At 41.7% G+C, this 129,362-nt stretch overlaps 2 protein-coding genes and 1 pseudogene across 2 annotated transcripts; all 3 read right to left on the bottom strand.

Moving 5' to 3' along the window:
* Positions 1 to 1,841: 1,841 nt before the first annotated feature.
* CD302 (CD302 molecule) lies at positions 1,842 to 14,950 on the bottom strand. The gene is made up of 6 exons (XM_072982503.2): positions 14,713 to 14,950; positions 11,849 to 11,959; positions 10,206 to 10,328; positions 8,396 to 8,569; positions 5,682 to 5,708; positions 1,842 to 4,099 (listed from the first exon to the last, which is right to left on the bottom strand). Exons 1-6 carry the CDS (start codon positions 14,801 to 14,803, stop codon positions 3,906 to 3,908), a joined length of 720 nt encoding a protein of 239 aa, XP_072838604.1. The 5' UTR covers positions 14,804 to 14,950; the 3' UTR covers positions 1,842 to 3,905.
* Positions 14,951 to 23,365: 8,415 nt separating this feature from the next.
* On the bottom strand, positions 23,366 to 108,770 carry LY75 (lymphocyte antigen 75). Its single transcript, XM_020798384.3, has 35 exons — positions 108,485 to 108,770; positions 99,648 to 100,019; positions 88,892 to 89,065; positions 87,879 to 88,043; positions 83,096 to 83,206; positions 82,270 to 82,413; positions 80,613 to 80,801; positions 80,081 to 80,238; positions 78,920 to 79,030; positions 78,195 to 78,283; positions 76,769 to 76,938; positions 76,452 to 76,648; positions 75,160 to 75,302; positions 73,958 to 74,039; positions 73,325 to 73,396; positions 71,163 to 71,283; positions 69,448 to 69,483; positions 66,243 to 66,412; positions 58,395 to 58,459; positions 53,858 to 53,934; positions 52,459 to 52,595; positions 51,931 to 52,036; positions 48,401 to 48,561; positions 45,465 to 45,600; positions 43,502 to 43,728; positions 42,142 to 42,310; positions 39,971 to 40,138; positions 37,112 to 37,234; positions 36,065 to 36,259; positions 35,059 to 35,279; positions 34,070 to 34,241; positions 31,720 to 31,884; positions 31,328 to 31,444; positions 29,773 to 29,940; positions 23,366 to 27,304 (listed from the first exon to the last, which is right to left on the bottom strand). Exons 1-35 carry the CDS (start codon positions 108,588 to 108,590, stop codon positions 27,120 to 27,122), a joined length of 5,202 nt encoding a protein of 1,733 aa, XP_020654043.3. The 5' UTR covers positions 108,591 to 108,770; the 3' UTR covers positions 23,366 to 27,119.
* LOC144586165 (U1 spliceosomal RNA) lies at positions 54,554 to 54,708 on the bottom strand (annotated as a pseudogene).
* Positions 108,771 to 129,362: the final 20,592 nt, after the last annotated feature.

Genomic DNA, 129,362 nt, shown 5'->3' with positions numbered 1-129,362 from the left:
CCAAACCTCTTCTCAAGGGAGGGGCAGGCAGCATCAAGCTGTGTCTTCTTACACTTAACCTCTTGCACATCCTCCTCTCCCTCCTTTTTCTCACACAGATCCTTTCTCTCGCCTTTAACTGGCACAGCTGCTAAACTCCCTGTGTCTTCTTACCCTGCACTTCGTTGCACTGCGATACTTTGTTGCAGGAGGCACTCACGCTCCAGCCATAAATCTCTCTTACATAATTATCATAAGGAAATGCACTAGTCTCCAAGCACTACATTGTGAAACTTCAGTGCAAGAAAAGAGGAGAATCTTACCAATAATGCCCAGTATTCAAATCCATGCAGATATTTTCTAGGATATCATCATCCTATTCATTGAAAATCCAGAATTGGTGGCTAATGTGTGTTTCTCTTCAGATACTAGACTGCATCTCCCATCAGGTATAGCTAGTATAGGCAGTGTTGAGGGAAGATGTTTAAGAGTATCAGTTAAGAACCAGAGAGCATATGGAAACAATCGCTCCAAGAAATGGAAATAGTCAGGAAAAAATATAGTCCAGAATACTGCTGAGCACTATTGTAATGCCTATGGGAACATTGCCAGTATATAAACAAAGATTCCTGTTGCAAAGAGATGACTCCCATTGTATAAGGAATAAAAAGTCAAACTTCTCATGGTATGCATGATGCATGAATGGTTTAATATTACAGAATTTAACTTTGCTGTTAAAAACATTTTCTAAGTAATACTTCTTTACAACTAAACTCAAATTGAAATACTAAAACTTGCCTAAACAGATTTAATGGCTTTTTCCTTAGTATTACATTGCTTTCTGTGTGCAGAATTAGTTGAACATTCCAGCTTAGCGAACATGAACTAACATGCTGATGCTGTGATATCCATGCCGAAGCATTCCAGTGACAGCTTATTGACAATGTAATCCTGTTCTGTCCCATGTAAGTGTGCAAAGCATTACAACCAAAAGTTCAACAAATAGTTCAGAGGAATTCTTCATTGCAATTCAGTGTAAACATTTTCAGTGTAAACATTTTCACTTTCCTTACGGAAATATTTTTACTGCACAAGAGTGCAGCAATGATCTTGTGCTGGCAGAACAAATCAAAATTCTATAAAGCAATTCTAGAAATGGAGGCAATCCATGGGGAAAAAAGGTGTAACTTTGAAACTGAACTTTAGATCAGCACCAAATTTGGTGCAGTTGTAGACAGTCTGCTGTTGCAAATTTGGGATTTGGGGAAGCGTGGCAAAGGTTTTTCAGGTTACAAGGATTTTTGTTTTTATTTTAGATCTAAATTATTGAACCATCATTTACACATGATAAAAAAAAACCAGCCATGGCAATTGCTTTGTGTTTGAGCGAAAAATGAACAGAAGAAAAAAGGACCCATTTTCTGGGATTTTCCCTTGCTTGGTGTCACTTCGTGAATGTTAATACGCACAAGAGGGTATCCTGTAGATCATCTTGATTGCTGCTATTGGTGTTGTCAACATTCATTTGCCATGTAAAGGTTGTCATCCTTTTTCCTGCTGGCAATGTGGGTACAATATTGTGCAATAATATTGGACCATTTCCTGGAGTTTTGACTTGTGAAACTGAAGTACAATATTCCACATTCATGAAGCAGGAGTTTTTTTAAAATAATTTTTATTTAACTTGGTCAGCCATTTTAAAAATTCAAATGGCTTTATCTCTTTCAAACACTTTGCTTCAGATTTTATTGCAAACACTGAATTTCTTTATGTGCATAATTCTAGGAAGTCTTCTGCTCTGTAAAACAATGAACTTGCTTTCCTTCTTACCCATCCTCATAATAGCAATGAATAACAATGCGTACACTATCAAGTTTTATTTAGCAGTATCAGAATGTTAAAACACACATAAAAATATAGATTGAAATTGTAATGTAAAATCTGTATGGCATTTCCATATCTATGTTAATATTAAATTCGCTGGCACTCATAGGAACATAGAAACTACCTTATAGTGTCTGAAATCCTGTTGATGGAGCTGCACCACACAATGAAAGTAGTGTCATCAGCTGTGACTGTGCCAATGCCATTTCAGGGCAATTAAAAGATTCCTAGACTCCAAAGCCCATTCTCCCCAATTTCCTGGGGCAGACTTTGAAAAGCACAGACAATTTAAAGCTGGAAAATCGCCACATAGTCCAGCAGTGATTTTCTGATTTTAAATCTTTCCCGTTTCTGTTCTGTGCCTCCCAAAGGCTGCCCCAGGATAAATGAGATTCGTGAAACTGGGGTGTGTGTGTGTCCACAAAGCTCCAAAATAGTCCTGACATGGCTATGGCCAATAATGTCATACTTGTTGCATGGCATAAGGTTGTGAAACAGTGTATTTCAGACAGTGTATAACTGTGGCTTGTTTGAATAGCGACTGCTGTTTAAATTTGGTACAGCAGGATCCCAAATCTGCTGGATCAATATCCACTAATTCACTTATCCAGTCTTAAAAATATTAAAAATATTAAATGAAAATATCTATAAATACAGTGGTGCCCCACTTGACGATAATGCGTTCCAGCAAAATCGCTGTTAAGCGAAATCGTCGTCAAGCAAAAAAAACAAAAAAAAATCCCCACTGAAATGCATTGAAAACCGGTCAATGTGTTCCAATGGGGGAAATACATCCAGCGAAGATTGCCCATAGGGAACTGCCGATCAGTTGTTAAAAACTGCTGTAATGCGAAGCTTCTGTCCGGAAAGCAGCCATTTTGAGAAGGGAGGGAAGCCATTTTGCGGAGGGAAGCCATTTTGCGGAACTGTAAAGCAGCCATTTTGAGAAGGGAGGAAAGCCATTTTGCGGAGCCCGAAAGCAGCCATTTTGAGAAGGGAGGGAAGCCATTTTGAGAAGGGAGAGAAGCCATTTTGTGGAGCTGGAAAAAACAGGCTCCTAATCAACGTAAAGCAGATTTCCCCCATTGGAACCATTGTTTTGCGATTGCAATAGTGACCACAAAAATGTCATCGTCAAGCGATTTTGACGTCATGCGGGGTAAGCGTCTAGCAGGGCACCACTGTATGGGTTTTCAAGATGTAAGTATCAGATTGGCCACTAGAGGGAACTAAAAACTATGTTACATAGGTAAGCCACCACCCTTTCTCCTCGTCTCCTTTCAGCTTGAGGCAGCTTCCCTCCAGAGCAGTGTCAACATCGTAAAAATGAGAGCTAGATTGGCTGGTGAGGCAGGAGGAGGGGTGATGACTTAAGCCAACCTGCGTCCTGGGAGAAGTTTCCAACCTCCTGCCCTTCCTGAAAGCCCCTTAGCACTCAGCACAGGAACACTAGAAGACGTACATCAAAATAAAAATTGCAGGTACAGGGGAGTCCTGGGTCTAACAGACTGTGTTAGCTATAATCTGCACTTTTCACTATCTGTGGAGGGGGGGCTTGGAACCGATCCCCCGCGGATAAGAGGGTCCTACTGCACGGAAGGTCTTAATATAGAAGAGTGTTTGTATGCATACTTCCCCTTCTGCATTAGGGTGACATGTAAACAGTAGACATTATCTACCTGAAATAAGTATCTTGAATTACCATAGTTTCAACTGGAGACACTAAGAAGCGTTAAAATCCTTAATCTTTGCTAGAACACAACATTATTTTCTTATTTGCAGTCAGATTTTAAAGTATTTTTTGTGGAGATCTATTACAATATCAAACATATTGCAAAAATAAAGTATAATTTTTTTAATATATATATATAGAACAGTTGCATAGATAGAACATTACTTCAAATGAGTAAAAGCAAATACATTAACAACTGAAAATGTCAGAGTAACATAGAAATTGTACCCGGACTTCAGTGGTCAGTGTTTTGTTGCTCAGAGGATAAGCTTTTCACCCCTTCTATAATTATGGATGGAATGGATGGAATTTAGGCAATATATTCATTTTCCTCACCTACAAGAACCTCTTCATCACTATAGGAAACTTGAAGGCTGGAACTATGTGCAGTACATCTTGTTCCAGAAGAAACCCTCCTTTGATAAAGGAACCAAAGAAATGCTGCAGACACTGCTACAATGATCGTTGATGTTATGACCAAGGTGGTTGTCCATACTTTCTCATCTGAAACAATTCAGTCATTTCATTCAGTCATGTATTGAAATTATACATACTACTGTTTCAGCAGAGTTCAAAATGTTTGTGAGCTATCTGATTAATTCCACCCCTCTAATATTAGCAGTTACTGGATCATTTCTTTAAAACTAGTATTTTTATAAATGTGAGAAGGAAATTGGTACATACTTTCATAAGTGGTGGGAATGTGAAAAAGTACAAAGATTTTGGAAACTAATCTTTAAAGAATTATGACGTATGTGAAAAAGATATAGAATTTAAGCCTGAGATTGCTTTGTTATCAGTATTTGAGAATGTGGAATATGATGACTAAAGAATTGATTACCAATTTATTAACAGCAGTTAGACTAATAATAACTAAGCAATGGAAATCAAATCTGAATTTCGAATGCACGAATGGTATAATGAAATATGGAATATAGCTATAAATGATAAGCTAACTTGTAATATAAAGGTTAATAAAGGAGAGTTGAAAAAGAATAATTTTTATGATATATGGGGTAGATTTTTGGAATACGTGTTAACAAGAGAAAAGGGGAAAGCTCCAAATCAAGAATCAATGCAGTTCTGGAGAAGAGGACAATAAAAGAAGAAGAAGAATATAGATGGAGGAAGAAGATAATTATTGCAAGAGGTCCCGTCTATGGTGGTGGGGAACACAGTTAATTTGTATTTTGGTTTATGTCTTTTATGTTTACGTTACAGTTAAAATTAAAAAAAAAAACAAAAAAAAAACTAGTATTTTTAATTTAGTCTTTCAATTCTGCATGCTTGCTCCTGGCAGGCTAATGGTTCTTAGTTTTACCCTAACCTTGATCATCTGGGGAGCTGTGAGGGATAGTGGCCAGACTCTTATTTCAGTTTACCCTTGTGTAAGGAAAACTGCAACAGTCTTGGTGGTAAACTGCCATTCATTCATGAGATATTGGTTGTGTTGCTGGGCTTAGATGCAATCACACACTCAGAAATTAAAACACCACATCACTGAGCAGCAATGTGCTGCAAAGACTTTTGGGACTTCCTTTATGCAAGTGTAAATCAGCAGTACGATTTTGGCCATTGAATAATGAAGTTCATGAATGCATACTATATGGTGGCATATATGTCCACACAAAGAAAATCCAATAACTACTCTTGTTGTTTATTCCTCTGTAAACAACTTATCCAACATCATATTAAGGACCTACTTTGCTCACCAAAAGGGCCAACAGTAATGAGAAATGCCAAGTGTGATTCACTATTGCTTTGTACCAGAACAATGGAGTGGATCAAAAAGCAGAGAATTCTTCATACACGTGCAGACCATTAACTATATCCATCTGCTTTCCTAAACTGACAGTGAGGACTTGGATCCATATTTGGTCAGAGTTAAAGACATGCCTCACTCAACTACCGCTAATTTTAGTGGATCTGCTCCAATTGACCAAATCTGGATCCAGCCCGTGGAAAGTATATGTCCTTCAGGTATCTTTTAAAATTTAAATCTAAAGAACAAAAACTCTTAAGAGAAAATACTGTCTTATCAGAGCTTGTGTTCTGCAGACCATGTAGAAAATGAGAAGTTACTCACCCAGTAAATACTCCTTTTCATACAGAACTACAGGCACGCATGTAAAAGAAAAGACAAAAGAGAATATTTAGTTTTAAAAAGCAACGTTTTCAAGCCTGTTAAACTCACAAGAAAGTAAAGAAAGAGGTTCCATGGCTTGAAGAGTTGTACCTCTCAGCCAGCAGCATCAAAGGGAAAACTGAAAGACACTCATCTGTGGGAGTGTCTTCTGCATAGGCATCTCCTGAGAAATGGAAATTACTGTAATTCTGTTAAAGTGTTCAGATATGAACACTGTCCATTCATCCCATACTGTTTCTATGAAGGAACACCTGGATCTAGGTCACACTAGCCCAATTCACCATTAGTCTTGGATGAGCATGCTGAGCAATGGCAACAAATTATATTGGACAAATGGGTTTCCAGTATCAACTTTATAGATAGACATCATATCTGCTTTCACTGTACTGCTCTGTGCCCCCCTCTACTGCACATATATGGTACCTGGTACCCCAGTTTTTCTTTTGCCAGCAAGACAGTAGCACTTCAACCATTCTCCTTTCTTGCTCTTAACTAAGCAGATGTTATGTTTCTCATTCTGTCTTCTTGCACTTGCCTCCTTGGAAATACAGTATGAACTCTCTGTTCTTTAAGGCCTTGATCTAAACCCAGCCACCTTCCTGATTCTTTAACAACACTTAAGGAGCTTGAAGCTTAAGGAACAATGAGTGTGGTTGGGTCATTTGACTTTCAAGAATGTCTTATAAAATTTGGGAGTCTCTTGACCCAGACATAGTTGAGGCAGGATGGTTGTGGCAATGACAGCCTGGTGTTCCGCTCCTGAATCTCTTTTTATTAGAGCTGGGGACAATGGGGGTGGCTTGGACCAGCTCACTGAATTTCTCCCCTCCTCTGAAAATAGGTTCCTGTAGAAATGTTAGAATGTGAGCAGAATAATTTAGTACCCCAAATCCTGTTGCTTAGCATGCTAAATTTCACTAAAATAGGTTGACTGAATGAATGGGGATTTAGTGAGTCAGCTCGTGTAGGTTCCATTGATTCAAATGGAAGTACTTTAATTGAGACTTTGTTTCATATTCAGAGGCAGTCCTGGAAGCAGCAAAATCGGGGAGCTAGACAGGGGACAGACTGTATTTGTCTTCAGTGTGGAAGGGATTGTCACTCTCAAATTGGCTTTCTCAGCCACACTAGACGCTGTTCCAAGACCTCTATTCAGAGCACATTACCATAGTCTCTCAAGACTGAAGGAGGCCTCCAAAGGAGTTTCATATTAGTCACAGTCTGAGCAGGCCTATTTGAATCAATGGAACCTAGAGAGGAGATGACTCACTAAATCCCCATTGATTCAATGGGCCTGCTCTAGTGTGATTTACTACACCAGGCAACAGGATTTTGGCCATTATGTAATAACTATTGGCCTAGTTAAACTTTTAGGGCTCTTAAGAAATGAGACATTATTCTTTGGCTCTCACACATTGGAACTGAAACCAGGGCACTTAAAAAACTCATTGCTATTCTAAAAGTTTTTCATCTACTTTCTACTGTCCTAGAAACATTGCTAGTACTGACATACTGGCTTAAATCCCACAGTAAATCACAACTAGAGTAGGCCCACTGAATCAGTGGAACTTACAGAAGGTCTGACTCACCAAATCTCAACTGATTTGATGGGCCTATTCTAGTTATGACTTACTACTGGATTTCAGCTATTCTGTTTAAGAATATTCATAAGAATACTTCCCCAAATTATCTTCTAATATGCAGGCAATTTTATTGATTACCTAAACATTTTTATTCTGTTGGCAGGAACATCCTCTTCACCAAAACCAAAAACACGTTAAAATGACAGAAAGCAGAAAGGGGAAGTAATGTTTGCTGATTTCCTCTCTCCATGCACCCTCCCCATCTCGTGATGAGCAGATTTTCAGGGGACAAAGAAGACTGAGAGAGGGGTGGCCAAGGAAGACCTCCTCCTCCTCAATCCAGCTAAAAGGAAAAAGAACTACAGCTTCAAAAGCATATTTGTGAAGGAAAGAATGTTTCTATCCATCTGAGATGTTTGCTGGATCCAATCCGTCACATCTTGAGCAGCAGAAACTGCCTGCATGACCTTAAACCTTTCAGCTATCTCTGAAATTTATCCATCCTAGCATCCTATAGAAATAGTTTACAATGTACAGTGGGGTCTTGACTTGAGAACTTAATCCGTATTGGAAGGCGGTTCTCAAGTCAAAAAGTTCTCAGGTCAAATCTGCATTTCCCATAGGAATGCATTGAAAACCATTTGATCCGTATCTGCTCTTTTCTGTCCATAGAAACTAATGGGAAGCTGCTATTCCGCCTTCGACCACTAGAGGGGGGATATTTTGTTTCTTTTTTTCTTAGGTCAAGAAAGGTTCAGGGAAAGCAGGGAAAATACAGTCCAGGCAGTACCAGGCAGTCCGAATCTCCCAATCCACTCTCTAAACGCTGGGAGGAGTGAGGAAGCAGACAGGCACCCTTTCACTGGCCAACAGTTAACTGAAAGTTCACATTTTGCACTTCCCCTGCCTCCCACGTGGTTTTTTTTCAGTTCTTAACTCAAATCTAAGTACTTAAGTCAAGTCAATATTTTCCTATGAGAGCGGTTCTTAAGTCAAAATGTTCTTAACTCAAGCCGTTCTTAAGTCAAGACCCCACTGTATTAAGAAAGTCTTAACGTGAAGATTACATACTGGCAGTTTCACACAGGATCTCATTCAGGGGGAGATGCTCACAGCTTGTTTTCTTCCATCCACCTGAGATAGTGTGCATAGTGGCACAGGTGTTCAGGGGTTCCTCATTGCTATCCTCCTTCTCCCAGTTTGTAAAATTCACTTCAGATTCATCGTACCATTTGAAAACATCATCTGCAATAGAGCAACATTGAAGAGCTATGGTTTCAAGATGTACAAGGCAAAACCAGTTGCAGTTGTAGAAGGGGCAGCTGTGTTAGTCTGTGCAAGCATTACAGATGAAAACAAAATAAAAGTAAAAAAAGATAAAAACATGGTGGCACCTTAAAGCTTTCATGGACCGGTCCACATAAGAGATCTTATGTCTGATGGAGTGGACTTGTCCATGAAAGCTCACATTAAAAAATATATAAAAGTCAGTTTTCAAGGTGCCACCACATTTTTTACCCTTTTATTTTTTTCACCTGTAAGACAAAATCTTACTATGTTCTTACTATGGATACTAAATTTTAGGAAGCCAAGACAAAGCTAGAAAGAATCCTGTGCCACTTTAATGAGAAACAGTTCATTTCTAAACACACATACATGGTAACAGAAACAGCTATGCTAAGGTATATATGGATGCTAGAGACGCATTGAAAAAGACTGAATAGCAGTTAAGGTTCCTAAGTTATTACCATAAATACTGACTGTGCTGTATTGGGTAAAGCGACAGACTGGGACTCAGGAGGCCTGGGTTCAAATCCCCACTCAGCCATGGAAACTCACTGCAAGTGTAGAACTGGCAAAACCTCAAATATCTCACTTACCTTTAAAGCCCTCTTAGGGTTGCCATAAGTTCTGACTTGACGATACGTAACAAGTCATTTCCACATGTGAAATCCTACATTTCCATGTGTGAAATCCTACACTGATTCCCACTGCTTGCCACTTGTGTCCACAATGCTGTTATTGATAATTGTAGCCTGGTAACTGAAATTATTCACAACTTGATAGCTTCTTCCTTTACTAACGAGCCATTGTCACTTTGTCCATTATCTGTATCCTCACCTGATCCTGAGGCCATTTATAAATATGACAGTCATGTAGTTCCACTCTTATGTCTGAGGAAGAGGACTTGATTCATGAAACCTCACATTAAAATACAGCAATTAGTCTTTAAGGTACCACAACGTTTCTCTCTCTCTCTCTTTTGCCTGATATTACTTGGTAACAAACCTGACTGAATTAAGTTGATGCCTAAATGAGCATACTTGGATGTACACTATGCTGCAGATTTTAAGGGACTGGAAACTGCTTCATCAACTGCCTTATTATCCTTCAAGGAATAACAATCCTGGATGATGTTTTATTACAGTGACTTGCATCTTGGCCAATTTTTCACAAGTGGCCCTGTGGTCCAACAAAGGAGGGGCCTCGCCCTCCACTACGTGGTAAGTTGTGTCCTCCTACTTGGGCCAGGATAAGAAACACAGATTCTTCGCCACAATAGACTGTCAAACCATTTTACTTCTGGGCACAATCAGCACAAGGCTGTACTTCGTCCCTTGAATTTACTTGGTGCTCTGCATGTAAGGTTGTGAAGATTTTGTAGGCTTAGCACTTCCCAAAGGTTATTCTCTGTAGCTCCACCCAGTTCAGCTTTTCAGCCCACAAAAAGGGCTGACTTCTGCTTGTTGCTACATAAGTTTAAAATAGATAAAAGGGAAGAATCTTTCTGTGAAAAATTTGAAGAGTCGCTGAAGGTAAGCACCCAACAAAATAATAGTACAAAGGCAGACCAGCCTCCGACAGGTTTACAGTCACTTACCATCTGTGTCAAAAAACATGCCCAATGATATATATTCAGGACCACGCCAATGGTTATAGAAAATCTTTTGGATAAAGTCATTCTCCTCTCTGTTATTTATGCTAATAATATCAGCTCCAGAAGCTGCAGTTGGAGAGGGGGAAGAAAAAACAAAGTAGAAGTCAAACCCCAATACCTTGACAACCTTAGGTTAAGAAAGACCAAATGCAAACAGAATTCATCATATGCCCTTTGCTTCCTATGTTCAAATCTGCCACATCAAATTTTGTTTCTGCAGATCTATTGTTTGCACAGTTCAATCCTACACGCTTCAGTAAAAATTGTACAATAATGACTATAACAGACGACGGAAGACACTAATCTTTTACACCTAATCTTTAACTAATTTTCTTGGAAATATATCACATAGGGATAAGAAAATATCTGTAGAGATGTTGAAAGCTGAGCAAATGAAATGGATTTAGAAATGTTCTGAAGAATAATAAAGGGTCACAGAACATTTGGAGAACAGAACTAGGCTAGGTCAGGGGTTTTCAATCTATGGATATTTTGCGGAAGCCTTAGAAGGTTCTTAGGGGGTGCCTGATAAAAGAAAAAAAAAATTAACAACAAAGGGTAAGTCCATCAAAATCGTATTTCTCTGCTTACTACCATCTTCCTCTGCAATCTGCACTGCCAGAGGCATGACGGGGAGCCACACTGCCTCAAGAAGTTGGCAAAGCAGAAAGTGTTGGCCCAGCATCCTAGACTAATCTCCCTAGTTCAGGAAGTGCTCCCAAAAACATGCCACCATCTTCTGCAACGTGTGGTGGTGGTGGGCGTCCTGTGGCAGACAATTCCTTGTGGAAAGGATTCCTGAAACTAAAGCCTTCAAAAAATGATGGGTTAACAATGAAATATGAACTTGCCTTAATTTTAGGACTGTGGGAAGCCCTTCCTTCTGTCCCACCACTCTCACAGGTACATCTGGTGAGGATATGAGAGAGAGGGCCTGTAGTGGCTGTTCCCAAGCCAAGGGACTGGCTTGTAAAGGAGGCTAGGTTGGTCTCCTCCCTGTGGTCCATTTGCACACAGGCAAATACTTCTTTGTTTAAACGGGGCTTTACGTACTGATTAAAAGGGCCTTTTAATAGTGGGTGAATGTTGTGTTTTAAAAGGGTTATTATACTGCATTGCTTCTGTGCTGTTTTAAGTCATTTATTTTGTCATTTACTGTGTTTTAAAATTGTATCTTTAAAAAAATGTTGAGAAAACCTGAGGTTCTGCAGAGGAAAAATGTGGGCAATAAATTTAAATAAATAAACAATTGCACAGGACAACACATGGACTTCCTATTGCTGCTGGACAGCAGTGTCCTTCATCAATTACCATTGTCTGTGGTGACAATGTAAAATCCGTTGCTTTAAAAACAACAGCAACAAAGGTACATAGAATTGGCCAAATAGAACGCATCCTCTATTGAAGCCTCTGACAGAGGCTTAATCATATGCTTTATGCTACATAATTACCCTTATTAGAAATGCAAACAAGATGTTAAACTCTCTGTCCACTTCATACATGACATCATAGCTTACGGCATAAATGAGCGCATGAGGGAACTGAACAGGGGCGGGCTCACGGGGTGGAGAGAGAAACTGGATTACCGTTGCCTTTGCAGTATTCCCTGGCATCATCAATACTTTGGGTCTCCAGCGGTCCCTGAAGTAAAGCGTAGCAACTCGTTCCAAACGAAATCCACACGGAAGATGGGCATACTACACAGAGGAAGAAAACAATCAAGTGCTACTTTGCTACTGATTTCTGTTAACAGTGCTGGTAAATAAGGGCCCACTGCAGCATGTGGCTGTCCCAGGCGCTTGCCCTGGCTTTGGCACCCCTCGCACCCACAGTCTGGTTCCGATATGTGGATGACACCTTTGCAATTTGGAGCCACAGTGAAGAAAAATTGGAAGAATTTCTCAACCATCTCAACAGCATCCACCCAAATATACAATTCACCATGGAAAAAGAAATAGAGGGCTAACTCCTGTTCTTAGATGTCATGGTCCTACGCAAAACTGACCTCCAACTGGGACACGTCTACAGAAAACCCACCCACACAGACTGGTACCTACAAAAAACTCCAACCACCACCCGCAGCAAAAAAGAGGCATAATCAATCGGAACTGTGAAGCTCAGTTTCTCAGCACTGAACTCAACCATCTGAATTGGGCCCTACAGGCAAATGGCTACTCCAAAAATGAAATCACAAGAGCCATCAAACCAAGAAAACAATACCAAATTGAAGAGGAAAAACAGCCACCCACAAATAGAGTATTTCTGCCATACATCAAAGGGGTCACGGACCGCATGGGGAAACTTTTGAAAAAAACACAACCTACAAACAATATTCAAGCCCACCACAAAAATACAACAAATGTTACAGTCACAGCAAAGGACAGAAGGGACCCCCTCACCACTGCAGGAGTATACCGGATACCTTGCAGTTGTGGCCAGGTATATATTGGAACCACAAAATGAAGCATCCACACCTGAATCAAAGAACATGAGAGACACTGCAGACTAAAACAACCAGAAAAATCTGCAGTAGCTGAACATGCCCTAAAACAAATTGGACATGAAATTCTATTTCAAAATACTGAAATACTGGACAACACCAGCAATCATTACGTCAGACTGCACAGGGAAGCCACTGAAATCCACAAGAACCAGCAGAACTTCAACAAAAAAGAGGAAAGTTTGAAACTCAACAAAACTTGGCTCCCAGGTCTCAAAAATGCAGAGTGCAAAAGGTCAACAAACTCTACCCAGCCACAAGGACCGGGGATCACTGCACACAAAAGATCGGCTAATGACATCCATCAGTCACAGTGACAGATAATCTCTCCTCATCACAACAATACACCCACAACAAGATACACTAATCACCCATTTACAGACAAAAGCCCATCTCACAGCCATAAATACTGCACTCCCAAGCCAACTACACCAGAGCACAGAGTGCTGTCCTCTGAAGATGCCGGCCACAGAAACTGGCGAAACGTTAGGAAGAACAACCTTTAGAACACGGCCAAAGAGCCCGAAAAACCCACAACAACCATTTCATTTAATTATCTGCCCCTGATCCTGAAGATAAGCAAATATGTGTACTATAGATGAGCTTAAGTTTTGGACTGAACACATACTTCCCCTGTCCCAAGTTCTACACTGAATTATAGACATGCATGAAATTAATCTGAATAAGTTTCACAAAATAGGTCCCCCAACCCAATCAAAAATTTCTTTTTAGGTTCTGTGTCTGGAGGCTTTGTTTGCTTCGCATTATGTTTCACAATAGCCATAGCCCAGCCAAAGGCACTTCAAACAAAACAACTTCCCAATATAAGGCAACTCTCTCATTTTCTTACAGACAAAACAGGAAATTAATTTGCTGGTCATCTGATTTGAATTGATGCCTGTGATGATGAAGGGTGAAAAATGTGAGGCCATATATTTTAGTAAATATTAACTTGTCCTTTTAAACCTTGTCTTTATTCAGCTCTCTAGACAGATATATCAGATATATTCCCACACCCATTATCCATTTTGCCTATAAACAATATGGATGAGAACTGGTGGGAATCTGACCTGAATAGGTTTTATAAAAAGGTACAGAAAACAAACATTCTAAAATAAATGATACTGCCTCAAAGTACAGGTTTCCCTGTTCATGTTGGGTTACGTTAAGGCTAGTATATAATATAATATAATATAATATAATATAATATAATATAATATAATATAATATAATATAATATAATATAGTGAGCCTTATTCCACAAAGGGAGGAACTCATACATTGGGCAACTGGGACAACTGTTCCAGTTCACCCTAGTAGAGGTCCTATTGCCAAATTTACCCAGGAAGAAACAAATCACAGTGCCCTGCCTTCAGTGGTGTCTCTTCTTGTATAACTTCTTTGCAATACGCTGTACTTTATTGTTTAATTAGTGACGGAGACCAACACAAACCTACGTGGAAGTTATGGTTCTCCATTGGGCAAACCCGCTGCCAGACGGGTAGTTAAGAAAAGAGTGCTCTTGACTTGTGGGGAGGCCTTGTCGAAATCATCCTCGGGACCTGCTTCGCCCGCGGGGGACCTCCTGCCCCTCTCATCTTTGCGGGGAGGTAGACGGAGGGGTTCGCGCTCCCCCCCCCCGACGCCAAGCTCAGCGGGCGAGTCCCACAGGACGGAGAGCAGGCTCGGACTCCCCGCTTTGGCAAGTCTCCCGACCCACTCGCTTCGTGAACCCGTCTCCCTGGGGCGGCATGGCTGGAGGCGGGAATTCGCCTCAGAGGAAGACGGGCTGGTAGACCCGCTTGGCGGCGGGAGTCGTGGGAACGTGCACTTTCCAGGGGTGTTCCGTGCCCCGCCGCCCGAGTCGCCGGCCAGGCCGAAGGCATTCCCCCCCCTCGGGCGCCTCTCGCCCGCTCCGTCGCCCCGCCGGCGGCAGGAGCGACGCCTTACCTTCTTCGCTTCCTCGCGAGGAAGGCAAGAGGGTCCCCAGGAGGAGGCCGCTCCACAGGCAGGAACAGGCGGCGGGCGAGGGGGCGCCCATGCCATGGATGGCCCCAGCGACGGAGCTCGGCCGCGCTCCGGTCGCGCCGCCCAGACGCCACCCACGCCCGGCCAGCGGGGAGGTGGGCGAGGTTGGGCCACTGCCCGGGCGCGGAAGGCGAGAGGAGGAGGAGGAGAAGCCCAGCGGGCCGGGGAAGCGTCTGCGGGGGGGGCGCGGCTTGGGTGCGGGGTAGCGGGACTCCCCTCTTCCTTGGCGGCAAAGGGACGAGGGATATGGGACGAGGGCGCTGGAAATCCGTCCCGCGCAGCCCGCCTTTCTTTAGTAAGCGGATTTTCTTCGGGGCCCTGGGGGGGCGGGGGCGGGCAACTTGTAGCTCTCCAGATGTTCTTGGACTGCAGCTCCCATGAGCCACCATCCTAGGGCTGATGGGAGTTGCGGAACGAACCCCTGGAGGGCCAGAGGGTTCCCTGCTGTGGGATAACATGGGCGTGTTTCTCCTGCAGATTATAGCGGCGCGAAAAGATGGGGAGGAAACAAATGCAACCGGCCAGGAATCCTGCAGGCGAGGGAGCCACACACACTGGCCTGTCGCGCCCTGGTTCGAAGCCACAGGAAGGTTGCCAAACAAACGAACGAACAAAAGTCTTCCACTTCTTTCCACCGCTTAACGTCCACAACTAAGGGCAACGCTTGAGTGCTTTAGAAGGATTACTTTGCCCTGACTCGTTCTTCAGCAGTAGGGTTTTAAAGCTGTTGTTGATATCCTTCTCCTCAGAAACACAAGATCTCTTTTCCTTTAATTATTTTTGGGGAACTACTTGCGGCCAGTCACTCTCGGCTGCATTCTTGCAATCGGCACTAATCCACAAAAAGCAACTTCGGGTTATCCAGGTTAAAGGGTATCAGTAGTAACTGAAACGTGTTGCTGTGCGATAGCAAAATAGCTAATAGAAGCAAGCCTCTGCATCTGCGAAGGAACAAACAAACAAAAAAAGGACAGATCATTCACACTTTTAGTTTTTTTGTTTGTTTGTTTGTTTGTGTGTGTCTCTATGTGAAAGGGAAGAATTAAACCGTCTCCGAATTAGAGATGTCAAGAAGACCTGGTAAACAGTGTTTGAAGTCAATGTATAGCCTTGCTAGGAACTGATTTAGAGCCTCTTTACTGTCTGGATTCGTGGAAGCTGGTTAAAAAGATTACAGTACATATGTTGGCTTTCAACCTATGGGCAGCCACTGCAATATATAGTATATGATTTAGTTTTTAACATGCCTCTTCAAATAATGCTTTTCTGATGATATGCAATATACACCAAATTCCTATACTCCTGAGCAAGGTCCTGGATGCAAATGTACTGTATGTACAAACAAACCAGGATGGTTAGATGGACTGAGTGAACGTGGAGTCAATTTGGATACGTACTCAAAAGCCCATGGGATAACTTTTTTTGTGGGTCCAAGTCCTGATTGTGATAAAATGTTACACCATTAATTTCTTTTATTCTCTGTTTTAAAAACCCAACAAAGTTTAATAATAGTGTTCTGAAGAAACAGGATGTGAATGTTGTCTTATTTATTGGATATAACACCCCCCCATTAGACATTTCGAAGCTAAATGAAATGAAATGAAATCACAAGCATCTTTTATAGTATTGCAAAATCTATTAAGTTGCACACACGTGCTTAAGAATATATGACACCAGAAATTTCCAGGTGCGGCAGTGTTACTCTGTTAGAGGAAAACTAACCAAGTGTCTGGTTATACTCTTGAGACTTAACAAGTTTTCTTTGGCATAAGCTTTCATGAACAGCACCCTCCTTCTTGATTTAAATGTTTGTCTACTGAGGCAGCATTCCAGGGCATCTGAAGAGTGGGCTATGTGAACGCTTACGCCAAATAAAACTTGTTGGTTTTAAATGTGGCACAAAACTCTGTTGTTTTTATGAAAGATGAGAAGCATTTTATTGGATCGGATAAAAGCACTGTTTCAATCCCATCCTTGATGGTTCTCGAGCGATGCACTCCTAGTTCAGTAAAGTCAGCCCACTGAAATAACCGCATAAAAGGTTACAGGGTAAATTTAACACAATATTATGAAATTGGAAGGGTGGGTGATTAAATTTTTGGTAGTGTGTTTTTGAAAGTAGTGCAATATATTGGATAGAGTGCCGGATGAGGATTTGGGAGATTAAAGTTCAAATCCCTGATTGGTCATGGAAACTCCCTGGAGGAGTTGCAGTGGCAAACCACTCCTGGGAACATCTCACATATGTTGAAAACATTATTGTTGTTTTGTGCTGTCAGTAGCAACCCTATACATCTCCAAAATGTCCATTGCTCAACAGCCTTCTCTGCTCTTGTAGGGTCAAACTTGTGGCTTCCTTTAGGGAGTCAATGCATCTTGTATTTCCTTTTTTCCTCCTGCGTTTGACTTTTCCTAGCATTGTTACCTTCTCCAGAGCATCCTACCTTCTCATGATGTGCCCCAAGTAGGATAGCTCCAGCATCAACATTTTTGCTTCCAGAGATAGTTCAGGCTTGATTTGATCTAGGATCCACTTGTTCATCTTTCTGGCAATCCAAGGTATCTGCAAAAAAATTGATTTAAAATGAATCATTTTTTTTCCTGTCAGTGTTCGTCACTGTCATCATAAATCATAAACAATTTGACTATGCATAGCAATATGTTTGTAACTTTGGAGCTAATCTGCTTTCTCTTTACCTCAAAATAAAACAAACACATCTTTCCTTGATTGGCAGAAGCTCCTTGGAATTCAAACAGGTTCTGAGTCTATCTACCAGTCTTTCAACAATTTCCACAAAATGCTGCGGCTTCAGTTAACAGCTCTATGCACGTTGACCAGCAGAGGGTATCCGTGTTGTTTCATTTGTGCACCAGCAACATATGAATGTAATACAGTACAGTACTACTATGTACCTAATTTAGCCAAAGGGAAATCTGTACAATTGGACAGTGCTTTGGGAGAAACATTACTTCATATTAGCCTTGATCCAATTGTAATCAAGTTATGACAACCCCTCCCATCTAACCAGTTTCCCATCTCTTTCCATGTCCCTAATGACTGGGAATACCATAGTACTGTATGAGTGATTTTGGCTCTGGTCAAAGGTGGCACTATTTAGAATATTTTCTACTTCCTTTAGAGCTGCCCTTCTGAGTCTCAGTCTTCTTCTGATCTCTCTTTCAGTGAATTTAAATTAGGCACCACTTTTCTCTGAATATAACGAGTACTTGTAAAGCTGTTAGGACACAACTCCTACCTTGTTGACCAGATGAGGCTTTAAACGTTGCTATCCTGGGCATCCTGGAACAGACTGTTCGCAATGGCAAAAACACGTATTAAACCATTCCTTCCTGCCTGATTCCTATAAGCTTCGTAGCAATGGTTCCCAATGCTGGGTAACCCAGTTCTTCTTGGACTGCAAATTGCAGAAGCCTTTACCTCTAGCTGTGCTGGCCGGGGTTTCTGGGAGTTGCAGTCCAGGAACACTTGGGTTATCCAAGGTTGGAAGCCACTGCTTTATGGTATCACCTCAAGCAACAAGGGAGGAGATGATACCAAGTGAGAAGATGATGGAAAAATGGCTGCTGAACGCTTGCTCTTCTTACTATTTCTCTGCCAACTTATGTCCAAGAAAAAAGCTCAGCTCAGGGGAAAATAACCAAAGAAGAAGCATAAAGAAGCCAAAATGGGGATGTATAATCTCCAGGCTAATAAAGAAGGTACCTCAAAGTGCCAGATGCAGGGGAAGGGTGATCAGGCACTGGGTATCTGGTTGTCCCGTGTGCTCCCAGAGTCATCTGGTGGGGCATAACTGGAAGCTAGACTAGATGGGCCCTTGGCCTGATCCAGCAGGGCTCTTCTTATGTTCTTAAGAGATAGGCAGATGACTGTGTTTAGCATCCTACCTACATACCAGCATGTTGCTTTTGTATCAGAAATTACTACAAACACTCCTAGAGGTTTACAGACATTTGGTGGCAGGTTTTGCCTGAAGATGTGGGTTGAATGATCTGTTCTGGGTTTTGAGTTTATTTATGAGCAAATTTTATTTGACTGTACTGTGCTTGTTTTTTTCTAACTCAACTGATGCTTGCTGTTAATTACACTCAGCACTGTCTCACTGTTTTCAGTGGAACATAGTAAGGATCCATAGGAATAAAACCTGGTATTTAATAAAAGCAACATGACCCTTATTTGTTGTTTGTGAAATTACAATTTGAATATGCAAGCACTATTGAGCTAACAGGAACCATTTGGTTTGTACAGACCTGATCTGAAATAGGGAAGTGGAGAGTACAAAAATTTTCTGATTCTCAGTAGTTTTGCCATGCTGCAGAGCTGTAACTAGGGCAGAGGGAGTGGGGCTTTGATCTGGGCACCAACATTTATACGGTGCAGAAATTTGGGCCCAGGATCCTTAGTGTGGGCCAGTCTGCATTTATAAGCCTTGCATTTCTGCTCTTTTTCAAAGAGCCAGTAGTTGCACTCTATCAATCTGTGTCTCAGCTCCCTCCAAACCCTTTCGCCTTCCACTCCCCACTTCTACCCACCCACTTGCTTGCTCACTCTCTCACTCTGTTTGGTAACCTCACAAGCCCTGTGCTGGCAGAGGGCACCTGGAAGAGGTGGGTGAGCCCTATAGGGGCTGGAGGCAGTGTGTGTGTTGTGTTTTGTGCTGCTTATCCCAGGGGCCAAACTTACTAGTTATGGTCCATGCTGAAGCTCCTCGCTGAAACTTCCCAAGTGCCAGCAATATTTCCCAACTTCCTGTCATTTTTCACCTCTTATTTTGCACACACACAAAACCTGGCAAGTTCTGCACAATTTGGTGCTTTTCTCATGATCAGGCGGGAAAATAGTCATTTTGTGGAGGAATTGTAAACATTTTATGCAGGGTGGTATTTCTTTTGGCAAAAAAAAAAAAAAAAAAAAAAAAGAAACAGCCAATAAATCTTCTGAAATTTTCCATGAGGTTTTCCAGGGTGAATAAAAAACTTGCACAGAGAATTATCACTGCGAGAAGAAGAGAGGGATTTTCCCCTTGTAGCAATATTTATTTGTGCACGTTTTTCATTCTCCTCCGTTAACTAAAGAGAGCAAGAAGCCTTGATAGTCACGTGTTGTATGAACTTTTAAGGTGGTTGATGATGATAGAACAATCTTGATAAAAAGACCTCAAGATCTGCTGAAAGCCACCCTAGATGGAAACCAACCTTTACTGTCCTGAGTTCTATGAGAGAAGAAAGGCTAGATACAAATGTTAAATTTAATGATAATAACAAATGTGTTGATTAAGTGGTTTAAAAACAGGAAGTGTCAATGCCTTAAACTTAGTCTTAGTGTTGGCGAAAATATGCATGATAAACCTCTTGGTTCCTCTTAGCTGATTTCAATCACCATTAGTTGTATTGTAATCAAGAGTGTTGCCTGCGGGGGTAAACTCACTATGTTGCATAAATAGATGCCACTCTTTTTAAATGCCACAAATTACCCATTGCTGCAGCCTACATATGATTACATAGATTTGTATCTCACTATATTTACTTAAGTTGATATACTTCTATTAAATACACACAGTATTACACCCTTAGTTTGGCCAAGGCTGGTCTGCCAAAAGAACAGTCTTCTGTGTGGTTGTGGTTGTATAAACCAGGTTGCCATAGGCAATTAGCTGAGTGATTTTAAATCTGTTTTTTCAATGTTCACTGCATGCCAGATGGATATTTTGAACTGGATCTGAAACATCTTGGTAAGTGGAGAAATACAAAGGTATTATTGATGTCTTCTCTCTATTTGAACAATTCAATCAGTTTTGGCTGTGCATTGCATGATATCCTTTCACCCTTTCAGCTTTGTCATCTGTCTATGTTTTAAGAAGGTAATGGTTTTCCTAATAAATTCTTAATGTGTATTAAGCGGAGAGCCTTTGGTTTTAGACAGAAAAAGCACAAAGCTTTACTCCAGCTGCTAGCACAGAGACATTATGTGTGTGATTGGATTGAAAGTGACAGCTTACATTGTCGGCTTTGGGAAATACAACAAATGATGATAAAAACTGTTCAAAATGAATTAAAATTTAGGAGATTCACTTTCTCATTAACTTCATCTAACAGGGCAGATTATAAATGGGTTAAATCTGTGAAATATACGGATGTTTCTTGATCTGATGGTGGTGTTTTGGATCGTTCAAAGGGAAACTATAGTTCATACTTGTTCTCACCATTCGTCATTATTAATGAGATTTATTTATGTTATTTATTTATTGGAAATATTTTTATACTGCCTTCCTCCTAAAAGAGGTCCCAGGGCAGCTTACATAATATAAAAAAGACACCAATTGAAAGCTAAGAATGGTTAAGAATTAAATAAACATTAAAAATGTTAAGAGAAAACATTACTTAGAACAGGTTTAAAGGCAACAAAAACAATAGTACACCATCCCATTTTAAAACCCCTCTTAGAGAGCCAGTCACTAAACCTGCCTGACGACAAAGGTTGCCAACATTTAAATGATGGGAAATTGCCTATCATGATTTTATGCATGTTTAAGTCCTATTGTATATTCATTTGCTGTTTAGTAAGTGCCTTGAGACTGTACCCTTAGGAAAGCTATGATCTTACACTATACTGTGGGGAAAAGAGACAGTTTCCCCTCTTTCTTAACATTCAAGCCCAAATTTGTTCAAAGAAATTGAATGGCAGGAGATTCAGGACAGGCAAAGGTATTTATCCCACAGCATATACTTACAGTATAGAACTAACTTCCATGGTGGTGGCAACCAATTCAAATGTTTTGAAATTGGATTATTAAAATTATGGATGGCAAGGCTAATAATAACTTCTCAGAGCTTAGCCTTGTTGATACAAAATTGATTAAAATTTTAGTCAGAGGATATCAAACCTAGCTTAGATTAATATTAGTGGAAAAAAATTGTGTTTCGTTTTGTTCAGTGTTACGCTTTAGCTTGAAAGGAAGAAAATGGCATACGTTACTGTGGTTGACACCATTACCATAGCTGAGTTTTGTTTGTTGATCCTTCACACTGGCTTTTTCTGTAGTTTAATTGGCTTCCCCAGTCTTTTTTTCCCCCTTGGACTATGGCCAGAATCTAGTTTAATTTGTAATGTAACATTATCCCATTGTAAAATTGCCAACTGTTCCGCTGCCACCATAAAGACTGCACAAGTTGATTGTGCAATCAGTGGTGTGGTTTCCATTTTTACCAACAGCTGATGGAAGTGCTTCATGGCTAGCCCTTCCACATTGGCATGATTGTAGTTGCAGCAGGCATGATGCCGAGTTGTGTGCGTGTATCTTTTTTAGCCTATAAATCTCACAATTTGTTTGTAGCTGGCAGTGTAGAATTTGTCATCTAGCACAGTGGTCCCCAACCTTGGGCCTCCAGATGTTCTTGAACTCCAGCTCCCAGAAATCCTGGCCAGCAGAGGTAGTGGTGAAGGCTTCCGGGAGTTGTAGTCCAAGAACATCTGGGGGCCCAAGGCTGGGGACCACTGATCTAGCACACCTGTAAAGGGTCAAATGACAGTGAATGGTACAAGAAAATTAAACGGCACAAGGGGATGGAATAGATATTGTGAGATTTCTTCCAGTTTTGTGACTTGCTCTTAATCTCTGCAGGCTCCTTTCCACCCTTCATTACTAGTTAACACTGATAATCTCTAATTTACATAAATCATTTTCATCCTTTATTTATAAAGCATTTCTCAACAAGGTTGTTACTTTGTTGTCAGTCTCAAGCATGTAAATTTATGTCACTTTCCATTTGTGACACTCCTATATCTCCCCAATGCGTCTTCCATCTTTTTGTTTAATTACTACCCGCTGCCCCCCCACCCTAATTCAGGAGGGAATGTTAAGAGAGCAAGTGGCCCCAGGAGCTGTCTACCTGGTACAGCTTTTGGTCTTTTAAGAGAGTTTCATGCTCTCTGCCCTGCTCAGTCTTTTCTTTTCAAGCTCCCTAGAAACAGGGACAAAACATTTCCAGTGTCCCGTTCTACTAGCAAAGAGTCCAAGAGTTAGAAAAATACAATCCAGTCCAGCAAACAAATCCAATGTTGTCTCTAGTCTAGTACAAAGCTGATACATTTCACAGCTACAAGGGCTATGCTGATAGTTGCACTGCTTCTAGATATGAGCTAAGCGGTATGCCTTATTTGATTCTTGTACTTTCAGGGTATATTGGAAGTCTGAATTAGAGCCAGAACTTGGAAAACGTAAAGGCCTTACTGGCTGTAGTTCAAAAAGTTGGCTTTTTGAAGCTTGTGATCCTAACACAGAGCACCATTAGCTCTTGCTGCATCATGGAAGTAAGCAAAGGAGTGTTGACATTTTGATGAGAGGAGCCAATCAATGCTGAATTCAGTCTGGGCACCTTGTCACACCTGACCAGTGAGCAATGATGTCCGGGCACTATGCTGGTGGTCATTTATTAAGCAAAGGATAAGTATCACACTTTCACAGCAGTCACACATTTCTCTGCCTTGTTACTTGAGAAACTGCTTTTATTTATTATCTGCAACCTGCTCACAAAGAACCAATTCACCAGCACAATACCGATTTTGGTTTTACCTTTATTGTAACATTAACATCTTTATGTTTAAATTTTATATTTAAAATTTATATTTAAATACTGAAAAATGGGAAGAAAACTTACAAGGTCAAGAACTATTGCAACTTAATTTTCTCTTTTGCAAGAATGAATATAATTTAACAACCATTGAAGCTTTCTATAAATCTGCTATTTCTAAGACTATGACCACAGGTAGATTTCACTTTGAATTCTGAACAAGACTAGTCAGAGATATTAAGGCATTTGTATTAATTCACATAACATTTCTCAACATGTCTAAGAACAACTGTTCTTGGGGGCAAGGCCCACAAACCCCACACAGTTAAAAATATAACATAAAAATTTTATCTTTCAGAATATTATACAAATAAATGCTTTATAGAAACACTGGCATATTTTTGTATGTATATATCTTGCATATTTGAACAGCCCTGATCATATACTTAAAATAAATTTTCTATTTGTAAATTTACATTAAAAAAACAACAGCCAGAGAGTGCAAACAGTCATAAATTCTGTAATGTTGAATGCACTATTTAGAGAACTGAAAATATGCCAAACCATAGTAATTACTGCATGTACAAAAGGACACAGCATGTGATAAAGCATCACCTCCTTCTGTTTTGGGAACTATGAATGCAGTAGTCTTTGCAATCCAGTCTACACAAGTATATTTAACATGGGGACATGAAAGGGCAGCACTATGGCTACCACTGTCAGGATAGAACCTTTTTCTTAAAAAAACAAACAAACACAAAAACACCAAACTGCAGCCCTTCCCCACACCTTATTCTTCCCAAAACTTCTCTCCAAAAGGGAGCGTGAGTAGATTGGGATGTTGACTTCCTTCTAACCTCCTCTGATCTCCTTCCCTTCTTTTTGGCTAGTACAGTCTGGAAAATTAGCCCCTGGATTCCCAGTGTATGTCTGAATAACCTTTAATATGTGGTAAATAGCCTTCTTTTCTAGTTCTCTGATTAGTATGTTTGAGGACTAAGTGCAGCCCCACCTCTTCTCTCTGTTGCCTACTTGAAGACTGACTTTGTCGCACATGACAACACTAATTGTCTGCCTGACATGCAGGCATGAGGACGTGCGTCAGGGCCTGTGTCAGAAAAACACTTTCATACAATGCATATTTTAAGAAAATGCTGAAGAAACTTCTCTAGCATTACTAATTTTGGACTTGATTAATGGCATATAATTTACCTAAATCATGCATTCAACAAAGGTAAAGTGCATTGCTTTTTCTCTACGTAGATACAGATATGTGCACCACTCTTCTTCAGCAGTCCCACCTGGGCCATTCATACAGGCACTAAATTAAGGGCCTCTCCGTACAATCACTGTTTGCATAACACTCTTTCATCTTCTTTTCCCGTGTTCCTTGGAGTAGCATTTTGTTGCAAGGTCATCACAATTTCCAAATATTGGAAGAGCAATATTTGGCATCTTGAAAACTGACAATGCTTTAATCAGTTATGTGTCCTCACCATTGTGACTCGGCAGTCACAATGGTTAGCACACAACTGTTGCCACTGCTAAGCAGAATGGTATCATACAAGTCTTTGGTGGCATTTTTTTGAACACTGTTCGGGAGACAGGCATTATATCCACTTTCACTGCAAAATTATTCCATTTTGTGAAGCTTCACTTTTTGTTTTTCCCCCCTCCAACTTGCTGACTTGTGTGATCCAGAACACACGCCTATTCAGAGGGTATAAGGAGCTGAACAGTGGCTCCACTCCTCGCAGCAAGATCCTTCCCCCTGACCATATTTGATACGGACAGATTATTGTGCTCTTGTCACTGAAAATATACTTGTGGAGGTGTCGTAAAAATCAAAATATGTTATATTTTAAATGATGCGGAGGAAGACCTCAAAAAGAGAAGATTTATGCCAGTCTAGAAGAGCTCCTGCACATATGGAGAAAGGCCTACTTGTGTTTTTTGTATGTGTGTGTTTGTGTGCTATAGGCATGTATATTATGCATGTTTGTTCCAGAGTTTGGAAAGTAAGGCAGACAGAAATCTGTCTCCAGAAAATTGTGTTGATAAACTGATTAGATTTTTATGCTCTTTTCCCCCCCTGCTGAGGTCACAACTGAATAATTGCATGTTCCTATCTCTAGACAGAGTCGTCAGGGCTGAATCATTGCCCCTGAGCCACAATACAGAACTCCATGCACACATAGGTTCCCTTCTGCTTATACAGGAGAAGAAATCCATCAAACTTATGAAGAGCATTTCTTGCCTTATATGCAGTGAGAAGCTCCTGCCTATGTGGGATCAGGATTATGGTCTCTGCATTTGAAAACAATAATGTAGATCGACTTTTAAAAAGAATTAACTTAGCAGTAAACTGATGCATTTTTACTATTCACTTTCACAATATTTCTTTTTTTAAAAAAAAAATCAGTAATACTTTAGTACTGGTTGCACATTTCTCTTGCACATCATCACTAGGTTAATGGAATTACTGTAAGAATGAAGGCTTTCCCTTTTATTGTATTAAAATCAGTAACATAGTGCAGCGAAGACTTTTTGATTAGCAGGGAATTAGCAATATCTGCCACGCTCCTCAGGCCTCCCTTTTATTTCGTACCTTATCTGTAATCTTCACTGGAACTGGGGGGAGGATAGAGTTGTCTCAACAGTAATATAGTGTTACAAGTTATCCCAGTTGCAATGTGAACTTTTTTGGAGTGTCTTGGCTTTAATCTTAGTGGAGATGAAAAGTGCTAGAACTGGTTTGTTGTTGGGATGGCGCAAGACAGCTGCCTGCATTTTTAGGTTCTACTGGGTGTGTGGCTATGGAGACAGCTGTGATGAGCACCTACACTGAATAATTAATTACCACTACACCACTCCTTAGAAGACATGTTAGTCTTATACCTCAAGTAATAAATTTATTATCATTTCCCCCAAACTCACTAATAATGCAATCCTAGATATATATATATACTAAGAAGCAAAGTTGCTCTGAGTTCAGAAAGGCTTATTTCTAGACCAGGAGTGTAGCTTAAGGACCCTTTTACTTGTAATGGAGAATGCTTTGAATGGTTCCTTGAAATAGATGCCATCACAGGGAAAACAGAACATCACCAAACAATTTCTTCTACATGTAGGAAACAATCGAGAAAGAGGTCTGTGTGTGCTGGGAGTGATACTGTTGTTTTTAAACTAAAAAGGAGTCACAAAGTCCAAATTACATCTTTGAACAACATGGAGAGGATCTTAGGCTAAAAGATACTTCACATTTCAGCAGAAGGCCTTAAATTTACTCAGATTCGCTGGGTACAGAGCTTTAAATGGAGTGTGGTTAACCTTAAAGCTGTCTCACACATTTTATGTTCACTAAGTTAGATTTCAGACTCTGGGCACCTTCTAATAGATTCCAGAGGGGGCATATGCAGCATATCTCAATATCAACACGAGGATAGAGCATGTACCTTCCATAGATGTGCAAACTTTAAAGCCCATGAAAAGTGCAAAGTTTGATGGGAATTTAAATATTTGATGAAAACACACGAGACACATTTTCCTCTTAAATTTCACAGAAAGGTTACTGTCAGTTAACCTTTAACGATCAATAAAAACACACTGTACCCAGTTGGTCAAAATCCACCTGCTACTTAACATATTTGGCACGGATTTGCTAAAGCAAATCTCTGAAGAAAGTGCCAAGACAGCCCATTCAAGAAAACATTTGACTGCAACCAAGCGGGAACGGCTCTTCAATCGCCATCTCTGGTAAACATACTGTCTGTTTCATCTTCATACATCCCGCGTTCATAGCGTACGGAAGAGAATCCTCCCCAATGCAGCTGCTTCTTTTTGTACAGGAAGCATATCAAACCAGCGAGGATAACCACAATAATTAAAACAGCAACAGCGATTGCGCCTCCGGCTTGATTAGCAACTGTCAGAGAGGAAGGAAAAAACAGACAAATAGTGATAACTATTAATTTGGAGTAGTTAGGCTGAAAATCATATTCTAAATGGAAATTCCATATAATTATTTCATACCAGCAGCCAAACTAAAATATTTCGTTAGGCTGTAACTACACAGGCAAATAGTATAGGATTTGCTGTGGAAGTAAAATAGATGCATTTGAATTTTTCAAACTGGGCAAATCAGCCCAGCCTTTTTTTCTTCCAAAGTAAACCCCCCCCCCCATCGCTGGAGGATTCTATGTTTTTCAAGGTGATGATTTGAATGGTGTTTCCTCCATCTAATGAATTGTTGTGTTCTACAAAAGGAACGGGGGGGGGGATATGACTCTGGATGGTATCCTGGTGACATGATTTTTTTTTTTTTTTGACAATGGGAACACCCAGCACTGTGATTTTTCTCCCTAATTGCCCTGAAATATTCATTAAAAAACACAAACTACTGAGTTTAATGCTACATGAACTTATCACAGCATTGGTATATCAGTTTAGCGCTATATCACCTCTGCATGAACAACAAAAAATATAAAAATCTATATGAAATAGAAGCACCTCCAATGAACTATAGCAGACTTCTGTGTTTCTGTGGGATGTGTTTGCATGTTATGGAGAATTTTGGGAAATGGGCCCTTTCCCCTAATGCTCTGCACCACTGTAAACAACCCACTGGCTTTACAATGAACCGTAAAAGGAGAGCAGGAGACTGGCAGAGGGCTGGATCAAAGGAAATGGGGTTGTAGGGTGGATCAAACCACACTGGATTGAGGGGGCAGTTTGGAAATTGGCACCAAACCAATCTGTGGTCTCTGTAGGATCACCCAATTCAAACAGAAGTGTAAAATAGGCTGTGAATCAAGCAGCTGCCAATGCAATTGCAACTCCACTTGGTTCTTTTTGAAGCTGAAGATGTTCTGTCTTGTTTTTCTGCTTTTTCACCTATGAGGCACGCATTGTCTCTTTTACTTCTCTTGATTTTGGCACAGGGTGCCTCCTACTCGTTTTTGGGAAAAGGAGAGTTTCTGGAGATAAACGACTGTCTCTTTTCTTCAAAGACTTCTGTATTATTATTAATACACTATGTAATACACTATGTAATACTTTACATAGTGAAGAGGATGGGTTCCTGCCTGGAGTGTTTCACAAGCCCAAATTTCTGTAGCCTAGGTACTTCTTGTTCAGTGTGTTTGTACACTACGTGGTGTAAAGGCCCTTGGATCTCACGATGTGGTGTAAAGGCCCTTGGATCTATAAGTTGTTTTTCAATATGGGATAAGAATGCCAAGGAAGATGACCAGTGCTCCTGCCCCATCTATACTACTACAAATACCAGAACAGAATTGCAAAAATCATGATATATTCTGAATGTTGACATATAACAAATTGACATACGGTCTTGGTCACTATGTGTGTAGTTTCATTTGGAGATAATAGTCTCTAAAGAAATCTAAATCTGAGGCCCTTTGTGCATGTGGGGTCCTCCTAGCTTTATTCTATGCCTGTCTCCCAAGGTATGTGTAGGAATGCAGGAGCCTTGCTTACATCTGGCCAGATGATTTATTACACAGTGGCTCTATTCACTCTATAGATAACAGAGTTTCATGTTTTTCTTCTCACAAAATCGAATGGTGGAGAACGTGCTTCCTCTTCTTTTTTTGGCAACCTTTTCCCTATGGCTGTAATTCACTGTTGTGACAGCTTTGCCCCTAGTCTGAAACCCTGATATCTCTTTAGATGGGCAATTTAGAGTGGCAATTGTGGGATTAAAATTTTGGGGTTTTTTTTACATGGTAATATGGAAAGTAGGTTAGAAACATTTGAAATTATGACGATTAATTACAGGCTCAATCTAAATTTCATCACAATATACACTGACTAGCACTGTTAAAGCACTACCTAATATAGTATTCTGAGCACTTTACTACAATCCATATAAACTATTATGGTCAGTATGATATTACTGTATTACTATTACATAAAGAACCAAACACTGTGGTCTGTGGTGACCACAGACAAAGCTGCTTGTGTAGGAAAGAACTGGTACAGGACTCTGCGCAACCTCCCTCTTTCACTCTGCCTTCCAGCTGGCTGAAAGCTGCACGTGCATTGTGGCATGCAAGCCATTACTGGCAAGGGGAAGGCCTGTGCAAGTCTTCTTTATGTCTAACCATTCCTTGTTTCACCCTATTGTAAATAATGGCTAGTGTGCCGTGTGGGAGGCACAGCTGGCCAGGCTTGGCCAAAAGCCAGCTAAGAACAGAGGGACAGGGAAGAGGGCTCCATGGCGTTCTTTGCTAACCCCATCCCTTGTGCGCTGCTGTTCCTGGGGAGAGACAGGTGATGCAACTGACACAAATGTGTGCCAGGATACTCTTGTAACTGTTTTAGTCTATAAATACCAAATCATTGCAAAGTCCTGTAAAATCAAATTATACATACCTTGAGGAGCTTTGCAAACAACTCTGCTTTGGACGGCCTTGCAGTAGCTTTTGGACCACGTTCCATTTGTTGAGAAGATAACATTGCAATCGCCCTTGGCATTTTCATTTCCCTTTGCCCAGTTGGCATATTTAACCTCTGAGCCATCAAGCCACTTCAAAGACAGAGCTGTGAATAAAATCCATATGCACTAGTTCCTTATTTTAAGACCAAACTGTATTATACTCATTATAGACTGCATTAATAACAATTGATTTACAGTGGTGCCTCGCATAGCGATCACTCCGCATAGCGAAGAAATTGCTTTGCGACTATGTTTTTGCGATCGGAAAAGCAATTGCTTTGCGATGGTCCCTATAGGGAAATTTCGCTTTGAGATCATCGCAAAGCCGCCATTTTCGCACAGCTGATCAGCGGTTTAAAAATGGCCACCGGGTAAACAAAATGGCCGCCCGCTGTGTTTCCTTGCTTAAGAGGCACCGAAAATGGCCGCCCCTATGGAGGATCTTCGCTTAAAGGTTAGTTTTTAGCCCATAGGAACGCATTAATCACGTTTTAATGCGTTTCTATGGGCTTTTTATTTTCGCTTAGCGATGTTATCGCTTAGCAGTGATTTTTTTCTGCATGGATTAACATCGCTAAGCGAGGAACCACTGTATTTCAGACCCAGAAGGTCAGCTTGATGACTTCAGGAAATTCAGAAGTCTCCTCTAGTATTTTAAAACCTGCCTTAGTAGACTCTTTTCAGCTTATTCTGTGTTGTGTCATGTTCAAAAAGCAAGAGGAAAGAAAAATGTTTTGAGCAGCTTTCTTATAAATAAGAACTTTATAGACTGTGTGCAGAATTTCAGTCTGAGGCCAGACAAGAAGGAAGGAACCATGCCTAGTGCTTGCAGACACCAAGAAAGTCACTGCTATTCAGATTATTCCAAGAAGGCATCAAAATATCACCCTATGTTGCTTTGCAGGGAGAAAAGCTGCAAATCAGTTTGCAGCACTCCTGCTGGCACACTGAAAGATCAAGACAAGCAGCTATTGGTGCATAACAGATGCACAGCAACAGCAGGCAGCTCCCCCAGAGACCTGTTGCATCCAGTCAAGGGAATCTGCACATCTCATCAATCAAGTTGGAAGGCTGGGTTCTCAATTGTACACTCGAGTTGTACAGACTTGGGCTGCTGGGCACTGCCAAGGGGCACAGTGGCCTGCTCATCTTACCAGTTCAGGATGCCACTTCAGATATCTTGGAATATGCCTCTGCAGTTACTTGCCTGAACTACTTCCAGGATCACAGTGAAGTGAAGCAGGCAAGAAGATATTTTGGAGATCAGTGGCTAAGTTATTTTAACCCTATTGGGTTCCAGATACAACACATGGAATTCAGGATTCAGAAAGCTACAATGCAAGCAGAAAGCCAGTTGGCCAGCAGAATGGAAAGCCTTAGGAAGGAAGGTTGGTACAGGAGAACAAAGGTAAGAGAAACAGGCTCCAGATGAAAACTTAGGTGATAAAATGCGGTCACAACACACATAATTCATGGCTGTTCATTCCTTACCTTCAGACTGCATTCCAAGCCATACTTGTCCAGTGACGAAGTAATATTCTCTTAAGTGTGCAGTCACAAACGTATTTTCCTCTGCATCCTTGATAGTCAGAAGCATCGCAGAAGGATCTAATGGAGAAAAGTTAACTTTCAAAAGAGAAAAACTTTCCAAGGTAATCATTTACAGTATTTTATAGAAACAATGTTATAGAAATAATTACATATTATAGAAATAGTAGAAATAATTAAATATTATAGAATTAAATAGTATAGAAATAATTAAAAATTAAAAATATTATAGAAATAATTTAAAACAGCATGTAAAATAATACTGAAAAAAAATCCAAAATCAGAAAAGTCTAAACAATATTCTCTTTATAATAATTAAGACTATCTGGACATACCAATTTTCCTGCAGATGTCCTTAGCAGCATCCACAGTGTATGTTGAGAAATTGTAAAATGCCATATCAAATGCATAGCAATGATCTTTATATTGTATCCACTGTGAAGTTCCGCCAGTAATTTGGGGACATTTTGCAGACATTTCAGCTTGCTTTGACTGCATTTCTGTGAAAATATGATCACATCATCATCACCATTACCTCCACCACTCCATGCCAAGAAGCTGTCCTATTCAATTAATTAACAGGTTCATTTTATTTATTTATTTATTTATTTATTTATTTATTTATTTATTTATTTATTTATTATCTCTGTATCGTACCTCTCTACTAAAAGGCAACATCACTAAAAACCAACTGATACATGAAACTATTAAAATTACTACTAAAGGTGCATTAGATAATATTGATATTTATTTATTAAAATTAATAATACATATCAAAAGAGTTTAAAAGGCCAGTTTGAAGAGAAGCATCTTCATATTCGTCCTAAAAGTTGCATGAATAGGAATTGATCACAGCTTGAAGGGAGTGCATTCCACAGTACTGATGTATGCAAGCAGATGATCTCAAAAGGATTCTGAATAAATAATTCCTAAATGGATTGAAAACTGAATTTTGGGAAACAATCTAGCAAGCGATTAGAAGTGTGGAAGCCCTGTTGGCTGAATTAAAAAAAAACATTTTTTTCTTACAGAATTATTTAACCTTTCTTCTTCATCATGTAACCATGTTTGGCCAGATCTTAAGGAGGAAATGTGTATACAAGGGAAATAACATGTCCATGGCATGAAACAGAACACCCGCCTCACAGCAGTAGGTGCACATTCACTGATCCAGCTTCATGATGGCAGCAGGAAACAGATCAGCTGCAACAGTGCTAATTATCGGATAGAAGGGAGGAGGAAACGGGTGCCAGTCGCTGCACATTCTCTCTCTCTCTCTCTCTCTCTCTCTCACACACACACACACACACACACAGAGAGTTCTGTGAGAGTTGACAGGAGTGATTCTCTCTTTGGCAGGGAGAGGCAGTGAGGAGGGTGTTCAAGGGTCGCAGTGGGTCTCTTGAGCCTTTGCTGTGCTCAGGCAAAATATTCTGGAGTAGAAGCTTTTTATTTAACTCTCAGTGATCTTAAATTATCTTTAAACTGGAAGGAAAAATTACACTCAGCTTGGCAGCCAAACAAGCAACCAAATCATCCTAAGACAGTGATAGAGAGAAAATGATTTGCCATTCGTGGGGTGCTCTGGAAGTGCAATGTTTAATCAATCCCTGTTTCTTTGTGCTATACGTTTCAGGTAAGCTGTTCACTGCTTGTATAGAAAGGTCTGGTTTATAATAATGGATCAGTTAGAAAGGACTCAAATAGCTAATATTTTAGAGCAAAGCCAATAAACGTACCATATTTTCTGTGCATAAGACAATGCTTTTGTCTAAAATCTTTTGACTAAAAATTTAGGGTCGTCTTATACAGGAAAGTAAGCCGAGGAGAGAACAAAACGGCACATACTGTACCTGGCCTCTGCAAACAGGCTGCCTCCAATCATGAGCCTTATGGAACTGATGTCAGCTGATGCTGTACAAACCAATTGGTACACACCTTGTTGGAGGTGGAGCCTGTAGGCAGTGCTCAGATTCAACAGGGACTTGTAATATCCGAGCATTCTGAGCCTAGAGGCTGAATACTCAAAGCTAAGGTTTCTTAATTTTGGGTTAGAAAGGGGGGGGGGCATCTTATACACGGGACATCTTATAGATGGAAAAATACGGTATTTCCATCACAAATGCATTGGTCCCAGACCCCCAGTGTAAATTTAGTTACATGCCATACTTGCCTCCATCTGCTTGAAACATTTATCTGGGTAGTTCAATTGGATCTTGCCATCTGAGCACAAACTGGTTGCCTAAATACTGGGTTGAACTGGGGCACTTTGCAATAAAGGTGCACCAGTTTTGGTGGTGGGGTGTTTTGGAGAAAAAAAAAGTAGCATGGGGGCTCTGCCTTGATTTAAATGAGGCTGGTGGCTGGCAGGAGCAGCCTTTCTCGTTTTTCAGCCAAAGTTTCTTTCCTGTTGGGAAAGAGTTTTCACAGAAACAGCCTGAGGAGGCTGCAAGCAGTCTGTGGTCCATAGGATTTCCACCTCATTCTAAGGACACGTGCTTAACATGGTTGGGGAGAAAAGAAATTATATTCATTCATTCATTTATTTATTTACTATATTATATTTATTATTTTTAATATTTTGTATTATATACCTTATGTTTATTTTTGTTTTTATAGTTCTGAGGGTTGTACAATAAATGGGGAAAAAAGTAAAAAAAAAAGAGTACACAAATACAGACTTACTCGTTGGCGAAGAATAACAAATAGCACCATCGGCACGACGTGTGCATTCCATGTGATTCCATAACCCTTTAGTGTTCAGGGCAACACAGTTTCTGGGGGCAGGTGAATGATCATATTTTAAGGGTTTGTAGTCAAATGCACTTCCATCAGACCACAAGTCAGAATCACTTTCCTAGAAAATAAGCGTAAATCAGGCTGGACAAGCACTAATGCTTTTTCTTTTCCCAAATTCTACGTTAAGTGGGCATCATGGCTAAAGAACATGGTTGAGATGGGACTATGTTAAGGTTCAAGTTTCTTTTCATGCAGCTCCTCTGGAGTGGGTTCCTTTCAACTTTTGGACTCAGATCCTCTGATACTGCTTTTATTCCCCCTTCTTAGCTTCAGTGTACCTTATAGCCCTTGTGACTGTGAAAGGAAACTTGACCATGTGTTGGTGGGTTCTGTTTTTACATTTAGGTGGCTGTATTCAACCCCAGACTACAAACACATACAGATTTGTCTAGCAAAGCCCCTAATCCGGTTGCTCCTACCAGATGTTTTCTATCCTTTGAATCTTTAATCCAAAAGTGAGTCTTCAGCCCTTTTTTGTACATTAGATAAAATGAGAGGCAGAAACAGACATGCACGTTCTGCAATCCCACGCACTCTTGCCGTCGAAAAAAGTCTCACCACTTTTACTCATTTCTTAGTAGACCAAATCAGGCTGTCAGCCATTTTGACACCATCTTGTCTGAAGGGAGAATGAAATGTAGCCATCATGGGGGGGGGGGGGGGAGGGAAATACTACTACAACTGATCTCTAATCCAGGGATACATTCAACCAAGTAGCTCCACCAACAGCTAAAAATGTACATGGGGGTAACATCTTTAATTAGGCAAAATGAATTCATTGTTAATAGAAGAAAGCTAGAGATATCTAAACAAACTACATACAGAGACAGTTGCATATATTGAAAAATGTCAGTGGAAGCCCATGTGAAACTTACATTATGATTGGACAAACCAATCCACAATGGAAATCCATCATTCTTCACAATCTTTTCTAGGAATTCTTGATCTGATGCACTATGAATGCTGGCTAAATCACTTCCTTTTAGTTTGCATTCTTTCCAGGCATCATACCAATTGACCTGTTCTTTAAGTATCCAGTAGGTGTTGTTTTTATACGACAGAGATCTAGGCAGTGATGGACTGTCTTCTCTGGGCCCTATTTCAATATGAAAACAGTGAATAAATGGTTTACATTTTCTTGAGCCTACCAAAGGCTATGTAAAGCAGAGTTCAATCCAAAACTAGAAACAGTTTGTAGTTAAGACGTAGCTAGCAGGGACTGAAAGTTTACACACTAAATCACATCATGATTTAGTTCTGATTGGTCTCAACAAGACATACTTTGGTGAGGAATGTTAAGGCCCTTCTTCATTTCCAGCTGATAATAAAGCACAGTGCTCGCCACCCTCTTGTAATTTGTGTGAAATACTACTACAAAGCACACACACATCAAGCACAGAAGGACCAGCTGATCATCAAGAAAGATATTTAAATATATAACTTGCTGCCCAAGAAGAGATTTTAAGGAGAGAACTGTCCTTATATTTTTCTAAATACATACCGAGATGGTTTTATTGGCAATTTATTTACTCCTTAAAAATTAATATGTTTAATTTTATAGTATTATTTTTAAATATTTGTAATTTTTAAATATTTTTTGTTTTTAATTTATTTTTATGCCACCTTCATCTCTTTACAGGGAGAAAGGCAGAGTAGAAACTGAATGAATGAATGAACCCAGTCCTTTCAATTCTTCTGTAAAGCAACAGTCATCCAAACCTGAGGTATTTTGAACAATATATAGATTGTACACATATGTACACTCATCCCAGGTAATTGAGCGCAACAATGAGCATCCAACCCCCCAAAAATATCATGCTCAATACTGAAAAAAACTGTTGAAAGCCACAGGAAGTGAGGATTTACATTCCCAGTTCTTACCCATTTCTATTTTACAGACAAGGATGCTGTGTAGACTGAATTGCAAGGCTTTCCAGTTGTCAGTGTAATTGTAAATATCCCAGAAACCATCCAGGTTAATACCAGCAACAAAATTATCACTCTTTAAGTAAGGCCTTCCCAGTCTCCAGTTGTTATATGAGAGCTGTGTATCATCATACCACATCAGAGTATTACCTGTGGGGAAAAATACACAAAGTTTTCATACTTAAATGCTTCTGATTTGTGTTCATAATGTTGACAGTGCTAAAAAAATAGCCCACACTTAGTCCATGTGAACATTATTTGTGCCAATACTAACATTTCTCATGTGGTCTAGAAATCAAAGGATGAACCTACAACTTCTTATTTATTAGAGAGCTCATTATTTTTGAAACAGACTTTGCTTGGCATTTCCCTATTTAAAATTTAATTCAGTGTTCTCAGTAAAACCTTTTAAAGCTCCTTTGGAATACTGTAAAACAACTATAGAAAACAAACAAGCACCCTCTCAACATAAAAGCTGCATACTTCCATTTCTTCCATGTTGTTAGAAACTGAGGGTTTTATCTCCATGAAAGCAATGTGGTGTTTCTCTTCTGCTGAACTAAGGGTCAACAGACATTAATCGCTCCACCAGCTCCAAGTGTGTTCATCTACTGAAACATCTGGACTGGGAATTGCTGTACTGTAATTGTAATTATATAACACTTATTAAAATGTGGACAATAAGCATTTACTATGTCAGATCAATGGTAGCCCATAGCTCAAAGCTGTCATGAATGGTTGGAATTAAAAGAACTTTGAATATAGGCAGAATATCTCAAGCAAGTGAGTCTGGAGAATTTCCCCTTAACTTACATTTGACAATTTTAACTCAATTAAGTACAAGTTTGACCAAAGGTGGTGGGGTGGAACCTAGTCTCATCTGGCTCTACTAATGGATGGTGGCTTTAAGTAATGTTATTACAGTTTTGGCTTCTTTGTACATTTGAGAAATCTATGTTCATTAGAAGAGGGTTTTATAGGTTTAAATAAGTTAGAACTTACCTTCAGCCTTATAAATCAGACCCAACCACAGCCACTGAGCAAGGCCACTGAAAGGATGAAGTTGCTCAACAATGAAATCATTTTCATGTTCATCCCTGATATTCAAGAGAGATGCATTTGAATCTGTTGAAGCAATTAAAGAAGTTGAATCACTGAATTAATCTGACCGATTAGCAAATAAAGAGGGTTGAGAAAATTAATTTCACAAGGGGTCTACCATGGTTTAAACACTGACCTTTGTTTTTACATAACAAAATCTATCTGAAACTATCCTATTAGGTGAAAGGGGTAAGAAGCTCTCTCTCTTTTAGGTCTACAAGAAAGCTTTGGCCAAACTGGGAACCTGGAGAAACATCTTCCTTTTTACAGCTACCAGTCTGGCTAGTGAGATACAGAACAGTATGCAGGAAGAGAATATTGCTCCTGAATGATAACTGAAGATGAATGGGCCTCATATTCTTTTGTTATTCTGTGCTGTCAAGTTGAAACTGACTTATAGCAACCCAACAGGACCTCCAAGGTGAGATATCTAAAGAGTAGTTTTACCAGTTCTGCTCCCACAGGGAGTTTCTATAGCTGAGTAGGGATTTGAAAACAGGCCTCCTGAGTCCTAGTCCATTCGTTTATCCACTACACCATACTGGGTATCCTTATATTCTTAGAAGAGATGTTCAACTAAGGTAGAAGGGGGAGTCATCTGGAGGGATGCAACCAGGAACTCCATTTTTATTTTACTGTGCTTCTCTAACTGCCTTCCTGTCCCATTTTTGCTAGAAAGAGGCTGCAACACTTTGCTTTCTTCTTCTTACAAGGGTGTGCGTGTGTGATTTAATGCACATGTATTTTTCCACTAACCAATGCATGTTTCTGCTTATTTTTCAGTGGTATCCATTGTAGTAGTTAACATTTTAAAAATACAGATATAAGTAGAATAGTCAATCTTCCTCAGTCAATGAACATATGGAATTCATGGCAGCAATATGTAGGAATGGCCATTAACTTATAGAAAGAGGGGCATTAGAGAGCTTCAGAGAAGAGAAATCTATCAATAGCTATTATTCATCATAGATGAATGGAGCTTATAAGGTCAAATTAAGTATACTTTTTAAATGCTGGTTGAAGAAGGTAATTGGGAGGGGATTTGACAATAAGTGTACAACTTGTCCAGTATTTGCTTGGCCATGCTGCAAACAAGTTTTTGGATTAGATGGAATCTTGGTCTGATCCAGCATGATTCATATTTATAGTCAATTCTGTTAGATAAAGCTGCACTCATTTCTTACCTATTGTGTTTTACTACAGGTTTGCACACTGTAAGGGTTTTTCTTGGCCACCCTTCTAACAGAGGGCCTGGAAAAACACTTTTAAAAAAAAGGCTAGTTCACATAATGTTAATTTAGCAAGGAAACATATCCACCCAATTTTATTTTAGTAAACTGTAAACATATGCAGAAATAGAAGTTTTTATTGTGAGTTTTCCAAATTTACAGTGTGAACAGGGCAGGAGAGAAATATATATATTAAAACCATTTTCCAGTGACATATTGTCCACAATTTTATTTCCACAGTTAAACAGGTAATTCCGGGTCTGTTCACACGTATAGGCACTGCTTATTTTTGCCAAACAAAAATATACTGTATAATTACATGAGAATGTTCATTTCTTTATTTCTTCATTTAAAATATTTTTACCCTGTTTTTCTCTTTAAAAAGGACCCAAGGCGGCTTACATAATTGAAAGACAACAGTTAATGCTAGCATGATTTCAGCAGTTACTGAATGACAGGATAGCTTTATAGTTCTAGAAAAATATGAGCATGATTTTGGAAATAACTGAGTTTACACTACTTTTACATGCACTAAATGTATATTTATTTACTTGAATAGTTAGTTACACTTGTATCCAATTCTATTTCCAGGAAGCTAAAGACATTTTTATTCCTAGTTTATCCTCAGACCAACCCTGTGAGCTATGTCAGACTAAAGGTAAGACTACGCAGCAGGGAAAATGCAAATGGATTCACAGTGAAATCATACCTGGGAAATCAGATTTCCTTGGGTTAATTAGCTTCTGCCAACCACACAGGAGTCAGCAGGAAGAAGGGAGGAGATCAGCCTGGTTTGCAGCTTGTTAACCCTTTGAATCCTCTCCTCCCCACACCTAATTGATAAGTCCACTTGTTACTCTCTGCCCTTCCTGTTCCTTCCCATCCTTTTAAAGGCTAGCTGTCCTAATGCAAGACCAGCTAAGTGACCAAAGAAGGAGGTGGGGTGGGGAAGCAAGGAATTGGCAGAGAAACAGGAGGACATTCTCACTTCAACCTTGCCCCAGCTTCTTAAGGCAGTTCTGCTCTGTCTATTTAGATTTCTAGGAGGCATAGTCAGAGCAGAGACACCTTAAAACTTCCTCCCCATTTTCCCCCTTTGGCCAGCCAGCTGTCCCAGTGCTATATCAGGAAGTCTTTAAAGGAAGAAAGGGAGGGAGGAGAAAGCAGACCCAGGCACCAAGGGTGGTGGGGAGGAGAAGATTCAAATGGCAGGCAGTTTCCCTGATTTTTATGTCATGTAGTCAACAGAAAATAGTGTGAATCGGACCATCCCAATTCTTGAGCCTTTCCTGCATTACTTGTCAATGCAGTCACGCCCTGAGAGGAGACGACAGACCCAAGGCTAATTTCACAGCTTAATGGGTGCTATAACGTGGATCTCGCAAGACTTGGTCGACCCAGTACATTCCCTTACCTCACCTCATAGAGGGCCGTGTGGAGAAACTGAGAGAACTGCTTTCAAGTCTAGAAACATTATTCAAAATGGTAAAAACATAGCATTTCAAAAGGATTATTAACAGGAACTACTTACTCATCATCTTGCATAAACGGTGGGCTTCATCTGATGTAAACCCTTTCCCTCTGTCTTTTGTTATCACGAATGTATAACAACTGTTGCGAAATGCTATCCATGGTGTGTTCTTAACTTTGTGGGGACATTTAATAGATTCATGATGTGATTCTGTTTCTCGTGTTTCATCTGAAAAAATAAAATAAAAAAAAATCCAGACTATTAATTGGCTTACGATGCAATTTAAACAACACAACTTGGCAGCTTCTGCCATGAATTCAGCTCTGTCACTAGCATTTTGTTCATTACTAGCAGATTTTTCATGATCAGGGGAAACTGGAATGTAAAGCGCAATACATTACAAAATTTTTATGCCAATATTTGTCTGCTTGCACTACTCAGTACCACTAATGTTTACTAGGTTGAAGGAGCTGTTTCTCAGAGCATATTTGGATATTATAGTTGAAGGTGGTGGACAGGGGACAAAACCTCCACATACTTTATGCCCCTCACTTTTTTGTTCAAGCATATATATTAAACCCATATGTCTTCCATTACAGCGAAATATGACAGCTTCAGCTGCAAACAGATTACATGTACTCATTCAGGGGAGTGGGTGCTGACAGATATCTAAATTTTGTTTGCAATAATACAAAGAGAAAAGCATGGGACAAGCAAGCACAAGCTACCTGTGTTTGTGCACACTGCAAAATCTAGGTGTGGCTCTCAAAACATACAGAACTGCAGTACCTTTTAAGTAATCTTCCCAATCCCACTTCAACACCTAGAAATTTCATTGCTGGCTTCTTTCCAAAACACCCAGCTTGTGCCATGTCAGTTTGTTTCAAAATCCTGTTTACAGTGTATTCTTAATCTTGTGTAGACATTTAATGGATTTTTCACAAAATTCTCTTCCCACCTCTGTCACTCCAGTCTAATGACTGCACTGCACTTGTCTATGCAGGGCCTCCATTTTGATGATACTGGGGAAACTAACATTTCAAGTTTTGGAAAGTATTCAGTCTTCACTGTTCACCAATAAAATGTACTAACTTATTTGTCATCTTTTCTATTCACACTCATACCTCCCACCCACCTTAACTTGAAGAATGCTATTGTGAATGGTATAACAATCCTGATTTGGTGCTGAAGTTTAGTTTTTTTAAATTTACTTTAACTGCCTTTTATTGTTTTGTGCTTGAGTTTTATTGTTGTTATACATATGAATAGTTCAGTACTCCAATGTCCCCGAAAGAAAAGGAGTGTATCCAAATAAATGCCAGTTCCCTGCAAACTATTGTTTTCAAATCTGGATGTGAGTGCTGGGACACACCCTTCCTTCCTGGATTTTTGGAGCAAATCCTCCATGCCTTATTTCCTGTTACCTGTTCAACTACTGTTTTGTATTACTCATTCACTGATGCTAACCATGGCTAATGATAGCCAGATTTACTCATATCGGTGCTAAGCAGGCCTACTTCAAATCACAGAATCATAGAATAATTAAGTTGGAAGGGGCCTGTAAGGCCATCAAGTCCCTGCTCAGTGGATGAATACAATTCAAAGGATATCTGCCAGGTTGTTGTCTACATTTCTCTTGAATGCCTCCAGTGTTGAAGCACTCAGCACCTCTTGAGGTAACTGGTTCCAACTGTGTACTGCTCTAACAGTTAAGAAGTGTTTCCTGATATTCAACTGAAATTGTAACTTGAGCTCATTGTTGCAAACAGATCCTGACCCTCCTCCCTATGACAGTCTTTAAAGTATTTGAAAAATGCTATCATATTTCCCCTCAGTCTTCTTTTCTCAAGGCTAAGCATGCCGAGTTCTTTCAGTACTGTTTTCATGTTCCAGCTTATGACAGAAACATGACTGATGCTGAAAATCATACAAGTGAGTGGGCAGAGTTCCTGTAGGGAAAGAAGAAAAAAAAAAACCACACACAAAACATATGCTTGGTACTTACTCCCACCTTGTGAACCAACAGCTTGCAGGAAGCCAGAGCTACATGCTTGCACAGGCTATGAATGGTGCCCTGTAGGTTTTGGCTCACTTTTTAAATTCAAACAGAAGCCATAAACGTTTTTCAAGTTTTATAGAATGGTTTTGTTCAAATATTTAAAACAATTCAACAAAAGCATTTCCGGAGCAAAAATATTTATTAATTTAAAGTTGTAAATGGGGCTTCATACTTCCTGCTAAGTAGCAAACCATTCCTGGTTTCTCTGAGTAACATTCAGCTGTTTTCCAAAATCCATCGCTATCCAAATACACACAGTCATCAACTAAATCTTCATCTTCTTCAGACCAGCGACTAAAACGAATATGTTTTCTATCAGACCAGTGGTAATGTACTCCATCCTAGAGGTGTAAACAGGCAGAAGAAAAATTAGCACTGTAAAACTAACAAGAAAAACAAAACAAAACAAAAACCAGCCAACTCTCAACCTGACTACTGTATTTGTTTGTTCGTTTATTTAAATGATTTAAATCCTACTTTTCTCCCAAAGCAACTATGGATTTCATGAAAGGACTGCTACAGCTGTATGGAGCCAAATATTTGGAAACAGTCATCACCTTGTACTTTGGCATAAGCCTTTTCATGTGTTCAAAATGAATGTGTACAGTGAACAGTAGGAAAGCCTATGCAGGTCCTTCTACCAGTGCTCCAACGGGAGGAGCTTCAGATCATTGCCTGAAGACTGAAAGGTGGCTTCTCTGGGCATGTTCAGCTCGTCATGCTTAGAACCCCTGTTTAAACCTTCATGCTGAATACAAGACAGACTACAGCTCCTGGGACTGCATAGGGTGGTGGTTGGGCTCATGTGCAGGACCGTTTCCTCCCCTTCACATGGTCATTTTAAATCACTTAAGGGGGTTACCGAATATATGAAACTGTGGGTCATCAAAAGACTCTGGTTATCTACTTCAGAGTCCATGTGACTCAGTAGGCCATGCTTGCTTTTGTTCCAAGAAATCTAGATTCAAATCCAGAAAACATTTCATGTATCTATGGTGGCTTTTTAAAATGTTCTTGCAAATTCAGGGGATGGGGAATCAAGACCCTATCATGCTGTAGTGATACATTATTTATCCCTCATATGTTGGTGCCCCTCAGCTGATATATGTTGTAGGAAGAAAGCTGATATTACCGCTGATATTAATACAACTTTTGCTTGTATGTCTATTCGTATTCATCAGTTTTCAAAGTTACTTTTCCAGGACAGACATGGTGGCTTCTTATTCAAACATATTTTTAACCCATCATAATTTAAGTTGGGTTAAATGGACTTGATAGTCTAACCAGCTAGTTGTGCCCACTAAATTAATCATCATCATCATCATCATCATCATCCTGCTATTTACTTGAAACATCATGCTTGTCAGGAAGAAACTCCTAGGATGACATCCCGGAAAACAGAACCAGCAGAACTACCCCAGCAGCAGGCTGCTTTTTACCCATATCATTTAAAATGTCTCAGTAAATTTCCTCAAACACCCCCATTTAGTATTTCAATGACATGTTTTGAAAGGGAGAGAAATGAACCTTACATCTTTGCTGGAGAGTCCAATCCACAGTGGGTAATTATGACGGGCAGCTTGAGTAGCAAGAAAAGCTTGCTGGTATTCATTTGTGATGCTAACCAGCTGCATATTATTCTGCAAACACTCCTGCTGGGCATCAATCCATGTCAGGTTCTTCAAAATTATGGTGTATGTGACATCGAGATAGCTCACACTGATGTTAAGCACTTGCTGTGTCTGGTTTTCTAAAGCATCTATTGAAAAAGCCAAATAGTTGAGCAAGACAAATGCTATCATTCATCAAACAATTTTTCTTTTTTAACAGCAGCAATATCTCCTCTAGCTATCTGGGCAGGTTTTACGCTTTAAAGACATTTTACAATGCTGTACATTGTATTTTCGTCAATATGGTAAGATTAGGACTGCAATCTTTTTGAATCAATCAGTCACTTAAATCAATTTACAAAAAAAATTCTCAAACATTATTTAAAACATTATGACTGACTAAAACAAGGCCCCTGATTAATCAGATTTATTCTTAAAAATTAGTTCTTAGTACATATATTTGTAAAATATGGAGACAGCAAAAATTATTTCGAGAAGCATCCCTCTGTGAGAGAGAAAGTGCAATGCCCTATCTAGGATGGTATTTCTTATGACACAGGCATGTCTAAGAAAAAAAAGCAAGAATGCTTTTTAATATATTTTTTCCCAAATGCTTTTTTTCAGATTAAACAATCGTTTGATTTATTTACAGCATATTATAAATACTATTATAAACCATATTATAAATACTATACAACAAAAGCAAAAGCAAGTACAATCAATATACTGAATGGACTAATGTTTCTTTAACTGGATTACAGCCCTATAAGAGAGAGACATGGAAGCAGCCTTCCTGAAGAATGGGAACACATTTGGGCATCTCCTGAGCAATGACACGACCTGTTGGCTGATCCTTCCACTCCAGAAGCACCAACATCAAGTGGTACAGAGACATCACCGGGGGGCCACAACAGTCACTTCGAAAATTCTGGCTCAAACCATTCTAGAATGTTTAATTTTGTCTTGCTTTTGTTCTGAGGACATGATATGTTGCAGTAACACCACACCCAGTATATGCAGAAGGTTTTTAGCACATCAAAACCGAGATAATTTAACTCATGATTAGAGATGGAGGGATCCCCACGCAGCTGGACTTAATGAGAGTCCGGCCCCTGGGGCTGGACCGTGAGTACGCATCATCCGGCAGTGCCCAGAGTGCCATTCTCTCTTCCTGCTCAGCTGGCCACTCCAGGCGGGGGGAGGGAGGACGAGTCTCCCTGCATGGCTGCTGAGTGGCCAGTCGAATGGGAACAGAGCGGCGCTCCGGGCACAACTGGAAGGATGAGCAGGGACAGCACCACTGCCGGAGTGGACGGTTCAGCCCCAGGGGCCGGAGCCTCATTAAGTCTGCACGGGGATATTTGTATCGTACGAATACAAATACCCCCATCTCTACTCATGATTAATTCCACTTGTCAAAAACAAAGACAATGGGCAGTTATTTTAATGAAAACATTATAGGAAGATGACCACAAAGGTAACTTATTCACATCAGGATCGAAGGGTGTAAGAGTAAAACCTGCATGCCGGGAAGAGAAAGTGATCATGCCCATCCCACCTGTCCAGTAAGTACACAGTGGCCACGTGCCAGGGGTCTGTATTCAGAGATGGACCCTTGCCCATCAGGAGTTGCCACATAAAGCAGGGATGCATGGCACTCCAGAGATTCCTGTGCTACAGCTCCCATTACCCAACATCATTGACAACAGTGGAAGGTGCAATCCAGCAACATCTGAAGGAACACATGTTCTGGACCCCTAATGTAAAGCGGCTCCAAGAAGAGAGGATGCACGCAGAGAGAAGTCAAATCTTTCCCAGGTTCAGTACAAGAGGCCTTGTCAAGCTCACAGGCATGCAGAGAGTTGTTAGAGATGAACAGTCTTACCTGGTTCAGACTTGCTTTGGCACAGGGCTACGGACTGTGTATCAGCACAGGAAGTGAAATTCCAAGTACCAACATATGTTGACTTGGGATTGTTGAGTAAAATACCACACTGGTTGTTTACCTCCTCATCAAATAGCTGGTAGGGGCGAAAAAAGAGAGAGAGAAGATGTGGAGATAAATGCTTATTAGAACCCCAGCATATTCCAGAGAAGATACCAAAGCACTGTTGTGGCTGCTGATATGTCACAAAATTGCAGTTGAAGACTTATCCAAATACAGTAAGAGACTGGCTGAATTCAGATATTATTTATTTATTTATTTATTTATTTATTTATTTATTTATTTATTTATTTATTTATTTGATTTATATCCCGCCCATCTGGTATATTTATACCACTCTGAGTGCCTAACAACAGTATATATACAATTAAAATAATATAAATCCATGAGCATCGATTATTGACAAAACATACTAGAAATAATAAATGATAGATAGATAAGAAAGAGAGAGAATTAATTTAAATTAAATTAAATTAAATGCTGGCAGGAGGGAAGGCCTGGACATAAAGCCATGTTTTTAGTTGATACTAATATAATATAATACTAATATAATAATAATAATATAATACTAATCAAACCATCATGTGAATGACCCACAGCACGGATGCAGAAAATCTTACAATTTTAATTTTTAAGCAAAGAAATGGACCTGCCTTAATTATGGTATGGATCCAGGCAGTAATCTAATCCTCTGGCCTGGGTAGGAAGCCAGTATACAACATAGTTTTTGATGGTACAAATAAAGCTATGATTACAACTTTATTGGTTAGAGGTACATAGTTTGGTGCAGTATCGAATACTTTCTGACCAATGAACTGCTCCAGCCTGCATGCTGGGATACAGACAGAGAGGCACCCACCTAAGCACTATGTCATTCAGTGGACACTTTGGGACCAGTTGCTAAGCCTATCTGACTGACCCTAAGCTGGGCAACTTTTCGGAGGTCATCATTCCGGATTGTTTAAAATCAACCCCAAGAAGAAGTACCTAGACACACAGAACCTATTCCCCACCATCTGGATCAAGCTCAATGCCTTCCAGTGCTATAGGACCAATTCATGTTGCGACAGGTTAGGAAGTACAGAGTGTGAGGCAACCCCCTTGCCAAAAACAGAAATCCTTGGAATGAGAAGAACGAGTGAATATGTGAAGCTTGTACAACGACTGATGCTGAGAAGCAGTGGGGGAGCAGTGATACTTTCCCTAAGCAGATCAGGGTGAAAGCTGCTAGCCTCTGGTCTGCCTTGCTTCCAACCTCCCAGCCAATCCCCCTTTTGACTGGCCAGCCAGCAACACTGGAAGCCAGCATCTGCTGGGAATTACAGAGGCTCCTAGAGTGCTTCCAAGATGATGCTGGTCCCCTTCCTATCCTGTTCCCAGTTATGGGTCCACAGCAAACTGGGAATGGTCTTGCCTTACCATTTAAACTATGATTTATGAAGTTGGCTTGTTTCCTTATGTCACAGATAAGACTAATTACAGTTCATAGAATTTAGCTATAAAGCTAAAGTGCAGTTAAAGAAAAGAGAAAAGCTTCTCATCGCCTTGTGGTAAAGGAGAAGAGGGGAAGGCACAAGCCTGAGGCGCTACCTTCTGACCGTTGTGGTGCAAAACAGAACTAAAGAAATTACAGTTATTTTCTTTCTGAACCAGGTAAAGAATTTGTCCCTATATAGAGGTTTATCTCTTATTACACATTTTTTTTCAAAAAAATGACATTTATCATATTTCTTATATTGCAGCCACAACTATACTATGAACAAAATTTGAATCAAGGAAATACCACCCAGTTTGATGCATTTGTTTCTCAGAGTGATTCTCAACCCTGGGTCCCCAGATGTGCTTGGACTACAACTCCCAGAAGCCTTTTCACCACTAGCTGTGTTGGCCAGGATTTCTGGGAGTTGCAGTTCAAGAACATCTGGGGTTGTGGAATCACTGTTGGAACCTGCTACAAACTGATCGTTTAGAAATGAACAGATTTTACTTCTTTTACATTTTGTTTTCCTTCTTTGATCTACAGTAAGTTGATAAGAAGTACAGTCTTTTCTCCTGCAACTGAATTACAGTGGGGTCTCGACTTACGAACTTAATCCGTATTGGAAGGCAGTTCTCAGGTCCAAAAGTTCTTAAGTCGAATCTGCATGTCCCATAGGAATGCATTGAAAACCATTTAATCTGTATCTGCTCTTTTTGTCCATAGAAACTAATGGGAAGCTGCTATTCCGCCTTCTGCCACTAGAGGGGGATATTTTTTCTTTTTTCTTTTAACCTAAGATGACTGAGCTTTAAAAAAAAGGAAAAAAGAGAGTTTGTAACTCGAATCTAAGTTCGTAAGTCGAGTCCATATATTCCTATGAAAGCGGTTCGTAAGTCGAAACATTCATATGTCGAGCCTTTCGTAAGTCGAGACCCCACTGTACAGTGGTGCCTTGCTAGACAATGATAATCCATTCCACTGAAATCGCTGTTTAGCGAAATCATTGTGTAGCTAAAAGCATTTCCCCATTGGAATGCATTGAAACCTGCTTAATGCGTTCCAATGGGGAAGAATCGTCGTTGTCTAGCGAACACTGGCCATAGGAACCGCCGATCAGCTGTTTAAATTGCTGTGTTGCGAAGCTTAGGTCCCGAAAACACCCGTTTTGCGAGCACGGAGGAAGCTGTCAAAATCGTCATCTAGTGAAAATCGGTTTGCGAAGCAGGGACCAAACATTGTCCAACGAAATTCCCCCATAGGAATCACTGTTTTGCGAATCGCTATAGCGATCACAAAAAGTCAATGTCTAGCGAAAAAACTGTCATGCAGGGTAACTGTCTAGCGAGGCACCACTATACACAAAAAAGCCAATGGAAAAACAGTTTCAAAAACTTACATCAAGCTGAACCTTCCTTAGCTTTCCTTGAAGCAAGGGGTGGAAGTTGCTATATTCCAAATCACTGCCATCTACCCACTTGTTTTCACGCAAGTGGACCCGAAAGCACAAACCAATCCAAATATTTTTGGGCAAACCCGGAAGCAAAGATGTTATAAAATCTGTTGGGTGGAAGATAAATATTTTCACATTAGGATTAGGCAGCCAAAGGATCTCTCCAATGCTGTTCAATGTCTGTATGAGGCCTCTCAAAAATGTCACCAAGGGTTTGGAGTCCACTGTCATCTGTATGCTGATGACATGCAGCTCTATCTCTCCTTTACATCTTTAGCTATGCAAACTATACAGACTATGGAGCACATCCTTACCTGGTCTGGATGGGGTTACATTCCACCTGAAAAACCAGGCTCACAACTTAGGTGTGCTGCTGGCTCTTGGTTGTGACCAGGTCTGTTTTTTTCTAGCTTAGGAATATAGCACACCTGCAGCCTTATCTGCACAGGAATTGTGTATGCATATAGTGTTTAAATAATTAAGGGGGGTTATGTAAAAAGTAATCCTGAAAATAAAAGTGCTTTTAAAAATGAGGTTGAACAATAGTTTACTATAGTCATTTTAAAACAATGAGTCAGCCAAGCAAGTTCACTGTATCATAACACTCCTGCCAGCTGAATGTGTGTTTTGAGAATGATAAGCATAAACAAAGGATGCAGGTTTTATAATTTTCACTCTAAAATTATAATATTCTGGTTTTCCAGGGGGTTTAAATCTTTTATGCTACCAGCCTTTGTTCCTTCAGGCCTTGCAAACTTTTTATGATGTAGTCGCAACTTGCCAGATACTGAGTCACAAACCATTAAAACTACATTAAAGCACACAAATAATACAATCTCCCAATGGAAAAAATGTCTCAGATATCTAAGCTTTTGCATCTCTGGGCCCTGTGCAAAATATTGTTTATACTTAGAAGGAAAGGTAAACAACTGAATGAATTATGAATATAGTGAGATAAGAAACGCAGGGATTCAGGAATTCATTTAGCACATGATCACAACTCCACACCATTTGGGGGACCAGACATTACAGTAATCATCATGGATTTCCATCCATAGATGCGAACTGGCACAAAGCTGGCTGGCTGGATGAGTACTTAGCACAATTTTCCTATGTATTCCTAATATGATTAGAAGCTAGGAAAGTCATTTTCTTGAATATATTTTTATTCTTAATAACTTTGGTATTTTAAGCATTGTATTCTGTCTTGCTTTTTCACTGTGCCTTATTAGGCTATAAGCTTTTGCATTTTGGGAATGTAATTGGAACATTCTCGTTCTTTCTTAACTTTTAAAAGAGATGCTCCTGAATTTTGGATATATTTCTGTTTAAGTATTTGTGCCTACATTTTTTATCATAACTGTAAGAATGTTTTCAAAGCCTTTGAGAATACGTTTTCAAACTTTGAAGTATTTTTGTGCACACAGAACACAGAAGCAATAGAGGTAAATGAAGCTGGTAGAAATAGACAAGCTGATGTTGCCTGGAATTAATGAAAAGAGTTCTACTTTGATACTCAGATGAATTTTGATATGATTGTCACTGATGTGATATCATTGACAAGTTTCTCGAAACAGTTTCTGCTTCAGAGGTAATAAGAAGATCTGGTTAGTTTCCACTATCATGCACCAAAGCAGGAGAAGGGACTGGGGACCATCTAAACCACAAGTATAAAATAATTAATTCACAGAGAACTAATCAAATTGATTTGGAATCCTTTACAAAACACTTTCTTGAGTATTATATATTAGGATACACTCAGATGTAGAGGGGAGCACTTCAGTCCCACTACCTTAGTACCTTGTATAGGTGTCCTTGTATATAAGCAAAGGAGTATTTCTGAAGATAGATAGCTTCTGCTACCTGCAAGGACTGTCTTTATGAGTTAGAATACTTGAAAGTTAGGGCCTGACTTCATGTACCCTAGTTGGATAATGGGGCACTCTCTTTTCAGACTTGTTGCCTTCTAAATGTAGGAGAGTGATGGAACTGATGTCAGGTGGGACTAGAGTGTTCCTCTCTATATTCAGTCTAATATACAGTGCTTGACTAGTGCTATAGCTTATCTTAAATCTGAACCAGGTTAAGGAATCACAACACAGATCACTGTTTTGCAGCAAACATAGTTAAGTGCCTTGTTAGGACCTTGAAGGTTAATAAATATATACAGTGGTGCCTCGCATAACGTTTTTAATTGGTTCCAAAAAAAAACCTTATGCGAAAAAAACTTTATGCGAAACACCATTTCCCATAGGAATGCATTGGAAACTGGTTAATCCGTTCTAATAGGCACGGATTGGCGTCCTTAAGTGAAAAAACCCATAGTAAACATTGTTAAACGATACAATGTTTCCTCCATTGGAATGTATTGAAGCCGACTCAATACATTTCAATGGCTTTGCGAAGTCAATTTTTGCAAATTTAAGTGTGTCATAAAAGGGTCAAAAATGGTTTTAAATGCTTGGATTAGCTTCTGCACCCTCTAAAACGGATGCAAAAGTTACTTTGGCTTTGATCTGACTTTTCGTTAATTTATGGTGAATTTTTTCCCCTCAACTTTTGACAGCTGTCAAAATCTGACAGCTCCATTGTTTCCTATGGGGGAGAAAAAAATTCACAAAAAATTAACGAAAAGTCAGATCAATGCCAAATTAAGTATGCACACAATTTAGAAGGTGCACTAACAATTCCAAGCATTTAAAACCATTTTTCAACATGTTAAGACACTTTTGTAATTGAAAAAATGAACATCGTTAAGTGAAGCAGGGGCCCTAAAACCAAAAACGTTAAGCGAAGCATGGTCCCAAAATCGCTATGTGAAAATCACCCATAGGGAAAAACGTTATACGAAGCACAATCTGACTCTGAAAAAATAAACGTTAAGCGAAAAAAACGTTAAACGAAGCAAACGTTATGCGAGGCACCACTGTATTTACATAGTTCAATAAACTATCATCCATATGGGCTTCGCAAAAGACAGAAACCATGTGAACAGGACACATGGCAATGAAATGAAAAATGCAAATACAGTTTGTGGTAATTCTCAACCCCTTCTAAAAACAGAAAACACTGACCTCACAGACTTTTGTGACTTAGATGCATTTTTGCATACTGTACATTCCTCCACTAATCTAGAAAAAAGTTTGTGTACAATATATACATTTTTCAAATGTGCACAATTGTTCAAACCACGTTTTCATTTTGCAAATATGTGTATTACTTTGGTTCATACTAATTTCTCTTCCTCCTCCAGTGACATTCACATTGTGAGCCTGGAAATGTATGGATTTAGAATAATAAATTACATTTGAGATTACATTTAGTTCTTGAATGTATAAACTGGGTAATCATGCATTCAAATACAAACCCATCAAATTTCTCACCAATCCTTTGATCTCTAGAAGCACTGAAGTATCAGTAGATACTTAAAGTTCTAGAACATGATCACACTTTGCAAAAAGCAGAGCATTTATTACCTTGTTCAACTTGGCTTTTGATAGAAGGAAGCAAGCCGCCATATGAATTACAATAGTCCTTTGCTTCTTTAAAATTTAGTTCCCGAGGGGGCACTGTTAGAAAACACTGAAAGAGGAAATCTTTATTTATTTGTATTTAAAAAAGAAGCACAGAGGCAAAGGTAAATGCATTTCATATTAGCTTTGATACTTAGCAGTACTGTATAGTTTACATAAGAACAGAAAATCAAAGAAAAATAATTCACAAGGGTTTGTTTCTTGCAATTCAACACAATTAAACGAATCAAACTGATTTGGAGTCTCTTATAAACTACTTTCCAATAGATTAAGTGGTTCCCAGCCTTGGGTAACCCAGGTGTCCTTGGAGTAAATCTCCCAGAAATCCTGGCCAGCACAGCCAGTGCTGAAGGTTTCTGGGAGTTTTAGTATAAGAACATATTGGAATCCAAGGTTGGGAACCAATGCAATAGATCATTATGGTCTGAAACGGGAAGGTTGGAATTTGGCCCCATTCATCTCTTTCATTACCTTATCTAGAAAAAGAACCCAATTTTCAGGACATTTTCTCTGAGGTGGCTTATAACCTGGATCATGTGTCTCCAACAGTGATGCATTGTATTTCTCACAAATGAAGGGAAGTTTCGTATTGCAGTTTATTGTGCTGTCTGTAGGAACCAAGGGTACAAAAATAAAAGCATTATTTATATTATCATTTCATTTCACATTTATCTTGTGCTTAACATGTAACAAACCTCCATGCAACACACACTGAACTGCCAGGTTCAATTGAAGTTTGGAAGCTATAACCCAAAAAGTATATCCTTTTCAACCTCTGAGTTCAGCACACCATATTCCCAGATGCACAAGCTGGAGTGGCAAACACTAAAACCCTTAGGGAGTTGCCGCAGTTACAGTCCAGAATATTGAGCTAGACAGACCAGTTTGATTTGCGATAAGGCATATTAAATTTGTTCCTATACAGTCAAGGCAGTGACCTGAATCCAGCTGGTAGACTCAGCTAGAGCAGGCACAGTGCATTAGTGAGATTTATGCATGGGCTGATTCATCATCCATCAATTAAGTCAATGAATATATACTAGTTTGGACCAATTAGGTTTAAGCCATTACATAGTAACAATGCCATCTAGCTTGTTGGAGAAGTATAGGGTCAAAAAATGAAGACATTTGCTCTGTTGGGCACGGCATTTTACTGCAGAAAGTCTCCCAATGTGCTGGTAGAATGCTACAGCTGGCAATTATCTTTCCAGTAATAAAACATAAGATACTGTATAGCTATAATAGCATTAGGAAGTGAGCTACTGTTGTGTGGGCCACTTGGGAATGGGCTGGCTTGATTAAAACAATCTAATCAAGTCTGACCATTCACACATAAATGACTCCTGCCAACACTGTGAAGAGGCTCAGGATACTGACAAATTAATCAATCCCTCTGCTTGGTAGAGGGCAGGGAAAGTGATATGTTTTACTGCATATAGACTATTGCTGATGTGCTGCATCATTCTGGAAAAAAAAATTATTTGCCTAACCTTAAATGGCTGGTTAAGAAACTACGTGCAGCTGAAGCCACTACCATGGATTCAACTGCAGGTGATTTCTTGACCAGCCCTTTAACGTCTAACATCTAAAGTGGCTTATCTTCTTAAAATTAAAAATATAGCAGGGAATGGAATGTAGTTTTTTAAATTGAAAAGTCTGAAAGGAAACAAAGAAACTGCTTTCAGACAGAAAACTTGTAAGAGTTATAAACAAAGGGAAGCAGAGTGCTGTCCTCTAAAGATGCCGGCCACAGAGACTGGTGAAACGTTAGGAAGAACAACTTTCAGAACACGGCCAAAGAGCCCGAAAAACCTACAACAACCAAGGGAAGCATTATTTTTTGCATTAGTAAAATAAAGTTTTACCTTACCTCTATACCAGCTTTGATAGGAAATATGCCAACAGTCTCTGAAGTGTCGTTCATGATAATATGAAAATACTGAAAAACTAGGCAAAATGAAGAAATAATTTTAAAAAATACATGCATGCAACTTAATTTTTGTCAAACCAGCTCTATCTACAGTTAAAAATTGTATGTTCAGGAATGATGGTAATAATGCCAGGAAACGTCATTACCAAGTATTTCAGTCTGCCCCCCCCCTCATTTGGTTTCTATCCTCCTACCACGTACTATGTGTCATTAAAAACTCATGGCCTATCATGAGCCACATGTCTGAAGTAGGTTGTAACCCACAAAACTTCACGCAGAAAAATACTTCGTTCATCTTTAATTTGCCACACTATTGTTTTTTTACCATATACCGTATTTTTTTGCTCCATAAGGCGCACCCCCCCAAATAGAGAAAGTATGTGCGTCTTATGGAACAAATACAGTAAAAAAGGGGTTCAACAACCACAACCCAGAAGCCCCCCACTGCCATGCTGGGAGGCCTCTGAACTAGCACCAGAGACTGCTTGCTGTTTGGACCTCACCATTCTGCACTGCTGGCTTTCTAGGATCTGCTTCCTGGAGCCCACCTGGAAAACCAGCAAGGCCAACAGGCCTATGGCAGCATGCACTGAAAACAGCCAAGGACAAAAGGGGAACGAGTAATTCTAGAAAAACCAGGGGAAACCACAAACACAGTCCCCCACTTAGGCAGCTGATTTTCCTATATTTGGGGAAATCACAGGGGTCAGCACATCCAAAGTGCAATAGATGAGCCTCACCCTGGGAAAACCACTTTGATGATCATAGTATCTCCCCTGCCAGGTTTGAGTTGGAATGGCCTCTGAACCTCCTGTCCCTTTCTGTGCCCTGTCCCCCAAAGGCATGGTGACCCCCTGGTTGCACCTCCTGATCAGAACAGGGTTGCACAGCCCCAGTGCTGAAAGAGGCCAGGAGAGCTCCTCAGTGTTTTGGGGTACCCCACAGGACCCCCATCAGGGGCTGGATGTTCCTCCCACAATCCTCCAGTGCACAGATATTAGCATACCTAATATGCGGGGAAGGCAGGGAAATTCAAACTTTCAGTTAGTGAAGAGGCTGCTTGTCTGCTTCCTTGCTAGTCCAAGCAGTTAGAGGGCTGGGAGAGAGACCTGGGACTGCCTGGTATTGTCATTTTAAAATGTAAAATTTAGTTTAAAATCTGTTTGTTTGGGGTTAGTGCTTGGGTGAAAAGGTGCTCCGTTTGAGTTGAAACCTGCTTGTGTAGAAACGTGCATACTTGCTGCCTAGGAAGTGTTCAGACCAGCGCCGATCAGCTGTTAGGTGGGGAGAGGGGAGGGGAAGGGAGCAAGAGCAGAGAAGAGCACAAAATGGCTGCCGTCTGCCTGCTGGCTTTTAGCTGTTTCGGGCTCTTTTTGGGCTCTTTTGTGAAGAGCAAGGCTCAGTCTATAGTACCTGGTAAGTGACTTTCTTTTAAGTTTTTTAAAGTTTCTGACCTTTTTCCCCCCATAAAAATTCATTAATTAATTTTCAATGCATTTCTATGGGAAATTTGGATTCAACTTGCAAACTTTTCAACTAGTTCTGGGCATCTAATAGAGAATGTATTTCCAAAGGGTGTTGAGCAAGGAAACTAACTGTGCCTCGTGACTTCTAACTGGATTACAGTACCTGCTTCCTGATTTCAGCTACTATAGTTTGTATTCAGTTTTTTTAGCTCATCAAGAACATTGTTCATGGCTTTGTGTGGCCTAACCTGTTGTGCCTTGCATGCTATAAATGTTCAATTATGTCAGAAAATGGAGATTTGGTCTTATGCTGAGCATGTGCTACTGCTGGTGAATGGGATCAGGTTAAGCTTTGTGTTGCTGTTCTTTTGCATAACCTAAAGTAAATAAGGAAAACCAGCTGTTAAATAGTTTAATTCCACTATTTATCCTCCACACAACTAAAAGGGACCTCTCAATGCAGTGCCAAATCAGACAAACCATTTCTAACTTAATATAGGCTTGAGCTGTAGCTGGGCAGAGTTGCACAACAATCTCATCTGTCATTGAGACATTTCTATAAGCATGGGGAGGTGGTGGATGAAAGGAAATGTAAAATATAGGTAGAGTGGTAAAGGTCTTATCACTGGCTGATAATGGTCTATATTAATGCCATTGTTGACCACTGTTCACTTTACATGGTTCAAATGTTATTCTGTTATAGTTTCTTAAATATTTTATTACACTATTTGGTTCAGAATATATTTTCCCTGTGTTCCTCCTCTAAAAATTAGGTGTGTCTTAAGGTCAGGTGCGTCTTATGGAGCAAAAATACAGGTAATTTAAGTCCTGCTAATTTCAGTGGGCTTCCCCTAAGCATGATTAATCTGCATCCACAGCTTCCACTTAATTTTATATTTATACCCAAATTTTCTGCCCTCAAGGGTACTCAAGGTGGCATACGTAAAACGCAAAGAAGGCTCATCTTTGGTCATTCTACTCACACAATAAGCCACCCTGTGAATGGGAAGATAATTATGGAGCCTGGATAAAGAAATATCTAGTAACTTCCTGAACACAAAACCACATTACTGGCAACAGAGAAGTCCCTGTCCAATAGGGAAAGGTTAGCGATCAGGTGGATCTATTCTCAGAACATTTGTCTCCACCAAAAGCCATCAGGATTCAGCCCAGCTTAGTTATTCAAGGGCACAGAATTTCTGTTTACTTCTATGGATACATATGAAACTAGATGCAATGCTAAACACAACTGGAGCAAACCCGCTCATTACAAGAGGTCTACTCTAGGTTGAACTAAAATTAGATCTAGCCCATGATTTTTCTTTACGTTTTTAAAGCTTTGGGGGTTTTTTTATCCAGACTGGGGAGAAGTAAGTAAGATTACTCAAGTCTCCCCAAACCAAAATGATAATTCGCCATATTCTGCTCTGAGCTATCTCAGGCACCTGTCACATTTTTACTTAACGCAAGAGGCAGACCTCTGTGTTGGAGCCAGTTTTGTGTTTCCAAAGACTACCTGGCATACCTGTCAGTGACTCTGCAATCTCAACCTTGGGGAGTTTAATTGCAGACCTCATGGCTACAACATCTGGCCATCTCTTTTATTTCTAATTTCTCCCTGCTTCATATTTTCTTTTGTTCTGTTTTGGAACAAGCTAGTTAGGTTAAGATTTCTGGAGAATTGGAAAGCCTGCAGAATTTCAGCTAGTCCTTATAAAACTACTGCCTGCTTATGAGCTTTGCATGTTGTTTTGTTTGCATGGATCCACATGTTTGCTTTTGTTTTTATGCACACAGGAGTAACTGCAGAAACAGTGGCCTTGGATGTAATGGAAATAAAACACAGAGGAAGAACAATAGTTCTTTTTTTCATTGGGCTCACTAGTGCTAGAAAAGTTGCAACTTCTACTCCAGCTTTTCCTGCAGCAGGGGTTCAAAAAGAAAACGTACGAAAAGGAGGCTTCCTTCCTGATGCAAACAGTAGCCTCATATGACACAGAGGCTGCTCCATGTAATAAATCATTGAACTGCAGTAATCTATTTAAAGAAATTTTGTGCAGTGCAAAATAAAGCAGAATAATCTATCAAAACAAAGACAAAAAAAGTTCAGCAAAATAGTGCTATGATAGTAAACCTGCCACTAAGAATGCACAACAGAGCTTTCTACAGCCACTAGCTAATTGAATTTGGATGCAGAAGTGTTTACAGTAGCCAACCTCAAACACAAGGCAGGTCCACTGGGGAGGAAGTGATCCTTTAGATCCCCGGGGCCAAGCTATTTGAGGCTATGACTTTGAATTATGGTCGGACAGATAGTGAACAGATACTTCCTGAACAGGGTTAATGCTGGATGGTGTTATCTCTGGTTTCAGGTTGTATGGGCAACTTATTTTCACATTATCTCAAAGGTTTCTGCACACTTGCCCTGAACAACCTGGGAGACAGAAAATTTTTTATTTATTTATTTATTTATTTATTAGATTTTTACCCCGCCCCTCTAGACCATGTCTACTCGGTAGACATAAATATGACAGTCCTCACCACTTGACTCCATGTAACAGTGGCACGTGATGTTTCTACACAGCCAGATATTGGGCTCTTTAATGATCTCGTGTTGGAGCCAGAGGAACTTTTTCATGGGTGGACAGACAGGTGGATTTCTCCCTGACTTAATGCAAGATTCTTGCATGAGATAAGACAAATGAAATGTAGAGGTCGCACAAGGTGTTATGCAAGGTTTCATTCTCAAACTGGCATGTTTCCTCTCTGTACAACAATTCACAGAACAATGCCATTGCCTGAATTTCTTCCACTAGAACATTTCTACATTCAACCTGTTATATTTTTAGTTCTGTGTGAACTATTGTGGAAACATCATTGCTGGGTACAGAATGTTTAAAGATAAGCAAGATGAATGACAGTCATTGTTCAGGTATTTGACCTATGGCTTCAACATGTTCACACCATGAAAGACTCCATAGAACAATACAAACTTTGATGGTTCTACGTACAAGGAACGGTACCGGTTTGTAGGAGGCGTATATTTCACCCACCAACTCTGTCTTGCATCTGTTAACTGAAAAAAAAAAAAAAGCAAAAAGGAGATGTCTTAGCCACAACTGTGACATTTTCTCTTACAGACTAAATGCTGAAAAATATTTGTAACAAAGAAATGGAACAATTTTTTTGCACAATATACTGATATATCTCCCCCCCTTCAGATCTAAATAGATCCTTTCCAGGTATGACTGAGATCTGATGAAATGCTGAGGTGAGATGTTAATATACTAAATACATCATATAATCCAGTCTACAATCCAATATTAACGTGAGCACAGAGTTTGGACAACAGAAGCTGTCATGGCTGTCTGATGAGATGCTGATTGGACACAATGAGGCTCATAACCAACACCTCATCAGATCTCCGTATCAGCTTCCAGAGCTGGAATTCGGTACATGCTTAAATACAGAACAGGATATTGCCTTAATGTGGGGAGCAAGGTGATATAATTGTTTGAGTTTCTTTTCCATCTGTTAATCTTCAACAGATCCTGGCCATCAAGAGGTCCCAACACAATTTCCATAACAACAACAACAACAACAACAATAAAACAAGTGATTTGCAAGCAGTATAATATCTGAAAATCAAAAATCCTGAAACTGTTTATGGGAGGTTAATGTAACTCCTTCTAACATTCAGATTTGTAAAGCGTTTTCAACTTTGCATCACATTCATCAGGAAATGCAAACAGAATCTACCACTGTTGAGGTAAGAAGACAGTTATCAATGTGGTTTGGTCATGCTTGGTACGCCTGTATAAAGTGAGGTTACTTACCTGTAACCATGGTTCTTCAAGTGGTCATTCTGTGAATTCACACAAACGGGTTAATCCGGCGCCTGCGTCGGTCTCCTCGGAATATTCTCGAGCTCTGAAAGAGAAAGTAACAGACGTAACGCTGCCCTCATTGCGCATGCTCCAACCCACTCCAGCCTCAGTTCCATTTATTCGCCACAGGTGTGCATAGATGTGGTACGCACTCACAGTGACAGCTAGAGGGGAGGCCGGGTGGGATTGTGTGAATTCACAGAATGACCACTTGAAGAACCATGGTTACAGGTAAGTAACCTCACTTTCTTCATCGTGGTCTTCTGTGAATGCACACAAACGGGTGACTAGCGAGCTTACTCACCGGATGGCGGGATGTCACTGCAGCACAGATGTCAGTACGGCCCTCCCAAACACTGTGTCCCTCTTGGCTCTGAGGTCAAGTCTATAGTGGGTAATGAACGTTGATACAGTTGACCACGTGGCTGCTCTACAAATATCCGGGGTATCCACACCACGTAGGAAGGCCGTAGAGGATGCAACAGCCCTAGTAGAGTGAGCGCGTAAGCCGTCAGGAGGGGACTTGTGTTGTAGTTCATAGGCCAAGATAATAGTGTTAACAATCCATCGTGAGAGGGTAGAACGTGCTGCTGGTAAGCCCTTCTTGTGTCCAAAATAACAAACAAAAAGTCGGTTAGAGGCCCTGATGTCCCTGGTTCTGGAGACATAAAAGGCGAGGGCTCGTCGAACATCCAGGGTATGGAGCATGCGCTCCACTTCAGACGAAGGTTGTGGAAACAAAGTTGGCAGAGAAAGAGGTTGGTTGAGGTGAAATTCAGAGACCACTTTTGGAAGAAAGGAGAGGTCGGGGTATAGCAAGACCTTATCTCTGAAGAATTGCAAAAACGGCTGATCAGACCGTAAAGCGGCGAGTTCGCTGACACGTCGTGCAGAGGTGATAGCCACTAGGAAGAGTGTCTTGAGAGTTAACAACTTAACGTCACACGTGGCCATGGGTTCGAATGGAGGCCGTGTAAGGGCGCGAAGAACCAGTTGGAGAGACCATTGAGGAACTGGAGGTTTGGTGGGAGGTCTCATGTGGGCTAGTCCCTTCAGAAAGGCTTTAACAGTGGGATGGGAGAAAAACCGGGAAGAAGGAGATTCTTTCGGTTGAAACGAGATGATAGCAGCTAGATAAACTTTTACAGTGGATAAAGCCAAGTTGAAGTCGAACAAATATCGCAAATATAACAACAACGTGGAAAGTGATACAGGGGAGGGGATAAGACCCCTGTCCTGAGTAAACTTAAGGAAGCTGTTCCATTTCCGTCTATATAAGGAAGCAGTGGATGGCTTCTTAGCTCTGTCTAGTACTTCCCTGACTTGTGGGAGATCCTCCACGCAGTCAGCTTCAGAGTTTCCACGTCTGGGTGAAAGATGGCGCCCGCATCTTGGGTTAGGAGGTCTGGAAGCTGTGGCAGCCTCCACATCTCCGATGACATGCTGACAAGTGTGGGAAACCACGTCTGGCGGGGCCAAAAGGGAGCTATGAATATGGCGTTGGCCCTGGATTGACGGAGCTTGACCAGCGCCCTCTGAATGAGCGGAAGAGGGGGAAATATGTACAGGAGAGGATGATTCCAGCGGAGCATGAAGGCGTCCCCTAGGGACCCGTTGCCTATCCCTGCTCGGGACGCATAGTTGGTGCATTTGGCGTTCTGTCGGGTGGCGAAGACATCCAGTGTCGGAGTGCCCCACATCAGACATAGGTCCCGGAACACTCGGGGGTGGAGTTCCCACTCGTGTGTTTGATAGCGAAGGCGACTGAGCTGGTCTGCCAGAGAGTTGTCTGCCGTGGGAACATGTATGGCTACCGGAAATATGTGGTGAACACGACACCATTCCCATAGAATTACTGTGAGATACAGTAACGAGGGAGAGTGTGTGCCTCCCTGCTTGTTCAGATAGTACATGGTCGTGGTGTTGTCTGTTATGACTTGAACACCACGACCACGCACCATGGGGAGGAACGCCCGAAGGGCCTTGATAACAGCCAACATCTCGAGGTGATTGATATGAAGGGCCACCTCTTGTGGAGACCAAAGCGCATGTACCTTGTGCGGCCCGCAGTGTGCGCCCCAACCGAATGGGCTGGCGTCGGTAGTTATTTGAACAGTCAATCTCAGCGGTCTGAATGGTCTGCCTATCCGAAGATTCCGGGAGTGTGTCCACCATTGTAACTGAGCTGCTAGTTCCCTGGTAACGTGAAGGCGTTTGTTCTGACTGTCCGTCATGGGGTTGAATAGGGCGAGGAACCACGACTGCAGGGATCTCAGTTTGAGTCGCGCATGAGACAAGGCAGGGGTTGTGGAGGCCATGAGGCCCAGGAGATGTTGAGCATGCCTGGCGGTGACCCTGGCCCCCGGGTGAAACTTTCTTATTGCCCGTTGAAGCTTCTGAATCCTCTCTGAGGGGAGGAATACCCGTGCGGTGATGGAGTCGATGCAAGCGCCTATGTAATGCACCCTCCTGGATGGTTTGAGATGGGATTTCTCCATGTTGACCTCGAGACCTAGATTGGACAGTAAACGAAGAACCAACCCTGTATGTTTTGAGGCTTGACTGTAAGAGGGAGCTACCAGGAGCCAATCGTCGATGTAGGGGTATATATGAACACCCTGAAGGCGTAGGTAGGCAGCCACTGGAGCCATCACCTTTGTAAATGTGCGAGGGGCTGTAGAGAGCCCGAAGGGTAGGGCCCGAAACTGGTAAATGGTGTCGCGAAAGAGGAAACGCAGATACTTGCGATGATGAGGATGAATGGTGATATGAAAATAAGCGTCCTTTAGGTCTATGAGGACAAACCAATTGTTTTTCTTCAACAGGGGCATGATGGACTCGAGTGTCACCATACGAAAACGGCGAGGGCGAAGGTAAGTATTGAGGACCCTGAGATCTAGAATGGGCCTTATACCCCCGCCCTTTTTTGACACGGCGAAATATTTGGAATAGAAGCCGGCCTTGATGTCTTTTATGGGAACGTTTTCGATGGCGTGTTTGCGAATGAGTGAGGCAATCTCCATCTCTAGAGCAGTGTTGAATGATGTGGGGCATACGAAGCCTAGGGGAGGTAAGTCGATAAACACGAGTCGGTATCCATGAGTAATGATGCTTAGGACCCATGCATCGTTTGTAATTGAAAGCCAATTGGACAAAAAGGGGGAAAGTCTTGTGGTGCCCGGATGGGAAGGAGGGCATCCTGGAGAGTCAAAGATAACGCTTGGATCTTTTCGCAGGTGGTTTGAAAGAGCGTGTGCGCTGGGACTGCTGGGACCTGAAACTGGGAGCAGAAGAGGATGCTCTAGACGATCTTTGCTGAGGTAAGTTCCTGAAAGTCTTGAAATATTGGGATGATTGCTGATAATGAGCGTAGGGTTTGCGCCACTGAGGTTTGTTGTAGCGTGGCTGAGACTGAATGGAATAAGATCTAGCGGCCTTCTTAGCCTTATGGAGATCCTCTAGGTGAGTGTCAGTCCTTTCATTAAAGAGGCCCGTGGCATCAAAGGCGAGGTTCTCTACCTTGTTCTTGACGTCATCTAAGATGTTAGCCGCTCTTAACCAGGCATGTCGACGGACAGTAATTGAGGACATAAGGATTCTGGCTGCTGCTTCGGCAGCATGCCTAGTGGAGAGTCTCTGATATTTGGACACAGTCTGTGCTTCCTCGTAAAAGTTAAGGAAGTTCTGTTTAGCATCAGGTGAAATGAGTTGAAGTCCAGGTAGAATCTTTAGCCACAGTTGTTTCTGGTATGCCCCTAGTGCAGTTTGATAATTGATAAGTTTAATAAGAAAGGCTGCAAGGGAGTATAGCTTCCTCCCGATGATTTCTAATTTTTTGCCCTCCCTGTTGGTAGGGGTAACATGCGATTTACCGGTGGGCTTGGTGCAACTGGTCTCAACAACTAAGGAGTTAGGAACCGGGTGTTTTAGTAGGAACTTAGTATCATCGCCGTGGACGCGATAAAAATTCTCAGTTCTCCTGGGTAAAGGTGGGTTGTCCGATGGGTGCTCCCAGTACTGCTTTATTATGTCCATAATAGCAGGTACGAAAGTCAGACTAGGAGGGGGAGCCCTCTCCTGGTTAATATCTCCAAATATAAGATCTTCAGCAGCGGCAGCAGGCTGATCCAAGTCCAGCTTCAGGGTCTTAGCTAGACGCAATAGCATTTGAGAATAAGAGGAGAAGTCCTCGGAAGGGGAGGAGACATTGGCCTCTCCTATGTCAGAGCCAACTGCCTCTCCTTCTGGAAGTGGATTCCTATCTGGTTGTGGAGGACACTCCTGTTCTGAGTTGGAAGAAATGACCGAAGAGGCTTCATCCGGGTCGGATGAAAAAACATCTCTCTTCTTCTTTCGCGGAGGTTTATCAACATCACCTCTAGCGTTCGACGTCGAAGGCTGTGGTATGGTAGCAGGTGGAGCCAACGGAGGGAGGGGCAAAGGCTGTAGCGGTCGGTGGTCGACAGGTAGGTCGACGTCGCGATGTCGATGCCGACGTCGACGTCGAGGTGGCGAGGTGTCCGATGACGACGCGATGTAGACATACTTGGTTTTATGTCTACGTCGGCGGTCAGGAGATGTCGACGTCGAACTGGTGGAGGCAGAGCGATGTCGGCGTCGACGGTGTCTAGGTCGCCGTGGAGAAGGGGAGTCGGAAGAACTAGATGTGCGCCTACGCCGTCGGTGCTTGTTTCGACGTCGATGCGCATCCGAGCACGCCTTCTTGGGGGCACGCCTCCCCCGTGTCGACGTCGAAGATGAAGAGGAGGACGAGTCGTGTCTCCTCTTGCGGGCTCGTTTTCCACGTGGTGACTTCGATCTCGAGCGGGATATAGAGAGATGCTTAGTCTTTGCAGGGCGTTTGCCGCGGGGCGATCTCGACCTCGAGGGAGATGTCGAGAGATGTTTAGTCTTGGCAGGGCGCTTGTCGCGGGGCGATCTCGACCTCGAGGGAGATGTCGAGGTCGACGGAGCCGGAAACTCCAGCCCACGAATCGGTGGGCTGTGTGGAGCCGAAGTCAAACCAGCGGTAACTCCAACCAGCTGACTAGGCGTGGGAGACACGATGCCCGAAGGCATCACCGGCTCGACTTGTCGAGGAGGCAGAGATGGAGCTGTCTCCGACAAGTATGCACCTTCCCTCGACGAGTCCTCCAGTATAGGAGATGGGATGGACTCGGAGACCGACGGAAGTTGGGCAGTGCCCTCCTTATGTTTAGCAGAGGATTTAGTCTTGCCCTGCTTCACCCCTTTAGTAGGCGCAGAATCAGATTTCGTAGTACCGGGAAGTTTCTTGGATGCGGGTACTTTAGAATGTTTTCCCATCTTAGAAGGACCCTGCTGGGGTGAAACGTCCGCGTCCTGTCGCGGGGTAGCCGCGGGAGAGACCATCTCCGATTCTGAGGGTGCGGTGGCCGAAAGAGTCGACTCCCAAAGATGATAATTGAGTCGCTTCTGCCTAGCTTTCAAAGCCGCTTTAGTGAAATCCCTGCAGTGTTTGCAGGACGTAGTGAGATGTCTGGCCCCAAGACAGAAAAGGCACTTATCATGAGGGTCCTGGTGGGGTATCTTGCGCGAGCAGAGCACACACCGCCTAAATGGCCCTGACGGCATAAGCCGCAGCGTAGGGAGCCGTTGAGGAAGGGAAAAAAGGCGGGAACAATAACGGACGGTAACAAGGGGGAAAAAACCAAGTGCAGAGTCCAAAATCCAGTCCGCGTCAGGGGGCAGGAGAAAGACACAGTCCAAAACCTAATCCAAGTCCAAAAAAGCCGTAGAAAATCTATCCAAAACAGTAAATAGAGCGGAGCTCGTAAGAGAGGTTCCGAATCACCAGGCGGAGAAATGGAACTGAGGCTGGAGTGGGTTGGAGCATGCGCAATGGGGGCAGCGTTACGTCTGTTACTTTCTCTTTCAGAGCTCGAGAATATTCCGAGGAGACCGACGCAGGCGCCGGATTAACCCGTTTGTGTGCATTCACAGAAGACCACGATGAAGAACATCACTGCTAAATTCCACCGACTCCACTTGGCAAGAATTCTCAAAGTCTTTCTAAAAAGTCAATATTCTTGCCGGTATAATCTCAAGGGCCTACCACCAAACATCACTCAATACTACTTGAAAATGATGTGGTGAAAAATGATGCAGCCAGATGCCTCCTGTACAATTCAATCATCAAGAGCACATCCCATTAACAAACCAGGCACCATGTTGATATAAGGAATGTTAACACTCTTTTCAAATGAACGGAAATACTTCGTTTACAAAAACCAACAACAGTTTGCTACATAATTAAGCATCCCTACTGACAACTAAAAAAAAAAAGATAATTCTTGTTAATGGTCTTATAACTAATAATAGGCACAATATTAAAAAAATTAAGAATAAGTAGTAGTACTAGAAGCCGTAATTTCTTTCTCTTGCTGGTTCCTACAGGCAGTTCAGGTATTTTTGAATGGACACATTCATAGAACTGCCTGTGCACATCCTTCCCATAGAACGTCTGAAAGATGAGAAACATTCAACTCATCTACTAAGACAACTTAAGCAGTTAAGGTTTTCGTGATCAGCCTTGTTTTGTCTGCATTACATGAGAAACAGCACTTCACACTCTTTCCTTACACTCTTCTCGCATTGTTTTTTTCTCTTAAGCTGAGCTTAACCATGCTTCAAGCACACATAATTCCAGTCAGAGAGAATTAGACATGCACTGGTTACCCTCTATTCCTGCTCTGTTCTCCCTTTCTACTGAAGAAAAGCTGGGGAATACAGAGAAGGAACAGCTTTCGCTCTCACTGAATGCATGATAATACATTTGCTATACCGTATCTTCCCTTCCAGCCATATTTATTGTGGGTCTCACAGGTCTGCCTAAGCAACTTTGGATAATAATAAAGAAAGAGGTATCAACTATTTTAGCACAGATACACTCTCACAAGCAAAGTTATCAAAGACAAAAAATTGGTGCATTACATGTGCTATTCTGCTTAGAATTGTAGTTAGTGCTGTGAAAGAGGTCACGTAAGCCAAATCACTTCCGTTTTCAGAACAGTAAAGAGCAGCTTCTTGATAGCTCAAGCGCTTATCTGGCACAAACCAGAATTCAGACCCATCGATATTTAGCGTATCAACTCTATCTTCATCTGTAAGGAAAAGAAGAAGCCACAGTTAGAAGTTTGTACTAAATAAAACACTACATACATGCATAACCTCCATCTTTGCTCCTCAAAACTTCACAGATCAAGAACATGTTAGCATCCATGCAACAATGAAGATGAGTGAATTATTTAAAATTACTGGGCATGAATGCAGTAAACATTTCATGTTGACAGAAGAACAATGTCTATACACTTCCCCAAGAGCAGCAGTCTAAGGTGCTTGCTTGCTTCAGTTGCAGAGCAAAATCACTGCTGGCTGAAATCAAAACAGGGCACAGTAAACAGGTGTTTCTATGCTTAGGGCCATGGTTTGGTGCCCTGAAACACAGTGAGGCAAAATGTAGGCATGATGCGAGGACAGCATAACCTGTGCTGGCACCAAGAACCATTTTCTCCTTAGGAGTATTTATAATGATTGAGGTACAGTCAAGACACAAGAGAACTGTATGGGAAGAAAGAGCTGAAGGAGAACTGTATTCAGTCCCCCCCTCCAAAAGACACAGATAACTTCAACCATCATGCATCAGGATGGGACATTTATGTCTCCGAGTGTCATGTTTTGTCGCAGAATTCATTCAGAATTAGATCTCTGTGTTATAGGCACTCTGCAACATTGTTCCTTGCACAGTTGAAAACAATTTCAGCCAATGTATAGATTTGTTTGTGTGTTTATGCATGCATGTGTGCATGCGTGTTTTTTTAAATAAACAGGGACAAAAAATTCTGCAACAAATCTTGAGTACTTTTTTGTCTCACCAACATACTATAATGTAATTGCATCACCCCAGCGGAGAGTCATCTTCCATGCCATTTTTGCAGAACTACAAAGCAAAGAAGCAGAAGCAATGTGCTCTGGTTGCCAGTAAGCTGGCCACATTGAGAGGAAATCAAAATTTCACCAATTTGGGGGGGGTGGTGTCAGGAAATAAGAAGGGTTGATTATAATTTAATACTAACTAAACATCTAACCCTGATTCTTCACTGGGACTCTGATGGGGTCAGAATATATCCCACAGCTCATCCAATGCAAGTTCCCCCCCTCCTTTTGCATGAAAAATCAAGTGAAATAAGCCCAACGAGTGTGAGAATTATATCTGGGGGAATTGTTTTGCAATAATTAACATGATTCTTGTTACTTATAAAACATTCATGAGACATCACTAATATGCTAAATCCTTAATATTCATTCAGCCATGTTAGTCTATTGTAGCAAAAACAACAAGGGGTTGTCTGGCATCTTAAAGACTAACTATTTTACTGACTAAATGCTTTTCTGGGTTAAGGACCATTTTTCTCAGATTCTTTGCTGCATGCCTGTTTGTTATTGGGACTGGAGACACTTTTATGCTCACATTAAAATATAATACTGTAGTCTTTAAGGTGCCACATGTTTTTGTATATTTTTGTTTCTTTGGATTTTGCCTGATACTTTTACGTTAGTTCTTCTCTCTGACTATTCTTGTTTATCTATTTCTTGAAGATGTGGTAAGCCCAAATCTAAGTTTGTTCACTATGTTGTATACAATTATTGCATGTTTCCAATCCTTATTGGTTATTGGTCACTGGGAATACATTTTTTCCTGTCCAGAGTCCTACCAGTGCTCTGAAGCCACTATTAAAACAGTATATCGCACTACATATTATGTTACATCTGACTGTTGATTTCCTTTAGCATAGACCTTGTCCGAATTGCTGGCTTGGAATTAAGGAGATGATTTGAGAGGAAGCAGGACATCAGTCTATGAACAGCTCAGCTAACAAATCAGAGGTTGTTTAGACTACATAACTAGGGGGAAACCAGTGAAATGTATAAGGCTTGGTGGACTCTTTATGAGCTCCTCCCATCAACACCTGTTACACTGGAGCACCCTTTGACCATCTAAGGCACTCAGGGAGGGAAAATACATTTGTAGGTACCCCCTGACACTGACAAAGCAATAAATCTTACCTTGCCTCAGAAACAAAAAATATCCGCAAAATTATGTGTACGTCTGATAAATGTGCCTATTTGAAAAGGTCACTGTGAGAGGGTGCAGGCATGCACCCCTAGCAAGCGGTCTGCCTCGGTACACAGGTAGCAGGCAGCCGGGAGGACAGGGAGTCTCTGTAGGATCAGGCCAGCTGGAGGGAGGCCCTGCAGTGGCAGAAGTAGACAGTGCCCTGAGGAGATGCAGCTGGAAGAGGCAGGGGCAAAGGGTATAAGACAGCAGAACTGGAAAGGCAAAGGCTCCCTGCTTATCTGGGAATAAAGGGATGTGCGGGAGGATGCTAGAAGCTGTCTACCCTTGCCAGGTTTATTGACTAGCACCAGAAGCCAGGAACTGGGGGATCCAGCCATGTGCCTGGGCAAGGCTATGTTAGCCTGGATGTGGTGGCGGCTCTGGAAAAGCAAGTGAGGGAAAAGGATTAAGAGAGACAAGGTGCAGAGACTGAGTTCTTGTACTCATTTACATCTCAATGTATTTTGGACCTAGGAGCTCTCCTCCTTCCTGTCTTCCAGAACCTGGACTTAACAAGCAGTTTAGAGACTGCAGTTCAACCCTATGGGGCTTCTGCTGTTACTCTCATAAAAACTGGTATGAGTCAAGAAGCTGAGATGGAGCCCACGGAGTTATTAACAGAGAATCCTGGCTCTGCTGGTGGGGTGCACATGCACCTAAGCAGGCTTCAGTCAATAAGACAACCTGTTAAAATGCACACATTAGGGGGAACTTGCATGAACTTCAATATAGGAAGAGGGAAAAGTGTTTCACAACTTGATACTAAATTAGAAAGAGGAGAACAATCTTAGTGGGGTTCTGAGAATTTTTTTGCAAAAAATAAGACAGGTTTTTCACATCCTTGGCAGCAGAGACTACAATAATAGTTTTATCTGCTTCTGAGTTTCTATGAGGGTGAAGGAAGTAGGGCATCTGAATTTACTAAAGTATTTGTTTCAAATATCATGAGGACTTTACAGTTCCAAGTGTGAAACCCATTTTAGTCAGTGATGAGTTGGAAAAAATAAGATGTCAGCTTACCTGGTTTGTACCATTCTGGAGTATTTACAATTCTGCCTGTTGATACAAGAAGGAGAAATCACCACAAACATACTGATTTTCTCTTGTTTAGAAGGGAGACAGGGTTTCAAGACGACAGATGTGAGATTGTACCTAACATATAGGCACCCGTTATCAGTTCATAAACTTGAATGCAACCACAATTTCAAAGAAAGCCACATCTCTCTCTTTATTTTAATGTACTGTAATACTGTATCTGTAATCTAACAAGCATCAGTGGTGTCAGGGTAGCTTTCTCTTCCTTCTACGTAGAAGAGGCTGCTGTAAATATTATACTTCCAGGCTGGGTCATGAAGGGGCAACAAAAATGGCTTTTTAAAATTAACATAAGGATGTTTACTTCTCACTCCTTAAGCACTGCTCAGTTGGCTCATTTAAGATAATCTGGGGACATAGTTATATTTTTAAATATACTTTTTCTTCAGAAAAAAAATTAAAATAACTAAAAGTAATGCATTAGGACTGTGGTCTTCAAATAAGGGGGTAATGTTAAACAATCACATTTTACAAACAATAGGCAACTAGTAACATTCTAGGTTCTGTTTCTAGATCAGACCAGGGTTACTAAGCAAAATCCACTACTGATTTGATCATGGAAGTCAAAACAAAGCTCTCGCAAAGAGTTCAATACAGCATGTGATATTATGGCATCATGTTCTAAGCAGCCAATGGACTGGAGCAGACCAAGCTGCTTGGAGCACAAGGATTCTATGCAATGCATTCACAACGTATTGCTGTTCAGAGAAAAGAATGTCGCTTTTTCGAACAGCTGTTGTGTATCTCCCATACAGTTTTGTTCCAACAGGTAAGGAGATCTTTTACTACAGCAGTTGTAGTTTTAGTAAGCTGACTAGAAAGTTCAGTCCATAGGAGTTCGAAAGGTGGTGAGTTCAATTCCCAACCATGTCTCCCAGGAGAACAGCATGCGTGTTGGATCCTGGACAAGCTGCAGAGTCTCAGAGCACCCCCCAGAAGAAGGGAGTGATGAACAACATCTGAGCACACTATATCTAGGAAACTCTAATAAAAATATAATGGTAGATTAAACAGCCAGCGTGAAAAATACTCAAATTTCACTGCCAGATGTGGCTGCCTTACTTTGTCTAATGGTACAATGAGCTCTCCTAGTGAATGCTGCTTACGTGGGCTAGAAATGTATGAGATGAATTTGTATATACAGTATGTACGTTCTCTAGCCAATGGCCATAATCCTGTTGCCAGTTTACACCTGCATACACTTCTGCAAGGGAAAGTGTACTAGTCTTGGTGGGAAATTGCTGCTCATTAATAAGGTGCTGATTATGAATCTGTGTGCTCCTGCATCTATCCAGGAATACAACCGGCACCTTGTTAACTAGTGGCGATTTGTTGCAAAGATGTTTCTTATATAAGTATAAACTGATAACAGGATTTTGGCCAATGTGATGTAGATGGAGCAGATTCAAAAACTGATTTAAGAAAAACTTTTTAAAAAGCTCTCTGTCTCAGGTGAAAATAAAAAAAACCCTACATTTTCAAAGTCACGTGGTTCAGGAGAGAAGACCATGGCAATTCACACTGCCATACTAAATGAAATCAAGTCCTGGGCATGCTCATTTGGGGATAAACCATACTCAATACAATGGGACTGACTTCTAGTAAATATGGTGAGGTCATGGTTTGTGATGCAAAGTTACCTTTAGGGATCTGGCATACCCATTCAAGTTTTGAACCACAGTGGAAAGGTTTTAGGTAGAAATCCTCCTCTCTGTCATCAAGATAGTACATATAATATGACCGTCGTATTGCTCTAAGCGTCTGCACAACAGTAAGAAAGAAACAGTGAAATATGGAAGAATCTGTCTCACATCCTGCACAATCAGTGTAATGCTATGGACGTTCATAGGAAAATAAATTCCACCTTTTTCAAAAAGCTTAGTTGCATGTGTGTGCGCACAGAATTGCATTCTTCCTTACTTTCTTTTTGCCAGGTTTTCCAGTGGATTAAAAAAAAAAGCTACTAGCAGCGTAGTGGATAAAGTGACAGACTAGGACTCAGGAGGCCTGGCTTTGAATCCATGCTCAGCCATAGTAACTCACTGGGGGTGTGAAACCGATAAAAACCCTCCTTAAATATCTTGAAAAAGGGTTGATAATTGTGGATTTGATTATTTTAAGTAGATTTATTGGTACTGTTTTATATACTTGTTGTTTTGTTTGAAAATGAATAAATATATATGAATTAAATTTTTTAAAAAATTAAATACTTTGAAAACCCTGTTGGAATTGCTGCAGTATGCCACAGAACTGAGTACACCGCTTCACATTTTATAAATATTTTAGTATATCTTTTCATGTCACAACACTGAAGAAATGATACTTGGCTACAATGTAAAGCAGTGGTGTACTGATTTTTGTTGCCAGCGGTTTAGATATTAATGGCTGTATGCTGCATTACTTTGAGGGGACAGCACATTTACACTGTAATACAAGCTGTATACTCACTGCTTTACATTGTAGTCAAGTGTCATTTCTTCAGTGTTGTCACATGAAAAGATATACTAAAATATTTATGAAATATATGGGGGTGTGCTAACTTCTGTGATATACTGTATAAGTCAGTTCTGATTTGATGGCACATAACAAAAACAAGAAAAGAAAGCTACTTGGTGGTCTGTGCATTACAACCAAATCTAATTGTGTCTACTGGGGCATTTTTCCAAGTAAAAACCATAACCCAGTGGCCATATAACACATTACTTAAAATTGAACCACTGCTTGTTGCTGAGACTGACCTCTGGAAGGCAGCACTTTTCACTGTAGTCAAGAGGGGTGATGGGACTTATGGGGTCTAAAACCTAATGGCCCTTTACAAGTTTGTTTGGAATCTCTGCAAAAAGCTAGAAAGTGGATGGAAGATGTTGAAGTGCAAAACTGACACACCATGGGGTTAAGCGGCACGCTTTATTCCCCCGTGCTTCTCCCCTGACAAATGTGTTCTCCAGAAGATACAGCCGAAGCCTCTAACAATATAAAGTGAAGTGTGCTGCTTATATACCTCCCCATATCACATAAAGTGCTTGCTGGGCAGTTTACAATTTATTTGTGCAGGCTATACATTTCCCTCCCCTCCACCCTGTAAATGAGGTACTCATTTACTGACCTCAGAAGGATGGAAGGCTGAGTCAGCCATGAGCTGGCTACCTGAATCCACTTGAGATCAAATACAGGTCATGAGCAGAGTTTTTGACTGCATTACTGAACTTTAACCACTGCACCAAAATGTAATACACAGAATGCAAACCTCTACTCATCTAATACCATTCGCAGTCTCATACACACTTATGTGTTAGTTCCACTAAACCCATTGAGGCTTACTTTTGATCAGACTGTCAGTTCCACATTTACTCTTTTCACTGATGCATTTGGGGGGGGGGCGGCGGCATGGGAGAGGGGCTTTCTCTGTTGCTGCTCCCAGACTCTGGAACGTTCCCTCCCACAGGAGGCAAGGCTGCCCCCATCTTTGCTGTCCTTCCTCAACCAAGGGAAGACCTTCCTGTTCAGACTTTCTCTTAGTGACCAGCTGTCTCAGCTTTTAAATGGATTGTTGTGCCTTGCTGCTTTCGTGGTGTTGACACTGTTTATCATTTTTAGTGTGGTATTTGTTTGATTTTCTTTTAATGTTTGTTTCCCGCTTTTAAATATTATCTTTTAATGATGTAAGCTGCCTTGGGTTCTTTCTTAAGGAGAAAGGTGGCCTTAAAAACATTTTAAATAAAAAAATAAAAAAATACTGCCTTCAGCACAATTAGGGATGCATAGGATTGCATTCTTGGTAAAGAAAAAAAATTCAGGGCACCTTGAGAGCTGCACAGTTTCTGGTATCGTATTCATCTTCTCTAAACTCAGCCGGCATAAGAACAGTAGACACCTACATGAAGATAAGAGAACAACTGCAAATTACTACGTAACTTCATTTATTAATCTTAATTTAGCAAGATGTGGCAATACTGGGTTGCAGTCCTTAGACGCTGATAGATGGCAAACCTTATCACGTTTTCTCTGGTGAGGGCTGGCGAGCGAGTCGTGTTCCCTGCCCTCTCTTACAGGGAAGCCACTCATAAGAATTTTTACTTCTGTAAAAACTATGAAGGGGAAGAAAGAGCACCTCTACTAAATACTGTTGGTGGATTGTATCAAAACTTTCCCTTCCGATGATTCAATATGGACACAATCCTTTACAGAAGATGTGAAACCACAGTAACACTCTCAATCGTTAAAAAAAAGACACCCACATATACTTCAATAAGCATGAAAGAATCCACCCATCTCCACAGACTTTGCTTTTATGTCACTCTGAAAAAATTAAATATGTGTCCACAGACTGATTTCATCCAGTTAGAAGATCAGAGCAGTGCCTCCAGATGGGAATTTCAAGCACTTCTTGGGAAAATCGTGTTTCATTATTTCTATAACTGGCAATGTAACTTACAGGTTTATTGTCACTCCACTGCCACGATCCTTGAGATTCTGGATTCCTCTTATTTAGCCCAACCCAGACCCATCTGTCATTGCTGCAAATCAAAGAGCACATAAAGAGAAGGGCGTTTTTAGTACAATTACCACAGCACTTATGCATCTACAGTACAAAAGAGAGCCATAACAACAATATGGATGAGGCACAGGTCTCTCTACAACAGAGAAATGGGCAAGCTGAAAAATGAACCAAGGTGCATTTATTTTGTTTGTTAGATATGTCTCAAAGAATAGGGCAGTCCCAAATAAGGGCACTTAAGACAAGTAGCAATGATAAAATAAAACATGTGCAATTAAAAAACGCAAAACAAATTGGTTTCGGGAAAACCAAAATCTTATTGAGTTTTGATACCAGAATAATACAATTAGCATAAATCTTGTTTGTGAACTGCCACAAGTGAAGACATTAGTGTAGGCATTTGTTCTTGTTAAGGCACAGGTTTTTAAAAAATTGCAATTCAGAAAACTTGTGGTGCAACAATCACTACTGGTTTCAACTCAGTTGGACATTAGTTTGTCCATTGTATGTCTAATCTGTGTTAATTCTGTGCCCCTACTAAGGCCCTCTTCCAACTTGCCTTCCCTCCCCACCCCAGTTGCTACTTACTAAGAAAACACAAATCTGTGTCGCATAAATTTAATTTTTTTTTAGTGCATGTTAATTTTTGTTAATGAACCGCTGGATAGCTCAGTGGTTTAGGCATCTGGCTGCGCAGCCAGAAGTTGGCAATTCAATACCCTACTGTGCCTCCTTGACAGGGGCTAGACTTGATGATCCTTTGGGTCCTTTCCAGCTTGGCACTTCCAAGATTATTATGATTGTGATTAAGGCCAGGATTTAGTTCTTCTGTAACACAGTTTAATGTCACATTAACCTCAAATATCAGACAATAGCTTTTCACACACAAGGGAGGGGTCTGCACACGGAACAATGGGATCTTCCCTCCCTCCTCTCCCTTGGTAAAGCATACATTTTCCCCCTTCTGTCTCACAGAATATAATTTGAGATCACTGTTATGACTCTCATGTATTTTAATATTTTTCATCACTACTTTACCTACCCTATCACAAATATCGCATTATTCATAGAAAGGAAGGAAAGCACTTTTGGCCCTCCACTGATGTGCGGCAGGATACCAGCATACTAAAAAATAGTACCTGATGATCTCTCTCAGTATGGTATGGAACTCCCTTATTTCCTTCAAGTGGCTGAAACTAGGAAGGTGTCCTCCAAGTTCTTCACAGAATCTCTCTGCTTCTTCCCAGGTTCTGGTTCTCAGCACTCTTTCTTTATGGAAGAACTTCAGAAGAAAACAAGAACGCATTATTTGGCTCACCAGATTTGGGCCACGATCATGCTTGAATATGTGCAACAGCAATCATGGAAGCAGATGGGGCTAATGGACATAGTGCCTGTTCTGTGCCTAGTCATGCGACTAGCACAAGAGCATCACTAGATAGCCAAATCCACTTCCGCAACTACCACCACCGCCACATGCAATAGGATACTGTTCTTTGTCATGCAGAAGCACATTTCCATTCGTCCTCTCTGTCTTCTTCACAATAAGAAGCAGGGTCTGGAAAGCCTATTAAATCTTGTTGCCTTGGATTCCAAGATCTCATAGGTGTTAACTGTATTAAGACAGACACTTCTATTGCAGGAAGAGGACAGATTATTTTTTCTGATCTCCTTTTCCCTTTGCATCCATCTGTAAGAGCATGCAAGGTGGTGCAATGGGCTGCAGAGAAAGAGCAGCTCGTGAAAACTGCCATTTCTGCTGTGGGCAAGCAGAAGCTTCCACCAGATCAGATACTTCTGTAAACAGAACAAGTCCTTCTGTTTGCAGAAGAGAAATTCCAGATCCATATTATACATAAAGCACAAGAGGAACTACTGTCAAGATATTCTACAGATTTTAAGGCATAAACCAAAGTACAGTGGTGCCCCGCTGAACAATCACCCCGGTTGACGATGAATCCGCTTAACGCTGAACTTTTTGCGATCGTTTTTGCGATCGCAAAGTGATGTTTAGATGGGGGAATTTTGCTTAACGTTGATCGGTTCCCTGCTTTGGGAACCAATTTTTCACTTTACAACTATCAGCAAACAGCTGATCGTCGGGTTTCAAATTGGCCACCGGCTGTAGAAAATGGCTCCCTGCTGTGTTAGGGACGGATTCCTCACATTACAGGCACCAGAAAATGGCTGCCGTATGGAGGATCTTCGCTGGACGAGCAGGTATTTTGCCTATTGGAATGCAATGAACGGTTTTCAATGTGTTTCAATGGTTTTTTTCTTTCGCTTGACGACAATTTCGCTCTACAGCGATTTCGCTGGAACAAATTAATGTCCTCAAGCGAGGCACCACTGTAGTATAAGAACATGAACAGTATGTATTTGTGTATATTCTCTTGAGTAGTTAGGAGAATTAAAAGGAACGATACACTACCTTGTAACAGGAAAGACCTGATCCACTCTGCCACCCTGGAGGACAAGGGTCAGTTACTTTAGGAGGCTTGTCTTGTTCTCTTTTGGGTCCAACGTACTTCTTGCAAATTGAGTATGCTTTAAATGTTTTGCAATCCTTCACCTCCCATTTTCCAAGCTGTCCACCGTGTGACATAACAGCACATCCTCCACGGGTTTCTAGAATATGGATTTTTAAAAATGTGCATGTTAACTATTAATATGATATTCTGAGAAACAGATTGTTCAGAGTTGTATCACAGAACACACAGTAGCACTTCCTTCATTTCAGAAATTTACCTGGTTGAAAATAACCCCAGTTTGTGTATGTTAGCATTTCATGATTTCCATCTGCACTTCCCCAGATATATTCTCCCGAAGAGTTAATATCTTGCAAGCCAGTCCAGAAATAGATTATGTCAACTCCACTATACTTTTTAATCAAAGAGTTTATGAATTCTTGTTCAAATCTGAAAGAATCAGAGGATTCATCATTAAATGTTAACTATACTTAGCAAATGCATACATGAAATTAAAGAGCAACGATCTTTCTGAAACATGGAATGGAGGAGATTCCCAGGAGATGGCTGCTGCTCGCCCTCCTACGGCTCTTGGCACCAACTCCCCACTTCAGAACTGGGGAGGAGGTTAAAGGTATGGAGAAAAGAAGGCAAAGGAGGTCAGAGATGGGCCAGGGAGCGGAAGGACCTTGCGGTACCCAGGGAGGGGGCAAAAACTTTTGAGCAGAGAGGATCCCCCTCAGAAACTGATAGGGAGCTTTCCTTGCACCCGCTGCATAAGACGCAGGCTGTTTGCTTCTGTGTCCCCCTCCTGGAGGTTTGTTATATATGTGTATGCGTGGGGTTCTTCCTTTTCCTTTCCCTCCCCTCATTCTTTAGGATCTCCGGAAGTAACATATCATAGTTAAAGTCCTTTTCTTGTGGAAGCAGCAGCCATTCTATCTTTCTGCTGGCATTTTTTCAAACTGTAAAAAAACAGTCCCTGTCATCCCTTCTCAGAAAGTACAGCCTTCTTTCTCCTCCAGAGGGACTGTTCCTCATACATCCAGATCAACTCTAATATCCTGCTCCAAAAGATCAATGAAGAAGTTATTTGACAAGGGCTGCAACACCTACGAGGGTGACCTGTGAACCCTTTGAGGTCATGAACCCCAGGCTGGCGAACACTGCCCTATATATACTCACCGTTCAACGAAGCTTTGTAATGGCCGGCAGCCATTTTCGCACCCTCGCCTCGCTTAACGAGGGCGCGAAAACGCTGCGCGCGGCCATTTTGGGCCATTTCCGGGCTTCCGGCGGCCATTTTGGCCGCCGAACAGCTGATCGTTGGGGCTTCGTTTTGCGAAGATCGGTAAGCGAAACGCTTACCGGTCTTCGCAAAGCGAATTGTGCCCCATAAGAAAAACGCTAAGCGATCACATTAGCGATCCGAAAAAACGGATCGCTATGCGATCTCGTCGTTATGTGGTGCACTCGTTAAGCGAGGCACCACTGTATATATATATATATAGATAGATAGATATATAGATATAGATATAGATATAGATATATAGATAGATAGATAGATAGATAGATAGATATAGATAGATATAGATATATATTTAAACCCATGCATTTGAGAAATATTGTATACTATGCCAATCTATCTCACCTGCAGTATACCAATAAACTATTTCATCCACATAAAATATAACACTACACAATACCTGTTTGTTATAGTGAGATTGCATACTTTTCCAAATGATACTTCGTTCTTGTCAACCTTGTAACAAAAATTTCCGTGCTTGATCCACCCCTAATGTAGACAATAATACACTTTTATTCAAGGGTAAACGGAATGGTTAATACATCATAACCACAATTCCAGGCCTATTTTGACTCTTGGCTTTTTCCTGTTGGCCTTTCATACAACCACTCAACAGACTCTACCCTGTTTAGTCTCCAACTCAGGCAAGAATACATAGGTCTATATAATTTAATTTGAATGAAAGCCTCCTATTCCCAATCCCCTTCAAGAAAGAGGAAGGAAGCCTTTAATACACAAAGATAATGGCTCCCAAGATTGGGGTTCCCAGTGCCAATCCAGAAGTGATTTTTGGATTGTAATGGCTTCCCTGCTGCCCTGAAGGCTCCCAAAGTCTTCCCCAGGTCAAAAGGGAGCCCTAGGGAGCCTTGGAATCTGAAGGGTTGATGGTGGTTAGGAAGCTTTCAATTAAATTAGATATCACTGTTGTGAGATGGTGATACCTTCCCACTTATATAATGTAAAGCTATGCCAAGATTTCAGCCTCGATGTCAAAATTCCACACAACTGCAGGCCAGGTTCTGTCATAAATCTATTGGTCCTCCAGTTTCAAATGGCAACAATGTGGGATGCAGAGACTAAGACTTCTAAGACTGATTTAAAACGGAACGTTCACTATGCCTTTACCTCATCAGAAGAACATTTTTTATCAGGTTTTGGTTTATCCAAGACCTTTCCTTTTTTCATGCACACATATTTCAGCTGTTCTTCACAAGGGAGGACACTCCATCGACCCATCTATCAGAAAGAGGAAAAAACACAATATTTTTAGAAATCTTGAAAGCTATGTTTCTGAATTAGCTTTATTTAAGCTTAGTACTTTGTTAATATTAAGTTTTATCATTCAGGAATGATAAATGACATCAGCTGAGTCAGATTCCTTTCAGAACACATTTTGAAAGAGGCAGAGAGAACACTTCCCTGCTTACTGTGAGGTTTATGGCTTTGCCACAATGAATGACAATTCTTAAAAATTCTACTTATGCTTCAGAACTGGAAGACTGCTAAAAATTTAAAGCTGTAATCTCAAGGACCGTGTTTCCCATTATGAACCTGCTTGGGTGTTAAGATCATCAAGAGAGGCCTTTGCCAGTCTCACCACCTTCACAGGTGCCTCTGATGGGAACACTGGAGAGAACCTTATGAGACTCTGGAACTCCCTCCCACAGGAGGCCAGGCCGGCCCCATGTTTGCTGTCCTTCCACAAGCAGGCAAAGACCTTTCTTTTTAGGCAAACTTTTCCTGAGTGAATGGCTGTCGAGTGGGGCTTTTAAATAGATTATTGTGCCTTTACTGCTTTGAATGTGTTTTTAGTACTGCTTTTGATTGCCATTCCTTAGTGGGGCATTTGTTTGATCCTTTTTAAGGATTGGTAGACATATTGTTTTTAGATTTAAATGCTGTCTTTTAATGATATAAACCATCTTGGGTCCTTTTTGAGGAGAAAGGCAGGGTAAAAATATTTAAAATAAATGAATTAAGTACATATATGAGAAGTATATCCTCTCATCTCTCTCTCTGCAAGCAAAACCGATGAGACGAATGAACCGTCTGTGCATGATGAAGCCATTCATAAACTTTATTCCAGAGCAGGGCTGCTGTGGCCTAACTTTCGACTGCTGCTTCAAAAGTTCCTCATCACTGATTTTTGTAGCCTAGGGCAAATGGGAACTGCTGTTTGGAGGGCTTGGTCCCATGCCCTTGCTTTGTGCCTTTCCCTGAAGCTCACAAGAAGCATTTGGGGAGTCAATGATAACATTAGGTCAAAGGGATAGGGATGCTCCTTACCTTTCCTGAATAAGCCACACAGTTGGGAGTGCTATTGGAAGGGATTTGGGGCTCATTCTTCTCCCAGTAAGTAAACACTACTTTTGAACCATCTGACCACTTAAACAAAGCTGGAGTGTCTTCATTCATTAATCCCATCCACACTTTGTCTCTTGTTTCTACATTTCAACAGAAGAAATTCAAGCAATTTAAAAAGCAATGCAGCCAATCAAGCAAAATGCCAGCAGTGTAATTAAACACCAACATCTTTTCAAAATGCAGTGAAATATTCTAAGATAAGTCATGATTATAATGAGATGTATAGGATGAGACCAACACAATGTCCTCTGCCCAGACCGAATCATGAATTTATCTTAGTTGTTCAGGCTGTGATTCCATCCAGGAAAAAAAATATCCTGCAATGGACTGAAGATTAACAATTCCTAATCTAAAGCCAAATTCTACTACTGGACATCATTCAGCCTCAAATTGGGAAAGGTGCCCATACTGAAAAGGGCAGAAGAAATTCATGGCCATGATTAGCCAAACTTACCATTGTGAAGTTTTGTAACAGCCAGTTCAATATCTGCTAAGGAATGTATGCTGATGAGGCTACTATTACTTGCATTGCATGACCGATAGGCATCTTTCCATGACGCAGTGCCACTCATTAGCATATAGCAGAATCCATTGTGAGGATTCCACTCAGGTCCACACTCAGTCTCTAGGTAGCTTTGGACTCCTGAGAATAAAGAAAACAGGTGGATAAATCTTCTGGGCAATTCGCACAGAGTGGTGGTGAAACAAGAAACACAACTTCTACAAAGCCGGAGTTTTGACACACAACAACCGTAAAACAGGAAAAGAACTAACCAGACCTTAGGGGCAGAGAATGTGCTCTGGATGCTGAAGGGACCCTATTCCAACTCCAGCATCTCCAGTTAAAATCAGGAGAGACCTAAGCCTGTGGCCTAGGAGTGGTTCCACTAGTTAAGAGTAGATAGTTCTGGTGTAAATGGACAGAAGAGAAAAACGACTCTATTCCCCCAAAGATTTTCCTGCTTACTGCTTTTGCACACAAAAATGAAACAGTTGGAGAATTCATTTCAAAATTAAGATACCAACTGGTACAAGACGCATTGCAGCCTCAGACCCTAGTCAGGTTCCAATGTGGTATTTAGGCCGACTAAACTGTCACCACGATCCTGCTCTCTATTGCAGGTCCCACGTGGTTCAGAGTGCTCAGGGACCTCCAGGAATGGGTTTCTGGGTGGGGCAAGGGGAGGGCAAGCAAGCTCCACGATAGTGCCAGGATTCCAGCATGGCACTAGGTATAGGTTTATGGAATTTATCAGCATTATGTTCCCACCTGCCTCTCTGCATTTGTTCGTGTCACAAGGCAGCTTGGCAAGTGAGCAATGCAGCTTGAAAAATGTGGACGGAATTGTTTATTTGCACTTAATAGCAGAATGGGAAATCCCTACCCCTGTATCCCATATGACACAAACGTACTTTTCATAAACCAAGATATAGGTCTATTATGTTCTTTTCTCCTTCACATTTGCAATTTTTTTGCATTTCCATATTCACTATGCTCTGTTTTAAACCAATGTTGACAAGAATATATGCTCCATTTTTAAAATGCTTTGTGTCAGCTTTCTATTTTGCATTAACACAATTAATCCCAGCTCAGAAGGGATTCATGTAGCCTAATCCTAAACACATTTAATCAAATCACAGACTTACTTAACTCAGTAGCAGGCATTCCCTGTAAGTAAATAAATATACACGTGGTATACAAACATATTAGAAAACATACTTCACTGAACATAGTGGGACCTGTTTCCTAATAAGGGGTAACTGGCGTCCCATTGTCAGTAATTGTGAAAAACTCCCAAAACATTGATTCTGTGACTGGAGAAAAAAGCCTGTTTTGACCAAATATTTTTTCTCATCTGGTTAATATTTCCTACCATCTCATTATAATTTACTCTGAAAATATATGTAAATGTGTTTCAGTGCCTATATGAGCATTTTTAATGCTGTTTACCTTTCAAATAGGATTCCGTTTTTAACTTTCCTTAAAGAAAAAGGTTACTTCTTAATAGCCACAGATATTGCTGCAACTGCATCTGTAAATATTACAACATTTACTGTAGGTGCACAATTCAATTCTTGGAAATGAAATCTACCATGCAATTCTGATTTACCTGGAAAGTCTAGTTTGGTATTATTGATCTGTTTCTTGCAGACATAAGGAAGACCAGTCGTACAAGGGTAACTCTTCCAATCACCTGTGTCAGCATGCATGGCTGCACATCCAGTTATATCCAGGAGAGATGAATCTTGCATCTCTATTGAAGAATAAAGGCTTAGATTATTAAGGCAGAAAGTCATAACATTATACAATCATGGGACCACAAAATTAAAGCACTAGAAAGGACAATATGGAACATATATCATTGTTCTTGGTTTTGCCCAATTTTGTAAAAGGGCTCCAAAACTGTGAACTCTTATCAAAGGGATCTAGCCTGAGTTTTATGAACATTTATTTAGCAATGACCTAAATATAGGTCCTAGCCACATTTTTTAAACTGAAAAAGCATCACCAAACAAAGTGAGGTTGACTTCTGAGAACACTCCTCTAGGATTACACTAAAGGTAAAGGTAAAGGTTCCCCTTGACAATTTTTGTCCAGTCCTGTCCGACTCTAGGGGGCGGTGCTCATCCTCGTTTTCAAGCCATAGAGCCAGCGTTTTGTCTGAAGACACTCTTCCATGATCACATGGCCAGTGCGACTTAGACACGGAACGCTGTTACCTTCCCACCGAGATGGTCCCTATTTATCTACAGTACTTGCATTTGCATGCTTTCGAACCGCTACGTTGGCGGGAACTGGGACAAGCGACGGGCACTCACTCCGTCGCGTGGATTCGATCTTATGACTGTTGGTCTTCTGACCCTGCAGCACAGGCTTCTGCGGTTTCGCCCACCACGTCCCTAGGATTACACTACATAGCTGTAAAATTCAGTTACCTGGACTCCAGTTAATGAAGCTCAAGGGAGTATGATCTGACCACTGCCAGCCTCCTGATATATCCAGTTGATTTAATCCAATCCAGAATGTCCCTGGAATGCCATCTTTAGCTAGAGTGTCAGAAATAGTTGATGTCAATATGATAGATTTCCAGGGAATAAATTCATAGCTGTAAATTATCAGTGGCACTAAACCCAAATATATTTTTTCAAGTGTCCTTCTATCATTGGAATACCCTTCTTTAGGGTCCAAATGGCAACATTTTGTGAAAAAGTCCTGAGTATTTTTAGGGGGCTTTTAGGAATGCTTCGCTGAGTGTCATTCTACAAGTGTCATGATTTAACCCCTTCTACCTGGTATTGTTTTGTGAACATAAGGTACTCTGTACATGCTGCCAGTGCCTCTTTGTCTCAATATGCTAAATGCACAATGGAGTGCCAACTCAATTCAATTTTTAAAAAGTTGTAGATAGTGGTATTAGAACTACTGCCTCTTATCATGCTTTTTGTAAAGATCTGAGGCTAACGTAAGTTGTTCTGAAAGATACATATATTTAAAAAACCCTCCTCAAAGCAGAGTTTAAAATGTGTTATTTATATATTTATTTAATTAATTAATTTCTATAACATCCATCCGGCCAAAGGCCACTCTCTGCGGTTTATAACAATGGAGCTGCTGCTAATTATTAGTTCTGGAGCTACCACTGACTGCATATGCCACTTGTGCCACGTGGTGCAACTAATTAGTTTAGCAGCAAATTGCTGCCATGATTTATACAATTACGCCTGTGCGGTCATCAACATTCACTCTAAGCTGTGTGCACACGCACGCAAACAGAGGTCTGTTAGGAGCAGCCAGTGCCCATGCCCATTTATTTCTGGTTTTGGCTGGAACCCCACCCCATTTTGTTCAAGGTTTTTTTAAATCTTGTTGGTCCTAGAAAAATTCTACAGTCTCCTGCTATTTTATGAAGTTGGATAGAAGCTGCTGACAGCAGCACCTTAGGGCTCTCTGGTTAACAGCTCTCTCAATTCCTAGACGTTGAGTTACCTACCAATCAAATTTGGGGATGCATGTCCCAGGGAAGTAGCTCTGCCCAATCCAACAAGTAGCTCTTGGTTCTTTTAAAGTACTGAGCCATCCTTTCTGTTTCTCTGCCTGACATCACATGTCCAAAGGCACATGTACTGTCAGTTCTTATTAGGCTACTGCCCTGCAGCTTCACATGGCTACTAGGTCTTATGCAGGATTGGATGAGCTGCAGTGAAAATGGTCAAATTTCTAAACTCTGGTTTTGTGAACTGTTTTCTAAATTAATCAGTAACTTAATTTATCTTTAGAATTATTATTTTTTACAATATATACCCTACCTGCTGCAGGCAAGTATATTGACTTGTGAATGTTAGATGCTCTAGTGATCAGATTTCACCGCCGGTTAGAAAATATGTAAAGAACTATCAGCAGTAAGCTTGATTCAAATAAATAATTTTTTAAAAAAACAGCTTTTTTTCTGGGTGATCTTAATAAGTGACATTACCTTCCTTTCAATCAGAGATAGGAAGCCTTTAACCCTCGCCTGCTTCTTACATACAGTATGCCTACAAGCATCCTTCTGTTGCACCCAACTGTGGATAAGAGGCTACTTAAAGCTGGAAATGTGGATTTAGCTTGCATCCCAAGAAGGTGTTGCATTAAACCAAATATTCATTGCAGCCTAGGAAGATGTTATTTGGGGACTTCTTTTTGAAACAGCATGCACAGAATTGAGTAGTGCTTTGCCTGACTGGCGAGGAAAATGTAAGAATTACATAAAACTGGAAAAGTTTTCATGTTGCTCTGCCCACTGTTGACGTGTAGGCCTCCAAGACTCATCTCAAATTTAGCCCCATGGCTGAAACAGATCACTTCTAATTTCAAAAGAGATGTAAATCTTCAAATCACCTTGACTAAATAACTCCCCTTCTTATCATTATTATAATTTCAGTTGTGTGAAAAACACTGCAGTTTTCCTTGAATATTAAATAAATAAAGATAAGAGCTGAAGAAAACAGGAGCCTGCATGTTTCAGATTTCTACTTACAAAAGAGAAATCACACAGTGTCACAACAATAAAATATAATTTTAGGTTTGTTTTAACCTGTAAAGTTGTTTCTGAAAAGCAGCTGGTGTGGTTTATGGATTGGAAAGAAGCATATTTCACTTGCTTAGACACACATCCAGGAGAAGCACCACCCAAGTGAAAATAAAGCCAACCTGCAAATCCAAATCTCTCCCTTAATCCAACCTCAATGTGGCTTACGCACAGACTGCTTGGATCTATGCATTCCCTTTGGATCAAACTTCAGCAGAGCTCTGCAGAAAGCTGACTGACTAGGTTGACTAGATGAACTGCAGAAAGTGGGGAAAATTGAGAAATTTATAGGACTCTTCACATAGGAATGAATCTACATTCAGTGGCCTACATCCTCTTGCATAGGTACACAAATGGGACAACTTTTAGGAGAAAATTGTCCAAAGTTAAGAAATCATTGCAGATATTATCACCTGAATGTTGAATCAAACTTGATAGATAACAAATAATGTTTACAACAATTTCTTAAATTGGAGCAATTTTCCTCAGAAAGTTACACTTCGTGCTATGTGAGTGTTGATAAGGAAGAGGATCTAGGTCATCAATCCATAAAAGCCGCCCAGAGACCTCTGGGTAGAGTGGGCGGCATATAAATTAAATAAATAAATAAATAAATAAATAAATAAATAAATAAATAAATAAATAAATAAATAAACAAACAAACAAACACACACACACACACACACACACACACACACACACATAAAAATCAGAGACTTCTAATTAGTGATATACAAGATTTTGCTGACTTTACTTTCTTGTTTTCCTACCTCCTAACCCTCTTTTCAGACCAATTTTTACAATTGGCTATACCAGTGATAGCGAACTTATGGCACGTGTGCCACAGCTGGCACGCAGAGCCCTCTCCATGGGCACGGAAGCCGTAAGTTGCTGGATCACTAACCCTGGCAGCCAAACCTGATGAGGCAGTTGCAGCCCTGACAGGTGGCGGGCCAGGATCCGGAGCAGCTGGTGGCAAAGGGACAGCTGAGCTACAGGCAGTGGCGGAGTTGGGCATGACTGGAAGCGGATCTGGAGTGGAGTCTGGAGGCACCTCTGTGCCCGGGATTCCCCCTTCCACCACCACTTCTGCTTCTGCTGCCACCACCCGCTGGATGGTTGTTGTTGTTGTTTTGGGCACTTGGGATCAAAAAGGTTCACCATCACTGGGCTATACCATAATATCTATAAATACTATGAAAGGAAATTGCCCATTGCTCAATGGAAGAACATATATGCTTTAGATGCACAATATCTCAAATCAGCCCCTAAAAGAGTCTTAGCTAAATGATTCTTAGGCAGCAGGGCAGAGAAATACCTCTAAATCAATGGTTCCCAACCCTGGATAACCCAGATGTCCTTGGACCACAACTCCCAGAAATTCTGGCCAGCACACCTGGTGGTGAAAGCATCTGGGAATTGCAGTCCAAGAACACATGAGTTATTCGAGGTTGGGAAATACAGTTCTAAGTGTTTATGAGCTTGGAAAGCAGCTTCCAGTCAGAGCAGATGGATCTGTTGTGATATCTTGGAGAGCTCCAGAATTAGACAGATCAAGGCACCTTTATATTCTTTATTTTGCAAATAGGGAATTGAGGTGAGCCACAATCACCCAGTTAGTATGGGTGAAGAAGACCATGAGAAATAAAATCATCCAAGCCAGCCAAGCACTCTATTTTCCGAGCAACAATGAGTCCTGAAATAAAGCAAAACATAGAACTGCATGGAATTCCAAGCATAGAACTTTGCAGACAGGATATGTAAGCTACTGAAGAAGCCTGAATTAGTAGAGATATTTTATATGAGATAACAGCTTTTGAAAAGGAAGTATTAAGTCATCATAAGGAGGCATTATAATTTTTCCCTGTGCTACCTTCCCTGTATAAATCATAGTCCAGTTATGTTTTCTCCTGTGGGACAACAGGAATACTCTCTTTTGTGTGTGTGTGTGTGTGTGTGTGTGTGTGAGAGAGAGAGAGAGAGAGAGAGTTACATTAGGAATACGGTAAGGGAAGACAGGGTGAAGGATTGAAATGGTAACGGAAGTAGAGGAAGAAATATCAGAAAAGTGCTAATGGGAGGGGAAAGCATCCCTTTTCCAGCTGAACTTTCCCTTTCCCTCAGATGCCAGCATTTATTTATTTATTTTAAAAGCATTTCAAAGGAGTCCGTGTTCATGGATCTCCAGGTTTAGTTTAGCCCTGAGAGCTTACATTATAAGTAAACAGTGTTATGCTTATGGTGTTGCAATGTTACCGATGCGGTTATTTTTAAAAACCATAATGACATCATGAAGTTTTCACAACATGACAAGCAAGTTTTATTTCTTAGTTCTAGAACATTATTTTTCCACTGTCATTCCAAAGATCCTTGCATTTTCACCTCTATGTAAAAGTAATTACTTTGAGCTATGGTTCAAAGCCTTGGGCCTTTATTCCCCTGCTGCTGAAGAAGTAATGGTTGTTGAGGTACATCACAAAATGCAATATAGAACCAGCACAGAACCATACAGTAAAAATATAGAGACCATCTAAGCAAGGAGAGAACACTAAGAACATACCTTGCTTGCTTGCATCTCCTAGGGACTCAGAGCTGAACTATAGAGAATATATCTGCCTTGTAATATGCAGAAGAGGCAGAACTGTACGTACCTTGTATGTCATTTAGTTCAGATACATTGCTGATGCTCAGCAAATCTCCACCTTGCCTCCGACAGGAGACATATGCTTCTTCCCAGGATACAAGAGCCAGCGTATTTAACTGGTAGCAATTTCCAGACTGTGCATCATGCTCCCATGTATTCTGACAGCCATCCTCTGGTAAAGGCAAATATATAATTTAAGAAACGGATTACATCTAGGTGCAGTACGCATACACTGAGAAATCCCACTGGGATTCACCTGTCTATGTTTCCCTGTCACCGCTGTTTTCCCCAGCATGACAGCATGGGCATGCGAGCACAAAGAGCTTCAAGTGAACAGCACGGCTAGGTGCCACTTCCATGCTTCTTCTTTAAGTGCCATCAAATCAGGAGAAGATTGCAAGTAGCATAGAGAGTTCTTTCACTCCTTCCTGACCCCCTTTATATTGTCTACAAATATCCCAGAATGTTTGCAAAAGGGAAGGGGAAATATGTGTGCAACTCAGCGCAGCTTTCAATCCTCTTTACAAGAGCTCCCCATGTGGTCACGCAGATGGGGACACAAGCAGCCCAAATGGATCAGGTCCATATTAACCATGTTATAGTTACAGAATTTTTCCTCAGAATGTTTTACAACATAAACTGGAACTACCACAGCTGTCCTTCTTAACCTTAATATTTTGTTGCTTCTAAATCTGTTTTTAGCAATGTTTTTACCTAACATTTTAAATACAATATGATTAATTCTTATATTTGAATAATTTTATGTTTTTCACATTTAATATTATGTTTTTAATGATGTTAGCTACCTTGGGTCCTTTTTAAGGAGAAAGGCATGGTAAAAACAAACAAGCAAACAATTCACTTCTACAGTACTTATTATTTCATTACAAAATTATTAGTAAATCTGAAATTCTGTCCTTCCAGTTTCTGCCTACGAAACACAATTAAAGAAAAACACAAACACACACACAGACTAAGGTCATACTTGTTCAGAAGGGCCATTTTCGGAATGCTACTTGCCTGGTTTTAAGCAGACACCCCATCTTCCATCTTGATCAAAATTGGAGGTTGTAGAACACCACTCTTCACCCATGACAGTGTCACTGTGTATGCAGTCATGATGCCATGTCTTATTCACCAGAAAGGGAAATTCACAAGGCGCTCCATAGGAGTTCCCATCCCTGGTATAAACCTCTGAAGACAAAAAAAGAAAACCCACCCCATATTATAATGTTGGTTGGGTGGGTGAGTGGGAAATCACCATGTATATGCATGGCAAAATGAACCCATACTAAAAACATCCTTTTAAAGACATTTAGAGTGGGAAAACTCCACTGTTTGAAGCCATACTTGATGGGCACACATAATGGTCAATAAGGACTACAGAAAAGTTTAACAGTGCAGACTCAATTGTCCACTTGTTTTTAATTACACTTTGGGACAGAATGATTTGTGTGTCATTTCCTTTGTATTCTGAAACCTTGTTTAGGCATTGCAAACAAGGGTAAAGGAAAGTGAATGGGCAGAAAAGGGGATAGCGGATAAATGTGACAGGCTTACCTTCTCTGCCAACATTTCCGTCACTTTCTATATATGGAACATGTCTTTCTTCAGGGGAATGCATCTTTTATCCATGGAGACTCTCCCTATGATCCTCCAGGTTTAAGCAAGTAATGGAGCAAAATGCACACAGGTAAAGGTAAACATTCCCTTGACATTTTGTCCAGTCTTGTCCGACTATAGGGCACAGTGCTCATCCCCGTCTCCAAGCCGTAGAGCCAGCGTTTGTCTGAAGACAGATTCCGTGGTCACATGGCCAGCACAACTAGACACGGAATGCCAGCTCCTTCCCACCTTGATGGCACCTATTTATCTACTCACATTTTTACATGCTTTCAAACTGCTAGGTTGGCAGGAGCTGGGACAAGCAACGGGAGCTCACTCCGTCGCGTGGATTCGATCTTATGACTGCTGGTCTTCTGACCTTGCAGCACACAAAGGCTTTTGCGGTTTAACCCGCAGCACCACCATAATCAAATTTAGCAGGGGCTTTTCCTGCATTAACCCAGAAACCAGCTGGGGAAACATCCATCATTTTGCAGACTTTTTTTGAAAAGCGTTTAACAACAAAATTTTCAGTAATGTTTGCATGTAATGGGTTTTATGTCAGTGTTGATGAATGTAGCTAAAATTATTTACTGCAAGCTAGTATTTTAAAACTTTCTGCACTAGTTCATATTAATACACACCATTTTATTGCTAGTCATATTTTATTCTGGAAGCCACCTTTCAAGATGATTTACAAATACTTTAAATAAATAAATAAATAAATAAATAAATAAATAAATAAATAAATAAATAAATAAATAAATAATGCACTGTGTTTCAAGCCAAATCACATAATTATTAACTTGGGAGAGGTGGGGGGAGAGGCAGGATGGTGTGTGTTTGTGTTTGTCTCTGTTTTTGTGTGCCTATTATCCAGTACTGAGCTCAGTGCTTCTGCCCAGGCAAAACTGGTACTGACATGCCAATATATGTAGTCCCAGACAAGAACAGCAATACTCATTACCAATCTAGTAGCAGCTAAGGGTAGTTCTTTGAGATGCAGTGCTGCAGTGTGAGCTCTCCATTATGCCATGTCTTGGTGAACCTGGCATTTGTTAGAATTAAGGTATCAGCAGGGAACTTCCCAGAGCTAGTTGACGGCAATGCACTCCCTGGGACTTACAGGGAACTACACTGCCACAAAGGTTTCTGCTACTACTGTTGCACTACTGCCACTGAAGTCTACATCGCTGACTGGGACTGCCAAATCATGGCTGCAACTGTGGCTGATCTGCGGGAAGGTGCCAGAGGTCCCAAGAGCAGCAAAGAGCAGAGCTGGCTCCCTCCTTTCCCCCATGGAAAGTCCTAATACTTCCCCCCTCCCCCATTTAGCAATGGTGTTACTGCAAATGTTTGGCAAAGTGGTTTTGTTGGCAGCTGCAGCAATACCAGTGGTGCTGTTTCTTTGTCAGCAGCAACAAAAGGGGGCAGCAAAAAGATTTGGAATTTGATCATTCCTTTTTTTTAAAGAGCATAGAAAAGTACTGGAAACTGACCAGTCTCAGCCCTTCCTTTGAAAAAGGAAAAAAATGAGCAGTATGGATGTTCTTGTTTAAAGAAAACAAAAAAGCTTTTATTTACAGTTCATGTTTTGTTATTTTACAAAGTGTTCAAAAAGCACTTAGAGAGTGCCAAGAAACTTTACAAATGGCTTGATGAAGATAGATATATTACCATCAAAAGCTTGCAATCTACTTGATTTTTCAGTGGTCCAATAAAGGTATCACTTGCTTCTGTATTTATTGCATTGTAGTTTTTGGAAGGAACCACACAGGCTATTTCTCAGTTTTGTACTGTATACTTATATACTTTTATAGTTTATACCTGCATCTTCACACATCTATCTTCAGAAAACAGAAAGAGAGAGCGAGGAAGAAATTTAACAGAGGCAGCCATAGGAAGCAAGGGGTGGTCTCAAAGACCCTGAGGTGTGGGGAAAACTCTCTTAATGACAGAGAAGAGCATGTTCCCCACAGACATCCTGTGTTAAAAGAGAAGCATGCAAGTTTGTATTTTTCAAACAAAAAACAGCCCTGGGGTGGGGGACACATGCATTGTGTGAGCTTCATATTGTCCACCTGTTAAGATTAAGTTGTTAACACTCTTAGAAAATAGCTTTTCTAGCAGCAAATGCTGAAGCAGGGGATTTGTGGCAAAGAGATTCTGCTCTGCTTCTAAGAAGAAACAAACCTAATTTAGCTTGATAGCATTAGCCACTCAAGGATTACCAATTTAGCATCTTCTAAGGCAGAGTACTGTACACTACTGTTTCCAGGGTTCATATGATCCTCCTCCTTGTAGCAGTTTCATGACTTAGCCGCATATCAAGCTTTCAACACAGTTGTAGCACTAAATAATGTATACTTGTGCAACTACTGGAAGTCCTTCCTGTTCTACTGTTGCTTACTGCTGTGTGGAATTTTGTAGTGAAACTACTAAGAAGTTACTGGCAACAGAGTTCTAGTAGTAGGATGGAATCTGGTTTTTATTCCACCCACAGAAATAATCTTCCAGTGTTGATTTATCTTACCTCTATTTCCTCTGTCTAAGCCAGTGGTTCCCAACCTTGGATCTCCAGATGTTCTTGGACTACACATCCCAGAAATCCTGGCCAGCACAGCCAGTGGCGAAGGCTTCTGGGAGTTTTAGTCCAAGAACATCTGGGGACTCAAGGTTGGGAACCAGTTGTCAAAACAATACACTGTGAAAACATGCAATCAGACGACAGCCAGAATCCTGTTGCTTACTGTGCTAGATTGCACTAGAGTAGGCCCATTGAATCAATAGGGGTTTAGTGAGTTAACTCTCCTGTGAGTTCCACTGATTCAAAGGGGACTAGTATAATTGTGACTCACCATGCTAAAGTAAATTGCAGTTTAAGCAGGCCTATTTGAATCAATTGACCAAACTCCGGGAGGCAGTAGAAGACAAGAGGGCCTGGGGTCAGGAAGAGTCAGACACGACTTAACGACTAAACAACAACAATTTGAATCAAATGTCCTACAGAGGAGGTAACTCACTAAATCCCCATTTATTCAGTAGGTCTACTCTACTGTGGTTTACTACGGTAAGTAACAGGATTTCGGACAAAGTATCTTTTAAATATCTGAAACCGAATACACAGTCTGGCAGAAGACACGGTGATTAATAAGAGAGATATCATGCTGACAAAAAGAGGTTTCTTAAGCTTCTAAAGTTCTCCGGTGGTTCCAATCCAGCTCAAAACTGATGCAAAATTGGCCAAGGTACTAGTTTCACCTGTTCCAGGCCATTTAGCTACTTATGCTTACTTTCTAGGAGGCAAAGTTGTCCTCTTTTTTCTTTTAATAATATGAATAGAATTATATGGCAACAGAACACAATGCAAGTTTAAGGGGATTTTAACTCTGGGGACTCTTTGGTCACTATGGTATTGCCATTAAAGAGGATCTATAGACTCAGCCCTACAATCTCATCAATTTCTTTAAAAATCAATGAAGCTCAAGCTATTATAGATGGTACTACCCAGAAGCAGTCTGGGGATCACGATCTATGTCAGCTAGCCCGGCTTTATCAACCTCTTAGCATCTTACATTCAATAAGTATAATCATAGTGGATATTGTGGTTTTATAGAACACTTAGGTACTGTAGCACTGAGGCGCTGTACAAAATCTGCCCATCGGCTTATAATCAAGTGGACATAACAGAGGGAAAGAGAAATTGAAGGGAATAAAACAATTTAGTGTATTAATTCTTCATAGTTACAGAAAGACAGAAATAATATTTATGCCTAGAAATAGTTGTGTGAGATGGACCTCACCAAACAAGTTTCTCCACAGGCATAACAGAGAAAGACAAAAGCTGCCTTGAGGTAATTTTTATTTGTTTGTTGAAACACGACCAATGTTTTCCTCAGTGAGCACCATGAATTCACAAAGAGTTTATTTTGTAAGATGTGGTAACTGCAGATAGATGCTTTCAGTGTAGTCAGACATTCAGAAAGCAAAAGTGAAAAAAGAAATTGATGAGAATCCTTAAACACTGACTCCTTGAAAAATATTTCATGTGTATTAAAATCATGAATCGGGGTGTTGAGGATCTGAGCAGGATAATAAAAATTAAATATCTTGCATACCATTTTAGTACTTTTTGTTCGTTCCTAATAAAAGATGCTGATGCTATTTTCTAAGACTAAGTCCAGCCAAGTGAACAGCATTTAGAGTTAAGCCCTCTTTAATAAATTATAAAGAAGTGAGGAGACAAACAGGACAAAATTTCCTCCCTAGGGATCCTAATTATCATCCTTTCAGTGGATACCACACCAAGTGTGGTCCATTTTCTCAACTTTTTTCCTAAGGTCCAATCCTTTTATAACAGCTTTATTCTGTGTTTTTGGAGTTTTCATTATAGAACTGAGACATCAAAGTATTATTAGCCATAGTATTACTTAGGTAGTTCACTTGTTTATTTAGGACTTATATGCTGCCCAATAACACGTGATGGTCCTGAGAAATAACACAATAAATATGAAAACAACAACAACAACCCAGTAAGTTGAAAACCGCAGAGAAATAACTTTTTCCCCACTGAAGGGGGGGGGGGACAACAACATTTGCACACAAGGGTAGAACAAGATAAAAATAATGAGGTCAGATAATTAAAGTCATACACTAATTTAGAAGTTTGGGTGAATAAAATGTCTCCACATGATGCCATACTGACCAGAGAGATGACACCAAGCAAGCTTCTTTGGATGCTCTCTTCCACTGTCAGGGTTCAATCAAAGTAAAGATCCTCTATACTGTATAATAGCTACCCAACTCAATTAATGTCTTTGTTTTGTTTTGCATGCCACCAAATTCTTTCTAATTTATGACAACCATTCCCGTACTTAGAAGTGGTTTAACAACAACAACAACAACAACAACAACAACAACAACAACAATAGTGTGCTACCAAGTCACTTCTGACTTATGACAACCTTTTTCTGGGTTTTCTAGATAGAGAGTACAGTGGTGCCTCGCACAACGGGCGCCTCATAGAGCGATGAATTCGCTCTATGAGGCCGGTTTTGCGATCGCAAAATGGTGTCTGCATAGGGCGAAAATCGCAGAGCGAAGGTCGGTAAGCGGTTCGCTTACCGACCTTCGCTTTGTGACCCGCTGATCAGCTGTTCGGCGGCTACAAAATGGCCGCCGGAAGCCCCAAAATGGCCACGCGCAGTGTTTTCGTGCCCTCGTAAAGCGAGGGGAGGGCGCGAAAATGGCTGCTGGCCATCCTGAAGCATTGCTGAACGGTGAGTATTCAGCCCAATTGGAATGCATTAAACCATGTTTAATGCGTTCCAATGGTTTTTTACGTTCCGTTCAACGATGCTTTCACACAACGAGGGTTAATCCGGAATGGATTAACCTTGCTGTGCGAGGCACCACTGTACTCAGAAGTGGGTTACCAATCCCTTCTTCTGGGGTCATCTTGGGACTGTGCAGTGTGCCCAAAGCCACACAGGCTGGCTCTTTTTGGATGCACGGTGGGAAATCAAACTCCTAACCTCTGGCTCTGCAGCCAGATGCCTAATGCACAGAGCTATCCAGCCAGCTTCAGAGTTGGTTTACTTTACCCTACCATTTCTGGGGGCACAGTGGGACTACGCAGCTTGCTCAAGACTATGCAGGCTAGCTCTGTTTGCAAGAGATGCAGTGGGGAACTGAGTTCTCAAGCTCTGGCCAAGCACCCATTGCAGAGCTATGCGGGAGGGTTATTAAAGGTTAAAAAAAATGGCCTATACATCTTTTGATGTTTCCTAAATGTCTCCTGAGAATATTTTATAACAGAAAGGTAGGACCAAAAACAAAACAAAACAAAACCCTAAATCTGAACTAAAAGCCAAATAATACATATTATTTCTTGCAAATGGATTTTTTTCAAACATTCTTTATGATAAAACTATGGACAAAATATTTACAACAGCTTGAACTTAGGAGGGCTAAAGTGTCTAGATAAAATTATTACTTTGTAGCTGGAGAGACAATTGACTCTCATATAATGCACAGGGAAATTACATCATTTCTCCTCATTCATATTTTTTGTACACTGCTGTATTACTCAAGTAATGGATATACATTAGAACTTCCTGGTCTCTTGTATCTGGCATTTCTTATTTTACAGGACAGGATTTACCTGTTTTAGGGAACATATTTTTAGAACTAAACAATTGCTGTTGGTATTAGCTGTGAAACCCATAGGCTAGCATTTTCCAAGTTGGAGGGGGCAAATCTTTCTGGCCATGAGAGCTAGAATCCCAGAGGTGAGGGGAAGATGATGCTGGAAGTGGACCCCCTTCCCTGAAGTCCTCGCCTCTGACATCATCATCCTCTTTTATGGACAGAAGAGAAGCTAGCTAAGGCTGTTTATGCTATGCTAACCCAAGCCTCCCCCCCTTCATGGATTGCTCCCTTGTTGTGACGAAGGGGCTTGAGTAACTCAGAGAAGCTGTGGGCTATGCCGTGCAGGGACACCCAAGACGGACAGGTCATAGTGGAGAGTTCCGACTAAACGCAATCCACCTGGAGTAGGAAACGGCAATGCCACTCCAGTATCTTTGCCAAGAACGCCCCATGATCAGAAACAAAAGGCTAAAAGATATGAAGCTGGAAGATGGGCCCCTCAGGTCAGAAGGCGTCCAACATGCTACTGAGGAAGAGCGGAGGACAAGTACAAGTAGCTCCAGAGCTAATGAAGTGGTTGGGCCAAAGCCGAAAGGACGCTCAGTTGTGGACGTGCCTGGAAGTGAAAGGAAAGTCCAATGTTGCAAAGAAAAATACTGCATAGGAACCTGGAATGTAAGATCTACGAACCTTGGGAAGCTGGAGGTGGTCGAACAGGAGATGGCAAGAATAAACATCGACATCCTGGGCATCAGTGAACTAAAATGGACAGGAATGGGCGAATTCAGCTCAGATGATTATCATATCTACTATTGTGGGCAAGAATCCCATAGAAGGAATGGAGTGGCCCTCATAGTCAACAAAAGAGTGGGGAAAGCTGTAATGGGATACAATCTCAAAAATGATAGAATGATGTCAATACGAATCCAAGGCAGATCTTTCAACATCACAATAATCCAAGCTTATGCACCAACCAGCATTGCTGAGGAGACTGAAACTGAACAATTTTATGAAGATTTACAACACCTTCTAGAACTGACACCAAAGAAAGATGTTTTTCTCATTCTAGGGGACTGGAATGCTAAAGCAGGGAGCCAAGAGATAAAAGGAACAACAGGGAAGTTTGGCCTTGGAGTTCAGAAGGAAGCAGGACAAAGGCTAATAGAGTTTTGTCAAGAGAATAAGCTGGTCATCACAAACACGAGAACTCCCAGAAGTACTGTGGACCGAGAACTCCCAGAAGTACAAGCTGGATTCCGAAGAGGCAGAGGAACTCGAGACCAAATTGCTAATTTGCGCTGGATTACGGAGAAAGCCAGAGAGTTCCAGAAAAATATCTACTTCTGCTTCATTGACTATGCAAAAGCCTTTGACTGTGTGGACCGCAACAAACTATGGCAAGTTCTTAAAGAAATGCGAGTGCCTGACCACTTTATCTGTCTCCTGAGAAACCTATATGTGGGACAGGAAGCAACAGTCAGAACTGGTCATGGAACAACTGAGTGGTTCAAAATTGGGAAAGGAGTACGGCAAGGCTGTATACTGTCCCCCAGCTTATTTAACTTATATGCAGAATACATCATGCGGAAGGCTGGACTGGAAGAAACCCAAGCCGGAATTAAGACTGTCGGAAGAAATATCAACAACCTCCGATATGCAGATGATACCACTCTGATGGCAGAAAGTGAGGAGGAATTAAAGAACCTTGTAATGAGAGTGAAAGAGGAGAGTGCAAAAAACGGTCTGAAACTCAACATCAAAAAAACTAAGATCATGGCCACTGGTCCCATCACCTCCTGGGAAATAGAAGGGGAAGATATGGAGGCAGTGTCAAATTTTATCTTCCTGGGCTCCATGATCACTGCAGATGGAGACAGCAGCCCTGAAATTAAAAGATGCCTTCTTCTTGGGAGGAAAGCGATGACAAATCTCGACAGCATCTTGAAAAGCAGAGACATCACCTTGCCAACAAAAGTCCGAATACTCAAAGCTATGGTTTTTCCTGTCGTGATGTATGGAAGTGAGAGCTGGACCATAAAGAAAGCAGACCGCCGAAGAACTGATGCCTTTGAATTGTGGTGCTGGAGGAGGCTCTTGAGAATCCCCTGGACTGCAAGGAGAACAAACCTATCAATTCTAAAGGAAATCAACCCTGAGTGTTCACTGGCCATCTCATGAGAAGAGAAGACTCCTTGGAAAAAACCCTGATGTTAGGAAAGTGTGATGGCAGGAGGAGAAGGGGACGACCGAGGATGAGATGGCTGGACAGTGTCTGCGAAGCAACCAACATGAATTTGACACAACTCTGGGAGGCAGTGGAAGACAGGAGGGCCTGGCGTGCTCTGGTCCATGGGGTCACGAAGCGGCAGACACGACTAAATGACTAAACGAACGAACGAACCCAAGCCTCAGTATAATGTGGCCATGGAAGAATTAAATCCTAATTTTTTTCAGCTAATACCAAAATCTCTGTTGCTTTAAGTGCAAGCAAAGATTCTGAGCTCCTTTAAAAATCAACAAAAACAGTGCTAGAAAAGCCTCACACAAGCAATAATCAGGTATAACACTTTTCTCATCTATCAACAGAAACACTCTTTAAGAGCAGTCTACTCCATCCTTTAATCTCAATATAGGAATTAATCTCTGTAATGCGTAAATTTAGCTGGAGCTGTTTGGACAAATGGAGAGCCTCCCAAAGGCACACAGGCTTCTCACTTCTAATGCTGCCTTCCCTAAAGCCCCTCCTAAAGCACTATTCCATGAAAAATGTAGGCAAAAGCACTCTATGGATCTAAGCCTGGAACATGACTTTGTTCGTTAGATTTAGTAACACTTCCTATACAAGTTACATGGACATTTAGGATGGTTTAAATGAAATCTTATTGCTTAGCATTGTAAGTAACAACTACAGTAGGCCCACTGAGTCAGTGGGGATTTGGTAAGTCATCTCCTCCATCTCGTCTTCTGATTCAATCGGCCGACTCTAGTTGAGACTTACTACATTAAGGAACAGGATTCAAGCCATTAAGTGTAATGTAGTTTTAAAAAACATTTTTACACTTTAAAATGTAAAGCATGAACACAAGAAAACATGTTTCCAAATATGCATATAGCATAGATGCACTCACTGGTAAGTGGAGATCTGCCACAATTTGCAGTCTAACTTTCATTAGAAAGCAAACCTTGAATTTGTGTACTTTGTGAAGCAGTCTTTGCTATGAACGCATCTCGAATCAGCTTTTAACCTATTTGCTTATTTATTTACACTTAAATACTACTCAAAGTTGAAATCACAACTTGCAGCAGTTTACAAAATATCGCTATACCCTATAATCAAACAAAAAACAAAACAAAACAAAAACCCACGTCTCAATCAAACCGTATAATTAAAAGAAAAACAACCATCAGCAGACACCAGCAACAAACGCTATTTTAGAATAGATCAAAAGTAAATACAGTGGTGCCCCGCAAGACGGGTGCTCCGTTTAACGATGAAACCGCTTGACGTCGATGTTTTTGCGATCGCAAAATGATGTTTCCTATGGGGGAATTTTGCTTTGCGATGATCGGTTCCCTGCTTCAGGAACTGATTCTCGCAAAGCAATGATTTTTTAACAGCTGATCGGGGTTTCAAAATGGCCACCAGGTAAACAAAATGGCCGCCCGCTATTTTCTGAGACGAATTCCTCGCTGCACAGGCAGCGAAAATGGCCGCACTATGGAGGATCTTCACTGGATGGTGAGTTTACAGCCCATAGGAATGCATTAACCGGGTTCGCTGAAACGAATTAACGTCGTAATGCGAGGCACCACTGTAAATATAATCCAACACAACAAATGAAAATGATAAAACTTCAGTCTGAAAAATGAAATAGAACAACAGGTGACGGAAGTCATATTAGATATTGCCAAAGGCCTCCCTGAACAGTTCCATCTTAAGTAATTTACTAAAGGAATATAGGGAAGTTCATGTCTCAATCTCTCTTTTTGCCCAGATAAAACAAACCAAGAAAATACTTACTACTGTATGGAATTTTACAAATAACATCACTGGAATTGCTTCTTCTCCAGGTATCAGAAGAATCCATGCTTACAGTTATAATTCTGTCCTTCAAGGTAAGCTTGTTCCGAGAGGCAGAATATATGGTGGCATCAGAACATCTCCACCACAGTGTAATGTCTGAATCACAATCTACCATTTTCAAGGGATTCTGGGATTTAGTAGTATCTAGTCCAAGGCATTTTTGGGATCCCAAGTTAAAAAGGCGATGTTCAGAGACCCACGTCCATAAAGTCTCTTTCGTCTCATTGCAGTCATCTGCTGTTATCTGCTGGTTTTTAACCTGGATGCACTTCTTGGTTTTTTCATGGCGAATGGTAAAGATATTGTCATCTGCATAGAAACAAAGGTAGATGCTTTGGTGATTTCCCTCCATTACTTGTAGTCAGTGAGATATAATATAGTGAAAACATTGTACAGAAGATTTACTGAAACACTGAAACTTCAAAAGTGCTGTTACATTAAGTTAAGCAATTGGTCTATCCACCTCAACAGTGATTATACTTACAGGCTGTGGCTTTCTAGTGTTTTAGGCCCTATTTTCCCCCCAATCTGGAGATGTCAAGGACGGCTAATGAACAAAACTTTCAGCTAGATCCAGAAACAGACTGGGAGGAGAGAAAGATGGAAAAACAGCTGAACTGCAGGATAACTTCACTGGTTCAGGTATCTGGCTCTCTATGATCCCTTCCAGCTCTGCAGTTCTAAGACAAAGTCTGTGTCTTTGAACTATAAAGTCTGTGTCTTTAAAAATCTTGCAGATCTACCCTGGGTTAGGTGAAGCTTCCAGGCCATTTTTAAATATAGTTTCAAAAAACATACATCGCAATAACCCAAATAGGAGGTTAACAGAACTAGCTGAAACCTGCCTGGACTTTTAGATCTTCAAATCTTTTTCTTAATAGTGTCATCTTCTGAAGAACATTTGCTGGGAAAAGAAAACGGCTTTTCTCAATGATTTCTCCCAGTTTCTGAGAAGTCTCTCATGAGAGAGGTTAGGCTGGCCCCCTCCATGTTGCCTTTCTGCTGGCAGGCAAAGACCCTTCATTCAGTTTGGGTTTTGGCACCTAGCTGGTTGCTGTGGAAGGGAACTGGACATCTAGTAGGCACTGTACTTTGTGGAGTTCCATTTAAATTACTTTTAAATCAGTTTTGTTTTTATCCCCATCTCTCTTAGAAAATCTTGTTGTAAGTTACAGGGAGTCTCAGGGAGAACTCAGGGAACTTGAGTCTCAGGGAGAACATTTCGGGAGAAAGGAGGGGCAGAAATAAAATGCAAATAAAGAAAAAAATGTGACTGAGAGTGAAACTTGTATTTTGAAAACTGTAGAAAGCTATGGAACATTCACAGGACTTCATTTGACACCATGCAAAACGGCAAAATAATTGGGGCTTGAGATATTCACTGAGAATGTATTGGCCTGAATGTCTATATTTTGTAAACAAAGCTTTTCCTAGCTAGAGAAAGGTGTATTTGTGCACTCACAGCCCACTCAGGGCACATTCCCTTGAGTCATGCCTCTAGCAATTTGCTGAAAGAAAACAATTGTACTATGTTTAATGCATCTAGCTGAAATGCACTACGCAAGTATTATTTCATTTCTAAAATGCCACCCACGGCAGGATCAGGTTGTGGAATGCTCAGATAAATAAATAAACATAATAAACTTCACAACAATCCTACACAAATAATTATGAGGGCAGGGGGCATGCCAGAATAGTTCACATCCAGGCTGTTAACTTAACAGAAAGACATGGCCCTGGAAATGTACCGTCTTCATGTTCTTCCCTTTCATTAGTAAAACAACAGCCTGTTAACTTTATGTTAGATTTTTACTGAGTGGCTGATCAAATATTTATGCTTTCCTTCGTAATACAACATAGCCTGCCTTTTCCTGTGTGGTTTTGCTGTTAACAGAAGGTTATGACATCTTTCTCTGTGTGTTTTTAAAACTTCTTATGGATGAATGTCTTTTTGAATCAGCCAGGAATTGATTAAAACCTTATCTTTGACATTGCATAGTATAATGGCTTGCTCCATTAATATTACATAAAGGATAATGCAAACAAGACAAAACTGCAAGGTTCTAAGAGATGTAATGAATTGAGCAGGATTTTTGTGGCCAACAACACATTCTGAAAAATAAATTAATGAATGCAAAGGGCAGCTCTGAACTATTTGTTTTATTGTTCACTGTTCCCTCTGACACACACAAAAAAATCTCTTTACTTTTGCTGCTTTCTGAAAATGAAGCCCAAGAGAAATCCATCTGTAGGTATAACCAGCCTTGCATTTAAGAGTGGCAATACGTTATTCCAGAGACTTTTGGGGCCCTTCTTGTGAGGTTTAATCTTATGACAGAAATATTTATTCTTCTCCTGTCTCCACAGGATCAGTCAGTCGTCTAAGATCCTGCAGTTCAGCACCATTGAAGTCACTCAGTGCTCCCAAATATAAAAAGTTAAACAAGTATGTTCAATCAAGAGAACAGAGCATCAAGAAGGGCTGAGTTAACACAATTTGGCATGAACGTTTTTTCCACTGCAAATGGACTACTCCCAGCAAACAGCAAGCGCCTCGTCCACTTTCAGTCACAGTGGGCTTCCTTTTATTACTACAGGTCAGTTAAGGTACCTGGACACCGGCTGCCTTTGCCTGCAGATGGATTGCATGTCATGGTTTTCTGGTACCAAGAAGAGAGAACAGCTCAGGATGAACAGGGACAGCCCATTTCTTCATTATTCTTTGAGCATGTTAGAGCAGAGAGCCTGCTTTACAACTAAAAAGCAGTGAGCAAAAATCCTAGGAAATACCAGGAACACACTGGATTTTTCAGTAGTAAATTAAATGCACGAACATCCTGCACTACCTGGTTGCCGTACACAATTACTTATTCTAGTAAAAGCTAAGAGATTCTCCACAGAGCTGATTAGAAAGTCACTAAGCATGTTTTTTAAATAATGCTTTTGAAAAGCCATTCATCAAAGACGGCAGTCAGTCACAGTATAAAAGAACTTTTTTGTTTGGTTGGTTTTTATGGTTTTGGTAACTAGTTACCAGAAACAAAGGAGAAGAACATAGTCAATTGTTTTCCCCATATTTGGAACAATCCAAACAGCAGAACTTTCAAGAATCTGTATTATAATATTTGCCATTAAAATGATTAAGAATTTATTTAGAAATGATACCAAATTATTCAGAATAAGGACATTCTTAGCAACCAGAAAAAAATGCTGAAAGATTTCTCCAAACTAGATGGCTGAGCAACTAAGAGGAGATCTGCAGTAAGGAAAGAAAAGGGATGCCTATAAACACACTAAAATAAAATCCTGACATCATATGATAAACGAGAGGGCACACAGTATACTTAGCATCTCAAGAAGTGGGCTACGGTCCACCAATAAACATGTATTTTGGAACATGCTATTTTTCTTTAGTGGAAAGTTATTCAACAAGGAGTGCTTGCTGAGCAGTCATTGCTGAACATTTATTTATTTCCCATTAGTGTAATGCACTATCCTGGGTGGTTTGCAACAGTAAATAAAACAAATACTAATAAAACACTTGGTAGATATCCTTTGATTGTGTATCCACATCGACCAGTGGGTTGGATTTGATGGCATTAGAGGCCCCTTCCAACTTCAGTATTCTAGTATTCTATGAAACAATGACAATTTAAAACATCTGATGGGGGGAAAAACAAGTGGCAACATACGCAATTTGTATAACAGCAGGACAAGAGGCATAAAATGAGGCAGGGTCAGTGTGGAGGGCCTCCCTGAAAAGCTGTGTTTTAAGCTGCCTTCTCAACTTTAACAGGGAGGGCGTCAGGCATTGCTCTACTACGGGATCTGCTTATGCTTTTAATCATTAGGTATTGGGGTGGGTGGGCAAGTGGGAATCAGGTTTTGGCGCCCTCTTTTATTTCCTGTTCGTAGCCTGAGTATGTTTCCTAGACATCTGAGGTAACCCAAAAAACAAAAACAAAAAAAACAACAACGTGTAAGCTAAGAAGTCTCCAGCTAAACCAGAGCCTCTTACCTGAATCATGGACATTAAGTGACCTCATCCTCAATCACTCTTTTTTGAAAGATGGATACTATATATTGATCTCACAGCCCTGATGCAAGGAATGATGAGATAATATATCTGACATGGATAGTCGGGGGGAAAAAGTATATTCAGCATGGGGCTGGCAGCTATTGTGGACAGCAACTGACAGATGAACAGTACTTCCAGATGAGGCTTCTATTCTACAGTCAGCCTGACACAATTTTATTAGATGTCACTGGTTTCCATTTGTAACTTTCCTTTGGTCTCCTTACTGCTTCTTTAGTGACTTTGTCGTATTTTCAAAAAGCCCTTAAGGGACAATGATGAAACAGCTGCACAATGCCTTTTGACTGGTAGTTAGCTTTTTTAGCTCCATGTTTTAATTGTTTCACAAACAATGCTTGTTGTGAGCTGCTTACTGTGGGCAGGTTATGGACTAACTATCTTTCTGGAAACATAGTAAATCTTTGCCTACAATAGGAACTGAGCTGTGAAGGGCTACTTATGTTGTGTTCTAGGCACCAGTTTTTAATTCTTGCTTCTTACCTTTCAAAAGTCTGTTGCTTTTAAAGCTAGATGAGAAGGTAGAAAAGTCTCGTGCACAACTGCTCAACACTGTGATGAGCAACAGTTAGTTGTATGGCACCTGTGCTCTCCCACGGTGCCAGCCTTGAGGCAGGAAAGACACCTGGGACATATCTCTAACGGCTGGGGGAGCAAAGCTGGTGACAGGGTTAGCAGCATTAGTGCACAGAGGAAAACAAGCAGATCAAAGCAAACATGGTATCCGTTGGATGATCTTTCGTATTTGCAACTTGCAAATAAGCTCACTTAAGTTAACTAGAAAATGCCCATTAAAAGAAGAGACTTCGAACTGTTTGGTATGTATATAGGTAGGGAAAGGAAAAACAAGTTTCCTACAAAGACAGATTGGCTATGTGGGTAACATCTATATGTTGCAACTTCAAGCCTCAGATTGTTGCTGGGTATACAGAGGCACGGCAAAAAAGAAACCACCCATTTCTTTGTAGGACTTATTGTGGTATATCTTGAGCTAAAGCTGTCAACGTGTTTTTTCCACCACCTTCCCTTAACCTTGCTTTTCTACGAAGCTGCACTAGTTTTTCCTGCTAGAAAGAAATGAAAGTAAATGTCCTTTTTCTAAAGAGAATGCAGCTGGAAGCCTCTTCTGCAATGTGGAAGTATCTGGCGGCTACAGGTACAAAAACAAATTTGAACAAATTAGGGCAATGGGCACCAAGTGTTGATAGGTGACCTGAAAAAATAGCCTAGCTTCAACCCTGCAAGCAAAGCATTTCTCACCCTCTCACCTTAAGAATTGTTTGATATTGTCTAGAGTCCCTAAGTTCCAATGCAGGACAAACTGCGAGATAAGATCAAGTGACTCTCCCATACACCACAGGCCCTGGGACTGCAAATGTGAATCAGTTTAATGACTGGCCTGTCAGGTTCCACTAAGTACTTCTGCACCTGAATTTAGAAGATCCTTTATTTAGCACTACGAAACTAAACATATTATTAAATTGCACTGGGACAAAATTAAGGTTGGACATTCCAGTTCTGCAACAATTAAAGGTGACATATTACACTGAAAAACTGTAACTCTTGCAAAAAGTCAGATAAACGCTTGGGAAATATCCATGAAAGAGATGTAGTAGATTCAGAGACTGCAGATTTAGTACTTCACTACTACTCCAAAAGGAGAAAAGAGACACCTGATGCCATGTTCTACCTAGTTTTGCATACTCTTTTTCTCAGTGTGCATTCTGCTAACCTTGATCTGTCATCTGAACTACCAGATACCAATTTGCAGAACTGCCTTTCAGCTTATAGAGATCTGATCAATTAACCTACCATGGATGTAGCAAATAATAATATTAATCTTAGAACTGCAGAGCGGGAAGGGACCCTATGGATCATCAAGTCCAGGACCCATCAAGAAGGCACAGTGGGAACTGAACTCCCAACCATTAGCTCCACAGCCAGATACCTAAACCACTCTCTCAAGCAGTTCATACTTCCTGTAAACATGGCTCAATATCCCCAGAGTTCACTGTAATCTGTTTTTAACACATTTGTTCCCTTTTCATTATTCAGTAATGTGGGGGATCCTGCAAAAGTAGGAAATTTGTCTGATATCAATTCTTATGGATTGTGCTCTCTGTGCCAATCAGTGGTATATCTAATCCATAACTCTGTGGGCATGTTAAAATGAGTCTGCTAACAGTTTTCAGTGCCTTTATTTTTAACTTTTGAAATTTAACCAATGTAAGAAAAACACATGCTATTCAGCTGCCACATTTTAAAGTATTTTGAAATATTCCAACAATAAAAATGGTTTGAATATATCTGCATATAACATTCAAACCACATTAACAGTATGTATTCAGAACTAAGTTTCTCTAGCTTCTGTAAGACCTATTCTGTGAGTTCAGGATTGCTGGTGATGGAAGTTTTACGGATTCCTATCACCTAGTACATACTGTATGTAAAATTAACATACCACACCTTTCACTTCCTGATCCAAATGAATTCAGGTTAATGGAACATTTCAGTTCAAAAACAGCTAGAAAATCCATATTATTGGCATTGATTTTAATCCCATCAACCTCCAGTCTGATGTTCGGAGTAGTGGAGATATGAACAGGACCTGAATTGTCTAAAGTTGTTTGCTGACCGGAAACCAGGGCTGGTCCTACCATTAAGCAGAGTGAGGCAACTATCACAGATAGCATGTGGATGCTATAAAACCGTACCCTGTTTTTGTTATTTCATTTTTTTATTATTTTATCCTGTTTGATCATTTCAATAACAACGAAAAGCCTGTGAGAAAATCATGAAGTGGTGGATCTCCCCTCCCCATGCAACGCCTAGAGGTAGGCAAGCACCCTGATGTGGGAAAATAATGGTCTTCCTGAGGGAAGCAGAAAATCACCTTCTCTGAGATGCACTGACATACCATTGTTATTCACACAAAAAGACCCTGGTCATTGTATTTCTATGCCAAGGATGGGAAGCAGCAGCTGTGAGATATTGGGTGTCAGGTGTAAAAACAACTAAGCTGGCTTTAGGAACTAAACTTTGACTTTACTGACAGTGTGGCAATTGTTGTTCTGCCTCAGTTAGTCCTGGACTCCTGGGCCATTCCTGACCAGGCTGAAATCACTGAGCTTGACCCTTTTTTAAAAAAATTACTGCACAAGACTGCCACCATGTACTAGAGAGTGTGGCACCCATTGCCAGACTAGTGCGGCTGAGGTGAGGGGGAAGGGAGCCATCTTGGCCACCAACCATTTTGCCTGGCACAGCTTCAGTGTCTTCACCCACTTCCCTGTGAGTGGAAATGAAACACAGCAACAACTATTGGTAACTAGGAAATGCAATGATGAGAAGGAGGCTGTCTCTGTTGAACTTCTGCCTGTCAGGTAAAATGTTTTAGTGAGCGCTGTGTTTTCTTGAGGGGGAAGAAGGGTTCAAGCACACCTCAGTGAAATCTGCTGTGCCCTGAAGGGGAATTAAGTGAGAGGGACTGCCTCCTTCTCACTTTTTCACCCCACAACTTGTCGTGTGGCTCCAGTCTGCTGGTGGAATTCCCCTTCGCCCGCCCAGGCAATGCCCGCCTCCCTGTGCCAACTGAAAGAAACCGGAGGCTGGCAAGCCTTTGGGGCCCCGGAGTCAGGTTGTTTGTGAGGGAGGCTTTCTCGTCGAAGCGACCCCGGGCGAAAGGGCAAAGCAGGCGCGGCCCGAAGGAAGAGGAGAGGGAACCCGTCGGGCCACCTCCCGCAGAAGCGAAACGGAAACCACTCCGAGCGCCGCGAAGCGAGGCCCCCTCGCGGGACAGGTTGACCTTTAGCGCCCGGGAGGGAAGGAGGGCGGCCGTGCCCCGGGGCCTGGCGAACGCCGCCTGCCCGCTTCCCAGGGGAAATGGGGCTCTCTGCACATGCACCAAGGCGATAAGTCAGTACTTCCCGCGGTTTACCGGCCAGAGCCCTGCCTGCCCTGCAACACACGTGTCCCGGAGTTTTCAAAACTCTTTTTTTCCCTTCAAGTCACGGCTCCGGACTTTCTTCCCATCGTCCGAAGCGCAAATGGAAAACTCTTCCCCGAGCCTGGGCAGGCTTCTGGGGACAGGACGAAATCCCCCCCCCCGGCCAGGAAGCTCCGTTCTCGCGGCACCTCTCCCCCCCTCCAGCCGCGAATGGGCAACTTTCTGTGCGCCGGGGATCTTTCCAGGGAAATTCCGCCCACCGCGGAGACGCCCACCCGGGTTTTTTTTTCTCCGCTCCTCTGAGGAAGACACGGACCCTCTTCTCGGTTCCTGAAACGCTGACGCCAAAAAAAAAGCCCCGCCGCCTGGAACCGGCACCTCGCCACCCCGCCTGCTCAGCAAAGGCACTCCCCCGGTGCCTTCAGTGCCTTCCTTTCCGCCCGGGTGGAACTCCAAGCAGGCTTTCCCTCCCGTCCTCCCGAAGAACGCCGGGCTCCCTTCCACTCCGGCGCCGCCGTCCCGCAGCGTCTTCGCGCTCGGGAGCCCCAACCAAGCTCCACTTTCCGCTTCCTCAGCGGGAGGGCCTCCTTCCCCGCCGGGGGAGGGTTTCTTCCCCCCCTCCCCCGCCCCCCCAGCCTCGGGAACGCCGCTCGGCCCCGCCCCCCCCACACACCCTAGGTGGCCAGACTCCGGTGCCAAGGCAAGGGGCGAAGCGCCCAAGGGTCTCGGTTTTACCTGCCCAGCAGCAACTCAGGGTGGCGGCGGCGGCGGCGGCGAGGACGACGACCGGGAGCCGAGCCACCGGGCAGGTGGGGCGGCGACGCCGAAGCGCCTTCCTCATCCTCCAGCAGCAGACGGAGGAGCGGCAGCGGCCAAGCAAGGAGGCCGGAGGGCCACGCCAGCCTTCGCGCCGGCAGTCAATCCGCCTCCCCCACCCCGCGCCGTTGACCGCCTCGGGCGCTTTCCCAGGCTCTTCGGCGCAAGCCGCGCTGTCGGGCTCCTCGAGTGCCGGAGACAAGCTGAGCGCAGCCTATTGGTGGAGGCGGGCGACCAATGGCAGGTTTTTCCGCCTCCCTCCGGGCTGGGAGCGCAAGTTGTTGCCGGGAGAAGGCTGTCCCGGCAGGTTGCCGGCCAGTCCCCCCCCGCCCCACCCCACCATTCAGAAATAAATAAATAAATAAATAAATAAATAAATAAATAAATAAATAAATAAATAAATGCGTTCAATTCAAACAAATGACTGGCCCGAGGATGAGGTGGGATGGGGGTGGGGACAGGAAGAGTTGAGTTTTTGAAGTATCAAACACCACTCCGGACACATTCTGCATCCCGGAAAGATGCCATTAATCGCTTCAATCAGTAGAAGAGCAAGACGCGCGTGTTGCATGTGTGTGCGTGCGTGTCGTGTGTGTCTTATTTTTTTGAGGGGGGGCGGTTAGGGCTTTCGCTTTCTTCCGGGGCTCTGAATAGGAAGCCTCTCTTCGGGGCCAGGCTGGCGCACGACCGCCCTGCCCTGCTCCTCTTCCTCGGCCTTAGGAGGGAGAGAGATTAGCGAGAACAGGCTCGGCTCCGCCGGGAAGCGCCAAGAGCGAAAGCGAAAGGCGGCCTCTGACCTTCGTGGGGGGGGGGAACGCGGGAGGGTCGCGGGCCCGCGTTGCCACCGAGAAGCTTCGGCTGCGCTTCGGAGCGGCGGGAGGCATTCGCTGGCTCCCTTTTCTGCGCTTCGCCCTCTCTCTGCGCCCTCGCTTGGGACGCGGCCAAGCCTCTCCCTCCCTCGGCGGGTCTCTGCAGGTGCCGAGAGGAGCCAGCGAGTCCCGCCTAGGTCGGCGACCTCGCTTCCCTTTCTCCCCCCCCCTTGTGCTGCGGACTCCCAAGTGCTGATCCTTAAAACGAGGCCACACTATTTAAGCACACAAGGGTGAGGGGGACAGGGCTGGGCGCGGGGGGGGGGGAGAGGGAGGAACGGGACTCCCAAGTTTGCAGAAGTGTTTAGTAACTTCAGTTACCTAAGGAGACAAATCACTTTATTAAACAGTTCCCCACTCCTCCCTCGCAGCCCATGCAGACGGAACCTGTTCGGTGGCACACCGAGGCTGAGAGCAGAAGGACGGGGAAGCGCGGGGACAGAACGGAGGATCCTGGAAGAAGGCAAGGCTGGCTGGAAGCTGGAGGAGGAGGAGGAGCCTTGTCGCCTTGTCGCCTTGCCTTGCCTTGCCTTCTAAGCCGCATCCCTGCTGGTGGGTAGGTGGGTGGGTGTATTCTGCGCCATCGAGTCAGAACTGACTGACACTGACCCTGCCAGGGCTTTTCAAAGTAAGTGAGGTGTTTAAGGAGTGGTTTTACCAGCCCCACTCCCCCCCCCATGTGTTTCCATGGCACAGTGTGGATTCGAACCCTGGTCTTCAGAGACCAAGTCCATCACTCTATTCACTAGAGACTACACTGGGCTCTCATTCCAATCTACACAGCATCCCTGCTGGTAGTGTTTATTCTATATTTTCTCAGATTGAGTTCACAAGGCCACTACTGTATACATAATCCAGTTAATCACAGCAGTTGCACCAGTAATGTGACATGCAGTTGAATTAGAAGACTGCAGGGGGTAATTGGGATGCTTATTATTTTTTGGCAAGCCTAGCGTATTTTCTATTGGTGATGCTGCCTGATGCTTGCTAAATGGGTAACGTAATGGCAATGGTTAGAATGGCTGGGTAAAAAGATGAGGAGGAACAAGTTTCTCAACACATTTTCTTCATTTATTGTCCTTAGGTTCAGTCTATCTTGCATTCCACCCTTCCTGAATTCTGGTTTAATTGTTGTTGTTGTTTAGTTGTGTCCGACTCTTCGTGATCCCATGGACCAGAGCATGCCGGGCCCTCCTGTCGTCTTTAATTGTAGGATTTCTCAAATTTAAAGTGCTTCCACATGGAGGGCTTCTGTTGTGAACACAAAAGGTGTTGTGTAGCTATTCGGTCTTTCTCTTAAGTTTTTGTAAGAAATAAAAATCTGGAAGGAACAGCAGGAAGAAGAAACAAAAAGAGGAGCGTCTGGCAAACTGGAGACAATGTCTGGATGTTCCCATAAAAACCCACCGAGTTCTACATTAATTTTTTGTGCCAGTAGCGTATCAAAAGAGAGTTCGAGTCTACTGGTTTTAGTAACATACCAGGTGCTGCTTTGGTAAGTAAATGAAAACCATAGACAATTCAAGATGTGATGACTTCCCTCTATACCAAAGTGGTGACTTCTCCTTGCATCAATGCCCCTCCCTCCAAAAACTGTGCTGCCTGTGATATAGATGTACTGTGAAAAAAGCCCATGCTGGACAAACTATTTTTATTTGTTTAGAACATGTATATTCTGCCCTGTATGTTATGATCTCGGGGTGGACTACAGCAATAAAAACAATATAAAAACAATCCAATGTTTTAAAAACATTTAAAACTATATACTGTACACTATTTACATTAAAACCGGTAGCAATAAGGAAGCTTTTGCAATCCGCTACCTTAATCACCGTATGCTAACTTGGCAGACCAGCCAAGCCTCTAAAGGCATTCCATAAATGCAGTTGTTAACATACATAGTGGATTGTTCTCCATAGCAGGACACAAAGGAGTCTTCTTCCCCCAGCAGATCTCAGTGATCAGGCAGGAGAGGCATTGCCTCAAGTACCCGGATCTCGAACTGTTTGGACAGCTTTATGGTTTATCATCAAAGCCTTGAACTTGGACGTGGCAGCATTTTGGCAGCCAATGCAATTTTTTTGGAACTGGTTTCACATGGTATCTGAAAGGTCTTCCTGCTAGCAGTTTAGCTGCTGCAGATTACACTGACTGCAGCATCTGGGTTGTCTTCAAGGGCAGTTCTTCATAAAGTGCATTACAGTAGTCTAACTACTATCTCTAGGCAGAATTCAGTATCTCAAGTGTGCAGTTACATGCACTATCTGCAGTCAGAAGCAGTTAAACAACAACTATAATCACAGCATTTCTTTTTTTTTTCTTTTTCAGATTCAGAAAAGAAATGCAGGTAAATTGTTATCTAAGATTCCTTTTTATTACAACACTTAGTACAACCAAGTTCATCATTTGTGTTTCAGCTATCGGCCATTACCCAGTAAACAAATGACAGTAATTAAAGCTGGATCTCCAAAATTCAGAAGAACAAACTAGGCAAAATATCATTATTTATTTTACAAGTAATCAGCTCAAATTCAAATACTATGCCAAAAATAAAGGACACAATTTTCTCCAGCCCACGAAATTATAGAGTGTAGATCAATTCTGAATTAATTCATTTGTTTAAAACACTTATTTAAATTGTTGCTGATATGTTGTTCCTAACAACAGATGTCTCTGTTTTGCAGCTGATGATTCAACTGGCAGACTTTTTTTAAAAAAGAATTGAACCAACATTGCAAATAATCTAATACAGAATATGTTTTTTAAAGATCTTTGGAGTTTGAGCTAATTTACTGCCAGGAAAATAGAGCATGGAATTAAGCTTTCCACATTGTATGTAATTATATGTAATTACATATTATATGTAATTAACATATAATATGTAATGGGGCACATATTATATGTAATTAGCGTATCATGGCTCCCCTAACCAAGCCCACCTGATAGCTTCTTGCTGTTAATCGGAATTCAAGACCCTTATGAATTCCCCCAACAGAAATGGACAGAGACACGAAGGCTACAAAGTGGAGGCTATTTATTATACGCTGCTGCAGGAAGCGGAGAGAAAGCAACCCAAGCCATGCAAGGTGTTGGTTTCTCTGAGGAACGAAGGAAGAGTACACATTATATAGGCTGTCCGTCCGGGCGGTCCGTTACGGCTCACAAACTTACTACAATTTCATTAAGTTACAAAAACATTCTATTTCTACTGCGCAGCCTCGCTTTTACGGAGTCTGCACTTCCTTTTTACCCTGTCAGCTATATCTTATCGGCCCCGGTTACTCAGGAATTTAATTATAACACACACACTCCTTAGCGAAGGAGTTAAATTCTCATCACTCAGCTTCTGGAAATTAATTTACAAGCTATGCACCAATAGCCCTTTACTCCCTTTTTCCTTTAGTGAAGAAGTCAAACTCTCAGCAATTTTCTACTCACAATTCCCCCTTTTTCTTTTCTTACTAATTTTGACTTATTCACCTGACTCTCCCTCCTGGATGGGGAGTATCTTGTACTGTATTTCCGGGGCTCTAATCACCATCATTGGCACAGATTTAGGCATAGCTGCCTGCACCGCAGAGTTTATCATATTGCGGACTAGAGGAATGAGACAAGGTAGGAGCATCATGCCAAGCAGTATCATGCAGAGAAAGAATAAGGGCTTGTTTCCAATTGTTAAAGATCCCCCCCAGCCAGCCTGTTGAATCTAACATCCCAGTCCAAGTTTGGACTGGTACATGGGCTAGTTCTCTCATTCGGCCAGTAATCTCTGCAATCACCTCTTGAGTATCTCCTATCTCAAGGCAACAGTTGGTAAGATTGAACTTTCCACAAACCCCGCCGTCTGTCGCCAGAAGGTAATCGAGCGCCAGTCGATTTTGATAAATAGCATTTTTAATCTTTGTGTTTTGTTTGGCTAACACCTCCAGAGCCAATTCATTCTCTCGAGTGAGGAGTTCTACCACGGCTTGCAGTCTAATGAGCCTATTTAGTAAATAGATAGGGGTCCTATATCCATAGGAACCATCCTGGGCCCAGGATGCTGGGTCATAATATGCTATGATTCTTTCAGGCGGCCATTCATCATCTTTCCATGAGCCTATTTTCAACTCTCTCTTCTTCCTTTGGTTTTGAGCAGGTTGTCCTAGTCTCATTCCCCTGGACAAGGGAATCATGAAAAATGAGGGTCGCAGATGTCCCAAGTAACAAGTCCCTGTCCAATCTGTCCTCAAATGAGAGTAGGCCATGGTCCCACAAACCCAATACAAACCAGCAGGTGCAACCCCGCCATCTACAACTGTACCATTGTGCCAAATGATCCTTGCCACCTCAGTTAAATTTTCCCAGGGGTTCCTTAAATCAAACCCCAGAGTAGAGTTTCCCCATGTACTAACCTTACTCCCATTAAATACTTTGATGAATTTACAAGTAGAATCCCCGAGAAACGAAGGGTATTCTATATCTTGTTCTGTTCGTTGAACACAGCTTTCTCCTATCAACTCACTTGCTAACTCCCATCTAGAGGATACTTTATGAGTTGGATATGTTGATGTGTTATAGGGGGCTGTCTGATTCCATCCTATGACCTCCCAAGGCCATTGGTCCCCTGTCAGAGTCCCCCCACAGATGTAACAATTAGAGACGTTCATGGTAGTGGCTACTGTCTGGGCCAACTCTACGAACAAATTTATTGTTTTTGTGGTGACGGATTGTTCCCAGGGGTCAGATTCCAACTCTTTCCAAAATGTCTTATAAGTTCTCATATCCTCTCCTACTATGCCTTCTCTGACTTGTTTTAATACAAAATATCCCCCTGGGTCCTTTCCTTTCCCATTGATCCGCAATCCAAAAACTTTAGACCATAGATCCTTTGTATCCCATTCCTTTGGTTTCAATATGGTGAAGTTAACCGGATTACACTCCCCTCGTTTACAAGAATTCGACCCTTTCCCGCTTTTAAGTACAGCTGAGGGGTCAAACTTTCCAGGCCAAGTAGCCCACACTACACATGACCAATGAGACAAGTAATATTGTTCCTTGTTACAACTCCAAGCCCTTACCCTCTGTTGTGGGATTCCATACCCAATGTACTTATCATTCTTTTGGTAGGTTCTTTCCCAGCCCAGGTTCCCACAATTTCCCCAATAATCATAGGACAACAGTTTGCAGGCATCAAATGTTAGAGAAACCGGGCCATTAGACTTGCGCATTTGCCTGTCAATGATGCTTCCATATCCTGATTTCCCTGCCCTCATCTCTATCCATATCCTTTCTGGCTCTTTTGTGGGGTCATAGCAAATAGGAGGTTTGTCCTTTTCGTAGCACACCTTGTAATTTATATTGTTGAAGCTGCACTCTTTGATATTCCCGAGACACTGGTAGGCTGATTTATACTCAAGAGTCTGTGTCTCCTTCCTTCCTTGTCGGGTTTGTGTGATGCACGGGCAGGTAGTTCCGCTAACCTGGGTAATAACACCTAACAATGTGATTATGATGGGGATTAGTTTACCCTTTCCCTTGGTTCTCCCGACCAGTCTTCCAATGATACCTCTCCATGACACTAGGGGCACGGTTTTCACTGGTACAGAGGATTCCAATCCTCTTCGGCTGGATCGGGCTCGGGTGGACAGCAAGGGCTTACCTTCCGACACTTCCAGCACGTCTCGTGGTGCACCGAAGATGCGTTGCGGATCCATCCTCTGGGGATGGTCACTGCTCCTGCAGGTTCTGTTTGGCACGGTTTCCACCAATAACTCGCTGCCTTGGCGTCTACAGCCCACAAGCTCTCCACCCACAGTCCAGTTTGGTATCCCGTATACAGTATGTACCACCTAGTGTCAGGGTCCTCGTCAAATTTGCTAAGTCGGGCACACCAGTTGAAAGGGCAAAAATGACAGTGTAGTAGACAAAGGGGTTCAAATGGGTCTAGTCCAAGCAGGGGATCTCTCAAGTTTCTTATATTGTTCCCACTGTTTAGGGTGCCACCAGGGTAGAAAGGATTAGGGTTTTCAAAGTATTCTTCGGGGTCCTCACTATCTGAGTCGAATCCACTATTGCTTCTACCACGGTGGGAATCAGTTTCTTCCCCTTCCTCTAATTCAGGTTCCAAATACTCAGGGGCTCGTTTTGTGGTTAATGGGCAGCCTCTGCAAAATTTAGTGTGCCACCAGCGGGGGTCCCACAAGCTCTCTACCTCCTTGTGAACAAACCCCTTTACAGTTCCTTCAGGTCCTGTTTCTACCAGCACAGCCTCGTTCTTGATAGAAAATCCCGAAAACACAACCCAATCTATATTAGTGTCAACATCTAAATCCACATCCCACTTATCCACGTCCCTGCTTAATGATCTACGTGTCAGCTGGATCTCAAAGAAAGGACATGGTTTGTCACAGATTATTCTCAAAGACATAATAGTTTACACTTTTCTTTTTAACACCAATTTTAGTCTCTCTCCTGATGCCACAGCTTCCCACTGTCCTTCGGGATTTGCAGAGTGTTTTGCCCTAGTGTGGTGCGTCCAACCAGCTTCCTCAGTTCGGATGGCAGTCTCTGTTGTCAACAGTATCTGATATGGTCCAGACCACTTGGGAGTTAACGGTTCAGTTTTCCATGCTTTAATGTAGGCCCAGTCACCGGGTTGGAATGAATGCACCGGGGTCTCCAGGGGTGTCCTTTGGGTAGAAATGCCTTTCTCTCTGTTGGTTGATAAAATGGAGAATAGTGCCAGCAAGTGTTTTCTAATAAAAGCATCTTTGAACATATCCAAATTAGGGTCTATTCTCCTAGGACTTACATCCCATATACTCATCCCATACAAACTCTCGAAGGGAGATAACCCAGTTACTTGGCTAGGCTTAGTTCTGAGAGAATACAAGGCCAGAGGCAACACCTTCGTCCAGGGCAACTGAGTTTGCTGCATTAGTTTTACAACCTGATTCTTTAGACTTTGATTCATTCTTTCCGTTTTTCCTGAACTTTGCGGGTGCCAGGGGGTATGTAGTTTCCACTTAATCCCCAATGTCTCCATCACCTGTTGCAGTACCTTTTGGGTGAAGTGGGACCCCCTATCACTATCTATGGACCCTATAATCCCATATCTAGGGATAATTTGTTCCAATATTAACTTGCAGACAACATTTGCTGTTGCTCTGGAAGTAGGGTATGCCTCTACCCATCCTGTAAGTTGGTCCGTAATGACCAAACAGTGTTTCAAGGTTCCCATTCTTGGCATGTCGATAAAATCACACTGAATGCTTTCGAATGGGTGAACTGCCAAAGGTTTCCCCCCCCACTCGCTCTTTCTTGGGTTATTCTTGTTAACTCGTTGACATGGAATGCAGTGTGCTAGGATGGTGTTTGCGTGAGACCAGACTTTCTTCCCCACATATCGCTGTAAGAATGCACCAGTCATGGCTTTAGTTCCCCAATGCCCCCCCTCATGTAGGGCTTTCAATACTTCTCTTACAACCCCTTCGGGGAGCCACTGTCTGCCATCCTTCAAGGTTAACACTCCGTTTTTCATCACTGCTCCTTGCTGCTCCGCTAGTTCCAACTCCTTCTGGTTGTATCTATAAGGGGGTGCCGGTTCTTGCCCCAGCGGAATTAGTGCTGCCTGTAAAGCTGCTTGCAGTTCTTTATCGGCTGCCTTTTTCGCCAGTTCATCTGCCAACCTATTCCCTACTGCTTCAGGGCTGTTTCCCTTCTGATGGCCCGCCACATGTATTATGGCCACCTGGGCGGGAAGACTCAGAGCCTCTAAAGTTTCCGCTACAAGCTTATGATGGGCTAGGTTCTTCCCTTGTGAAGTTAACAATCCTCTTTCACACCACAGTTTTCCATATACATGTGCCACTCCGCTAGCATATTTTGAATCCGTCCAAATATTTACCGTCTCATCTTTTGAAATCTCTAGGGCTCTTTTTACTGCATATAGCTCAGCTGTCTGTGCTGACATACCGGGAGGGAGGGGGCCCGATTCCACTTCCAACCCTCCATCCTCCACTATTGCATACCCAGTTTTCCTTTTCCCATCCATCACCCTGGAGGACCCATCCGTATACAGGTTTCTACCTCCCTCAATAGGTTCTTCCTGTAAGTCTTCTCTGTACTTGGTTTGGAGGTCTGTAACTGCCACGCAGTCATGTTCTCCTTTGAATTCCAAACAAACTTTTTCTGAAAGGCCCTCGGCCGGACTGCAATGATCGGTGGTGGTCAACAGTAGATCTGGTTTTTCTAACAAAATAGCTTCTATCTGCATAAGTCTACTGTCGGTCATCCACCGCCTTGCTGTATGAGTCAAGATTGTCCTAAGCTGGTGTGGCGAATGGAGTATGATTACCTCAAAGGGGTATAATTTGCGCACCACCTTTACCATTGAGGTGGCAGCGGCACAGGCTTGCAAGCAAGCTGGCCACCCCAGGACCACCGGGTCCAGATGCTTAGAAAAGTACCCAATCGCTTGGTATCTCCCAGCCTTCTTTTGGGCCAATACCCCCTTCGCCACACCACTTCCTATGGTGACAAACAGGTGACTCGGCTTCTTGGGGTCTGATAGACCTAGTGCTGGGGCCGAGGCCAAAATTCTCTTCAGTTTTTCCAATAGCTGATAATCAGGCCTTTCTAGGACCAACACCTCCGGTTGATCCCCTGTTAATTTCTTCAAGAATGGTTGAACTAACTCTGAAAATCCCTCTATCCATTGTCTACAGAAATTTAGTGTCCCCAATAGGCTTCGCAGTTGTCTCTTGGTTTTGGGCATCTCCAGGGCTTGGATGCCTTCAATTCTCTTGGGGTTAATGTATTTCTTCCCTCCTTTCAATATCAATCCCAGATACTTTACTTCTGCCTCACAAAACTGAAGTTTCTCCTTTGACACTCTAAGGCCTTGTTGCCCTAGGAAATTGAGCAAACCAACGCTAGCTTTCCTTACCAACTTTCCTTCTGATGCGCTCAATAACAGATCATCCACATATTGGGTAAGCAACACTCCAGGAGGTGGTGCCCAGTTTTGGAGTATTTCTTCCAGGATTTCCCCAAAAATCGTTGGAGATTCTACATAACCTTGCGCGAGGACTCGCCACTGCCACCTTGTGAGTTTTCCTGTATCTGGGTGTGGCCATTGGAATGCAAATATCGGCCGGGATACTGGATCAACCGGCACACAAAAGAACGCTGATTTTAAATCAATTACGGTATACCAGGTGTGCGAATCAGGGATCCTTTTCAATATGGTATGTGGATCTGGGACAATGGGGGCCCTGGGGATAACCACTTTGTTCACTTCCCTCAAATCCTGCACCATTCTCCAAGTCCCGTTTGGTTTTCTTACTGGCAGGATGGGGGTGCAATAAGGGGAATCACTGGGTTCTATTAGACCGTCATCCAATAACTCTTTCACTACTGGCCTAAGACCTTCCTCAGCTTCGGGCCGGATGGGATACTGAGGACGATACACGGGCACTTCGGTTTTTAAATTCATTTTCACGGGGGTGACTTTCATCAACCCTGGATTACCTGGCTTGGCCCACACTATTGAATTTACTTCTCGTTCATCTGCCTCCCGGAGAGCTGCTAGGGTAACCTTACACACTTGGTCCTTTAAAGTGATCACTAGGCCCATTTTTCCCATTAAGTCCCGTCCTAACAAATTTATTCCTGACTCGGGGGTCCACAAAAAATCATGCATCAGTTGTCCAGATTCGCCTGGCTTCTCAACTGATAGGGGCTTAAGTATGGGCACCTGAGCGGCACAATTTTCTACACCTATAATGCTAATAAAGGCCCCAGAGAGGGGGCACGGCCCGGTCCAAGCTGGACATGCAAGACTCGAGCGAGTTGCCCCTGAATCTACAAGAAAATGTACTTCGTGTGGAGGGGTGCCCACTTTTAGGGTTAACATGGGCTCGGAAAAAGTGGGTCTTTCTACCAGACAGCCCTGACCTCCCTATTCGCTATCCTCATAACATGCTGCCATGCGTACAAGTTCCTCAGTTTCCTTCCCTTTCCTCTGTGGGCATTCTCTCTTCCAGTGGCCGGACTGGCCACAGGCCGCGCAGACATCCCGGGGCAGGGGTCTCCTCTGCCCCTGTTGGCTTGCCCCTCTTCCCTGAGCTCCCCAGTTTGCCTGCCTGTCTCCCTGATTTCCATATCCTCCTCTTCCTCTAGCCCTACTGCCTCTCCAGCCACCTCGTCCTTGTCCAGACCATGGTGGTCTGGAGGAATTCCTTCCCTGTTCCTTCTGGGTCAACACTTGGTTGACCGTTTGGACCATCAATTTCACCTTCTTTTTCTCTTTCTCATCCTCTCGCCTCAGCACCACTCTCTGAGCTTCCGTCAATAGTTCCCCTATGGGCTTTACCAGCATACCATCAAACTTTTGTAGCTTTATTTTAATGTCAGGGCAACTTCCAGCTACAAACTGGAGCTTTAAGATTTGTTCATTGTTGGGTTGGTCTGGGTCTAGCCCGGTATATTGTCGCATGTTTTTCCGTAACCTTTCCAAATATTCTACAGGGCTCTCATCTTTGCCCTGAGGTTGCCCAAATGCTTTGGTGACGCTTATATTTTTAGGAACTATATTCTCAAATGCCAATAACATATATTTCCTAAATTCGTCACATTTTTCCCTTCCTTCTAGCGTCTGGATATTCCAATCCGCAGGGGTCCGCTCAGGGAATGCGGCTGTCGCTTCAGCGTCTGTCCGCTGCCCATTTCCGTCCTTCCACAGTTGCCGAGCTTTGATCAAAGCTTGGTTGGTATATGTTACCCCGGCCAATTGTTGGCAAATATGCAAGAATTCTGACGGGGTATAAACGGACGGCCCTAAGGCATCTCCCATTCCTTGAACAAATCCCAAGGGGTCCTCACTCAATTGGGGTAGCTGTTGTTTAATTATTCTTAGGTCAGTGCTAGTCAGGGGAACCTCCACGTAGCCAATTCCGTCCCCCATAGGGACCTGTCGAAGGGGTAACATTTTAGTAGCACCCCCTCCCCCTTCAGCTTCAGGATTTTTCCTTTGAGTGCTAGCCGATCCCCACCTTTCCTGATCTTTTAGTAATTCTCTTAGCTCTTTATTCGGCCTATCTATCCTATCTTCTACCCCTTTGAAAGAGGGCGCAAGTACCCTTGAGGGGCTTGGGTAAGCGACTGTACTGGCCTCGGATAGTCGTTCTTCTTCATCGCCTAACCCTCTCTCTCCACCCTCCCGTCGTTCACCAACCGTCCCATCATCCCGATCCTCGTATCTTGGAGGGGGATCTAAAGGACCTTGGGCTGGCGCTAAGGGTGGGGCGGTCGGTGGAGGCTGACTCAAAAACTCAAGGGGGTTGAACTTCGACATCTCGCTGCCCTGAAGCTTTTCTTCTTCTAGTGTTCTTCTTACGGCCAATCGAACCCCACCACAAGTTTTAATGACAAACCACATCCACGAATCCACATACGCGGAACGCGGGGGATGTTTTACATACTCATCATCCACTCTTTTAATATCTTCAAACATGCATGACCCGAATTTTGGCCACCTCGGGTCGATGTCAAGCTGGGGCCAAATCTCTGTGCACATTCTAACCATCTCACCCGGGGTTTGAAAATCTTGCACCTTTACCTGTTCCCAATGGAGCAGCAGTCTCGCCAATGGACTGTTCCCCGGGATTCCTAACTCATCTTTCCCTCGACAAGTCTGGGCGTCCCCAACGGAATCCCCCTTTTCCTTTTGGCCCCCACTGGACCGTTTCTTAGACGCCTGATTGCCCATCCCGCGGGAAAACAAAACACAAAGGGATCAGGGAGGTGTGTGAAAGGTAAGGGGTCCTTTCAACACAGACACAAAAAAGGTTTCAGACTTCAAACACGCAGCCTGACTCCGGGCGCCGGAACTTCCAACGGTCACCACGAAGAACTGCAGGCTCAACCACTCATTCACAATCACTCTGACAACGCCCGCCCCAATAACCACAGTTCAATATTTCAATACTCACCACGATTACCCAGGCGCTGTCTCACCCGTCCTCCTCACGTTCGTGTCTCACTGTGAGTTCTTGAGACTGTGTAGCCGGGACGCCAGGCGGGAAACGGCCGTCGAAAACAAGACGGGGGCCCTCCGGTTCTCCGCAAGGCTGCCGCCGTTCTCCACAGCCTCAACGGACTTGAGCCCGGCCCCAATAGGGGCTTCTATTATCCCACTTCTGACACCAATCTGTTAATCGGAATTCAAGACCCTTATGAATTCCCCCAACAGAAATGGACAGAGACACGAAGGCTACAAAGTGGAGGCTATTTATTATACGCTGCTGCAGGAAGCGGAGAGAAAGCAACCCAAGCCATGCAAGGTGTTGGTTTCTCTGAGGAACGAAGGAAGAGTACACATTATATAGGCTGTCCGTCCGGGCGGTCCGTTACGGCTCACAAACTTACTACAATTTCATTAAGTTACAAAAACATTCTATTTCTACTGCGCAGCCTCGCTTTTACGGAGTCTGCACTTCCTTTTTACCCTGTCAGCTATATCTTATCGGCCCCGGTTACTCAGGAATTTAATTATAACACACACACTCCTTAGCGAAGGAGTTAAATTCTCATCACTCAGCTTCTGGAAATTAATTTACAAGCTATGCACCAATAGCCCTTTACTCCCTTTTTCTTTTAGTGAAGAAGTCAAACTCTCAGCAATTTTCTACTCACATTGCCACCTCCCTGCATGCAATGCCATCTTACTCCCTCCCTTCCTCCCTAGCTCATGAACTCCCTCCCACAGGAGGCCACACTGGCCCCATCTTTACTGTCCTTCTGCAAGCAAGTGAAGACCTTTCTGTGCAGGCAAGCTTTCCCTAAGTGACTGGCTGCCTGAGCAGGGTTTTTAATATGGATTGTTGTGCCTTACTGCTTTGAATGTGCTTTTGGTGCTGCTAATGTTTTTCGGTTTTGTATACATTGATCCTTTCAGTATTGTATAGTCATTGTTACTAACTTAAATGCTGTCTCTTGATTGTGGTAAGCCACCTTGGGTCCTTTTTAAGGAGAAAAGCAGGTTAAAAACAAACAAACAAACAAACAAACAAATTGATGTAAAATGCACGTGATATGTGTAGTTTTGATTAGGCAATTCAAAGGTTTGTTCGCTCCTCCCCCAAAATACAGAAGAATGATCAAACAAAGGAGCCAGTTATGATCATTTCCCCCTTCATTTCGTTTGGTATAAAAAGGATGTACATATTTCTGAAAAATTGTACATTCTGGCCATTGCAATGGCTATAGTAACTTTGTGTCACAATGAAGGGAAATGCACAGAGAAATACTGTACAAAAATTCTCTTGTGACTGCACATTTCTGAAAAGCTCTGACATGTTTGTAGAGGCCTTCTTGCTTCCTTTATCTGTTTCAGAATCAGTCTGTCTCATAGAGTTAAACAAAACATCTTGCATGTATATAAATTAGTCAACATTTCATCAAGACCCACCAGAAACAAAGGCAGCAAACAAACCATGTAATCAGTTCTTGCATGACATAAGACATAACCAAGCTTTGTTATTTTCCATTACAGTGTATTTTCTTGTTGCTGCAATGATTCTTTTTAGAAAATTGAAACTCAACACCGTTTACACTGGCACACAGCAAGTAATATTTTCAGCAAGTAATGTTGCACAAGTATTTGGATCAAACCTCTCTTTCTCACACACTTTTCAAACAACCATAAAGAAGTGAGATTTATAGTTGAGGGATTGGGAAATATTGGCATCCCTGTGGCTGTATATATTTTTGAATTAATGTGGTTTGGATATCACAAATATTTATTTTGCATAGATGACTGATATTTTATAATATGTATGTATAAAAGCATAAGTAAACTGTTAGTGGGTGTGTTTAGTAAGACAACACAGGTTTGGTTTATATTATTAGGCACCATGCACCGTATTTCTCTTGATGTTAGATAATGTCTATGTTCCATGGGGATAAATTCCTTTTGCACTGGAATAGTGAAGAGCTTTGCGCTGTTACTCATTCCGGGGGAGGGCGTGGCCTCGATCAATGATAAAAGAGAAAGAATATCACAAAGTTCAAGTGCTGGCTTGTGCTATAATCCTTGTCATGCTGCATTTCATGGTTTGTTGGGAGTATTGAGGTATGTGAGTGACAAATGAAGTGGAGAGTGGAGGGAGAAAGGAGTTAGACACAACTCAGAGGGAATCGGAGAACAAAGACAGTGGAGGAAGAATGGGCAAAGGACATTTTTGTCAAGGCTACTTGGTGTTTTTTTTTACAGCATCCTCTAATATTTACTTTCATCAGTTTTTATTCCTTAACTAAAATTCAAGTAAAATTGTGATAAAGTTGTTTCAACAACATTTAATGGGGTGCGACGCCAACACCTTAAACCTCAAGAGCCATTTGATTGTAAGGAGGGGACCACCTTAGTGAGAACATTTTATGGCCTTGGATCTCTCAGGAGGTGTAGTGTATATTCCACAAGAGAGTTTGGTAGCAAGACTGTATTTTCACTATTGGCTTTGCATTTGTGTGTGTGTGTGTGAAATATGCTTCCTGCACATGGAGGAAAATGCTGAATTACTTCTACTCTTTATTAACACAGTGATTGTGACATGACATTTGCTATTCCCATTGTAAAATACCAGGTTCTCTTCGGGAAACCAGTGTTAATTGATTAAGCTTGCACTAGTACAGGAGCCATTTGTGACTTCTGGCATTCACTGTTCTCTATGATTTGGGACTCCTCCTCGATATGCACCCTGTTTTCTTGGCTCTGCAGAGTAAGTATGCTTAACTGACTTTAAAATTCTAGATGAGTGTGAGAATCCTAATTAATGGACAAGACAATTAATGGACAAGCTAAGAAGGGTGATAGTAAAGTAACAAGTATTCATAGATTTACTGAATCGGAATATGGAGGATCAATTTGGCTGACTTAGAGCCTGTCCACACTGGCATACACTTATGATATATGGGGCCCTGATAGCACTGTTTGACATTAAAAAAACAAAACAAAACACCTTGTCCCCTTGTGTTTCTACTTAAAATAATCCATCCTTCCCCTTTATGAGCTGGCCCATATCTTTCTGGCACAGGGCTAGAGCATGCAATCTTTTGGGCACAATTCATTGAGGTGCAAAATAGTTCTTTGTTCTGTCTTCGTGGACAGGTACCAAGAATTAAAACAGATTGCACTGAACATAAGGACCCATTAAGCACTGGCTGGATCATACCAAATTTCACAGAGTGGGCAGGCTCAATGCTCATCGTTTCCCAAAGAGAGAGAGAGAGAAATGTTTTACAGAAACAAGTTATGGTTGATGCTGTGCACACCACAAGCAAGGAAATTCAGACTGCAGATTTAACTCCCTGCATCATCAATCAGAATTTGGGTATACAGTATTGATGCATCTTTTAAATACCAACATATGCTGAATTTGATGGGGAGCATCACATTGTACACTAGGTCTTAAGTAGGCGCTTGAAGTCAAGAGTAACCTCCTTTCCAGTGGCTCTATAACGAACTGTTGCAAAGTGTGGTCATTGATCATATAGTATATAGAAATACCATGTCTTTGTAGAGACCTGAGCACACATGTATCCAGTGAGTGTAAGCTGAAATCACCCATTGCTAACTCCTATTTGTCATTCTTGTTTGTTTGCCTGATTTCTTTTTTCATCTTCTACTCATCTTCAGAGTGTTGGTTGGAAAGAAGAACTATCTGTGTCTAGTGCTATTTTTTGGATGCGGCATTTCCATTCCAGTGATTCTCTTGAGTACTTTGCTTGTCACAAGTTGTCTAGGTTATTGGACAATGGCTCTGCTTCAGCACACACAGCAATCCTCTCTTGTGTGTGTTCGCTATCCAGAGGATTCTTGTTGTCCCACTATGTTTCTGATATGCCCTCTATAACAATGTTTTATTTGGATTCTAAACACTTCCCCCCTCCTCTCCTTTTGACTTAGGCTCCCATAGTTCTATTACAGCCCATCACTCTCCCCAGTGGCTTTTTTGTAGCGCCTTTCCCTCTACCTCATGATCGTTACTTGTGGTTGAAGGCTGCTTAACCAGGTTTAGCTTTCTTGTGACTTGAAGGTTCAAAGACATTTTCGCCAGGAGCCCTCCCTGAAATGTTGTTAAGGCATACAGTGTTATTAAAACTGATTAGAAAATTATTATTACCAGCTACAATTGCTGGATATGCCTCATGTACACAGAAGCGTTCCTGTTATCACCTCATGTTCGTTTTATAAGTTCATGCTCAATTCAGATGTCAGTCTCAGTTGTGAAAGTTTCAGCTTGGTAGGATTTGATGCTCAGTGAAGCATGCCAGCATCAGGCTTTTTGAAATGAGTAGCTAAAGAAATGTCAGCGAAACCTATATTCTGAGGGATGGAGTCTACAGAGAAAACATCTTTGCTTTGCTTTACAAAGCCAGCGTCATCCTTTATTTTCTTTGTCATGGATTCTTACCTCTTCTGAAGCTCAGTAACATTCCAGCTTTCTGTCAAATTCTGTTAGAATCAACCAACTTTATTCTGTGAAGATGATTCCTAGCTAGCAGACCGAAACAAATAATGCATGGCGACTCCTCAGTGTTTGATATGCTTTCTAAGCCAGATCTTCTAAAAGAGTTCTCTTTGTTTCCTAAGAGAGCTAGTGTTTGAGAGACCTAGGTTTCAACTCGCCCACAAAACTCACTGGATGACCTTCAGCCAGTTGTTCTCCCTCCCTCAATGTGACCTACCTCACAGAGCCTCTGACTCATTCTGCTACAAGATAATTTCCTCCCCAGAGTGTCACATTCCCTTCCAATTATTTTACGCTCCTGAAAAAAATCCTCACTACACATCTGGTCAATTGAGCCTTAAGGTCTGCTCTTGCATGACTGCCATCCACTCACCAAGATGTGGACTCTTGAAAATCCTTCCATGTAACAAATGCTGTTTGAAATCCAACAAGATTAGCCCACATTAAGATGCCAAAACAATTACAGATTTATTGTGGTGTATATCTTTATGGACTGGACTGCAGCTCATCAGATACTGATATAATTAGCTGCACTATTTTTGAAAAAGTGCACACACACACACACTGAATTGAAAATGTGGGACCAAACGGTCACAAAATGGCACAGTCTATGCTATGCATAAGGTGAAGAAAGTTTTTTAAAAAGATTTTTTTTAAAAATTGATGGGCAAAAATGAACTATTTCTACTTAGAATTTATTTCACTAAATGTATAGCAACTAGTCTCTTCCATCATCATCATCATCAGTTGGTCTAAAAATGTTGGCTGAAATCCTGTTGCTTGGCACAGTAAGTCAGAGGAGGCCCACTTGAATCAATGGAACTCATGGAAGAGTTGAATTCCTGCTGGTTCCATGGGCCTACCTTAGTGCAATTTACACTTGAATAACAGGATTTCAGCCATTGTGTTTATTTTTGGAAATTAACACTAATAGTTTTTTCCCCTGCACATATATATTTAGTGGTTGCTGGCAGCAAATAAGTACAGGATTTAAAAGCAGGGTAGGTTCTTATAGGCTTAAAAAAAGTCATAGGCATCCTTCAGTCTCGAGAGACTATGATAACGTGCTCTGTATGGAGGACTTGGAACAGCGGCTAGTGTTTTGACGCTGTACGTGAAGCTGGAGTGTCCTCTCCAGAGCACGAAGCCTGGGTAAAATAATGTGGAGGATAGGCTGTTACCCAACCAGCAAATCCCCCCTCTCCACTTCACTGAAATAGTCCAATGGAAAGGCAAGAGCCAATACAACTGGTTTCAGCAACGTCACAGAAGTTGACAGAATGACACGAACTGCCTCCAGGACTCCGGCTCCGGATTTTGCCTCAAGGTTAACTCCTGAAGCCTTTTCCATCGGTGGATATAGCCACAAGGCAGTGGAGGTTTGAAACCAGAGTTTTCCTTCTCTTAGATGGGCTGCCTTCCAGGGCTGACAAGTCCCACATATATACAGCTACAGTATATGTTCAGCTAGGACAAACAATTCAGAATTCTGCAACAGTTTATACTGTGTGTGTGTGTGTGTGTGCGCACACACACGTGTGCATACCACTTGCCATGTAAAGTGCCAATAACAAGTGAAGCCTTTCCCCTCAATGAAATATAAATATAAAACAGGCAAACAAAACTGGAAACTAGAATTGAATAAAAGTTACAAATAGAACAAAAATGTTTGTGTCCACACTGTGAATATTTCTACCCCCAAAGTGAAATAGCTTGCATAAAAAAAATATTAAAAGTAGTACCAGTCAGTCAGTCAGTCAGTCAGTCAGTCAGCCAGCCTGCCTGCCTGCCTGCCTGCCTGCCTGCCTGCCTGCCTGCCTATCTATCTATCTATCTATCTATCTATCTATCTATCTATCTATCTATCTATCTATCTATCTATCTATCTATCTATCTATCTATCTATCTATCTATCTATCTATCTATCTATCTATCTATCTATCTATCTATCTATCTATCTGTTCAGCAAGTAATTCTAGCAAAAATACGCCAGAATACTACTGGTGTTTTCATAATTTATGTAACTTTCTGTGGCTAATTGACAATGTGACAGAGCATATTTTGGTCACGTTCCTTGTAACATATCAGTTACACAATTGAAATATGCTTGACACCCCATCTGTTAACTCCAATTTGCTATAGCAAATTATGTGAGGACCAATAGAATCTGGGGTGCAGAGAAAAATGTGTTGCTGTGTAGCTGGGAGAAGAGCAATGTAAAGGCAATATTAATTTTAATGTGCTTTATATATAGAAGAGCAATGTAAAGGCAATATTAATTTTAATGTGCTTTATATATATATGTTTAGAATGCTGTAAATTGTGCATGCAGAGAACAAGCACAGGATAATGATACTAAAGATCTTTTTCCCCCCATGCTATACTCTGACTAAATGTGATTCTGAAAGCTAAATTATTTTGACTATAAGACACGAAAAGTACGCACAACCATGGCGCAGTGGTTAAACCACTGTACTGCAGCTAAAACTGTGCTCACGACCTGGGGTTCAAATCCCAGGTAGCCGGCTCAAGGTTGACTCAGCCTTCTATCCTTCCGAGGTCGGTAAAATGAGTACCCAGCTTGCTGGGGGGGAATGTGTAGCCTGCATAATTAAATTGTAAACCGCCCAGAGAGTGCTTGAAGCGCTATGGGGAGGTATATAAGCAGCACACTTTGCTTTTTGCTTTGCTTTTACACTTACTTTGTACAACCATATGCTTCCATGAAAAATAAAATACATTCTAAGTGGATTTTGCTTGATGCTTTTGTTGTTATTGCTGATGTTTTAATATTGGCCGAATTGAGTGCAGATGTAACTGGATATAACGCTGACATTTCTTTCCTTCTGCTGAATATATCTGTCAGTTATAACAAAGGGAAAAATAACATGTCTGATGGCTAATAGCCATCCATATCTTCTTAGAAGTAAACAGCTGTAAGTTCAGTGATGCTTCCTCTCTGGTACACAGGCACACTGGATTGCAGCTGTAGAAGCAAATTAACCTCTGAATCACTTTTCTAATGGAACAGTTGCACTTAACTCAATAAGAATAGCAGCTTTGGCTGCAGTGGCTTCCTCTGTCCACCCCACTCTTCCCCTGATGCAAGGCTTCCTGCCTGGAGGACTACTTCATTAGTACTTTTCGACTTGCGATGAAACTGAAAGCACAGCACTTTAATTCCATGTGACAACCTGCTGAAGTGTTTTCATTTACCATCTGGCTAGACCAATTATTCTGACCGGCAAAGATTTGTGTGCCATGTACCTTCTTTGATATGGGAGAGTCTAATCCTTTGCCAGAAGCAAAAGAAAAATAATAATAATTCTTTAACTCTCTCTCTCCCCCCCGTCAAATAAATAAATATGATATTAATATTAAAACATTATAAAAATGTTTTTATCCCACCTTTTA

Source organism: Pogona vitticeps, chromosome 1 (genome assembly GCF_051106095.1).
Source record: "Pogona vitticeps strain Pit_001003342236 chromosome 1, PviZW2.1, whole genome shotgun sequence".
Taxonomy (NCBI): Eukaryota; Metazoa; Chordata; class Lepidosauria; order Squamata; family Agamidae; genus Pogona; species Pogona vitticeps.
The sequence above is the reverse complement of the archived record's forward strand: the minus strand, read 5'-3'. Positions and strand labels throughout refer to the sequence as shown.

Excerpts from the sequence above, each read along its gene's own strand:
- CD302 (XM_072982503.2), bottom strand. The coding sequence starts at position 14,803 with ATGGGCGCCCCCTCGCCCGCCGCCTGTTCCTGCCTGTGGAGCGGCCTC. Across the intron at positions 8,570-10,205 it reads CATGTTTTTTGACACAGATG|ATGATGTTTTCAAATGGTAC; the intron begins GTAAGTGACTGT and ends GCTCTATTGCAG. Across the intron at positions 4,100-5,681 it reads TGAAAAGGAGTATTTACTGG|ATGAGAAAGTATGGACAACC; the intron begins GTGAGTAACTTC and ends GAATTGTTTCAG.
- LY75 (XM_020798384.3), bottom strand. The coding sequence starts at position 108,590 with ATGAGGAAGGCGCTTCGGCGTCGCCGCCCCACCTGCCCGGTGGCTCGG. Across the intron at positions 80,802-82,269 it reads TACCAAACTAGACTTTCCAG|GAGTCCAAAGCTACCTAGAG; the intron begins GTAAATCAGAAT and ends CTTTATTCTCAG. Across the intron at positions 58,460-66,242 it reads TTCTAAGCAGAATAGCACAT|TTAACAGATGCAAGACAGAG; the intron begins GTAATGCACCAA and ends TTTTTTTTTCAG.